The sequence below is a fragment of the Schistosoma haematobium genome, chromosome ZW (genome assembly GCF_000699445.3).
Source record: "Schistosoma haematobium chromosome ZW, whole genome shotgun sequence".
Lineage (NCBI taxonomy): Eukaryota > Metazoa > Platyhelminthes > Trematoda > Strigeidida > Schistosomatidae > Schistosoma > Schistosoma haematobium.
In genome coordinates, this window is record NC_067195.1 from 5,757,255 (window position 1) to 5,879,150 (window position 121,896).

Genomic DNA, 121,896 nt, shown 5'->3' on the forward strand with positions numbered 1-121,896 from the left:
TTTCTATTGAGTCTGACATGAGGTATGTGACAAATATAGCAATAAAGTTAGCACAAAAAGTGGTTACTATAACACGAATAACTTAAGATAATACGGAATAAACTAGTTATATACTCAAATTAGTTTACGGATAATCAGGTCTACTTTTACGATTAAGTAAAAAAAAATGTTAATAACAGAAATGAGGTTAAATTTGTGTTCAAAAAGGGCTCACCAATTTCGTGCCTTAAGGTAACCCTCGTGCTATTGATAGAAGAAACCAGAGAAGTAGTGAATATGTCTTTATTTCGATCTTCGCGCAGTCACAGTGGAGCGCGGGATTATCTGTTCAGACAAACAAAGGCTCTCAACATTCAAGATAATAGGGAATATAACGCTTATAAAAAATAAGGAAGTGAATGAATACTTGAACAATACTGTTTTGGCATAAGCTTGGTTGTTTGGGGTCAACTCTTAACCAACCAACCTGAGCTGTTACAAGTATTTAAGCAGTGTTTGATCTGAAACGCTTCGTCTAGGAAGCACTTTTTAATAATATCATTGGTCGTATCAAGCTACTGAACATATTTTATACCAAAAAACGGTTTTGGGAGTGGTTCATATGAAATATATACAGCCAGTCTAAGTGAAACAAATATATATAAACTAAAAAATACTAAAAGAATAGCAAATTAACCACGAAAAAAAATAAAACTCGCCTGGATTGCTTTTTGGAGTTTGTCGTTATTGCGAGAGTTTATTGTGTGAGTTTATAGTACATGTTCACAGGGAATTCGTTCTAAGTCTCCATCAAACATTCTCATCGCCTACTATTAGTTGAGAAATCCAAAACAATGATTAATTCGGCAGGCGAATCTTGCTCACATCACTCACCTCAGTCGAAAATTCTTTGTTCTTTTGTGATTTACCCCTTTTGATATATTCTTGATTTATATTAATCAGCGTTTGTTTACGAATAAATAGATTGTGTATTCAGTCTTTAAAAATACAACGCCCATATACCAAAAGCAAAAGGTCTAAGGAGGTATGGGTAGCATAACATTTCAGACTACTACACTTTGGTCATTTTTTGTTAAATAAATAAAAATGGTGAAATGGTACGAGAAATTTTTTTAGTTAAACAAACACAACATCTCAGTAGACACGTGGTTACCTTTTTACGCCGCAACCAAAACTGTGGATATTCTGGACTGAATAATCAGCTGTGCCCATCTAACATTTTTTACCACTTGTGCAGAATTTTTGTCCTTACTTTTCGATCCTGTGATTGTTTTGCCAGGCAAGCGATGTCGTTTTATGATCTAGAAAAGCCAATCTTAGTCTATCAGTGCTCACAGAGTCAGTGTTTCCTTGTTTTTCTTGGGACAACTTTGAAAAAGCATTAAAATAGAGGGCTAAGTGGTGCTTTTATTTTATCACACCATATTCAGACGTGCGTACAATTGCTCAAATCCTCAGGTACATATTTCACTCCAGATTGTTCACGAGTATTAATTGGTTTGAGTTTAGGCATATAGACTCGTATTTGGTCTGCGTAACTTTCTAAATCAAGCTTTTTACTATCAGTATAAGAGTCAATAAACTCATCCGGTAGCCTCAGAGTCGTTTCGAAACTAGTCCCTCTTCTGAGCACTATGAGTCAGTTTTGACAGCTGTTCGTAGTCCCAACATAACCAATGGCAGGAATCCTGTCCACTGATTGGGTTTTGAGTGTGAAATAAGGGCAGCCTTTAGCTGACTGTGGAAACGTTCTGCCATCCAATTACCCTGAGGGCGATATGCGATGCAACGTATCCTATTGGAGCCTGAAAGTTCAGCCAAGTTGCTAAATAGTTCATACTAAGATTGTGCTCCTCTATCCGTCTTTATTGTTATGGGTGTACCAAAAATGGTCAAACAGTTCCACTGTTTCGGCTATGATGTCCGTTATCGGCATGGCAATAGGGAATCTCGTGAGTCGATCTATACATGTAAACAGATAATTAAAACCATTGGAGCGCGGTAGAGGGCCTACTGAGTTGATATGCACATGGGTGAAACGAACATATGGTCGCGAGAAAACGCCGATGCGTGAATTTATGCGACGACTAACGTTTGACTGTTGACACACCAAACACTCTCCAACCCATTTGTGTACATCGTTTTGCAAATTCAGCCATATATATCTGGTGGCGACATTGCCTTCATCGTGTCACAGTAAATCAGAACGCCAACAATAGGCAGTGGTAACTGTTTTAGTTTGGGGTTAGAGTAATTTATTGTAAGTAGGTTTCGTAATTCTTGATCCTTTTCTTGCTTTTTTCTCAACGTCTTGAAATTTACTGTAGTCTGTTTTATGATGTTCATTTCTCGTCAAGATAATGCATCTGCCGCCTGGCTTTCGTGACCTTTGACATGTAGGATATCACTTGTGAACTGTGATATATTGTCAAGGTGTCCAACTTATCGAGGTGAGAATTTATCAGCTCTCGCTTTTCGAGCATTGGTCAGTGGTTTGTGATCCGTAAAAATTATGAAATCCCTGCCTTCCATCATGTGTCGGAAATGCTTAATGGTTAGGTAGATTGCAAGAAGTTCTCGTCCAAAGGTAGAATACATTATCTCTACTTAAACAAGTCTTTTTGGGAAGAAAAAGCAATCGGTTTCCAGACGTTTTTAACCAGTTGGTTAAGAGTACTGTAAGATCCATTTTTAATGTCTTGTGTGTTTGTGAAAATCCCTCCATATACTTGCACTTTGTTCCTATTGATCCCCTTAGTTGTACATTGTTAGTTTTTTATTACATTTGAATTGTTAATATTTGTATTTTATCATAGTTTTTATTTTATTACGCCTTCACTAAGTTTTTGTGCTTCTTCCCCAACTGTATCTACGTTGTTTTAGTTGACACTTGTTCTTGGCGGCAGCCATATTGATTTGCTCCTCCTTTTGTGTGTGTTCTATCCAGTCAGGATAGAATAACGTTCATTTGCTGTGACTGGTAACTTTCCCTCATCGTTTATCAACTTCTTTATTTATTGTAATTTAGATTTTATTGATTGAACAATTATTGGTTGAATAGCCGGGTGGTAATATTTGTTTAGGTAACGATTTACATTTAAATTTATGATGAATTATAGAACAGCTATTTACCCGATTACTTGTTTTTGATTTTGACGGGCAGGAGCGCGTGTCTAACTTGCCTGGACAGCTATTCAACAGTCCAAACCGTAGTTTGGATCTTACAAGTACCGTCTACTGCTTTGTCCGAAGCATCCATGATCAGAGCAAGTGGGGAAAAAAGAATTCGGACACATCAACGTAGTTACTTGAGCCAGTTTATCCCTTATCTGTTTCATCCCTTCAACGACCTCAGAAGACAGCTTGAATTCTCTTGGTTTTCTTTTAAGTAAATCTGTCGAAGGTTGCACCAATTATTCACAACGCGTATGAATCTGCCATAGAAGTTAATTAGACATGGGAAACTTTTAAGTTGTGTTAGAGAACTAGGTATGGGGTATTTTCTGATAGTGTTCACTTCTGTAATCCCCTCACGGTCGTCTATCGCCCTCATGTTTCTTTAGTACCATATGCAAAGGAAATGCTCATTGGTCATCAGAGCGACGAGTAATACCCAACTGTAGTATGTAATCGAATTCAGCTCCAGAGATTTTAGGTTTATCTGGTGCTAGTCTCCTGGGTCTAGCAAACACAGGCGCACCTTCGGTTTTGCTTGTATGACTTACCTTTAATTTGCTTTTGGAAGGCTGCGGGTTCGGTTTGACTAAGTTTGGAAATTCCGCGGGTATATCCTGGAGTCTTTCTGTCGTTACTGGCAGAGTTGTGCCAGATTTAGAGATGTTATGTAACTCTCTTTGCCTTTTGTGTTATTTTTACTTGTTTTCAGTGTTAAGCGTCGTTTTTTAGTGTCAACTAGGAATTCATATCTCTCTAAAACGTCCATCCTCAGTATTACCAGATCTAAATAGGCCATAGTGAAAACTCAGGGGAATTACCTCCTCAACCGCAAATCCAGCGTCAAGGTTTTCTGCCCATATGTAGCGGTTTTAGCTTTTTTGACAGCTTTAAGTGTTACTGCAGAAGTTCCTCGACCCAGATCAGTCTTGTTCCGAGGAAAGATACTAAGGGCAACGCCAGTATTCATTAAGAAGTTCAAGCCTGAGTTTCTGTCTCTAGTATAAAACAAGCGATTGTTTAGGCTTCCCTCCTCGGTCATCGTGACCTGGGTGGTATTCGCTTCCCATATTCTTGGAATTCTTCCTAAGCGAGGCTCATGGTTGCCTGCTTTTGGTTGAGTTGACACCAAGCTTCCAGTGGTACCAAGAGAAGTACTCAGATTGTCTGAACATTTGTGGCCTGTTTTGTGATTCGGATCTTGGTCATTGTGGTGACCTGCTCCTATTCCTATGACCCACTTGCATTCTGGCAACAGCCTCACCGAGACTTTTACCACTCGCAATCAACCTTTCTATTACTAGGTATTTTGATGGTCCTTCTTTTTATGTGTGACTTATCGTGCATGATTCAGTTGGGAGACCTCTTTCCATTATCCTGTCTGCTACACGTGTTAAATGGGAAAAGATGTGTTAGGATTTCATGCATTCAAACAGTGTTGGACGCAGAATGGCAGAGCTTGTATCCATCCTTGTTTTAGAACTGCTTCACTTATTGTGTTATCACCCACCAAAACGTGGAGGTGACGTAAAAACTGTGGCGATGGTGGATTTTAAATCGAGTCACGGACTTCTTTGGAAAATGAAGGATGGAGGACAGAACTTAAGTCTCCATAGCGAATTCCTTCACACTTGATATTGTGTCTCGCAAAATAATGCTCTAGTTGAGCAAACCCCAACTCGGGGTCACTACGATCAAATTCTGGAAGTCGAACTTTTGTAGTCATAACAGTATCTATCTCCGCTAGTGAAGAATCCTCAAGGCCTTGAGTTTGTATTGAATCTAGCATGAGATTTGTGGCCAATATAGTAATACAATAAATGTGAGGTCAAATACAGACTACAACACGAACAACGTAAGATAAAAAACTACGCACAAATATATATACCAAAGTTTGGTTAAGGATAATCAGAAGGTCTACTTTTACGGCTAAGCAAAAAGAATGGTAACAATTGGATGAAATTAAATTTGTGCTCAACATAGAGTTCACCGCGTTTGAGTCTGTAGGTAATCCTTGATCTATCGATAGAAGAAACCAGATCAGTAGTAAGTAGATCTTCATTTTCACGTTGGACAAGAACATAGTGGAACGGGAGTTTGCCTGTTCAAACATACAAATCCTTTCAATATTCAATATACGATAGTAGGAAATATAATGCCTATAAGAAATAAGGAAGTGAATGAATACTTTAGCTCTACTGTTTTGACATATACTTAGTTGTTTGAGGTCAACCCTTGACCAATAACCTGAGTTGTTACGAACGTTGTTAAACGTGTAGAATTATTGCTTCGCTTTCCATCATCCTCTGATTTCGTAGTAATTAATGATAGAGTTTGTTTATCAATGATAGTATTTTGTTTTTCTTGCTGATCCTCATAGGAAGCAGGTTTTATTTTATATAGAGAGATGGTTTTCTTCTCTCCTTTTTTGTTAATGATTAAGTGTTTGGTTGTCCGTTTAATTACTTGATGAGGTCCTTCGTATGGTTGCTTTAACGGTTTTTTAGCAGCATTGACTCAAACAAAGACAAATTTCCACATTTGCAGACGTTTGTCGAGTTGTGCGTGACTATTATGCTCACTCAGAGGTATTGCTTCAACTTTTTGCATCTTTTGTAATAGATGGGTCGCAAAGCAAGTTGAGTCAGTTGGTTTTGTTGTATCTGGGTCGAACAGTTGTCGTGGTAATATTAGAAATGCACAGTAGAATAATTTCGGCTTATATGCGACCGATATCTTCCTTGGTGATTGAGCGAATTCCAAGGACTACAAGTGGTGGGGTGTCGCACCTTTTTGATGTATCAACTTGTGCCATCAGCTAGCTTTTTAGTTGACAATGAAATCTCTCAACTAGGCTACTCGCTGTTGGATAATAGGCTGTTGTTTAATGTGTCTCACTCCCAGAAGTCTGGTAAACTCTTGAAATGGGACGGACTGAAACTGGGGACCACAGTTCGCAGTAATGATTGATGGGACTCCATAGTTATCCATCGGTCAAGAAATACTAATGAGACTGTTTCTGATTATATATCTTCGATAGAACATGCTATTGTCAATCTAGTAAACCTGTACACAGCCGTAAAAATATGTGTGAAGGAGTTCGATAATGGAAGAGGACCAACATTACCTAAATGTACATGTTGGAAGCGTCTGTCAGGTAATGGAAACTTTCCAAGAGTGCCAAATGTATGTCGTTAGACTCTGCTACGTTGACACTACATGCGGAGTTAATTTTAGGCCAGACAGAATGTTCCGTAATTAGTTTTGCTGTGGCCCGGATGCCAGCGTGTGAAAGTTCGTGTAACTGTCGAAATATGCGTCGTCAACAAGCTCTATGGACAAAAAGACGGTTGTTACCAGTTAAAACATCGCAAATAATAGATAAATCGGAGAAATGAGTTGGCATAAAACTGAGAACCAAGTTTAGGACTTGGTATGTTCGAGCTGCGTTTGGTATAATAATCCACAATCATAAGTAATTGAAAATTTCAATGAAGATTGTTGCGATTCAAACGGTATGTCTTGATGGTGTATATAATGGAAATATAGCTGTGGTCTATAAATGTAGATGGTAAATACGTTAGAGTTCATTTATCATAACGACAGACAATTGAGAACGAAAGAAGTATATGTGTAGCAATGCATTTGTGAGCGGTTATTAGTGTGTCGTGCTATAAGGGATTCCAAACGGAAAAGGAAGGATTCAGGTCGTGCGATTTTAAACGACTATTTTACAGTCACTCCTAATAAATGTACAAACTGCGAGAATTGATGAAAGAAGTGCAAATAGTATCGAAGACTAATTACAAAATAAGTTTGTCGTAACTATCTCCACACAATAAAGTGAACTGTAGGTAAACCTACTTCTCATGATTAGTCAACTCTTGGAATTCGCTAAAGACTTAAGCGGTACGAACGACTTCATGGAGTCCTTCGTGAGGACTCAGAACATTATATGATACCAAATCCCTTCTAGTCATGTTTATTTCATAAATCAAGGTCCTTGACTGGAGACGTCACTAGTCCGTTTCTACTAAACATTGAAGTCCATTCAGCAAAAGCTTCTATTCCATCCATAACCACTTGGAATGAAAGAGAAGCTGTGAAGTTGTAGTGTGGTGTTCGGTTGCTGTTGACTATGATCACCTCTACAGGAAGACTATGTGACAGTTAACCGATAAGATCCCCGTAAGCGAAATATCAGTAGGCAGTTGATGGCTGTAGTCAATATGTATTTGTTGACGATCTCGTAGTATCGAAAGAATACCGAGATCGCGCCAAAGGAGTACAAGCGGAATCACTAAGCAAACGTAAGCGCGTGCAAGGTTACAATCAACGGAAGGAAAGATGTCTTTAGTACGGTTAAGCAAACAAGTACAGTGAAACAATCCGTGGTACAATTGGATATAATAATAATTGTTTCCATTACACCAATCGCGTTCTCTTGATAAAAGTAGGTCACTACAAAGTAATCAAAAGTCTCGCTAATCTGTGGCATCAATTTCCACTCCTAATATTTCGTTTCATTATTTCACTAATGCTATGAATAAAATTTGGTATTCCTGCTACTTTGCTGTTGCGAACTTATCCTATACAATGTTCAGTTTCTATTTTAAGGACTCTGAAACGTCATTCTTTTTAATGAACTCTCTCCAAGTTCTTATGCTGAAGCACGCAAATAAAACTAATCCCCACTATTAACAAATTTATTCATTTGTGATTACGCTTCCTGATAGTTTTTTTGCTGAGGATGTTTTGAATTTCGTGTTGGTGAATTAAAACAACTTTTAGCGCCTCGCGGCGGCTGTTCACGTTTTGCTGTGGCTGTATGTGATCTGCATTGGTATATGTGTATTTGTTATTTTATTTAGCGTTCATGCCTTACATTTAATAGTAGTTGTAAACACACATTGGGTTTAAGTTTCATTTTTCGGGAAGTAATTTGTCGTTTCACTTCAAAATCCTCGGGATTTTCACACTTACCGTTTGTTTAATATGAAGCTGTAATGAGAAAATATTTTACTTCAAAATCATTGAGATTAGTAATTCTGTAGGAGACCAATATCCATTTGTAGTTACAAGTCAATAGTGTTGTGACACGGCTTTTTATACAGTTTTGTGCTGGAAAATCAATTTCCGCCTGTAGACAGCTTGCTTGTTTACCTTTCGGAATCATTTTCTTAGTTTACCAGCTCCAAGGCTAATCAGTGGACATGATTTAATTCGGTCCAAGTGTTTTGTTCATCTTGTCATAAAACATCTCGCACATTATTCCAGAGTTGGAGAAATTGTTGTGACCAAGGTATTTCACGTTTACATCAAAAATGCGTCTCTCTACTCTCATTTAGTATCACCTTGATTGGATTCTATATATCTCAGATGGGATTTTCTCACTTTTGTTACCCATAGCCGTATCATGGTTTCATCATGAATCAAAGCTAGACCTAAAAAATATACGGTTCTCTCATTTGTTTGTGCTCTAAGTTGTTACCTGTTATTTGCTTGATGCCTTATACTGCTTTCCTAGGTCATAAAATTTACTGCTGTTTCACTCCCTACTCTCTAGGTCATGTTTTCCACTCACAGTCTACACCTATGTGCCAGTTTTTATGTTCCTTTTATCTACAGATCAATTCTGAATAAGCATCAACACAGTTCCTGCTTCAAAGTTAGTAGATAATAGAAACGTCACATGGCTTGTACTAAAATTCCTGTGCGCTTCGTAGTACTTGTCAGTTAGTTCCTCTGTAATTCGTGGAAACACTTGGTCCTCACCCCAGCCCTTTTTATTATGAGGTGAATTCATGCCTTGTCCTAAGTGGTGATGTGACTGGGGTCTATTAGAAAACCAGTCTGTAGTCAAAAGTCAATTAATGTCCCAACATCGTTTTAATTTAGGCCAGAGCATTCGTTTTCCATATTTTTGTTGGCTGTTTAAACTGTATCCCTATTTCCCAGTCATATCTATTCTTTTCAGCTCAATTTTTTCTGCTTACTTTCCTATCACTTGGTTTTATTATCTATACTCCATTGTTCTATCTAGTTAGCTTACTACTGTTAAGCTGATGTATGATATGATAAGTGAAACCAACACACATGCAAAGTTTATGTAACATGACTAGTGTTAGCCTGACTATTGGCATTTAAATCGTTGTTTATGTCCGCAAGTTAGCATCTGATATCACGTCGAGTTTATAGAAAGTATCAGATAGACGGAAAGTAATGATTAGATAAGTCAGTCATTAATGAAGTTCTTATCAACTGAAGAGAACTACAGTTCAACTGAAAGGTAGCAGGTTAGAAAGCCCAAACGATTTTTGAGCTGTAGATGGAGTATCATGAATAGTCCCTTCAGGTTGGTCTTAATATTTAATGTAGTTTACAAGGAATGCAGGATTTTTTTATGACGAACACTTGGGAATTATTTCAACTACACTAATTTCTATAACCCTTAGCTTCATAATTATAACATGTCTGGTAAAAGAGCTGAATCAGGGAAGTTTCAGACATTTGATTGTTGGTCAAAACGTTATTCTTCAGTCTTAGGGAACATTATTCAGTCACGGCTTTCCGGGATCTGATATATTTGAAGACTTATGGTCCGTTTAAGTTAAAAAGGTATCAGTCCCTCTGGGCAAAGACAGTTACAAGCTGTAGAATCTTACGAATATTTTCAAAGACTTATGCTTGTGATATGCTTCACACTTGTCAGTCGTAGTAATCACTAATTAGTAGTGAGAATAATCAGGTTACAAGTTCAAACAAAGCTCCTGTTTCAGTTTGCGAAATCTCGAGACTCAATACATAAACCTTTACTTGACTGATAAGTTGCATTACTTTTATTGTTGCTTTTGTAGTAATCATGGAAAATCTTAGTGTTTTCTACAATACTAGCCATTGTATATCGCTTAACCAGTGATTGAGAGCAGGGAACCCTGTTAAACGGCAGGTTTTACTATTGATAGTGAATATGTCGAGTAAGCACCTAACATCCCTTGTTTTAATTATTTATTTGAACACATAAATATTAATACAAAGGGGTGCCGAGTATATATGTGTCACACAAGTCACTTGCTTTTTATGTGGGCTATGATGCTGCCCGGATGCCAAAACCTTGAGTTTTATAGTATACATATTACGGATAGTTGACTTTATTTCCTGGTTCGAAGGTGGTGTTAGACTCCTTCAGTTGAAGTTCTTTTCTGTTGTGATCGTTCATCAAAAGAAGTAAGAAGTATCTAATCCTATTAAATGCTTTTTAATTTATCACTTGGGAATCAAAATCTTTACGGTCATTAGGTTTCTAATTAACTAATTAAAATTTTAATTAATTAAACACACGAACATTGGTACAAGGTGGCACCAAATAGACATGCGCCACATAAATCATTCGGTTTGTGTAGGGGCTGAGATACTGCCCGGGTACCCAAACCGAAGCAGGTGGTTTTCTCAGGGGGCCACACCCAGAGCCTTCGACCTGAAGGTCTGATCCACAAGGCAGTGGAGCATCGTAAGTAAATGCAGTCCCATGGTAGCCGGTGACCAACAATAGGTTCATACACCATTTGTCCCTTTAGGATCCTGAAACCCATGTTCATCAATGGTTTGAAATCAGGGTCCTCCAACCTCCCCAGGTAGACTCTTCGTGTCCACCAACCCAGTTAAAGCGCCGGACATTTGTTTTCCGTTCTCTCAATTTAGTAAATACCACCCCTGTGGCGAGAAGGCAATGAGTAGGACTTCCCTGACAGTAGTTGTATTCGTGGCCATGTGAGAGCATTTCGAGAGGGAAAGCTGACTCCCCACTCTCGGCCGTACCAAAGCATTTGGAGGCATCATTAGGTTAGTTACACCTATCAGTGTTTGTCAATTGCGTCTGTTTCCCTGGTTTTAATTCAGTTTTATAGATTCGCTTAAAAGTGTATTGCTTGTCTGATTTCTCAGATGATCTCTTACCCAGGGATTCTACTAACGTTAAGAAATCAAGTGATGTAGTTTTTGAACACTAAGTGAATATGAGAATGGTTGAGACACGTTCCTCACCATTCACATCCAAAATGTTATCTTAAGAGTTGTCCAGCAGAGTTAGGTAGTCTGCTACGTTGACCACCACTTATCTTGATCATAGACGTTATTTACACTCAAGTTGCGCTGTACACTCACACCAAATGCAGCTAATGCATCTTGGATAACAATTTATTATCTCAGGAGAATTCGTCTAGATGCTTAGTTAGTTTACGGGTTACGATGCCTCATGGCAATTACCTTTCAACCGGAAGGGGCCATCTTTTTAGTGCACTACTTAAACAGTTAAATAGTTTTTTCGTTGGGACTTTCCTTGAGGTTTATGTAATTACCATTGGGTGAATTGCTTTCAGAGATGTGAGAATGTCTTTGGATACTAGGTAAATGCTGTTTAATGTCTGAAGTTTTTAGCTTATCGATTCGTTTATTTGGTTGATAGTAAGACAATGGTAACTCAGTATGGTTTACCCGTGTGACTTTTGGGACTATCCGTCTGAAATTCTTGGAAGTTGGCGTTTATAGTACTCGCCCCCAAATGCCCTGGTACGGCTGAGTGGGGAGAGTCCGTTCTCTCTCGAAATGCTCTCACATGGCCACGCGTATATAGCCTCTGCCAGGGAATTCTTACTCACTGCCTTCTCGTGGCGGGGGTGTTGTTCACGAAAATGAGAGGACGAAAAGCGAATATTCGGCGCTTTAACCGGGTTGATGGACATGGAGAGTCCACCTAGGGGAGTTGGAAAACCCTGATTCCAAACTAATGGTGCACATGGGTTCCAGTATCCCGAAGGAACAAATGGTGTATGAACCAATCGTTGGTCACCGGCTACTATGGGACTGCATCTGCTTACGATGCTCCACTACCTTGTAGGTCACAGCCTCAGGTCGAAGGCTCTGGGTGTGGCCCCCTGAGAAAACCACCTGCTTCGGTTTGGGCACCCGGGCAGTATCACAGCCCTCACACATATCAAATGAGATTTGTGTGATGCATATGTATTTGGTGCCTTCTTGTACCAATATCTATGTGCTAGATAATAAATAAATAATCATAGTAATCACATCGTGTCACGTTAATGTAAGTCATTTCTTGGCTTACGTAAAGATGATTTCTGTCAAAATCTGTTACGGAAATGAACACTAGTAAAAAGATAAGACTTACCGATTCTTCTCGGGATTCAATACGACCCGAAAAAGATCTTGTTCAATAAACACCATTAGGTGTTGGCATTTTCTGGGTATTTTTATTTTTATTTTATTTGAACACAAATATTGGTACAAGAGAGCGCCAATATATATGCGCCACACAAAACAATAAGAATTCGAAGAGAAAGAACAAAAAGGTAAGGAGCGTAAAAAAAAGAGAACAATAACGAAGAGGTTGGTGTAGGGTAGTGTAGTAATAATAATAGTAATAATGAGGGAACGGAAAGGTACAATCATAAAGGATTCCTTCAGTTAAGGGAGTTACAACCGTTTGTTATGAAGAAAGTAAAAGAAGGTTACAGCAGGATCGCCACTGGCTTCTAATCTGAGCCATATCTGATAACGTCTCTAGCCACTGTGTAGCACCATCTCTCGGACCCCAACCAGGGAGTCGTGAAGGTCCGACAGAAGCCAGCCCTTTGCAGCTTTCATACTCCGACACCATGTCATGCACTGACCACCTCTCCGCTTTTTCCAACCAGTCCCAGAGTCGGCAAATAATGCACGACGTGGTATTCTCTGGGACGACATTCGTAGAACATGTCCAAGCCACGGAAGTCGGTGTTTCAAGATGGTGACACCGATTGAATTATCGTCTCTGTGCCCGAACACACGATGCCGAACCTCTGCATTACTGACATGGTGTTGCCACTGGATGTCAGCAATCCTTCGGAGACAGCGATGATCGAACACAGAGTCGTCTAACGTACTCAACTCGGAGAGGCCAGGTTTACAAGCATAGAGCAAAACTGCTCTCACCGACGCGTTGTAGATCCGACCTTTTACAGCCAGACTAACATCACTAAGGCGCCAAAGGTGGCCCAGATTGGCATAAGCCGCTCTGGCTTTCACTATACGTGCATTGATCTCATCACTCACACCCCCACCAACACTTATGCAGCTACCCAGATACACGAACATCTCGACTACTTCTGTCTGCTCACCATCCAGAATGAGTACAGGATTACGATCCTGCCAGTCTTGTAGAAGTACTTTGCACTTCGAAGGTGTAAAGCACATACCCATACTTACGGACACTGATTGCCAACCGATTAAGTGTGGATTGCATGCCTTGGGCATTATCACACTGTAAGACAATATCATCCGCATACTCAAGGTCGAGAAGTCTTTCTCCAGGCAACAGATCCACACCACTATTACTTACATCCATCAAAGCTGTTTCCGGAATGTCATCGATGGCAAAGTTGAAGAGGAATGGTGAGATTGGGCAACCCTGTCTAACCCCACTGCTCGAATGGAACAATGGAGAGAGGTAGTTGTATGCCCTCACTCTGTCTGAGGTGTTTGTATATAGGGCTTTTAGGATGTTAATAAACTTTTCAGACACACCCTTCTTCAATAGGCAATCCCAGAGAACAGTCCTATCCAACGAATCGAAGGAAGCCCTGACGTCAAGAAACACTACGATTGTTGGCCTTTGAAAAGTATCACGGTGTTCTAACATTTGGCGAAGGGTGAAGATATGATCAATACATCCTCGACCAGAACGAAAACCAGCCTGCTCCTCGCGAGTCAATTTTTCTCGGGTTTTGAACAACCTACGAAGTATGACGGAAGCCAATAGCTTGGACGCAATCGGAAGTAGACTTATCCCCGATAGTTGTAACAGGAACGACGTGAACCCTTTTTGAAGATAGGGACAACTATCGACTCATTCCATGACATTGGTACACTCTCTAGCTCCCACACCTTTGTAAACAACGTCGTCAATTCCTTAGTCAGAAAGTCACCACTATCTTTAAAAAGAGCCGGAGGTAAGTCATCTGGACCAGGTGATTTGTAACGCTTCAAGAGTTGGAGTACCTTGCGGAATTCCGCCTCATTTGGTGGATCAGTCGTCACCGGCCGTGGAGGGCAGGACAGTCTGACCGATGTTGCCGGAGCAGCAGGCCAGTTGAACTGCCCTTCGAAAAATTCTGCCCATCGTCCAAGACGTCGATGGATGTTAGTGATTGGCATCCCACCATCCTCGCAGATTGTTTCACTCACACCAGACTTCTTGCTGCCAGTGGCTCGGATGAATTGGAAGAGCTTCCGGTAATTACCAGATGCAGCTGCTGCTTTCAACTCATTAGCACGCTCCGACCACCAGGCTTCTCGGTCCTTACGCAAGCTTTGCCCAATTTCCTTACGTAACATCCTTCGTTTATGGTCAAACTCACGGTCACCTGGAGTAGACCGACGGGCTTCAATGAGTTGTAAGGAACCTGCAGAAACCCAGTGCTTATAAGCGGGACGTTTCGCGAACCCACAACTGACTGTACCCGCCATTTTCATGGCGTCATGCAATTGCAACCAATGCTCATCTATACTTCTCGGCGGAATGGTAGCTAGCCTAGAAACTAGCTCGGTTCGATACTTATCAGCAACAGAAGTTGCAACCAGCTTGCTAACATCAATCCGTCGGTGGCGGTCACTTCTTTGTCCACTGAAAAGTAAGGTAAGATTGGCGCAGACCAAGGCATGGTCAGAGTCCAGATAGGTACTCCAAAAGGAGCGGCAGTCTTGTACACCACCACGCCGGCGGTAGCTGATCGCGATGTGATCAATCTGAGTCCATGCTTGGGATGCAGAGGGAGGATGCCAGGTGGCACATCGGCGATGACTGTGCCGAAAGTTAGTGCTATCCAGAAACAGGTCGTGGTCTGTGCACAGTTGCAGTAGACGGTCCCCGTTATCTGACCTGCGACCAACGAGTCCCCATCGGCCACCTAAACGACTCTCTTCTGTGCCTAGACGCCCGACCTGAGCATCCAAGTTTCCGGCTAGTACTACAATATCTGTCGAACGCACTTTCTGGAGAAGAACAGTTAACTGGTGGTAGAATTCATCCTTGATTGCATCCGGGCTGCAATCTGTCGGGGCATAGGCGGAGATGACGAAAATACATCGTTTCTCACGCCGATTTCTTCTCACTTCGATGGAACTTTCTAATCTAACAGCACATAACCGACTGTTAATTGGGATCCAATCGATTAGTGCTGCCTCAGCTCTAGCGCTTAGTGCGACACCAACGCCAGCAAGACCAGACGAAGATGCCACAGGGTCCGCGGATAAGCGCACGTAAAACAAGCTTTTCGAAGCAACAGATGAGCGAATTTGTAGTACTTCACTAGAGTCTTGAATACGAGTCTCGGACAGACATCGATATGAAGACTTTCCAAAGATATACCCAGCCCTATCTGTTGTCCAACCTGCATAAGTGTGCGAACGTTGAAGGCAGCTAGTTTGAATGGCGCACGTGGTTTCAGAAAAACTGCTTCAGTACTCATATTCAGTGGAAACATGCAATGTTCAACCAGACAGTGACTCGAGAACGTTTAGATACAGTCGAATTTCCACCAAAGACGAGCCACTGTATAAGTATAAAAGAGGGTGAATAATGTGGCAAATAATAATAACAATAATGATAATAATAATAATAATAATAGTGATAATCATAACAATAATAGTAATAAAAATGACAATAATAGTAATGATAATAATTTGAATCATTTGGTTATTTTTCGAAGCGAGAAAATTAGTTTCCATAGATATAGAGAGTTCATCGTTTGCGTGTGGGCTGCGATACTGCCCGGGTGCCCAGACCAAAGCAGGTGGTTTTCTCAGGGGGCCACACCCCGAGCCTTTGACCTAAAGGTCTAACCCACAAGGCAGTGGAGCATCGTAAGTAAATGCAGTCCCATGGTAGCCGGTGACCAACGATTGGTTCATACGCCATTTGTTCCCGCAGGATACTGGAGCCCATGTGCACCATTGGTTTGGGATCCGGTTAAAGCGCCGAATATTCGCTTTTCATCCTCTCATTTTCGTAAACAACACCCCCGCCACGAGAAGGCAATGAGTAGGACTTCCCTGGCAGAGGCTGTATACGCGTGGCCGTGAGAGTATTTCGACAGGGAGAGCGGACTCTCCCCACTCAGCCGTACCAGGGCATTTGGGGGCAAAAGCCGCAGCTTAACCTGGTCCAGTCCATTTCCAATTAAACTCATAAAAGTAATGTTATTTACATACACGAAGTATGGTAGCTCAGACAGTTTCGTTTCTGTAAGGTTCTACATTATGTTTATCTATTTCTATGTACGCTTAAGATGACTGTGTTTTTTTGGTATACTGGATTAATCTAAATATCTTTGAGGAACCGTGATATATATACTAAATACTTAATATTCAGAACGGGTTTCGTTTTACATATCACAGTTCACTAAGTTGGTTTGGAGTGACAGTCGTCAAAGAGATATTACCGACTTTATCATATGGTTATGTCTTTTTCCATGTTCCTTGTTTATTTTTTTTAGCTGTACATGGTAACCATTAACAGTTTTCACTAATGTACCGGAACAACTCTGTGATATCAAATTCGTCGGACTCGCCACAGACATCCCAGCCTTACTACTCTAGAATTCTCTTACCAAAAGTGTCGGGTAATGGTCCAATAAATCATTCTCAAAGGCGACACTCTCTTTTAAATGGTTCAAGTTCAACATCCTCAGACCGTTCTAAACAATCACTAGTTTCAGCCTATTTTGGTCGAAGTCGAACACTACACAGGGATTCCCCAAGTTATATGCCGACTATCTTTAACTTCCATCCTTTAAATGGTTACCATTCTCCAGTTCTGAAACGTCGCGTTTGTCGGACTGAGAGCACAAAGGCAAACTTATTTGGGACTCCTGAGCCACCTAATTCAGATATAGCCATTAAACATGGTTTACGTGTTTTCGAGTCGAAAAAGCGTGCTCGTGAGCTTTCTGATATTACTGTTACTACAGAGGAATCATCGCAAGATGAATCAGACTTTGGAAATTCTAAGCGTCGAAAAACATCTAGGACATTCGATATATCTACCGTGGGGTGCACACACGATGTCGACGGCTTTTCTTTCACATCCTTGCGTCAACTCAATAGCGGAAATGCAGTTGGGGTTACTGCCTGTGCCACTGATAACAGATTACTATCCAAAGTGAGCGATCGAAATAGCAAATCAGTTCAGACGCAAGTTTTGAATGAGTGCGAAGATGATAGAACAGTTTCAACCACATCATCTGCGGGGAGTGTTAAACCGTCCCTAAATAATATTTTTGGATCTGCTGCAGCTCTGAGAAGAAAGATTCCATACATGTCACCATCTGAACTTGAAGCCCATTTGTTGTCTACTAAAGCTTTAACATATACGAGTCAGTATGCTCTAGAGAATCACACCTCAGAAGCAGGTGATTTTAATCCTATTGATTTGGATACATCACCTTTTCAGTATTCAAGAAAAAAAGTCACTGCTCGTAGGATTGCAACTGAAAACAACCAAACCGTAGAGGATTCAACTCAGTCGTCTTTAAATAATGTTGGACCACCACTAGTTACTAATATAACTTGTTACGATGAGAAATCAGAGACTGACAGTTCAGAACTCCCAGTTGTTCAGCCGACATCCTTAAATCGCTTTATTGCAAACCTTGAAAGTCATTCAAACCTATTTCTTAATAAGATGAGTCAGTCACAGATTAAGACTGCTTCTGCGGGATTTGATGTGGAATCACGTGTGAAACGTATTCGTGAACTGATCTCAGCCAAATCTAGTAATAATTCGAGCAGTTCATGTGGTTATAGTACTCACTCTACTATCAGTTCTATTACAAGTACTAGCTATTGTAGTCCCATCACTCAAATCCTAGCTAGTTCAAATTCATCTCCTATAGTTTCTACCATATCATCGTCACTGCCTAGTGCTCATTCAACATCTGGCGTAAGTTTCATGTCAGTCATTGTATGTAACACTTCTGCATCAGTTCAGAATATCACCTCCATTAGCAATCCATTGGCATCTTCAACCACTTCCAAACATTTCAGTTTTCCTGTAATTAGTTCAGTTAGTGAAGTTATCAGTACTCAAGCTGTTATCCCAACATCTATTACCGTTACTTCTATAGTAAGTCTACCTGGTAGCATAAGTTTTAGTTTTACTTCTACATCCAACATATCTTCTCCATCCGCCCCAGTGACTAGTGCAAGTACAGTATTAGCAACTGCCGTTACATCAGTTTCATTTTCTTTCTCTACTGCTTCTACCGCCCATGTATCAATTTTGAAGGAACCAACAATCATTTCAACAGTAGCTGTAACTACGTCAGCTTCAGTCTCACATCCAATATTTCCATTAGTTACCAATTTCAGTGCTGTCTCAACATCTGAAAGTAATTCTGCAGTAGTTCCATCTTCCATATTTACTTTTCCGACCAGCACGATAACTACATCTGCCACAATAATTTCTGCAACGGCGACAACAACAGCAACACAGATCACTCCTGCTTTCTCTTTTTCATTTCCACCTACTTCATCGACTCCTTTACAGACGACTAGTAAGTTCTTAAATGTAATTATCTCCGAAATTCTTTGGTAACAATATAGCCATTGTTCACGATTTTATCTGTTGTTTAATATTTACAATCAAAGTTGAATCTATACATGTACATAGGAAAATCATTTTAAAACACTATGAAACTGTTGTCCCCAAATGCCCTCTGAATGTCTTCATTGATACAAGTTAACTAAATTAATCCGTTTATTTATAAAGTATGATGGAATGTTTGGATGACCATCAGAGTAATGGATTATGATACGATCGATTACTAAACGTTTTAATTTTGAACATTTATAGAGAGCCTATCCTTGCGATGGTTAAAGCCTTCACTAGAGGTTGCTATGTATTATCACTTCTATCCTTTCATTGATTGTATTTGATTATAAATGAAAATAGCTACCCACTATTTGTGTTGATTGAAAATTTAGAATTCAGTTTGCAAAGCTATTAAAATACATGTTATCTACTTATTTATTATTTATTTTATTTATTTAAACACATAAACATTTGTATAAGAAGGCACTAAATATATATGCAACACACTTCGTCATTCGATGTGTGTGGGGGCTGGAGTGCCACCCGGGCGCTCAAACCGGAGCATGTTATCCAACCACTGAATTAATATTTTTGGCAAACTGTACGTTGGTTATGATTAACTGAGTAGCTGAATCCATATTCTGATTTATTCCCCATGTGTGTTGATGTATACATTAAGGTTTATAAATACTGAGGTGTGACGTAATCATTGTTAAAACCTGTATTGAAGTATAGGTTTCTTTTTTGCAACCACCGTAAGTCTAGCTACATAATATGTTTTACTGATAGCTTTTTCAAGCATTCTTATCAATATTATATTATTTATTTTCCCTTTTTATGGGGGAGTAATATGAACTCTGCTTAGGCACGAATCGAGTGATGAGGCAACTTAATGTTTGTATTGATTTATTAAATTTAACGGGTATCTGTTTTGTATATTTAACAGAAATAAGTGAAATTTAAAAATACAAACATTCCCAAACTACGCTCATCTATTGCATTGGGTAGAAGCGGTTTCAATTACTTGTGTGTTGATGTTGTAGTAGCTGAATCTCCCTTAAAATTATTTTCGCTAGAGGCAGTGGACCTTTTGTGCTTCCCAACGTAGCTCATTTACCAGATACATATACTCGTGTACTTGGCTTCGGGACACACTTTAGTTATGATTAGTAATGCTACCGGTTGCTAAGACTGAAATGGATGCAAGGGGGTTCCAACCTCTAGCTCAATGGCTAGAAGCTATACGCCTTAACCGCTGAATTAACACTTTGCGTTTCTGATCGTTAAGATAATGTGGCCGAGTACGGTATCAAGCCGTCAACATCACATTATCTTGTTTGTCCCAAATTACTGTTCTGCCGTTTATACATTTATGCAGTGAGATGTCGTCTATGAAATTACCAAGCGGGTTTAGGATATATGATATTTAGAGATCACCAAACGACCGTTCTAAGGTGCTATTCGTAGTATAAACATCCAGTTCATCGACAGTGTCAGGATCGAACTTTTAGATGAATGTTGCCACTAAATAAAATTTATAACTCCTGTTAACTAACTGAAAAAAAGTAATTAATGTGAGATTATGAGATGTTACATAGTTAAGAAGAATCTCAATATCAGCAGTTAAGATACCTAAGGAAAAACATAATTGGGGTCAATAAAGTCGAAAATGTTGTCCATGATATTGGTGTCACTAATTTGGATTTGGTTAACTTATTGGTTTTAAGATATAATTGCATCCTTTTTGAACAGGATTTGGATACGAGATTTCATTTAATTTCATTCATATGTATTCTCTAGGTTCAAACTTATCATCGGCAGCAAATCTTAGTTCAAGTGTTTTTGAACCTTTGAAGCCTATTTCTACATTCAGTGAGTTTTCTTTCCCGAAACCAGCTATTACATCATCGGCCAGTGTTCCTACTAGTAACCCATCATCAGTAGCTGAAAATATAGTTCAGTCCGACAGTAGCAGACCGTTTACTTTTGGTTCAATTAATTCCCAACCCATTTCTACGGCTTCCATTTTTACATTTGGAGCGTCGACAGTGACTACATCCTCACTAAAACCAGTCTCATCCGTTAGTTTTGGATCAACTTCTATACCATCATTTTTGGGATCATTTTCCAACTCTGGACCTGTGTCAAGTAGTTTTGTCTTTGGTGCTAACGTGTCTAAACCTTCATCAACCATTTCAAGTGGTGCTTTTGGTCAGATAACGGGTACCACGTCATCGCTAAATACTGTAGCAAATAATGTTGGTTTGTTTACCTTTACATCCCCAATTACTAGTACTTCTGGCGTGTCATTATTTGGATCAAATTCTATTAACATCAGTTCCACAACTGTATCACTTCCCACAAACACGTCTGTATCTGGTTTCAGTTCAACTACGATAAACCCATTACTTAATCCAGTGTCTACAACATTTTCAACAAACTCCTTTACTCTTGGAATTAAACCAGCAAATGTAACTCCTACCAAAACTACATCTTTATTTGGAGCTAGTAATTCGATTTTCGAAACTCCTAATACATCATCATCTTTAAAATTCAATTTTAATCAGTTAACTTCTAGCGCCGCATCTAATGTAGCCATCACCAGTGGATTGTCGTTTGGTACGACAATTGTGACTACAACTGTAACTTCTGTAACGCCTGCTAGTACATTGTTTCAGTTCGGTAGTTTCAGTTCTAATTCAAAGCCATCTGCAGCTTCCGTTTCTCAACCGCTCTCTTTTGGTTCCTCAGTGCCTCAATTTTCGTTTGGCCAACACTTCACACCTGCATGTTCACAACCGAGCACCCTACCAACTTTGTCATTTTCCTCGCTTAATTCGGGTCCCATAACTACTACCACTAACTCTTTTCAATTCTCTTCAACTCCCGTATTTTCTAATATTAATCCGCCAACTAATTTTAGTGGCTTTAATTTCTCTCTACCCCAAACATCTACACCAAGTGTAATTACACCTCAAACAAATGCTTGTTTTGTTTTTGGTCAAACACCGTTAAGTACTGGCGTTGCTAATTCCAATCCATTCACTTTTAATACATCTTCAACTACTCCTCCATCTAATGCTACGAATGCGCCTCGACGTCGACCACTTTCAAGCAGACGCTCTCGTCGTCCATAATTTTCTTTGTCTATAATGATGTAATTATATTCTTATTGTTTTATCAGATGAAACATAAACTGGACAGTATTTTTTCATTAGAGTTATTGTGCTTGCACTTGCGTGTGCGCTTGTGTAAGCATTAAAAGATTAGCGTTCTAATCGGAACAAAGTCAAAATTCTTTGTTGTTAATTGCAGTTGTGTAAATGACGTTAGTTGTTTTCCGCTTATTTTTACGTGGTGCCATTTGAAACTATATACATATATTCTCCCTCTTCGAATAAATGCAAACTTTCTTAATGTGTATATGTAAAAACATATTGAGTTAGTTACTGTATATTCCCTATTTTCCCCTTTGGCTTTTATTTTCAATCCCATACGAAAATTGTTCCTAACGTTTTTTGAAGAGGGGGAATGATAATGCTAGTGTTACTACAAGCTGATATGTAATATATAATTACCAATTGCTATTATTATGCTTGGAAAAGATTAGTTTGTTTTTATTCATTTCTCATTTTGTTTTGTTTAACAAAATCATGAATACAGTGAGTTCGTATAGAAGAACTAGTGTTTTCAGTTAAGCATACAGTAATGTGCTCCGGTAATGCATTAAACTACCGATATTATAGGCCTTTTAAATAAGGGGGTTTTATGAAACTGTATTTTCCCGTGGATTTATGCAGTGTTTTGTCCACTAAGAACGGTGATCGATGAAAGGGGAGATAACCTTTTTATTGATGTGAAATATGTTCGATTTACCCTTTGTCCCTCTGACTTACGACCAATCGAAAACGCATTTTTCTGAACGCATGATGAGTCTACTTTTAACAAATACTGTAATTTTTCGAATTTGGTAACAAATTGTCATTAAAGCAATTAGTCCTTTTTATAAATTTCGATAAAGCAATGAGAAGACTGAGTTGATCTTATCAATTCCATCTTCAAATTATTATTACCTTAGTCATGTTATCTCATACGTCTATTGTGATATAACTTGTCAAAAGGGATGTTTGTGTGTGTGTGTGTATTGGATTCCCAACAGATCAAGATTTTGTTAGAGAACTTCAGTCGACCAAAAATGTAAAAGTCATAGACTTGATTACGCTTTAGTATTTTCAGTGAAAATGTAATGATATATAAAATAAATTTATATCTATTGATTTCGAAATAAAATATCTGATTGAAGTTCAAAATGAAACACTTGTATATGAAGTAGACTAATTTCATTTTAGGTTATATTTTCTACATTAGAATGGATTTGATAGAAATGAAAAACAATAAGGGCGAAAAACATGCCTTAATTTGAGAATTAAGAAGTTATACTTGGCATTCTTCATTAAATGTATTCCTAAAAACATTGTTCTTTTGTTGAAATTTTTCTCTGAGCTGGGTGGTTTGATCAGAGAACAAAATTTCACCAAAATCATCTACTTGAGTTACAAATCATCATTTCATTGTCATTTGTACTCTTCAGCGAGATATAATGAATTATTATTTGGTCAATTGCTGATGTTGGTAATAATCAGAGTCCAATGACGAAGTTTTGTTTAGTGTTAATTAGACGAACAGGTGGAACATATTAGGAGGACCTCATACAGTTGTTATTATTAAGTATGTATGTATTCGGCGGTCTATGCTCCACAAGGGGTAACAGGCGTAAGTAAGTAATTCGTATTGTTATACAAAATTTAAGACTGTATATGAAGATTCTATCTATGATACTTCAATTTATAATAAGCTTTATATTATTCGCTTTCAATATAACAATGCTCAGTTGTCATAAAATATCAGACTATGTTTCGTACTAATATCAAGTTCGGAGGTGAGAAAATACATTGACGTTTTTCTGGAAAATTACAAGGTTAATCATACCAACACAGGTATTTATGTGTAATATTAACGAGTGTCAGTGTTACATAATAATAAAGTATATCGACATATAGGCTGTACCAATTCTGGACATATCTTTCTCGTTATTACTATATATCTAACGTCAGAAAGCTACGACTGATCGTAGCATCTTGAAAACCTCATTATATAATGGTCAGTTTTAATAGTTTTACATTCCATACCTTAATTTACTACAATAAAACGTATAGCATAATCTATGAGTTAGCTAATTTCTTTTTCTTTGTTGTTGTTGTTTTCATCAAAAAGATTGTTTACTCAAACTGATCACAATGTAGCGCAATTTTTAAAGATCACTAAAATATATATTACTAGTTCAAAGATTATATTTATATTTTTAAAAGCAATTTTGTACAAAATCTTATCAAATGAATATTATTCAAATATTTATTTGTAAATATCCTTTTCTAGGTCAGGGCTTTCTTTTTTTTCGAATATTCAAGATGCTGATAGGATCTTGTAAAAGAACTTTTGTAAAACAGTCATATGCATTTGAAACATTTATGAATAATACAATGATCTTATTCATGTATGTAGATATATTGGATCAGTTAGTTTGGTTGGTCAATTTCTTTCTGTTCTTTTTCGGAGTTAATAAACTTGTTTATAATAAAATGGTATTAGTTGGTTGTAGATATTCACTAAAATTATAATTAGTTGTTTGATTTATACTTTCATTTCTTGAAACTTTCAATATTCGATTTTGTAATGTACATCTGAAATGAATTAAAAATTTGTTTATATTAGTTTGTAGTAATAGTTATGATTTGATTAAGTACAGTGTCCACCTTGAGAATGTCCACCTACATACTACGGCTAAATGAGGGTTATAAACCAGTATAAGGATTAATATTTACAGTTGATAGTTAAGGTTAGAAATTAAACTTAGGATTTTCATCACGAACTACCGTCAACTGTAATGCCAATGTGGTTGTGAATCTTCATCGACTGAGATGGTTGGGTCACGTGTTACGTATTCCTGAATATCAATTACCTCAACGCGCAATGCTGCTGACTAGTGTTGGACACGGTTGGAAGAAAGTTAGGGACTGCCAGACCAAAACCTGGCATCAGTCTTTGAAGTCACTAACTTCTAGTCTGAGTCATGTCGAGAGATGCAGACTACTTGGTTGGGGTCCACGTGACTATCGTAACCAGTGGTTGGAGACTCTTGGTGACATGGCTCAGAATCGATCACAAAGGCGTGGGTGTATACACTCTTTGTCTTCCCTTAAACCGTGAGATTAAAATCGATTCATATCTTTCTTTCTACGAACTGATTCTTTCTCCCTGTATCATATCATTATATAAAATCTTTCTTTTATATATTACCACCACTGAATTAACAATTCTATGAACTCGATATTCATCTGGTTGTACTAATGAAGTATGGCAACTTCGACCGATGCATATATGTGTCTGGTCCTACGTTGTAGCTGACTGACTGATAATGCCAAAACTCTATTTAGCCAAATGAATGAATGAATTTCGTGCCAAAATTCAAAAACTGTTATCGTAAATCTGATTGGTTCATTCATAAATTACAGTCTCGCTTATTGTTGCTTCGAATATTCGAAGTTGACTTTTCTTGTTACTAAAGTTTACAAGCTAATCATTGGTTTAAAATTAATTTAAAGGTAGTCAGATGTGGGTTTTAATATATAAGTTAAAAGGATTTTGATGATCTTAATTGTATATTGCGGTAGACTTAATGAAGTATATTATTTTTCTTGTTACTTATTTACAAACGGATAATAGAGTGTTTCAAATGAATCATATGTTAAGCGAATATTTAGTGAACTACTTCGTTATGGAGTTGTGAATTGATTACTTATCCTCCATCCATACCTCATGAGGTATATTTCAGCTTTGAAAGAAAACGGAATATTTTTCTCCTATAATGATATATAAATGACTCTCGAAAGTATTATATCTGAAACGTTCACTTAAGTGTAGACCTTGTCTCGTCTTTTTACTATCATTCATTATTCATTATGGATATATTTTTTTTGTTTCTCTCCAGGTAACGCCTGGGTTTCTGAAAATTCATTACTTATTCATTAGTTATTAGTATGACGATTTGTAGTTTATCTATCATCTAAAAATTGCGGATTTACATTGATAACTTCATAATTGCATACCTCGGTGTCGTTTACCTGCGAAGTCTGCATAAAGATAGCGACCCGTTTTGTTATAGTAGCTGGAACACTAGTTCTCTGCAGACAGATGAGATACAGTTAGGTGAGACCAAAATGCATCATAATTCTAGTTTTATTTTAATGGGACCGAAAAACATATGAGTTTCCCAAGGAAAACTATTCATTGCATGTTTTTCGGAATGCTAATGACAGCTGTTGTGTTTTAAAGTGCAAAGACTGCATCATTTTGTAAACTACCTCCTTAAATATTGTAACTAGTGTCAAGGAATTGCACCTTGAGTTCATCAGCTATGCTTGCAGGCCAACGGGATAATCAGCATTAGTTAAGTTTTGTTTTAAGTTCAACAGGAAAAAAGTGTTAGCTATGTCCAGAACTATACATGTAAACAATCGCATGGTAATTTAGAAACCTACCACTCTAATTTAATATAACTTGTGGCTTAAATTTCGCCGACTACTAATTGATGAACACTGTTTTTTGCTTGCAAATCTATCTAATACTCGTGATTTATTCATACCGCATTTCCACGCGAATTAAATGTTTTCGAAACATTAGCCATTTCTCCACAAATCCCATTATAGTATATATTACTGATTATTTTTAAGTAGTGTAGAATGTGAAACAAATTTATCTTCAAAAGTGCTTTGATCATATTTTTCATCGTGCTTAACTATTGCCTTTCATTGATTAGTTGTCTATGGAAAATGCTATTGTTATTGTTGTCAATGTTTGTCATCACCTACAAATTAACACCACAGCATAATGAGTAGCACTCAACCACATGATTTATTGGCCGGTTACGTTTTGTATATAGAGAGCGGTGATATCAGTAATTGCTAAGCAATAAAAAGAAACATCTAAATTTTCAATCTGTGTCTCCATCAGTATGGTATCATCTCATTAACATCAACAAATTCATTATGAAAAAAATGTAGAATTACTTTAGGGGAACTAGTAAATCAATGACCAATTAGTTCTGTTGAGACGTAGGAAAGGTTTTGGTTTTAGTTGTTTTAATGAACAAGAAAATTCCAAAAATTCATAATGATAATGAGCACTTCATTATGGACAAGTAGAATAAAATTATGACTTATGAATCGAAAATAAGATTATTAGCCTTTTAAACCAGCTATTGAAAGTGGAATTAATGGATGAATTGACTAATGAACCTCTATGATGTAGATCAACCCAAGTGTCAACGGTTATGCGATCTGTCTAAGACCTATCAAAATAAACGGATAGTATTTTGTGATGAATAATTAACTATATTATAAGCTTACTTCACAGATTTCCTAGTTAATCGAGCCCACAAAGAAAGAGTTAGCCATGCACAACTTGTAGGATAGTTTTGATTATATTAACAAAATAGAGAGTAGCAATTTAAGTATAAAGTACATGATTTCACTTGAAAGAAAGTTTCTATTTACAAATGTAACACAAGATTATTGATCGTATATACAGTTTATTGTTTGTAGCTCTACAAAAGTCTCCCATGGGAGTTAATTGTATAGTGTTGTAATAATGTGTATATATTCTCTTGAAAGATTACTATCAACTACATCGCGTTGAAAACACTGAGTTGAGTCCTGGCATAAACATCTGGATCTTAAGTAGGAATTCATTGATTTTTTTTAAAAATGAACCACCAGCTACCAATATTATAACTTCCTAACGAGATTAGTGATGATATTATCCTCATATAAAAGCCTTAAATATACTCATGAATAACAACAAATGACTTTATCTATATAATTTCATTGTGGCAGTTTATATAAATTGTAAAAAAATATTACCATTGATGCGTATAACTTAGAATAGACCAAAGGACTATCAAAATAAAATGTAACATTTAGTTCATGAAGTTATGGAATGTTGGTTTGAATTGTGTTATCAAATGATTAGAATATACGCAATAAATTGTTGAAGAACCTTAGTGATATGCCTGAAAATCAATTTCCATGGTACACTTACATGCATATTTCTATCATCTACTGAATCTTCAATTTTAATAATAATTTCTATTCCTTTATTCCATTCCTTTTTTTTTGTTGGAATTATACTTTTGCACTATTATTGATGCTATGATTATTACTTATTTTGTTACTCCTGCTATCCCTCGTACAGAAGCATAGACTGACCGACAGTATTCTCTAACCAACTCTGTCTTAGGCAATTCCTTCAAGTTGCTATTTATCTTACTCATGTCTGCTTCTAATTCTCGGTGTAATGTGTACTTTGATCTTCCACTTTTTCGTTTCTATTCAGGATTCCAGGTTAGCGCTTGTCTCGTGATGTAATTTGATGATTTCCTCAATGTATGTTCTATCTGATTTCCTCTTCATATGAAAGCTACTTTGTTCTTTTCCACAGTAGGCTGTTGCTCATAGTGTCCGACCAACGGACAGTGAGTATCTTGCATAGAAAACTGTTTATAAATACCTGTACTGTTTCGATGATGATTGTAGTAGTTCTCCAAGTTTTAACTCCGTACAGTAGAAGTATCTTGACGTTCGTATTGAAGATTGTGACTTTGATATTGGTTGACAGTTGTTTTGAGTTTCATATATTCTTCATTTGTAGAAATACTGTCCTTGCATTGCCAATTCTTGCCTTCACATCTGCATCTGATCCTTCTTGTTTATCGATTATGCTTTCCAGGTACGTGTAAGTTTCCACCTCTTTCAAAGTTTCTACATCAAGTGTGATTGGTTTAGTGTTCTCCATGTTATATTTAAGGATCTTGGTTTCTCCCTGGTTGTATATTGAGATTTACTAATGCAAAGGCTTCTGCTACATTGATCGTCTTGACTTGCATTTACTGGTGTGTATAGGATAGGACGGCTAAGTGATTTGCAAAATCAGAATTGTCTAGTTGTATCCAACTTGTTCATCTTATTCCATGCTTTCCATCAGATGTCGAAGTCCTCATAATCCAACGATTATTACAATTAAACTGTAATTCATTTTGTTGATTTCTTTTTGTTATATTGATATGGTATAAGAACTTAGATTGCTGTATATTTTTTCTCAGGGCTTAAACTGATTATGATTGATTGACTACTTAAAAAAATGATGTCCAACAGGGGGAAATATTGTACTTCACTTTAATTTTTTAAAAAAAAAGAAACACTTACCCATTTAAGTAATGCATTGCTAACTTTGCTTGTTCATGATCTGACATAATTACTAATGCTTTCATATCTTGTTTATCATTATTATTATTCATAATTAAAGTATTATTATTTTCACCATTTATATTTAACTCTTTATTAGGTAATAATTGTACAGATAGTACACTTGGAAATGCAGAAAATAATCTTAATATAATTGATTCATCTGTTCCAGGTGCTAAACCTTCAATTTTTAATATTGTTGCTGTTGTTGTTGATGATGATGATATAGAATTAGGAGGATAATGATTTGTTGAAAATAAGTCATTAGTTGGTGTTACCGTTGTTACCATTGTTGTTGTCGTCGTCGTCGGTGGTAGTGGTGGTGGTGGTGTTGGTGTTAGTGGTGTAGTACCATTCACATTACCTGTAATTACTGCATGAGTTGAAATATCATGTAAAAGTTTAGTTGTAACTGAATGAATATCTAAATTTGATGTGAATGGATTAAAAAATAATGAGTCTACAATTGGAATAGATGATTTTGTTGAATTAACATGGTTATTATTATGATTATGGAAGCTATTAATCAAATTAAGATTTTGTTGCTTAGCTACATTTAAATTCATAGCTGTTTGACTAGTATTATTATTATTATTTAATCCAATTTGTGTATTATAATATTCTGGACAAGTTAATAAAGGAATTGTATTCAATGAAATATTTGATAAAACATTATTCGATTGTGGAAAATAATCACCAAGTGAATTATTCGTTTGATACATATTATTGGTTAATTGATTTAAATTTGTTTCTATATTAGTTCCCAACCATGGTAATGTAAAACTAAAAATTAAAAAAAATCAAAGAAAATTTTTATCAGAAGGGGTATTTTTTGTGTGAATATTTTAATAGTTGAGATTATGAGTTAATTGAAGCTAAATCATCATAGAAAACTTGGAAGCATTGGACGGCTGTTTTGTTCTAGCAATGGGACTCTTCCTTGGCAGTGCGCATCCAAGATACAGCTTCGCGAGATTCTAACCAAAAGCCGTCAGTTTCGACCACTGAGTCAGCCAACATCTAACGATGTTAATGTATAACTTCAACTAATTCACAAAATTGAACAATACATCCATCATTATCTCACAACAGACCTGGTTGAACTCCATTGGTTACGGCTTCTTACTAGAACTCCTGGAAATGCCTCTTGAAGCCAGTCACTAATAAGCATATGTTGATTAATATCAGAAGGGTTTGAATCTCGCGAAGCGGGGTCGTGGATGTGCACTGCTGAGGAGTCCCACAATAGGACGAAACGGCCGTCCAGTGCTTCTAGGTTTTCTATGGTGGTCTAGCTTCAATTGACTCATGAATTCAACTATTAAATTACTATAATATTCACGAAACCTCTCTCTTATTATAAAAATAATAACCAATATAATAGCTTATTTTGATTTGAGGTTCGCTTTAATTATAAGTTATGATGTAGTGTAATGAAAGTTATTCCTGAAAATAAATTGACCATTTAGAACTGTTATTCAAAAACTGGTGACAAATCTACCATAAATCAAGACTTATATTGTTCATTTTTCAGGTTGTCAGATAGACTTCTACGATCTACGAAATTTTCGTTTGATCACTTAACATAGTTTATAATTAGAATTTATTTACTGTTGTACAGTACAAATGACAACATGTCATTGACGCTAGTATATCATATCAAGATAATGTTTTGAATGAATATATGTTCAAAGTAATCTGTTATAACTTGTGGTCTTGTACCCCTATTAATATATAATGTAATGATACCGCCAATTAGAGAACAGTGATTTATCAACCGGGCCAACGACGCGTAAACCCGTCAGTCAGTCAGCTACAATGTAGGACCAGACATATATATGCATCGGTCCAAGTTGCCATACCTTTTTAGCACAGCATGATGAATACCGGATTCATAGAAGTAGTTAATTCAGTGGTGGTAATATATAGAAGAAAGATTGCATACAAGGATTTGGTATAGGAAGAAAGGATTAGTTCGTAGAAAGAAAAGAATTTATGGATGACATTTGAGCGAAATTAGGCTGATGTTGAGAGTGTCCCTTTAATAAGCAGAACCAAATGAGGATCATAAACCTGTGTGAGGAATTATAATTGTAATTTACAATTGATGATTAAGGTTAGGACTTAGATTTATGGTTTTTATCACGAACTGACATAATCTATAATGCCAAAACTCTATTTATCGAAATGGATGAGTGAATTTCACGCCAAATTTCAAGACCTGTTATCATAAAACTGATTGGTTCGTCGATAAATTATAGTTTCGCCGCCATCATCAATTGTTCTGCCTCTTTTTTTCTCAAGTTGTTGTCTTTATTGAAAAACAATTTATTAACAGGCAATTAATTAAGCAAAGTGGATAGTGACTAGCAGTGGAATCAAGGACGCGTGTTTCGTCCTATTTGGGACTCGTCTTACATCCCAGATTAGATGTTCACTCTGGGACATAACGCGCATCAAACTGGATTCCACTGCTAGCCACTATCCAACTGTGCTTAAAAAAAGCTTGTGACTTAAGGCAATCTGCACAGAATGCACACATGCCAACATGGGACTGATCAATTGTATTCCCAAATAATAATGGGAAGATACAAGTAAAAGTAAAAATGAATAATTTGTCAATTACCCTATAACTCCTGGTAGTTGTTGTGGAATTCCATTTAATTGTGATAATAATTGTGTTTGCAAAGGATCTGGTTGATTATTACTATTATTATTTGCTGTTGTTGTTGTTCTAACTGCTGCTAATGCTGCAGCTAAAGAGATTGCAGCATTAATATTATTATTATTATTATTAGCATTAGCATTTTTTCCCATTAAACGTAATCCATTAGCTGAAGCTGGAGATGACGTTAAATTATTTATTGAAGTATGATTTATACTATCGAACGGATTAATACGTACCGGTATAGCACAACCATCTAATGGATTAAATCTGTAATGAATAAAATTGGTATTATTACTTTAATTATTAAAAAAAATTAAAGGTTAATATATGAGTTTTAATAAACATGAATAAACAAACAAACATGAAAATCTTTCTTACTAATCGATGCAGTGCCAATATTTTGTTTATAATAAGGATATGAGTAAATCATTTGATTAAGAGCTGAGATTAGGGAGAGTTCGTTCTCTTTCCATCTCAAAATGCTTTTACATGGCCACATGCATGCAGCCACTGCCAAGGAAGTCCTACTCACTGCTTTCTCGCGGCGGGAGTATTTTTCACCAAATTGAGATGACGTAAAGCGAATATCCGTCGCTTTAACTGGGTTGGTGGATACGGAGGATCCATCTAGGGGAGTTAGAAATCTCTGATTCAAAACCAATGGTGTGCGTGGGCTTCAAGACCCTGAAGAAACAAAAGGCGTATGCATATATATACCATGGGACTGCATCTCATCACGTTGTTCCACTGCCTTGTAGATTAGACCTTCAGGTCAAAAGCTTCAGGTATGACCGTCCAAGAAAACCACCTGCTTCTGTTTGGGCACTCGGGCAGTATCTCAGCCCTCACGCAAATCGAATGGTTTATTTGGTGCCACCTTGTGCTAACGTTTATGTATTTTAATAATGATAATAGATCAGTGATCTGATTTAGTAAAGTTTCCAAAAGGTAATTTAATATTACAAATTTATTTGGATAATAAACGTCAATAGTAATGAAATTAAAAGACATTACATCATCTATTAACAATTTGTTAACTATACATATACCTGTAAAGTAGGGCAAAAAATATGCGTGTTGTTTGAGGCTTAAATGTATTGGGGTGTATGCTGCTTTTGTCGACATATATAAGTAGTATGTCACAACAAGATGAACACCGGATTCATAGAAGTAGTTAATTCAGTGGTGGTAATATATAAAAGAAAGATTACATATAAGGATATAGTACAGGAAGAGAGAACTAGTTGGTAGAAAGATAGATATAGAGCGATTTTAATCTCATAGTTTAAATGAAGATAGAGAGTGTATACACCTACGCCATCATGATCGATTATGGGCCATGTTACACGGAGTCTCCAACTATTGGTTACGATAGTGGCGGAGACCCTAATCAAGTAGTCTACATCTACCATCATAGCTAAGATGCTACTATTTGGTTTGACCGCCTTTAACTTTCTTCCAGTCATCCCAAACAGTAGTCAGCATTGCGCGTCGTGGTAATTGTGTTCAGGCATACTTAACACGTGACCCAACCATCTCAGTCGATCCAGTACAATATTAAGTTTATTCAACATTTTCTTTGTGAATTCATCTATTCGTAACCACTACAATACATTTTGAAAAGATCTGAAGATTTCTATTTTGTAAGTTTCAATCAGTACTATTAGATAGTCCATATAAAGGTGTTTTTTCCAACCATACAGTAAATAATCTCATTTTTATTTGCTTATAACAAACTAATTATAAAGGGTTTGTTTATCTCTATGCTCACATTTAGACAGACAAAATTCACAAATTAGTCATTCAAATCTATACACCGGATAAAATTTCATTTATCTGTTTCATAACTGAAGTGTTCAATTTCGGTTACCCGCCAGATGAGCTATTAATGAGTTCACCAGTGAAGAAACGTGGAAGTTATCCCTAATTATGCTTCATATGCATATATTTAAATGTAGGTATCAAAGATACTTACATCCCAGTGATATACATATTGGTATAGATGGGCGCGATTGCTAGTATGCTATACAAGTAATAATAGGAAGCGTAGGCAAGTTCACACCTCCCACAAGCACACGTAGGAATAGAAGTTTGCACTCGTAAGTATACTTTACGTGCATGTATATAATGCATAAGCTAAGGCCCATTTACTCCGTAGTATACATATAGATATAGATGCGAAAGCTCAGGACTTCCAATCCCAGAAGCATTTTTACAGAATGAACATCGAGTATTCAAATCAGTATTTAAGTAAGTCATCGTAGATGATGTGTTCACTTCATGCTCTTATGGCTTACGTTCTGACCCGCCATTGCCAAACCTCATGGACTCCTCCAGACTAATCTGTTCAGACATCAGAAGGAAGTTTTCGCCAATGTCTCAGTCACACTCCCAATTCAAGTTTACCTTTCTCCTCATGTAATCAAAGTTTAGACAGTGTGGGTGATCAGTCCGATCTCCATCTGACAGCGTAATGGTTTTTCAGTCCGGTCTCACAAATGAAGGACTGGTGATTTCCACGTCTATATAGAAATGTCAACACACTTAATACCATTCGGTCTAATTAATAACTTAATAGATTAAATGAATTTAACAAAAGATTGTAGGTTACTAATCGATCATAGATCAGTGTAGTGATGATTATAAAAATCCGCTGTTATTCATATTCACAAGAAAATAATACATTAAAGTAGACTTGCCGTAGTTTGTGTACAGCAGTTGGATGAATAGGTCCACCTATTCTTCGTGTATGTTTTCCACTACTTGAATCTGTTATTAATTGTGGTGTAGTTGAATTATTAAATATATCATAAGTTGAATCATTATTTAAAATTTCCGGGGTAATCATTGATTGTAATTCATTAGCTTTCATAGCTAATTTATTTAAATTTATTAAAGAGGATAAAGTTGTCATAGTTTGATTTTGATAATCCATATTTCCATTATTACTATTATGTGTAGGTGTTGATGTTGTTGTCATAATCATAGGACTAACAGAATTAGTTAAACCATTTTTATTTGATGTAGGAATATTAGCAAATTTCACAATTAATGGACTATCTGCCATTGATCCAACACGATAACCATTAAATTGTTGAATAGCTAATTCAGCTTCATGACGTTGATCAAAACGTATAAATCCAACACCTTTAGACTGACCTAGAAAAAAAAGATAAATCATAAATGTTAATGAGTTTTGATTCATTGTTTTTGAAGGGATTGTGAAATGATGGATGGTTTGGTTGTGCATTTTCATCATTCTTCTGAAGGACATGATCAGCACAAACTTCAGTTAGAAGTGAAGAGAAATTCGAACACTTCACTTCTACCTGAAATTTGTGCTGATCATGTCCTTCAAAAGAACGATGAAAGCTCCATGACCAGTTCAGAGAACAAAACTTCATCAAAATCATCCACCTGAGCTACAAATCTTCTCCATCATCTAAAGATTATTATTTGTTGGTTGAAATCAGTAAGACTTTAGATCATATTAATAAAAATGAACTAATTTATCAATCGATGAAAAAGAAATAATAAATATGAATACTTACCAGTATTATTATCAAAAAGAATTCTTGAAGTGATAATTTTTCCACATGGATGAAATAATTTTTCCAAATCAGATTCGGTCATAAATTTTGGTAGACCACAAATGTACAAATTTGCACCTTTAATTGATTCACAACTAGGTCGAGCTAGAGAAACCTGTTGTATATGTTTCAATTTGAGAAAAATTCTATATTTAGATATTATATGAAAAAATATATGAATATATAATTCATAGATTCTGTTAATCAGTCTATAGTTGAATAAGTTATTTGATATGGTCTTACCTTTTTTTATATTTCTTTGCCTACTTTTTTGTATTTCAGTAGCATGAATATATTCGTATCATTTTCTATCCCGGTACAGATAGGGAACTATACCTACTTAAAATCAGAATTTGTAATTCTCTGTAAATGGATACTGTGTTCAAGATATAATTTAGGAGTTAAAAATAAGTCATCTCTTCTAACTTTCGTGCCTTTTTAGCCACTGGATTTCTTATAGTATTTTCTGAAACAACTTACCCAGAACTCAAGTTAAAGTAACTGAGTTCAAAAGTGAATTCCTTCATCAATTTATTTAGTTTAACTTTCGATTCATTCTAAGAATCAAGAAAAGATCATATGTAAAATAGATAAACAATAAGGGAATATAATCCTATAGAAACAGTTTCAAAATGGATTACAATAAACAAAGCATAAGAATAAGAATGTTTGAACTTCGGTCTTGACAGAAGTGCATTAATTCGATTCGTTTAGAAAAAAAAATCAAAAAATGTAATCAGCAAGATATATACGGTGGTAATTACAAAAAGGATCTCTCATTGTCCTTTCTTAGAAACGTACTTAACTTTTTAAAAGTCTTAATAACTTGAAGCTAATCAGCTTCCGTGGTATGAGATCATACTTTTCAGTTAAAAGTATTGTCTGTTGGGCTACTTGGTGTAATTCAAGGTTTCTACCATAAATTGGTTGCTACTTTATACCCATCTATTTGCGCAGCTTATAATTCGTTCATTTAAACCGCATGGTTCTAGACACCTTACCATCAATAATTTTAATTATGTGAAAAACGACAATTTTGAACTTCTTCGTTTACGAAATTCAACAACCTCTACAAACCTCCCCAGACTGATGTGAACGTTTTTCCATCAGTAATATAAAAGATTACGAAACAAATGCCATAGTTTAAATGTTAACCCAATTTAAGTGGTTTGAATATTTAATATGACACATTTGTTGAGTACAGTTATATGCACTCAGCTTCTATCCACATTTAATTTGTATATGGTCTAATAATGCCAGTCAACTCACTGAATCGAAATTAACTAAAGTGAAATTCAGGAATGAAGTCGAATAGTTCTGAGTAGAATGTATCATTCTATTATTAAACTGTCTATTGGTTATTAACTTCTTATAAACAATTCAAATAAAATTTCGTAACTAAACGACGTAAACTAACTAATAATAACAATAATATTATTATTTGAGATCATGAGTCAATTGAATCTAGATCGTCATGGAAAACGAGGAAGCACTGATGGCCGTTTCGTCCTAGTATGGGAATCCTCAGCAGCTCTCATCCACGACCCCGCCTAGCGTGATCCGAACCCAGGTCTATCAGTTTTGTGCGTGAGCGCTTAACCATTAGACTACTGAGTCGGCCAGCATCCAACAGTGTTAATGTCTGACTTCAGCCAATCCACGAAATCACGCCACCGTCCACCATTGTCATCAGTGAATTACTATCGCACAATAGACTTATTTGAACTCCACTTGTCACTGCTTCTCACGAGAACTTCAGGATATACATCTTGAAGCCAGTCACTAGTGAGCATAACAATATTAATCAGAATGGGGGTTTGTGGAGATTGTAGTAATTCTTATGGTTGAATTCATGAGTCGACTTAAGATAGACCACGATTGAAAACACTGTTGGATACCGATTCATTGGTCCAGAGGTTAAGCGTCTGTGAGCGAAACCAGGGGTTTCCGGTTCAAGTCCCTTTGTTGCATGAACTTGGATGCGTTCTGCTGAGGAATCCCATACTAGAACGAAACGGCCATCAAATGCTTCCAGGTTATCAATGGTGATCTAGTTAAGATCAACTCATGAATTCAACTATTAAGACAATAATAATAATAATAGTAATAACAGTTAACGAATAACTATTCACAAAACAATTATGGTGCTGAAATCAATCCTTATCTTGACTTCTATCTTCACAACTACTTATAATACAGTGTATCAGTTAAAATAAATGAATAAAGTAGTATATTTGAATGAAAAAGTTGAAATAGGATTCTAACCATCAAATTAGTAAAGTGTATTATAGGTTTTCTCTATTGTTTTCTTAACTATTTATCTATCTGCATATCTACCTGAATTGTAATTATTATTTGTAATTTAATACAGTACAGTAACATAAAATGATCAAAGTAGATACGGCTCATAATAATAATAATAATAACTTTGTTGCTATAGTAACAGAACAATAGTAATTATTGTAAAAATCGGGTCATTCTTTTTATAAAAAAAAACACAGTTTTAATGAAACCCCTTTCTGTTGCTTAATCTTAGTGATTTATATGATTGGTCAATAGAAAATGATGTATATATTCTTATTTACATATTATTTTTCCCTATTGTATAAGAATAAAACAAAGGAAATTAATTGTACCACTACTACTACTACTACTACTACTACTACTACTACTACTACTACTACTACTACTACTACTACTACTACTACTACTACTACTACTATTACTACCACTGTTACTACTACCACTAACAATATTATCATAGTGATATATTGTTTTAGATCCGGAGGAAATGAATTCCTCTCTCTCTCTCTATCCATGCTTATGTATATTTGTATAGGGAAATAAGAATTGTTTTTGTAAATAGAATAGAAAGTGGATTTTCATGTTCTTGTAATTAGTTATAGATTATGTGTAGAACTAAAGTTGTAAAATTGGGACTTCTGTTTTTAAGAAAAAGATCAATGATCTTGTGTTTATTTATATTAACAATCTCATCATGATTTAGGTAATATGTGTAGTGTATTGTTGAATTCGGAAGTTATTTATATAAGAAGGTAAATCTTACTAGATTTGTGGTGTGTGCTACTTATATTGATATAAGTAGTATATGACGCGAGTTAAAAACGTAATGTCTGGCAGCAGAAGATGGGGGATGATCATGAAAGGAAGAGCGGGAACATAATGCAATTTGTAAGAGAGCGCATGAACAATGAAATGTGAGACAATGGACTGATGTTTGCAACAGGAACAGTCCAGGTTGATATGATGGATTGATATTTTGCAAGTTAACGATTTGCTATATGGTTTTTCAATTTTATCAAGTAACCCTGTAATTGTGTGCTAAATACAATTCGGTTGTCCCCACCTGTGTTCTCCTTCACTACAGATTGTCAGAATGATCTTTTGTAATAATTACAAATCTAACTGGTCATACTCCTTCAGTATTGTTAAGTGTTTGTACATTACTTTTCAACTCTCATAGGTACATTTGATACAGTTAAAATGAAATTGTGAAGGAAATATATATAAATGTTTCTCTAGATCTTTCCTTACCTTTATTTATTAAACAAGTCATTAATGGCAATACTTTATCAGTATAAGATTGTAGAGATTGTTGGGCTTTTAATTGAGATCATGAATAGATCAATGTTAGAATACCATAGAAAACCTGGAAGCACTGGATAGTTGTTTCGTTCTAGTATGGAACTCTTTACCAGTACACATTCACGATCCCACACACAACACTTGAACCCAGGACTTTCAGTTTTGCGCATCAACGCTTAATCTTTAGACCACCGAGACGAAATCCAACAGTGTAAGTATCTGCAGTTGACCAGTCTCTTATTGATATATGTATATTCCATACGGATTGTCTATTTTATGGTGTAATGTGGTCTGTTTGGCTTGTATATAAACCAAGTATGTTTGAAATTTACGATTCTTATAGCGGAATCGGAACTTGGCGTATAGTACTATATTCATAGGTATATCAATGATTAGTGGATTTGGGTAACTGAATATTGATTGTCGAATCAATCATTAACATTAATACTAGCCTGCTCAATGGCCTAGAGCTTAAGCGCTCGCGTGCGAGATCAATAGGTCCTGGGGTTGGAAATCTCGTAAAGCAGGATCGTCGATGTGCACTGATGAGGAGTCCCATGCTAGGATGAAACGGCCGTCTAATGCTTCCAGGTTTTCCATGGTAGTCTAGCTTCAATTGACTCATGATATCAAATATTAAAATATAGAAATTTTTCAGTATTACTTCTCTATAAGTTTATATAAGTGTGAAATAAAATCTCTTTAAATACTTTTATCCAGTACAGATATTGTCCCTTTTTTATTTTTCAACTAACCCGAAAAATATAGTTGTTTGTTTTTACATCATTATTAAAGTTAGTTGATGAATGATATATGACTATAAACCAAAACCTAATCTGAACATATATGATATCATGTAGTGTATACTACTTAAGTCAAATGATATAAGTAGTATGTAACACCAATTAGAAGTGGAATTCTTGGCAGAAGTAAGTCGAGAAGATTGGATTGAAAAGAACAACATTATAAACAGAGAGTAATTGTAATAACAACATGAATAAAAAAATGATGTACTTTGTAAGAGACAACTGGTGGAAGACGTGAAAATGAAGTATTCAATGTATGGTTCTCATATTTTACTAAGACATTCTAGTGTTCATTCACTTTAATAGGACTATAGGTATTAAAGAATACAATTAAACACAGTAACTATTCAAGATTGGACACGTAAAACCTTCTACAATATCAAATCTATAACCTTCAAATATCATGGTGAGTAAAATAACTAAAAATAATCGTTAGGAGAATTTGAAGATTCCACTGTCCAAGACCGTTTTATCCATTTCTTAGAATATATGTTCAAATTCATTGTTCTAACACTTATATATATACATCAGAAGGGAGTTTGTGGATATTATAGTAATTTTAATATTTGAGATCAATAGTCAATTGAAGCTAAACCATCATAAAAAACCTGAAAGCACTGGACGGCCGTTTCGTCCTATTGTAGAACTTTTCGGAAGTGCCCATTCACGATCCCGTCTCGCGAGATTCGAACCCAGGATCTATCGATCTCGTACACGAACGCTTAACCTCTAGGTCACTGAGCCAGCTAGCATTCAACGATGTTAATGTCTAACTTCAACTAATCCACAAAATTGAGCGACACATCCATCATTGTCTTTAATGAGTTATTATCTCACAACAGACCTGGTTGAACTCCACTGGTCACTACTTATTAATCTTGAAGGTAAATTAAACAGATAATTACTTACTTACGCCTGTTACTCCTCGTGAAGGAGCATAGACCACCCACCAGCACTCTTCACACAACCCTGTTCTGAGTAATCCTTTCCGGCTCTTTCCATTTGTTATTCATCCTTTTCATATCTGATTCTATTTCCAGACTTAATGCATTCTTTATCCTTCCACTTTTCCACTTCCCTTCAGGATTCCAATTTACGGCTTGTGTCGTGATGTAATTTAGTGATTTGCGTAATGTATGTCCTATCCATTTCCATCGCTTTTTCCTAATTTCCTCTTCATCTGGAATCTGGTTTGTTTTCTCCCACAGTAGGCTGTTGCTGATGATATCCGGCCAATGGATGTTGAGTATCTTGCGTAGACAGCTATTTATAAATACTTATACCTTCTTGATGATGGTTGTAATAGTTCCCCAAGTTTCAGCTCCGTACAGTAGAAATATCTTGACGTTCGTATTGAAGATTCTAACTTTGATATTGGTTGACAGACAGTTGTTTTGAGTTCCATATTTTCTTGAATTGTAGGAATGCTGTCCTTGCTTTGTCAATCCTCACCTTTATGTCTGCATCTGATTCACCTTGTTCACTGAAGATGCTTCCCAGTTATGTGAAAGATTCCACATCATCCAGAGTTTCTCCATCAATTGTGATTTGTTTGGTGTTCTCCGTGTTGTATTTAAGGATCATGGTTTTTTCCTTGTGTGTGTTGAGGCCTACTGATACATAGACTTCTGCTAGACTGGCTGTCTTTATCTGCATTTGTTCGTTTGTATATGATAGGAAAAACGGATAATTACTACATATATTTCAAATCATCACAATACATTCACTTTATATCATTTTGATTTCATTCGATTTTATATAAAATAAAACTATGAATAACTTACCAATAAATAAAAAGAACATAATTAAATAAACTACTGAAATAAAAAAATCAATAAAAATAAGTAGTAGTTTATAAACTTTCCAATTATTTATCATTAAACAATTTACAATCTCATATTGAACTATTTAAAGGTTTACTAATTTCCCAGTAGTCTAATTATAGATGATTGATAAAATGGTTTAAAATTAGAGAGAAAAATAAAATAAAGAAAAATAATAATCATAGTGTTGCTCGTTTTGAACTTTTTTTTCATTATTTTTTTCTCTATCTTCATTATTTTCAAAAACAATCAAGTTGGTTGCTTTCTCTTTTTTTCCTTTTTTCTTTTTTCTTCTTCTTTTTCCACCTTAGTTTAATTTACTGAATAGTAAGACGATAGTCCTTTTCTTTTTTGAAATATGTAATAAAAGTTTAGCTGAGAAAATGTAACAGTAAGATTGTTCTTTTCTTTATTTCGTTTCTTTTTTTCTATATTATTGCTTGCTTTTCTCTCTTTCTTTTTTTCTTTTTTTGTAAACTCAAATGTCAATTCATGCAGTATAAAGTGTTTTTTTTCTCTTATTTAATAAATAAAACATGAACATGGATACATGAAAGTAAATGAAACAGAAATGAGCACATGAAAAACAGAAACAGAAAGAAAAAAAGAAGAAACGAACAAACAAACAAACAGTTTTTTGATATGAACTAAAAAATAATGACAACTATTCATTATATAGATCATTTAAATTTAGCTTTAACCGCCCATTAATCGTTTGAGAAGATTGTTATAATCAACTTAAACAAATGTATTTATTTGTGTTGATTAAATCTAGACAACCATGGAAAACCTGGAAGTAGTAAATAGCTGTTTCGTCCTAGTATGAGACTCCTGAGCAGTGCTCGTCCGCGACTCTGCTCTCAGGATTCGGACGCAGGACCCATAAGTCTCGTGAACAAACCACTGAGCCTGCCTGCATCCAAGGGTGTTAATGTTTAACTTCAACTAATTCATAAAATTGCGCCACTGTCCAACATTGTCTTCAGTGAGTCACTGCCTCACAATAGACACGGTTTAACTCCATTTCTTACTGCTTCTCACTAGAATTTCAGGAAATACCTCTTGAAGCCAGTCACTATTGTTTGATAGTAACTCAATGAAGACAATGATGGACATTGGCGAAATTTCTTGGCTTGGTTGAAGTTAGACATTAAAATTGTGTGACGCCGGCTCAGCGGTTTAGAAGTTAAGCGTTCGCTCACACGACCAAGAAGACCTGCGTTCGAATCCTGAGGGCAGAGTCGTGAACAAGCACTGCTCAGGAGTCTCATACTAGGACGAAACGGTTATTCAATGCTTCCAGGTTTTCTATGGTGATCTAGCTTTAATCGACTCATGAATTCAACGACTGAATATATATATCTTTATTTATTATAATTGATAAGTAAGTGAAAATTAATTTTTTCTTACTAGACTTATCAATGAATGTATCAGTAAACAGTTTATAAAAAACTTCCGTAACAGTACGTTAACTTATAGTAAGATAATTGATGTGAGAAAATATTTGTTGAATAGTTATATTGAAGTTCTATGAAATACAAAGGAAAATGAAATGAATTATTTATACAATAATATATAATCGTTCACAATCTATGAATATAGTCTTGTTTTAGACTTAAATCTAGGATAGGATGCAAAAATGAATTACTGATATTCAGTATGCTAAAGACTTAATCATAACTGTGGGAAGTCATAGCTCAGGTTCATTAAACTGGAGAACATAATAATAATAACAGAATTTATTAATATGGTGGGCTGAAAACACCTAGATCGAATTCACTTGGTGTTATTTGCTTGTATCTTCCCACTGACCTAAGGTAATATCTAGACAGTTCGCGCAGAATACATATATGCTAACAAGAGACTAATCAATTTCAGTCCTAAAAATCAATGAGAAAATACAAGAAAACAACACCAAGTGAATTAAAACTTCACCCTATTGCACAAGCAGGTGGCTATCAGAACTCAGTAACTAAGTGCATAACGCTATGGCGTTTGGAGCAAACGATACTGGGTTCGGGTTCCGGCGTGAATATCAACTCTGGGATGCGGACACAACCATCTGGCGAGTCTCAAATAGGACGAAACGTGCGTCAAACTGGATTCCACTATTATCCATCTACTATCCATCCTTGCTTATACACCTAGATCAAAGTTTAGATTCTATGAAGTAACCTGGAGTAGAGTATTTGGAAAACAGTAGAAAATGGATTACTTAAACAAGTTGTGTATAAGATAGTTATATTATTTTACTGATAACAATCTAACAAAGATATGATGAGAGATTTCATATACATATTTAGGAAGATTTATTCATATCAAATATGGTTTGTTCTGTAAACTAACATAAACTGAAAATTCATTAGAACTCAAGGGAATACATTTTTGTTATCTAGAAATCGGGTTTCTTAAGATTTTAGTAAGAATTCATAACTTATGGAGTTAGAAAAATGGAAGTAAAGCTGTGAAATACTTTTTCTCGAGCTAATACTCATCCCATTTATTGAATCTAAATATTTTACGGTGTTAGTCGGAATAACTCTCATATGGGATTGGTAAGTAACTCGTTTTGATATTTGGAACGCACTATAATGGTAGATTAAAATTCCTTTCAGAGTTTATTCTTAGTAGAATATAGGAGAAGAAAATTCACCATTTGCTTCCCGAAATTAGTTTATGAGGAAATACACAATATAAGTGAATCTTATGCTTAGTGAAATTGAAATGGTACAATAAACGAACTAATTCTTGTCGACATCGGTGGAGTCCAATCCGTGTCGGGTGTGAGATAGTTATCCACTTTAGACAATGGATAAAGGGTTGTGCAAGATGATCGGGTCACGTGTTACGTATGCCTGAACTCCGATTACCATGACGCACAATGCTGACTAGTGCTGGGGATGGTTGCAAGAAAGTTGGTGCGGCCAAACCAAAACGTGGAATCAGTCCATAAAGTCACTAACTTCTAGTCCTAGCCATGTTGGTAGATGCAGACTACTTGGTTGGGGTCCGCGCGACGATCGTAACCAGTGGTGTGTGCTACTTATATTGACATAAGTAGCATATGATGTTAGTCGTAAACAGAAGGTCTGGCAGCAGAGAGACAAGAGGATCGAACAGTAAAGAATGGAAACAGAATGCAATTTGTATAAAAATGCAAGAACAATGAATTCCGAGTCATTTTGAGACAATCGATGGACATTTTGTAAATTACGTATTTACTTTATGATTGTTAGACTTTATTAACAAGTCCTGTAGTTTTGTGTTGAACACATTCGATTGTTCCCGCTGGTGTTCTTTTCTCTACAGTTGGAGACTTTGGGTGAAATGATTTAGAGTCGGTCACATTGGTGTAGGTGGATACACTCTTTGTCTTCCCTTTAAACTTTGAGATTAAAATTGCTTCATATCTTTCTTCCTATACTATATCCTTATACACAGTCTTTTATATAATACCACCATTGAATTAACTACTTCTATGAATCCGGCGTTCATGTTGCTGTGCTAATGAGGTGTGGCAACTTGGACTGACGCATATATGTGCCTGGTCCGACGTTGTAGCTGACTGACTGTGCAAGATCATGGATCAGTTGAAGTTAAACATTAGCACCGTTGAATGTTGGCTCAGTGTTCTAGAATTCAAGTGCTCACGCGCGAGACCGTAGGTCCTGGGTTTGAGTGTTGTGTGCGGTGTCGTGGATGCACACTGTCGAGGAGTCCCATACTAAGACGGAACGATAGTCCAATGCTTCCAAATTTATTAGTGTTAAGTGATGATAGCATCAAATGCTTTATATAATCTACAGAACCTTTACAGTCGTCTAGGATCTGTCTTCAACTTGAGAAAATTTTACAACTTGACATGTTAATAATCTTTTTTAATCTGAATTAATTTTACTAGTTTTACTAAGGTTACTTGTGATCGTGAAAATTGACCTTAATCCATACACAATAACGAAAGGTACTTTTCATTGTTGTTATTACTGATTTTTTATTTGTTCGATATTTAAAATGCTTGGAAAGTTAGGAATTAAGTAGTCAGGTATAACGCTTGGTCGATTTTATTCTCTCTTAAATAAAAAAACTTCTAAAAACAGACTGACCAATCAGTACTTGATGTTAATAGTTGAATTCATGAGTCGATCCAGCACACGGAATCGTAGAAATGCACTGCTGAGGATTCCCACACTAGGACAAAACAACCATCCAGTGCTTGCAGGTTTTTCATAGTGGTCTAGTTTACATCGACTGATGAATTCAATTATTAAGATTACTACAATCTCTACAAAAACCCCATTCTAATCATATTGCTTAATGATCGAGGAGATTTGAAAAAAAAAGGAAATATTTCCACTATATAAAAAAAATAATTAAGGTCAATCTGAAGTATACAGTCGAATAATTATAGAGTGTTAGTCATTCTAGCCAATTAGGAGAGACTAAATAGATAAGTAACTTAATTAGTATTCTAGGGATAAGGATTAGGATATAAATTTAGGTTATTTAGATTATAGCTAATATCAGTTTCTGATGAGTATCTTAAACATAATTATTTAATAACGGAGTTTTTGTAAATATTATAGTAATTTCAATAGTTGAGAACATGAATCAATTGAAGCTAGACCACTATGGACCCGTGGATGCGCACTACTGAGGAGTCCCACAATAGGACAAAACGACCATCTAGTGCTTCCAGATTTTTCATGTTGGTCTAGCTGCAATTGATTAATGACCTCAACCATTGAAATCACTATAATATTCACAAAACACCCTTCTGATATTAATCAACATATGCTCACTAGTTGCTGGTTTCAAGAGGTATTTCCTGAAGTTCTAGTGAGAAGCAGTGACCAGTGGACTTCAACCAGGTCAGTTGTAAAATAATAACTCACTGAAGACAACGGTGGATGTGTCGTTCAATTTCGTGGATTAGTTGAAGTTAGACATTAACACCGTTGAATACTGGCTGGCTCAGTAGCCTAGAGCTTAAGCGCTCTCAGGAGAGGCCAATAAGTCCTGTGTTCAATTCTCGCGAGGCTTTATCGTGGATGTGCACTGCCATTGAGGAGTCCCACAACAGGACGGAATAGCCGTCCAATCATTTCAGGTTTTCTACTGTAGTCTAGTTTCAGTTGACTCAAAATCATAACTATTCAAATAAATATTTAATCCCAACTCCTAACATTAATTTCTTATTGAATTTTGATATTTACAACATGATTTTTTTCATTTCGCATTGGTTTGGCTGTGCATTTCAGATTAATCAAAAAAAAGAAAAGAAAAAGAAAAAAGAAAAGAAAAAACTACGAAAAAAGCACAAAACTGAAAACTGTATTTGTTTTCTTTCTTTTTTTCAACAAACTAAATAAAAATGATGATTAATGATTTTGTTTTTCAAACTAAAACATTATGAAATCACTAATCCGTAACCATAGTAACCATCCATCCTTTTTCAACTTATATTAATAAACTATTCATAACCTTTATCATTCTCAGTATGTAAATAGAAAATTATAATGAAGTATAAAATAGAACATGAAATTCTAATGGAGTTTTGTTCTCTAAGCTGGATAATTTAGTCGTGAAGCTTTTATTCGTTCTTCTGACCAAGATCACATCAGCATAAACTTCAGGTAGAAAACTTCTATCACAATTGATTGTTCACTGGATGGTGACCACTGTCATGTGTGTCAAGTCCTTATTATTAGGGAAGATCGAATGGTATCGACCATGTTGGAATGTGGCCACCAGTCTAGGAGACTCGACACTGCGTGCACTATTGTGAGATTAGATGGTGGTTGGAGGTAGTCCATCGACAGGAAACTTCTATTATCCAGTTCAGAGAATAAAACTTCATCAAAATAATCTAGCTGAGTTACAGATCTACTCCACCACATGAAATTGTTCTTTACATATTGTCATCAATGTAGTTGAACAGAAATGAAAACAAAACTGTGAAATTTGAATAACAAAAAAATTGTTTTTTTTTACATGAACTAAACAAAATTAAATTAATCATTTTTATTAAAGATGCATGCTTGAAAATTAGGAATAATTACTGATAGAATGATATGTGATGATGGTATTGTCTGTTTTGTCGCCCATTTGTAACAGCATGCATTTTATTTCTTGTCATGTTAATTGGTATTATGTTGACTAAAACCTTATCGTTCACACACATATATATATATATATATATATATATATATATATATATATATTGTCAATGTATACAAACGTACATATCAAGAGAGAGATGGATAGGTGGTAACAGTGGTGGGGCTTGGATTAGGGATATATTTATATGTATATTTACATATTATGCACACTTGTATTTGTGTCCATATGGTGTTGTGCAGAATTGGAAATAATATACATGAGACACATACGCGCGCGCACACACACGCACGCATACACACATACATATATACATGTTTACACAATGAACAAAAAATAATATCTATGTACATAAATATAGGTTACGAATTACCAGGTGTACAAGTATATTATCACCGAATTTCGACCTGAATTTTTTTCAGAGAAAAAGGGATGAAAATTAAATAATACTTTTTTTAAAATGTCAGTTAAATATAGACGAATTATATTGATTATATAAAAATCAAGAAAGATATATATCCCTCAAGATTACAGGAACACCTTACTGACGAGTGTCAAGTAGCACGAAACCTGTTTCCAGAGTTTCCTGTCGGCTACTTCCAACCACCATCTAATCTCAATATATAGTGCCCGCATTGTCGAGTCACCTAGACTGGTGGCCACATTGCAACATGGTCGGTAGCATTCCATCTGCACTAATAAAGACTTGATACACATGACAATGATCACCACCCAGTGATCAATCAATTGTGATTACATCTCAGTCCTACAGGAGGTCAGTTGCGGCTCGGATAGCTCAGTGGTAACGTCTCTGACTGTGAAGCTGGGTGACAAGGGGTCGAATCCACCAGGGAGCACCAGTTCCCTCAATATTACAGGTACACCTTGCTGACGAGTGCCAAGTAGCACGAAACCCGGGTCCAGGGTTTTCCGTCGACTACTTCCAACCACCATCTAATCTCAAGATACATATTCCCTATCATAAACCGAAATTAGTTGTTATTCATCTGATAGGAAGAAAACAAAAAAACACATAGTGATTGGATATAAATAATGAATATTTTACTAATGAATGATTCATAATTCATTGATCACTAGGTGGTGATTAATGTCATGTGTGTCAGGTCCTTCTTAGAGTAGATCGAATCCTATCAACCACATAATATTGCGTGCACTGTGTTAAGATAAGAACAGGAAACCCTGTTGACTATCTCCAACCACCATCTTACTGATGAATAATTTCAAGATATTTCTTAACAATTGTTCGTTTCATCTTCAAGTGTTCGTATATCATTTCCATTGACCATTAATTAATCTCACACTTATAATATGTTCAGTTACTCAAAGATTACATGTATGTGACTTTTACATGAATTCTATAGTTTAACATATACTCATTAAAGATAAGGTTAATCGCTTGACTAAAAAGTATTTACAAAAATGTATAAACAAATTGTGATACGGCGGTATATTTTTCTAAGTGATTGATGATATTGAGGCTGTTTTGTATTCAGAAAAGGCTTCAATATAAATAATAATAGTCAAACAATGTAATTTCTGATACGTGAATACACTATGGGCCGTCTTCGTCACGGCCTGACTTCGAGTGATGAAGCATTAGAAACTAGAGTTCAATTAACAACTGTTTAGTCAAAGTATGACACATTATATGTAAAAATTATATTTGAAATAATCTCAGCGATTGAAATTTAAATAATTCCAACGTTTTGTCCAGCTAACTCGTCTGGACTTTTGATTACTATTAAAGTTAAGTAATCAATTATCTGATCAGAATTATATAAATATGTACGATACTCACTATGTATAGTAATAACAATGAATAATTGTAAAATAAGCAATATCAATCCATTGAAAGTCGGATGTTTAGTAGTGGAATTCAAGACACATGTGTTTCATCCTATTCGAGATTCGTCAACTGATGTACCTGCATCAAAAAGTCTATGTTTATCTCTGCGCCTCGAACCCAGTAGCATTCGCTTCAAACGCCAGCACGCTATTCATTTATCTACTTAGTCTTAATAGCCACTAACCTGTGCAATGGAGTGAAGTTTGATTCATTTGGTATTACTTGTTTGAATCTTCCCACTGATGCTTAGGACTGCAATTTCTGTCAAACTATTCGTTCAAATCTTGACGAATATTCGTATAAAGTATGAGATACTTCATTAATGATGAATCATAACTCTATTAGAGACCAAACTTAGGACTTTCCAAACTCTTACTAAGTAAATTACTTTAGATCAATTAGTTAGAATCTAAACAGTCATTTCCCTGATTTTAGTCGATTCGTGACAATTATCAAATCTTATCAATACTATTCATCTGTTCATCATTATGGTTAAACCCCATCAGTTATAACATCTCATTGTAACTTTGAGAATTTATCTTACAGTTTAATCATTCAGTTTTATTACTTATATAGATTCATTCATTTTAGAGATTGCTTAAAAATAACCCAATGCTAAGTGGTATGATTTCGCAGTACATTAATATTATAATTCATGATTTATTTGACTATCAGTTATATATTATAGCTAAATAATATAGACTATAGATTAAGTTTGGATAATTAACAAATGTATAACATGTAAACATTGGATCATTGAATCTTTCAATGGATTATTTCATTTTGTATTGTTTGTCTGAATATTCCCATTAATGTTTAGGTCTGCAATTGATCAGTCTCTTATTGCCATATGAATATCCTGTACAGATTGCTTCGATAATGCCTTCAGTCACAAACATAATAAACAAAGATGCATAGTGGCTAGTAGTGGAATCTAGAACACGCGTTTCATCCTATTTGGAATTCAATAGCTGGATGTACCTGGATTTCAGAGTTAATGTTCACTGTGAGACTCAAACCCAGCACTGTTCGCTTCAAACGCTATCACATTATCCACTTAGAGACTGATCAATTACAGTCCTAAACATTAATGGGAAGATTCAAACAAACTATATCAAGTGAATTAAAACTTCACTCCATTGCACATTGGTTAGTGGCTATTAGGACTCAGTACATAAGTGGATAACATAATGGCTTTTGAAATGAACGGTACTAGGTTCGAGTCACAGAGTAAAAATGGACTCGGATATAGGCATATCCAGTTGACGAATCCCAAATAGGACGAAACACACATGTCTTGGATTCCACTACTAAACATCCGACTTTCAATGGATTGATATTGCTTATTTTACAATTATTCATTGTTATTGCTATGCATAGTGTGTATCGTACATATTTATATAATTCTGATCAGATAATTGATTACATAACTTTAATGGTTTTATAAATATTATCGTTTTTCATCTTGTTTCTAATGCGTTTTGTTTTTCATTTGCACTTTTTCTTTTTAAGTTATATTACATAGTAATTATCTTAGTTACTATAGTTAATTACAATCATAATTACTATTTCTATACTAGTGATTAAATATTTCTTTCATTATATCATAAACAATCTTCAAAACATTATGAGCGAAGATGAATAGTGTCTAGTAATGAAATTCAGTTTCACGAGCGTTTCGTTCTATTCGGGACTCATCAGATGGAATTAAGGCAATATCGAAGCAATATGCATAGGATACACATATGCCAATAAGAGATTGATCAGTTGCAGTCCTAAGCAACTATGGTAAGATTCAAGTATTTAATCTTTAAAGTAGAAACCTTTGTTGAATTGATATACGTTTATGGTTTAAATGGTTATAGTTTATTAGTGGAGATGTTTTTTTGTTGTTGTGAAAATGAATAAATATGACATTTTATTACGTCTGAACTAAAAATAAAAATATTAATCATTAGATTCCCATTCAATAATATAATGATATTGTACTCATCATAGGAAGTGTGGTTTGTTTGACTAATATCTTTAATAGTTGAGATCATCAGTCAATTGAGGCTAGACCATCATAGAAAACTTGGAAGTATTAGACGGTCGTTTCTTTTTATTGTGGGACTCCTCCGAAGTACGTTTCCATGGTCCCACCTCGCGAGATTCGAATATAAGACCTATCAGTCTGATGCAAATATCCTAAGAGTTTATCAATGTATACTATTAAACAGCTTATGAACTCTTTAGATAATATTATTTAGCTATGAATAATTTTCAAACTGATGTTGGTTTATAGTGAAAACTATATCTTCATCATAGATACACATACATAACTATCTACATGTAGATTTATTCACTTGCAAATGATTATTTTTAACTTTGAAATTCACCAAACTGCATCACGAGGCAAGTCCTAACTTGGAATCCTGAAGGGGAGTGGAAAAGTGGAAGGAAAAAGAACACATTAAGTCGGGAAATACAATCAGATATGAAAAGGATGAATAACAATTGGAAAGAGCTGGAAAGGATTACTCAGGACAGGGTTGTTTGGAGAATGCTGGTGGACGGTCTATGCTCCTCCACGAGAAGTAACAGGCATAAGTAAGTAAGTAAATAACTTCTGAAATTATCACCATGTATATTTCGAACTTTTATGAAGAAAGGCTTATATATGCAGCCATTAACAACAATGGCAACAACGTCTACATTATTATTATTTTTATTATATTTGACAGTAAGATTAAATAGAAACACGGAAAATATACTGTGTTAAGGAGTAAATGGATGAGTGGATGAAATTGATGAAATGTCAAAAAAAACGTGGAAAAAGCCAAGAAAAATAGAATGTGGAATTCAGTTTTTTTTAAATATCAACAACAGGATAATTCTAGCACGTATTAGTAATGATATAAACATTATACACTTGAATAAGTTAATCACTATCTGAATTCAGTAGCATAAAGCATAGTTTGTTGATATTTAAAGCAAAATGTACTGGGTTCAGGTTTCCGTGTAAACATCAATAAGACAATCTAGTTTAGACCCAAAATAGTATGAAACAGACTGCCTCAATTCCGATTCTAATAACAATTTATCTACACTGTAGACCTTATCACAAAATGTCACTATTGAGAAAATCTTTACATGATGAATATAAGTCAATAAGACTATCATTTATGGACGACTTTTGAGCAACACTAAAATGACCTTGAAAATATTCACCTACTGACTAGAGTTAAATAAGGTTTATAATTAGGATCAATATTTACAGGATTAAGAAATGGATATAGGGTTTACATCATAAACTGACATCAGTTCTAATATTAAAACTCTATTGAACCAAAATGAATGTTGTGCTAAAATTCAAGATCTACTATCTTAAATATAATTGATTTGTCCATAAATTCTAGTTTCATCAATATGTCAACAAAGATTAATGAAAATCCAATTCAACAGGTTACTTCAAACCATTCATTAATAATAAAGAGAAATGAGTGAAATGAACGAATTTTACAAGTTAAGTACAACAAGATAGACGTATACAGACACAGTCACATACAACCATCCAACCACACGCACACACACACACACACACGTACATACACACCGTTTACTCTATAATTTAAATAATCTCTGAAAAGAAAGATTAGAAAGAATATGGCATAGTATAACAAAGGTTAAAACAAACACTAATTTAATCGGATATTATAGTGAATTATTTTTTTTCAAAATTATTTATACAGTTCCCTTTTAGAAAAAAAAACAGGAAAAAAATGAATTAAGTGGGGGTGGGGTGAACGAGAAGATAAAATTCCAACTGATTCCTTAAAGAACAAGAAAACACACACACACAATAAAAACCAAGAACACAAAGGAGAAAGTTGACCGATATTTTGGATACAAATAAAGTAAATTAAGAATTAAGTAAATGTAATAAGAATATAGTATGCATAAATCTTTGTTGTTCAATTGGTTTGTTTAAAAATCAACGAGGAAGTGAATATTATGAAGGTCAATATGTAAAAGAAAGTAAATTATTATGAATTTCAGGGTTTTTTTTTATAGATATTATAGTAATTTTAATAGTTTAATCAAAAACTCCTTCTGATATTGAACGACATATGCACACTAGTGACTGGTTTCAAGAGGTATTTCCTGGAGTTCTAGTGAGAAGCAGTGACCAGTGCAGTTCAACCAGGTCTTTTGTGAGATAGTAACTCACTGAAGACAATGGTGGATGTGTCGCTCAATTTCGTGGATTAGTTGAAGCTATACATACTGGCTGGCTCAGTAGCCTAGAACTTAAGAGCCCTCAGGGGGGCCAATAGGTCCTGTGTCCGAATCTCGCGAGACTGTATTGTAGATGCGCACTGCTGAGGAGTCCCACAATAGGACGAAATGGACGTCCAGTGTTTCCAGGTTCTCTATATTGTTCTAGCTTCGATTATCTCATGATCTCAACTACTGAAATCATTACAATCTCCACAAAACCCCTTCTCATTCTAAAAATAAGATCTCAAAAATAATCTTTCCGTACTAATATCATTCCCATTTTTTTTAGATTTCAAAACTAGTCTGTTAACAATGACTTTAGTTAACACTGAAAATTCCAAGAAAAACGATTTATTTATTTAAAGAGTATTTAACACTGAGCAACTGTTTATTAGTTTAAGCTACCTGAGTTATAAATATTTCGATGATTATATTTACTAAGCAAAGATGGTTGGTGGTTAGTAGTGGAATCCAAGACACGCCTGTTTCGTCCTATTTGAGATTCGTCAACTGGGTACACCTATATCCAAGAGTCAATTTTGTCTCTGAGACTCGAACCTAGTACCGTTCATTTCAAACACCATCACGCTATTCATTTATCTACTTAGTCCTAATAGCTACTAGGTTGTGTAATGAGGTAAAGTTCTGATTCATTTTGTAATTGATGCTTAGGACTGTAATTGACCAATTTCTAAATAGATAATGTAATGGCATTTGATGCGAACAGTACTGTGTTAGAATCCCAAAGTGAACACCAACTATATGATGCAAGTACATCCAATTGATGAGTCTCAAATAGAATGAAACACGCATTCACCATCCCACTGTTAGCCACGTTCATATTTTCGAATAGATACTTAAATAACATTAAGATGTTTATAAATTATCATTCTGCTTTTTTTCTTGATTAAATCAACTAAATTCTATCTGAAGTTTGTGCTGATGATGTTGTTCAGAAAAACGACCAAACCATCTAGCTCAGAGAACAAAACTATCAAAATCATTATAATATACACTTTCAATTATATTTGAGTATAGAAGTTGTGGGGATTATTAAGTTTTAGATTGAGATCATGAACCGATTGATGTTAGATCACCATTGAAAACCTGAAAGCATTGGATGGTTGTTTCGTCCTTTCGCGGTACTCCTCACCTGCACGCATCCACGATCCCGCTCGTGGGATTCGAACTCAAAACCTCCAATCTTGTGCGCGAATGCTTAACCACTAGACCACTGAGCCGGCCAGCATCCAATGGTGTTAATGTCTAACCTCAACCAATCCACAAAATTGAGCGACCGTCTTCCATTGTAACGAGGTAGATACCTGTCCCTACACGACACAGATTAGCTCCACTGGTCACGGCTTCTCACTGGAACTCCGAGAATCCCCTCACAAAGCTAATCTCTAGTGAGCACATGGTAATTATCAGTTTAGAGGTTGTCTAACATCAATCGGTTCAGGATCTCAATTTAAAAATTATATTTCAATCAAAGAAAATTGATCAATCGCACATATATTTCATTTAATGTGGCTTTCGTTTATTCTGTATCCTTTATCCAATTTCACCTCTAATTCAGTGATTATAATCCATCTTCAGACTTATTTTGGCCTAAACTAATGATAATCATTTATAGTAAAAAGAAAATGGCAAACAATATAAGTAGATTGTATTGAGTGATTAGTTCATACATATGGAGAAGAAAAGAAATCCTATCTAGTTGTATTGGTTATAGATGCATATTATTCATTAGATTAGTAACTGTTGTAATGGTAACCAGAGTGATGACTACAATATTGATAATGTTGGTTGATTGGTATATAAAACAAAAAGGTCATAGCTGTCAATAGATAGGGTTATTTCATAATTGATAATAATTCCTTCTACTGAAAAATTAATCGAGTGTGGAATTTTTATGTAACTTTTTCAAATGTAAATAACATTATAGTGTAGCGAAATCTCAGCAAGAATATAGACAGCTCGATTAGCTTTTGCCTGCTTGCGCCATTTATGGCGTAGGCGAGATATCCGTCTACCAACCAAAGGACGAGTTTTTTACGCAGCAGTTCGTTCCGTCCTACTTTACGGCAATGAAACATGGCCGGTAAAAGTAGGAGATATTCGTAAGTTACTAGTATTCGATCATCGGTGTCTTCGAAGCATTGATCGTACATCTTGAGACCACCGAGTAAGTAATTCAGTTGTTAGGAAACGAGTACTAGGTAAGGGTGGCAAATCGATTGATGAAGTAGTGAAACTTCATCAGCTGAGATAGCTGGGACACGTGTTACGTATGCCCAACCACCGACTGCCCCGACGTGCGATGGTTTATAGTGTAGGAGTAGGTTGGAAGAGAAAACTAGGGCAGCCAGACCAAAACATGGAACAAATCCATGAAGTCACTGAAAAGTGAACTGAGTCATGATGGTAGGTGTAGACTACTTGGTTGGGGACCGCGAGATGATAGCAACCGATGGTTAGAGACCCTGAATGACATGGCTCAAAATCGTTTGCAATGGCGCAGGTGCATCCACTCTCTGTGTTCTCCCAAACTCTAATCCTCTGAATTATTCATGTCCCTTTTTCCCTCTTTCCAAATTTATTTCACTGGATTACACTCCATGACTAACATCTTCAAACCCTAATGTTTTCGATTACCGCTTATACTTTTACTACCTCTACCAATATGGGATTTGAATGGAAAATTGTATTTTTGTGCTAATGTGGTGTGGCAACCCGAACTGATGTACGTACGTACGAAGTTCTACGTTGTGACTGACTGACTGACTGACTGACCTATAGTTTGATAACCTTTAGAACTTACGGTGAGACTATAATTTATGGATGAACCAATCAGATATAAGATTTAAAAAATCTTGGATTTTGGCGTGAAATTCATTTATCTATTTGGTTAAATATCGTTTTTGGCATTATAGTTGATGTCAGTTTGTGATGAAAAACCGAAATCTAATTCCTAACCCTTAACCATAAACAGTAAATCTTAATTCTAGTTGTCCACTATGGTTTATAACCCTCATTTAGTTCTAGCTAGTATGTGGACATTCTCAAGATCACTTTAGTGTCGTTCAAAGATCGTCCATAAATTATGGTCTCACCGAACTTAGCATGAAATCAATCTTCAATAAAAAGAGTTGTTAATCATTAATAAATAAGCTGTTTATTTATGCTTAGTGTAAAACGGTAGTTTTAATCAAATCAACAATCATTTTTATAGTGTTAAAAATGTATTTCCACAGTTAAATTCTCGAGTCGATCTAAACTAGATCACCATTGATAAACTAGTAACACTAAATGATCTCTTTATCCAAGTATACGAGTCCTTAAACGAAACCAAATATTTTGAGTTCGAGTCTCAAATGCGGGATCATAAATGCGTATTGATGAAAAATTCCATACTAGAATAAAATGGTCATTTAATACTTTCAGGTTTTCAATGGTAACAATTTGTCCATAGTATGATTAACAAAGGATAACTGTGACTTTAAATATTTGCCTTCTATTGTAGTGAACCGAACACGGGTGGGGAAAATCGAATGTACTTAACACAGAATTACAGGACTTGTTAATAAAATCTAACAATCATAAAGTAAATGCTTAATCTGCAAAATATCTATCAACTGTCTCAAAATGACTCAGACTTCATTGTTCTTACATTTTCATACAAATTGCATCCTGTTTCCATTCTTTACTGTTCGATTCTCTTGTCTCTCTGCTGCCAGACCTTCTGTTTACGACTAACATCATATACTACTTATGTCAATATAAGTAGCACATACCACACTATTTTTAAACTATTTAAGATGAATGAATTTGTTACTGAGTAATATTATTCATCCCATTTTTACTATTTAACAATCATAACTCTTAATTGAATCAAATCAAGTATTGGAACAAATAATGAAAGAATTACTAAAGGTTTACTTTTATGATTTAATACTATTAGTTAAACAGTTTATCATTATTCAAGGTGAATCATCTATAAGTAATATAATATGCATTATTATTATACTATTGATGGTTATTATTAAGTCAAATATAATATGAATAGTATATGATTGATATACAATGGGATAATTGAGTTAGTCTATCATAGTGTATACGAATAGATAAATATGATTTATTAGCCTGATAAAGTTCAAGTATCATAATAAACAATAATTGTTTATAATAAAATATATATAAATAGAAGGTTAATAGTTTGAATATGATTAACTTAACTATTCAATAAAAAGATAACTTTAGTAAGATTTGGAAATAAGTGATTTGATTATTATCAATATAGGGTTGTGAAGATTGTTAAGTTTTTGATGGAGATCATAAACTGATTGATGTTGGATCACCATTGAAAATTTGGAAGCACTTAACGGCTGTTTCGTCCTATTGTGGGACTTCTCAGTAGTGCATATCCACGATTCCGTCTCTTGAGATTCGAACCCAGGGCTCTCAGTCTCACCTCTAGACCACTGAGCCAGCTAGTATCCAAATGGTGTTAATGTCTAACTTCAACCAGTCCACGAAATTGCGCAACCATCTATTGTGCCGAGGTAGATATCTGTGTTTACTCGACACGGATTATTCTTATCTAATGTTTTCATTGCAATAGCAGATGTATTATTTATAAACATCTTCTTCAGGTATACTAGGATGAAGAGAAATGATTGATTACTTTTTAGTATCCATATGTCTAAAGATTAATAACAGTACTATGTGGATTGCACTTATTAAGATTATAAGGAGATAATGTTCACAAATAGAATCATTTTTAGAAAGAAATATTGGATGGCAAATGTTTGTTAAATGATTGTTGAGAGCCAGAAAATACTAAACAACTGTTTCATCCTAGTATGGGACTCCTCAGCAGTACTGATCATTGATGCCGCCATTGAAGATTGAACTTGAGACCTTTGATCTCGTGAATGATTAGTTTTTATATCATCAACTGACTGATTGAACTATTTCTAGTTGTCATTATACCCTGATATTTACAATTATCATACGTTGATTTTATTGTTAGAATGTTGATATTTCAGTTATATGTATAGGTTAAGTTAACATAATAGGGATTAATATTGAACTTACCTTAATTGTTTTATTTTGTAGTCTCATCTTGTTAAGTGCACGTATTGCTCGTTCAGCATCGGAAGCATCTACATAATTCACAAATCCATAACCCAAACTTTGACCTAAAGTTATATTTTTGAAAGAAAAAAAATTGATGAGAATTCATTATCATTTTTAAATATTGAAAAACTGTAAATCAAATAATTGAAAATAAAATTTCTAGGATTCTAAGCAAAGATAGAGAGTGGCTAGCAATAGAATCCAGTCTGACGCACGTTTCGTCCTATTTGGGACTCATCAGATGAATGTAACTTCATTTCAGAGTTGATGTTCATTCTGGGACTCCAATTCAGTATTGTTCACTTCAAATACCACTTAGTTATTGAGTCCTAATAACCACTAGCCTGTATAATCGGGTGAAGTTGAAATTCACTTGGTATTGTTTACTTTAATCTTCTCATTGATGTTTAGGACTGCAAATGATCAGTTTCTTATTGGCATATGTACATCCTATTCAAATTGTCTAATTATTGTCTTAAATCACAAGTGATAAAACTAGATAGGCTATATCTAATACATTCAACTACTTAAGGTTTACATGTTTATTTTTTCTAAACATATTGCTCAGTTCGAAAACATTTTCTTTAATGGCACCAAGAAATTTATATATTTATATTCGATTGATCGTATCGAAAAGAATTGAGACCCATCTTCTGTTTATTTAAAGGAACTAGGGAAAAAAAGAGGACAGTAACATAAGTTGTCAGTGACCAATGATCAGAAGAAAAAAACACAGGCGAGACTATGATTTATAGATGAACCAATCAGATTTAAGATGGCAGATCTAGGCGCGAAATTCATTTTGTTAAATATCATTTTGACATTATAACTGATGTCAGTTCATCATAGACACTAAATCTAATCCTTAAGCCTAACGTTCATTTATAAATCCTAATTCCTCACATTAATTTTTAACCACAGGGAATAGGTAAACATTTTCAAAACCACTTCAGCATCGCTCAAAGGTCGTCCATTTTTAGGTCGCGATAAGCATACTGAATGGTAACTTTTGAGATCCATTTATGGACCAATACTATGAGTACATTCTTGTCGTGTAATTGTTATGTAACTATACTGTTCATATTCATGTCCCTCTTATTATGAGTTTTATTTTGACCTATGAACTATTATTATACGATTTACCATTCTTGAGTTATACCCAGTATATTAATTACTACCTCCCTCATTCACAGCCACATTTGGCCAGATCTTGTACAGATGTTGTTTCCTATTTTATTGGTACGATGTGGTCTATCTGGTTCATATATAAACCCAGTATATTTGAAATGAATGATTCATATTGCAGAGGTTGCGATTGGTGTTCTGGATTTAACTGGCTGGGCTAGACACAAAACAAGACCAATCAGGACTCTAGATTGCTCGTACGTGTTTTATGTGTCATTGGTTCGATCGATAATTCACTGCTGTCTACTTCGCGGCATTGTTACATTATTACAATAAACAGGGCACACATGTTCACAAGTTATAACATTCATAAATTATAGTCTCGTCAAAAACAAACAAGTTATATAAGTTAGTTATATAATATACTTTTGTGGGCCAAGGTAATTTTACATTGGTTTTCAGGAGAACCAGACATCATCCGGACTTTCACGCGACAACCCAAACAGTACAGCTCAACCCCGTTTAGCAGGGGAACAAACGGAAAATGATTACAGAATTTCTTAGAAAAAAAAGTTTTTTCTTTTTTTTAGTTTGTTTGTAATTATTACCTGTTAATTTATCACGTATTAATTTACAACTGGCTAACTTTCCAATTTTTGAAAATAATATTCTCATTTCTTCTTGTGACATTGTTTGCGGTAAATAATTCACAATTAAATTTGTTCTATTTTCATAATTATCACATGATATTTCATTCATTATTGTAGTTTTATCTAATTCATTAGGACTTGTAGATTGTTGAAAATGACCATAGTTATTATTATTATCATTATTGTTGCTGTTGTTGTTGCTATGGTTACTATCGTTGTTATTCACAGTATCATCTATAATGATATTAGAATTATGAATGATTTGTGAACATGGTGTAAGATCATTGTTAATTTTTTGAATTTTATTATTCATATACATTGAATTGGAATTAGTTTGAGGTGGATTAGTCATTTCTGAAAATAAAAATAAAATAAAATAATAATGATTGAAAAATATATTTAGTTATAATTGATTGATCACTAGGTGGTGAACATGAAGAGTCCACCTAGAAGAGTTGGAAAACCCTAATTCCAAACCAATGGTGGTGCACATGGGTTCAAGTAATCTGAAAGAACAAATGGCGTATGAACCAATTATTGGTCACCGGCTACCATGGGACTGCATCTCCTGACGTTGCCGCATTGCCTTATGGATTAGACCTTTAGATCGAAGGCTCCAGGTGTGGTCTTCTAAGAAAACTACCTGCTTTGGTTTGAGAACCCGGGCAGTATTCCAGCCCTCACATAAATTTAGTGCCTCCTTGTACCAATGTTTATGTGTTTAAATAAATAAATAAATAATAAACAGTGCAGATCGAATCCTATCGAACAAGTTGCAATGTGGCCACTAGTCTAAGTGACTTGACTTTGAGTGCACTATGTTGAGATGTGATGGTGGTTGGGGGTGGTCAACAGGAAACTCTGGACATATATTTCGTGCTATTTCGCATTTGTCAAGAGGTCAGAAGCGTCTCGAATAGCTCAGTGATACTGTCTCTGATTGTGAAGCTGAGTAACGCGGGATCGAATCCATCAGGGAGCATCAATTCCCTCAAGATTACAGGTACACCTTGCTGATGAGTGCCAAGTAGCACGAAACTTAGGTTCAGGGTATCTGGTTGACTACCTCCAACCACCATCTTATATAAACATGCTTACTATTAAATGATAAAATAGTATTGTAAACAATTCAATGATTATTTCTTTGAGAATGATGATGAGTAATAGGAATTTCAATAATTTTAAGAAACTCTAAGATGTGGATACATTCATTCTAATAGAACGAAACACGACGTTTGGATTTCATTTCTGTTTATCATACATCACTGATTGGAAATGCTTGTACACTATTGTATAGGTGGTCTGTTTGGATAGGCTTATATAGATATTTTAAAACAGAGAAAATTCTTAGTTGATTTGGATGGATTCCATGGTTTTATCTAAAAATTTCTTCGTTTTTATGAATATATGTATTGCTCACATTCTCATCGATCAACTTAAAAGGATTTTTATGTTCATCTCTTTTTACAATAAACAATTACAATTAATGACATTTGGTTTCTCTATTAAAGCTTCTGTAATTAACTAAATCTTTTCTATCATCCGATAAGAATAAATCACATAGTCGGGGACTCATTCTCGATTGTGTGGTGGTGACTATCTCCGTCTGCCACATGGAAGGCCCGGGTTCGATTTCCGATCGAGGTGTTGGCTTTCCAATACGAATGTCAAGACAGTCCTAATATACGGAGCTGAAGCTTGGATAACTACTACAATCATCACCAAGAAGGTACAAGTACTTATAAACAATTGTCTACGCAAGACACCCAATATCCATTGGTCGGATGCCATGAGCAAGATCCTATCATGGGAGAGAACAACGCAGCTTCCTACTAAAAAGGAAATTAAGAAAAGACGTTAGAGGTGAATAGGAAACACATCGAGGATATCATCAAACAGTATCACGAATCAAGCTCCAACTTGGAATCCCAAAGGAAAACGAAAAAGAGAAAGGCCAAAGAATACGCTACACCGGGAATTGGTAGCAGATATGAAAAGGATGAATAGCGACTGAAAACAAGTGTAAACAATTTTCCAGGATAGAGTTGGTTGGAGAATGCTGATAGTCGGCATATGCTCGTCGACGAGGGGTAACAGAAGTAAGGAAGGAAGGAAGGCGGAGGTTCATCTAACAGCACAGTTAGTAGCAATTTAAACGAAAATATATATGGTAGTTTCCCAGGAAGTTAGGTTTGAACAATGTAAATTAACCCTGTTCTCATTTAACGAAATTCTCATTACAGTTTTCACTAAATTGAATAAGCATTTTACATATCTTTACTTCCATATTTAGTATTACCAATACTGTCCTAACTGAAAATACTTGTCCTCATCAATAAAATGAATCTAAAGTATTAATTAGTAATTTCTTATGAAAATTATTCATTACTTAATCATTAGTTAGCAAAATTATTTTAAACTCTGTGTTTGTACCTAACAGTTTTTATTACAAATCTGATTAATTCGTCAACAAAGTATAGTTTCATTAGATTTTCAACTAAATATCGGCTAAGTTCACCTCATTTCACAAGCAAGTGGCAATCAGGACTCAGTAGCTAAGTGGATAACGTGATGACGTTTGAAGCGAACAGTATTGGGTATGAGTCCTAGAGCGAACATGAACTAAAGGATGCAGGTACATTCACATGACGAATCCCAAATAAAACGAAACGCGCGTTCTGGATCCCACTGTTTACCACTTGCCATCTTTGTTTAGAATGCTTATGAATGAAGGCAATATCAAGGTAATCCGAAAAGGATGCATATATGCAAATAAGAGACTGATCATTCGCAGCCCTAAACATCAATGAGAAGATTCAAGTAAACAATACCAAGTGAATTTCAACTTTACCCCATTGCACAAGCAAGTGCCTATCGGGACTCAATAACTAAGTGGATACCACTATAGCGTTTGAAGTGAATGATACTGAATTCGAGTCCCAGAATGAACATCAATTCCATGATGCAGACACGTCCAGTTGACGAATCCAAAATAAGATGAAACACACATATCCTTCATTTCATTACTAGCCACTATCTATCTTTGCTTATAAATATCACCTATGTTACTTAAATGCGAATACTTTATAAAAACTATCCATTTAAATTAAATTCATTCTTAATTACAACAATGATTTATTGCTGAAATGTACAATTAATAATGTCAGTTATTATTTCATCTGTTTCATTTTGTTAAATGTTAAAATGAAACAAACAACAACAAAAAAAGAAAAAAGAAAAAAAGAAAAGAAAAAGGGAAGAAATAAACAGAACAAGGAAATATTTCTTTCCATTCAATTTATCATCGTTATTAATTCTACATTCATTGATGTATATAAATAATTATAATAAATGTTAAACTAAGTAATTAATAGAAGGTTGAAATAATTAATGAAAATTAAATTAATTGAAAATGTAATTGAAAGGTCATTTTCTAATTTTATATCTGAATAATAATTATCAGAATGGGTTTTGTGGAGAGTTTTAGAAATTACACAGGTTGAAATCATGAGTCAGTTGAAGCTAGACCACCATTGAGAACCTGGAAGCACTGGACGGCCGTTTCGTCCTGGTATGGGACTCCTCAGCAGTGCGCATCCACGATCCCGCACCAAGCGGGGCTCGAACCCAGGACCTACTGACTTCGCGCGCGAGCACTTAACCACTAGACCACTGAGCCGGCATCCAACGGTGTTAATGTCTAACTTCAACCAATCCACGAAGTTGCGCCACCGTACACCATTGTCTTCAGTGAGTTGTTATCTCACAACAGACCGGTTGAACTCCACTGGTAACGGCTTCTCACTAGAACTTCGGGAGTTTTTCCTGAAGTCAGTCACTAGTGAGCAGATGATTATTATCAGAATGGGTTTTGTGGAGAGTTTTAGAAATTTCACAGGTTGAAATCATGAGTCAGTTGAGATAGTAACACAATGAAGACAATGATGGATTGATTGAAGTTAGACATTAACACAATTGGATGCTGGCCAGTTCAGTAGTCTACAGTTTAAGTGTTCACGCGCAAGGTCGATAGCTCCTGTGTTCAAATCTCGTGAGACGAGATCGTGGATACACACTGTTGAGGAGTAACACAATAGGACGAAAAAACTGTCCAGTGCTCCCAGGTTGTCCATGGTGGCCTAACTTCAACTGACTCGTGATATCAACCATTAGAATTACTATAATATCCACAAAACCACTTTTGATACTAATTTTCACTTTATTTATCAGAATGGGGATTTGTGAAGATTGTAATAATTTTTTCAATAGTTGAATTTATGAATTCTGATCTAAGCCAGATCAACATTGAAAACTTTAAAGTATTAGATGATTGTTCCATTCTAGTGTGAGACTCTTAAGAAGTACTTGTTCACGATCCCATATACGGGACTCGAACTCAGGACTTTTGGACTCATACGTGAATACTTAACCTCTGAACTATTGAACCGATATCCAACAATGTTAATGTCAAACTTCAATAGATTCATAATCTTATGAAATTCAAATTTTCAAAATTTTCACTTAATCAATACCAAGAAGTATCTAGGAATGAAAGGGTAACAATCCATCCTGTATCCCTTATTTCGATATTTGTAACTGTTGATTCTCGATTTTAAAAAAAAACTATTATTATGCATAAATACAGATATATAAGCTGTTATCTGTTCTATAATAAAATACATATTAGTAGACTTATGAATTAAATACTGACTAAACAACAACAATGTATGCATTGTTAGTTAGTTTAATGAGTATCTGTCTAAAGAAATTGAATATCAACACAAAAGCTAAATAGAAACATTAACTTTAGTGAGAAAAAAGTACTGAAAAGAAATCATAATGACATATTTTTTATTAACTTTTATTAGTTATCTTGTCTGCGCAAGATACTCAACATCCATTGGCCGTATACCATCAACAACAGTCTACTGTGGGAGAAAAAAGACAGATTCCAGATGAAGAGGAGATTAGGAAAAGATTTTGGAAATGAATACAACATACATTACACAAATCACCAAGTTGCATCATGAGGCAAGTCCTAACTTGGAATCGTGAAGGGAAGTGGAAAAGTGGAAGGACAAAGAATGCATTAAGTCGAGAAATACAATCAGATATGAAAAGAATGAATAACAACTGGAAAGAGTTGTCCAGGACAAAGTTGTTTGAAGAATGCTGGTGGGCGGTCTATGCTCCTCCACGAGGAGTAACAGGCGTAAATAAGCAAGTAAGTAAGTATTAGTTATTAGACACTGTTTGTTAATGTTTTAAGATAGTTACTGGCTAAATTCATCTCACGTTACCATGAATTTCCTTTGAAAAACTGTTCTACATGTAGTTATGTCCGTTCAAGAAATACTCAATTAAGGTTTGAAAATTTGGTGAACTAAAAAAGGCGTTGTTAATAAACGATTTTGATGCGTATCATCTATTTCTAATTGTGTAAAAATGAGATAATGATAAGTGAATTTAAACTTCGCATCATTGCACAAGCAGGTGGCTATCAGGACTCATTAGCTAAGTGGATAACGCAATGACGTTTGAAGTGAACGGTGCTGAGTTCGAGTCCCGGAGCGAAAATCAACTGTGATGCAGGTACATCCATCTGACGAGTCCAAAATAGGACGAAACGCGCGTCAAACTGGATTCCACTACTAACCACTATACATTTTTGCTTAAAAAGCTTGTGACTTAAAGCTATATCGAGGCAACCCAAACAGGACGCACATATGCCAACATAAGGCTGATCAATCGCAGTCCTAAATAACAATGGGAAGATACAAGTAAGACAACACTAAGTGAATCTGTCTGTTCTGGTCAATTTTAGATTTTAAAGCAATTATTCCCTTTTATAGGTTTCGATAGAACGGTGAGAAGATGGAATTGATCTGAAAAGTGTGATTTGATCGCGCTATACATTTTGAACAATCTGGTCACACACATATACTTGTCAGGCTATTTTATATGAAAATTAATAAAGGTAAATTAAATGAAAGTTCAAGTAAAAAGTAACCAAGATATGAGAAACATTCTTTTACATCGTATAAAAAGAATAAATAATTGTCGCGTTATCTTAGGCCATAGAATGACTTAACGATTACCAGGGTAAATTCAAGGTTACGACAAATTGTTTTCGTACATATAAGGAGGATTTAAATTTATGAATAATCAAGGCTTCAATAAACTTAACAATTCGTCCTTGACAATTTCTATACAACGTTCTAAATGCTGTATTAATGTCAATTTTGTGCCTCATTTCAATTATATGTTTCGCTATCGATGAACATAGTTTTCTACCTCCCACATTGATCGGATCATTTGACAGTAATTGGTTTTGAGATTATTGATTGCTTATTGTGAAAATCCTGATAACCTATAAGATGACTAAGAAATGTTTAATTTATCAGATAGGTAATGTCTGTAAAGTTTAAAGACACATTTTAAAAATAAAAGTTGGTCGTAATCACAAAATAGTGTAAAGATCATATTATTAGACTGTTTACTATGTTTTTTTGGAATCATTGTAGTTCATTCATGATAAAATGAAGTTTACCGGTCTTTTGAATGTTGTACAGAATACTTAAATATTACAATATTATCAAAACTCCAAGTTAAAACTATACATAGAGTATATCTGTAAGAGTAATAAAGTGCTAGAAGATTATCAGAAGATGTAATTAAACATTTGAGAGAAGTTAGGGAATTCACTTGTAAGAGTTTAAACAGAAGTCCTACAAGTGGTCGGTCGCGGCCCGTACAGCTCAGCGGTAACGTCTCTGACTGTGAAGCTAGGTGACACAAGATCGAATACGTCAGGGAGCACCAGTTCCCTCAAGACTACAGGTACACCTTGCTGACAAGTGTCAAGTAGCACGAAACCCGGGTCCACGGTTTCCGGTTGACTACCTCCAACTACCATCTTATCTCAACATAGTGCACGCAATATTGAGTCACTTAGACTAGTGGTCATATTGCAATTTTGCCGATAGCATTTGATCTACACTAAGAACGACTTGACACACATGACATTGATCACCACCCAGTGAGAAGTACAAGTATATGTTTTTGGATTGAAAGTCGATGAAATCAACAGTGATAAATACTTTTAACTTAGTGAAATCACCCATACACTACTCTATATAATTAAACGTTTATTCGACTGACAAATATATAGAATATCTTGAAAGTGGTTTTATTTGTCATCCTCAACATAGAGATTTACGGAGATTGTCAAATTTTGTACATTTACATCAGAGACAGTCATCGAAAACTAGAAAATACAGGATAGTGGTTTCGTCCTAGTATCGAACTCTTCAGCATTGCTCATCCACAACCCTATAAAAAGTCAAGCTTAGAATCTTCAGACCTCACAACAAGAACTTAACAGTCATACAACAAATTGAACAACCAAATGTTTTAAACACTAACTATAATCAGTTTATAATTCAAAGTCAGTTTCATTCATTACCATTAGTTATTTTTCTCTACCATTCAAAAACAGTTATAAAACCGAAACATTATTGAGGTAGAGAAAAATAAGAACAATTAGTTGATAGGTAACAAATATTATGAAATTTATATATTTATATTATTTAAAAAAGATCACTATAGTAACTATGTATACTTAGTAACTGGATTCATTTTCCTTTTTAACTAATTGCCTTCAACAAAATGATTCCTTATATTTTTATATTTCAAAATTAGATAGATATTTCAATATTGAATCAATTTGATGACGTAATTCTGTAGTTTTAAAATTTTATTTTCAATAGTGGAAAATGAAAACTATGCAAAACTTTGTAGTCTACAGAGAGAAAAATACATTTCAATAGTTGAGATCATGAGTTAATTGAAGTTAGGCCACTCCCAGAATTCCCTCACGAAGCTAGTCACTACTGAGTACATGGTAATTATCAGTATAGGGTTTTGGAGATTATTAAGCTTTTCGTGGACTGGTTGAGGTTAGACGTTAGTACCGTTGGATACCGGTCGGCTCAGTGGTCTAGAGGTTAAACATTCGCGCGCGAGACTGAAGGCCCTGGATTCGAATCCCGCGAGTGAGATCATGGATGCACACTGCCAAGGAGGTGTCCCACAATAGGACGAAACAGCCGTCCAGTACTTCCAGGTTTTCAACGGTGGTCTAACATCCATCGGTTCAATCAAAAACATGAGTATTTATTTAGAACCTTCATTCAAACACTGTTTATCTGAATATATGCAATAAAAGAATGACTTATAGACTTCTTTAAATTTATATAAAGTTGAATAACTTTAAAGGCATTTTGTGTACTATTAATGAAATATCACCTTTCAGTTTAGAAGCTACAGTCAATTCACTGACATTAATCACCTTAGTAAATTTAAGTATACACTAATATAAATGAATACATATATTGTGTAGGACTGAAAAAAATCCTCTTTAAACTGTAACAGTATAATATGAAAAATAGTTGGTCAAATTGATATAAACTACAATTAAGTATTTTGCACTAGGAATCTCTGTACGTTTTTCATATTATAATAGAGAGAATAATGTCAAAAAAGGACAGTTAGCGTAGGTTTTTGGTCATAGCCTATTGATCAGTATGAGATAAACTATTGATGTTTGCTAAATATTAAGTTGAGGAAGCAAAATATGGTTAATCATGTTTTCATAATAATAATAAAGGCCGAAGTAACGATAACGATAGGAAGTACTTCTTTTGTACGCTCTTGTGGAGTAAAATACATTGGCTGTAACCAGCGCTCGCTTCCAATTCAGATACGGGAACACGTTCCAGTTTGATTCTACAAGGGCAAGAGGAAGGTTCTATACTTCAACACCTAATCGACTGTAATCATTCTACAGATCCACAGTTCCTTCAAATCTACCTAGATTTCTTTACATCCAACTCTTAAAAATAACTGAAGCTCTTAGCATGCATGAACACAAACCAGAACTTTGTGTACAATAGAAATACATCTTACCGTTATCGTTACCATGATCTTAATTATTATTATTATTATTATGTCTTATTTCTTCATTCAAACTAAACAGTTAATATCGATACCTTGTTATGATTATTTTAGATTTTGTACCATTTATCAACTTTCTTTACATACGGTGTACTTTATCAGTTTTCTTCTTTTGTTTTGGAGCCAATGTTCTGAATAATGGATTGTACTATCATAATTTTACAAAAAAACATGTGAATCAAGGTTGATCTTTCAAATCGTGAAAGGAATCATTAGCAAACTAACGGTTTATGAACAAAAGATTGGTATTAGCTGATGAACAATTAAAATAAAAGATTCGCTGAATACCTATCTGATTCTACCTTGCTAGGTTGCATAAAACCATGTAAATTTCAACTAAGAATTAATCATTTTATTGAAACAGCTAAATCATTACTGAAGTATATCGTAAAATATTGAGATTTCAGAATGTTTATTTATCAGTTCTACCATTGGATTTCAACTGTTATTATTCTGGCTTCGTTAATTATAAATATTCTAGTTTACTTTCAATATGGAATTAATGGTGTATACTGTTCTTGATAATAATACAAAGCTAAAACTAAGATCGGCGAACCAATCAGGTATAACATACCAGGTCTCAGATTCTGGCACGAAATTCACTCATTCATTTGGCTAAACAGAGTTTTGGCATTATAGCTGATATCAGTTCGTGTTGAAAACCTTAAATGTTTGGCATACAGATGTCTGTATTAGTTTAATGTCTTTGTATTCCTTTTCTGAATTTTATGCGTTTTCTTATTATCAGAAGGGGGTGTGTGGAGATTTTAGTAATTTTTATCGTTGAATTCATGAACCAATTAAAGCTAGACCAGCATGGAAAACCTGGGTGTATTGGACAGCCGTTTTTTTCTAGTATGAGACTAAGCAATTCACATTCATGATCCCACACACAGTACTCAAACCCAGGACCTATAGGTTTCGCGCACAAACGCTTAACCTCTAGACCACTAAACTGGCCAGCATTCAACGATGTTAATGTCTAACTTCAACTAATCCACGAAATTGAGCCACTGTCCAACACTGTCTTCAGTGAGTTACTATGTCACAACAAACCTGGTTGGACTCCACTGGTCACTCCTCACTAGAACTCCAGGATGTACCTCTTGAAACCAGTTAGACGGGTGTTTTGTACAGATCTTAGTATATTTAGATTAATGACAGTGAGGTACTAAAAAGTGTACCTTTACAATAATTCAAGCATAATTACATATGAACAAATATTGAATGTTAATCTTACAAAATAGATAAACAGAAGATTGACAGTCATATGATTATGTACTGATATAAACTAAAATGTTAAAGAACATCATTATTTTATTATAATTTCGTTCTTCAATGTTACTTACTTACTTACCTACGCCTGTTACTCCCAATGGAGCATGGGCCGCCGACCAGCATTCTCCAACCCACTCTGTCCTGGGCCTTCTTCTCTAGTTCCATCCAATTCTTGTTCATTTTTCTCATGTCTATTTCCATTTCTCGGCGTAATGTGTTCTTTAGTCTTCCTCTCCTCCTTTGGCCTTGAGGATTCCATGTGAGGGCTTGTCTTGTAACGCAGTTGGGTGCTTTCCTCAATGTGTGTCCTATCCACTTCCAGCGCTTCTTCCTGATTTCTTCCTCCGCTGGGATCTGGTTTGTTCTTTCCCACAGTACGTTGTTGCTAACAGTGTCCGGCCAACGGATCCGAAGTATTTTGCGTAGACAATTGTTAATAAACACCTGTATTTTCTGGATGATGGCTTTCGTTGTTCTCCAGGTTCCTGCCCCATATAGTAGAACTGTCTTGACATTTGTATTGAAAATCCTGACCTTGGTGTTGGTTGACAGTTGCTTTGAGTTCCAAATGTTCCTCAGTTGTAAATATGCTGCTCTTGCTTTGCCGATCCGCGCCTTCACATCTGCATCAGATCCACCGTGTTCATCAATGATGCTGCCCAGATATGTAAAGGTTTTTACATCTTCCAAATCTTCTCCGTCAATTGTGATTGGATTGGTGCATGTTGTGTTGTATAGGAGAATCCTACTTTTCCCTTTGTGTATATTGAGACCTATTGCTGCTGAGGCTGCTGCTACACTGGTCGTCTTCTTTTTCATTTGTTGTTGCGTGTACGATAGAAGAGACAGATCATCTGCGAAGTCTAGATCGTCCAACTGCATCTTAGATGTCCATTGTATCCCGCGTTTCCCTTCAGACGTTGACGTCTTCATGATCCAGTCGATCACCAGGAGAAAGAGAAAGGGTGAGAGTAAGCAACCTTGCCTGACACCGGTCTTCACTTCGAACGACTTTGTCAACTGTCCTCCATGCACAATTTTGCAGTGTAATCCATCATATGAGTTCTGTATTATATTGACTATCTTCTGAGGCACGCCGTAATGTCGAAGAAGTTTCCATAGTGTTGTTCTGTCCACGCTATCAAATGCCTTTTCGTAGTCAATGAAGTTGATGTAGAGTGATGAATTCCATTCAATTGATTGCTCCACAATGATCCGTAGAGTTGCGATTTGGTCTGTACACGATCTATCCTTACGGAATCCTGCCTGTTGGTCACGAAGTTGGGCGTCTACGTAGTCCTTCATCCTGTTTAACAATACCCTGTTGAAGACTTTTCCTGGTATTGAGAGAAGAGTGATGCTCCTGTAGTTATCACAGTTGCTGAGATAGCCTTTCTTCGGTATTTTAATCACAAGTCCTTCTTTCCAGTCTGTTGGTACTTGTTCCTCATCCCAAATCTTATTGAAGAGAATGTGGAGTATCCTTGCAGTTGCCGCTACGTCTGCTTTTAGTGCCTCTGCTGGGATATTGTCCGGTCCTGCTGCTTTGCCACTCTTGATTTGTCTGATGGCCATTCTGATTTCTTCAATTGTTGGTGGGCTAACATTGATTGGGAGGTCCGTGGGTGCTGCTTCGATGTTGGGTGGGTTCAGTGGAGCTGGTCGATTCAAGAGTTCTTTGAAGTGTTCTACCCACCTGCTTTGTTGCTCTTCAATGTTGGTGATTACCTTGCCTTCTTTGCTTTTCACTGGTCGTTCTGGTTTGCGGCGATTTCCAGAGAGTTTCTTTGTCGTGTCACGCAATTATCTCATGTTTCCTTCTCTTGCAGCCTTTTCCGCCGTCGTTGCTAAATCTTCCACATATTTACGTTTGTCGGTTCTGATGCTCCTCTTCACCTGTTTGTTTACTTCTGTGTATTCAGCTTGTGCCTTGGCTTTTTCTGCTCTTGTTCGGCTGGTATTGATTGCTGCCTTCTTGTTCCTCCTTTCTTGAATCTTATCCAGTGTATCAACAGTGATCCATTCCTTGTGATGGTGCTTCATGTGGTCCAGGACCTCATGACATGTTGAAGTGATTGCCTCTTTGATCCCCTTCCAGTTGCTCTCCATAGTAGTTCATTCTCCATTGAGTAGATCATGAAAGGCCTGGAACTTGTTGCTGAGGTCTATCTTGAATTTGTTGAGTTTGTTAATATCCTGAAGAAAGGCCGTATTGAATTTTGTGATATTGTCCGCCCCGCTGTCCAGTGTTTCTTGAGTTTCAATCTTCAACATAGTTCATACTTATAACTTATAGTAAAGATGATGTCTTTTAACTACTCATAGTTCAGTAATCTTTACATCAAACCTTTATCAGTTCACAGTGTTACATTGTTATCACTTACTTTAAAGATAATATCATCAAATGAATATTTCTACTTTAATATAAGAAGGTAATCATTTTAAGAGTTAATGTTGCATAATTTGTTTGTTTAAAAGCAATAATCCTGGTTCATTGAAATGAATAAATGATCTGTATTAATGTAAAAATAAGTCTCAATTATAGAATGAATTTTAAAAATAACTAGAGTAAAATACCTATTCCTTAATAGCACTAAAACTGATGTTTATTTTTAATAGTTGAGATCATGGGTCTAGTGGGTAAACGGTCGCGCGAGAGACTGATAGGACCTGAGTTTGAATCTTAAGAGGGGGCCGGGATCGTAGATGCGAACTGCTGAGGAGTGTCGCAATAGGACGAAACAACCGCCCAGTGCTTCCACGTTCTCCATGGTGGTCTAGCTTCAATTGATCCATGACCTCGACCGTTGAAATTACCATAATATCCGCAAAACACCGTTCTGATATTAATCAACATATGCTCATTAGTGACTAGCTTCAAGAGGTATATCCTGAAGTTCTAGTAAGAAGCAGTGATCAGTGAAGTTCAACCAGGTCAGTTGTGACATAGTAACTCATTGATGACAATGGTGGACGGTGGCGTAATTTCTTGTTTTGTTTGAAGTTAGATATTAATACCGTTGGATGCTGGTCGACTCAGTGGTCTAGTGATTAAGCGCTCACGGACGAGACTGATAGATCCTGGTTTCGAATCTCGCGGGGGGGGTTGGATGATGGTTGCGCACTGCTGAGAAGTTTCAAAATAGGAAGAAACAGACGTCCAATTCTTCCAGGTTTTCCATGGTGGTCTAGCTTCAACTGACTCATGATTTCAACCATTGAAATTATTATAACATTCACAAAACTCCTGATATTGATATTTATTTACCAATATAGATTTACGGAGATTATTGAGTTTATATTGATATCATGGATTAGTTGAACCTTGACATTAACATCGATGAATGTTGGGTCAGTAGTCTAGAGGTTAAGTAATTGCGCACGAAACTGAATATCTCGAGTTCGAGTCCATTTGATGCGGGATCATAAATGTACACTGCTCAGTTGTTTCATACTACAACGAAACGTCTATTGAATACTTCCAGTTTTTTCGATGATGCTCTAACATTAAACCATTCATGATATTTATTTGTTATTTAAATCAACAAAACAATAAGATTGTTTCGTACATTACAATCTTATCCAGATATTAATTATACATACTTGTAACATACACATAAATGTAAAACTGATTACATAAAAAAAGAAAATAGAAAGAAATCACCTTGTCAAATAATTTACAAGTATATAGTAAGTTAAACATATAAGATTTTAGGTTGGTAAAATTTCAATTCGATTTATGTACAATGTCAGTCATTGGATTAACAAAACCAATATATACCTATATACCATAAGATATAGACTAGGAATTATACACATAAATCAATACTTTGGGAGGGGGAAAGGGAAACAATCAATGGTTTAGATATATTACCACACAATGAATTCTTTGAATAATTACTAACTATCTAGCAATAATAGATCATTGTTTCATTGATATGTAGGATTACTTAGTTATTAAAAATTGAAATAGCTAAAGGGTATAAATATGATTGTAATTATTCTGTTTACTACTATGATATTCAAGTGGTTGTTAACTAGTATTTCTACACCTGCATTTATGCTTATTTATTAATTATAATCATTTATTTATTTAGTATGGGTAGATTTATAAGATCTATATATGTAAGCTTTTGAATACATGGTAACAACACCTGTTTCTTTTTGTAATAAGAAGAAAACTGAACAACTAGAAGAATAGAGGTAATTGAGAAGAAAAGACAATTGGTACAATCGTCTGATCATAAGAACTTTAAGTGAATGATATTGTTTTTATAGTTGAATTCATGAATCAATTAAAGGTAAGACCATCATGGAAAAACCTGGAAGTATTGGAATCACCATTTTTTAATCCTAGTATGAGACTCTTCAACAATGTGCATCTATGATCCTGACTCGTGAGAATCGAAACCAGGATCTATCAGTCTCGTCCGTGAGCGCTTAATCACTAGACCACTGAGTCGACCAGCATCCAACGGTATTAATATCTAACTTCAAACAAAACAAGAAATTACGCCACCGTCCACCATTGTCATCAATGAGTTACTATGTCACAACTGACCTGGTTGAACTTCACTGATCACTGCTTCTTACTAGAACTTCAGGATATACCTCTTGAAGCTAGTCACTAATGAGCATATGTTGATTAATATCGGAAGAGTGTTTGTGGTTATTATGGTAATTTCAACGGTCGAGGTCATGGATCAATTGAAGCTAGACCACCATGGAGAACGTGGAAACACTGGACGGTCGTTCAGTTTTATTATTTTATACATATCCGTTCCTGTACTCTATATAGGAAGTAGGCAAATGAATGATTTCTACATGTATCACATTAAACATCTAAGCTATTAATTCATTGATAGATTATATATATATAAATGATTTAGGTTTCGTTAAAATGTTTGTCTGATAAGTAACTAGTCTTTCTTTAAAGGTGGTAGTATACCTAAGTTAAATAGCATTAAAGTTTGAAATGATAGCTTGTGCATTTTTAAACTGATTCGAGTTAGGATAAGAATCTTGAGCTAAAATCCGAACTTATGCATATCTGATGGGATTGATATGATATAAGTAGAGATGAATGGTGGCTAACAGTGCGTTTCTCCCCATTTAGGACACGTCAGCTGCATGTGCCTGTATCTCAGAGTTGATATTCACTTTGGGACTCGAACCCAGTATCGTTCACTTCAAACACCATCGTGTTATCCACTTAGCTATTTAGTCCTGATAACAATTATATAGAAGATTAAATTGTATTCACTGTTACGTATCATATACTTAAAGCATACTACAACACAAAATAATGATTTAAGTTAAACTAGGCACATTGAAATTCAGTATGATACTTATTCGCTATATTCTAAGCACATAACTCTTATATGTTTTAATGATAGTTTTGAGGTTCAATTCATTTGATGCCTTAATTATGATAGACATAGATTTTAAACAATTACGGTGATTATTGTTAATGACCACTTCATAGAGATGAGAGTGAAAATGATGTTTAAATTGGGGAATTTCATGTATTTAAATTGTATTTGTGACTAAATAGCAAACACATGGTCATGTTCATTTGTTAATTTTATAAATAATCAAACATAGTGGGTTTTGTGGGTTCAAGTTTAAACAAATGACATGTGCACAATGCTAACGATAGGATAATTAAAAGTATACTTTCCATCTTTCTAGGTTTCTAATGGTTTCTTAAATAATATTGATGTATAGAAGAATCTTGAATACAAATGTCATGATAGTTCTACTGTACTCATCTGAAACTTGGAAAACTACTACAATCATCATCAAAAATGCACAAGTATTTATAAACAATTATCTATGCACGATATTCAATGTCCGTTGTCCAGATATCATTAGCAACAGTCTACTGTGAAATAAAACAAATCAGCCCCCATTTGAAGAGGAAATTATGCAAAGATGTTCGAAGTAGATAAGACATACATTTTGGGAATCATCAAACTACAACACAAGACAAGTGCCAACTTGTAATCCTGAAGGGAAATGAAATGGCAACTGGAAACAAGTGTAAAGGATTGACCAGTACATAGTTGGACTAGGAATACTGGTGGGTGAAATACGCTTCTCGACGATGGGTATCAGGTGTAAGTAAGTAAGTAAGTAAGTAAGTAAGTGAGTAAGTAAGTAAGTAAATAAGTAATAGAAGAACTTAAGCACCAAGAAGTTCTTTAAATCTTGCATTATTTCTTAGTTGTGCAGAAAGAAAAAAATGTAGTTCTTCTAATACTATTGCGGTGTGTGCTACTTGTATTGACATAAGTAGTATATGATGTTAGTCGTGAACAGAAGGTCTGACAGCAGAGAGATAAGAGAATCGAACAGTAAAGAATGGAAACAGAATGCAATTTGTATGGAAATGCAAGAACAATGGAGTCTGAGTCATTTTGAGACAATCGATGGACATTTTGTAAATTACGTATTTACTTTATGATTGTTAGATTTTATTAACAAGTCCTGTAGTTTTGTGTTGAATACATTCGATTGTTCCCGCTGGTGTTCTTGTTCACTACACTATGACTTAACTTATCAACATCAAGCGTTTTTTCACTGATTATTTATTCTCTTTTGTTAAATTATAAAATACTTCAGATTTATATTATACAATTAAGAATGAAAATATAGATGAGATTATAATTTATGAATGAACTAATCAGGCATAACATAACAGGTCTGAAATTTCGGCGCGAAATTCATTCATCTATTTGGTTAAATAGAGTTTTGGCATTATAGCTAATGTCAGTTCTTAATGAAAACCCGAACCATCAACTGTAAGTCCCAATTCTAATTCCCTAATACTACTTTATAACCCTTATTTAGTCCATGTTATTAGGTGAACCCTCTCAAGGTTACTTTTATGTCGTTCAAAGATCATTCATAGTATCACCATAATATATTGTTATACTTTACAGTTTATTAATGTATTCAACATTTTGATTAGGTAACTTTCAAAACTTTCTATCTTTTCTTTTTCTTCGAAATATGAACATACTAATATGTGAGCAGATTCTAACAACATTACAGACCTATTTTTTCTTAAGAAAAAACTAAGTTTACTACTAGTGTATGCATATTATTAAATCATTAAAAGGGGGTGTACAGTTACGAAATGGAAATTAACCTGAAAACACATTGTATACACCCATATATATATATTGTATAAACGTGTACTATTATAAGTTTTGTTTCTCCCCCTCCCCCGATAGTTTCTTAAAACAACAGTCTCTTTTTATTTGTCTCAATTCATTTTGATTGAGACTCTTTCATAACCTTAAAAGAAACTTTATATGTAAAAAAGTGAACAAACAGTTTTCATTTCTTTTCTTTTCTAAAAAAGCATATTATTAAGCAATTCTACCTATATGGAAGAACATTTGAAAGATAATGAAGTATAGACGAAAATAAAGAAGAAATAGTAATGAGATAGTGGAGAAGATTTGTAGCTCAGGCAGATGATTTTGATGGAGTTTTGTCCCTTAAGCTGGATAGTTTGGTCGTGGAGCTTTCATCGTTCTTCTGAACGACATCATCAGCAAAAACTTCAGGTGGAAGAAATAATGATTAAACATTAGGAAAGTAAAGGTTGTTTAGAAGATTAACCACATAATGTTATGAAAACAACATTTAAGAAAGAAAGGAATCACTAATGAAATTGGTGAGACTATAATTTATGGATGGTCTTTGAAAGACGCAGATTGTCCACCCAATAACTAGAACCAAATGAAGGTTATAAACCAGTGTGAGGATTGAGGATTATGATTTATAGTTGATAGTTAAGGTAAAGGAATTAAATTTCGGGTTTCCATCATGAACTGATATCACCTATAATGCCGAAACTCTATTTAGCCAAATGAATGAGTGAATTTCATGCTAGAATCTGAGACCTGATTGGTTCAATCATAAATTATAGTCTCACCATTTCTATTTTAAAGATCCAAATAAATAAGGCAGACTTTGACTAAATTCAATAAATTTAGTTAATTACTGATTTATTATGGATTGATTAAAACGTGAAAAGAAACATCTAGATGATTGTAATTAAACATTTCTATTTAGTACATATGGCTTTGTATACCTGTTATTCAGTTTTTAGGCTACTATTCATCAATATTCAAATACAATCAAATTAATAGTAGAAAATTATCGAAATTACTAACTGTGGTTAGTTTGCCAAATAGAGTAATTATCGATGAATATCGTTGATCAGTTTAATTTTTTTTCCCTGATGACTTGTTTCACAGTACAGGTTAAGGCTATATGATATGTCACTGATTGGAATCATGAGTCAATTGAAGCTAGACCACCATGGAAAACTTGGAAGCACTGGACGGCCTTTTCGTTCTAGTATGGAACTACTCAGCAATATGCATCCACGATCAGTAGAGGGTTTTGTGGAGATTTTAGATTCGAATCTCGCGTGCAGAATCGTGAATGCGCATTGCTGAGGAGTCCCATACGAGGACGGAACGGCCGTCCAGTGCTTCCAAGTTTTCCATGTTGGTCTAGCTTCAATTGAATCACGATTTTAATCAGTGAAATTTCTAAAATTTCCACAAAACCCCTTCTGATGTATGATATTTACCTTAAAGCTAGTTATTATTAGATTATATCACTGAATGCAAATTTTGTACAATGTATGTCTGATCTTCATTATGCTAGTACTACTATTATTATTTGTGACTTTAAGGCGGCTTATTATCACGTGATTTATTCGCCAATCGAAATGCGACTTATATAATTTTAATACCGTGCCAAACCAATAACATTCGACCGGTATGAGCAGCCTAGCGCCTTTATTGATCCTTTGTACTTCTAGCCCTTCCAATTGAGTCCAGAACACCGGTACCCAGCTTCCATCATGCGAATCATCTACTTCAAACATATTTGGTTTATAAATCATCCAAACAGATCACATCACACTATAAACTAGCAAATAACATTAATACAAGATTGAGTCAAAGAGTGGCTGTGAATATGGGAGACTGTAATCAATAAACAGTGTAATTTGAGAATATTAAATCGTATCGTATTAGTCTGTACGTTAAAATGAATCTTATAATGAGAGGAATATAGATATACGCAATCTAGTTACTGAATAATTATACAATAAGAATATATACATATATATCTATATATATATAATATTAGTACAGGTGAATGATTTTGGTGGAGTTTTGTTTTCTGAGCTGGATGGTTTGATTATGGAGCTTTTATCGTTCTTCTGAACGACATCATCAGCACAAATCTCAGGTAGAAGGTAGACTTCTACTATTGATGATATCGTTCAGAAGAACGATGAAAGCTCCACAATCAAACCATCCAGCTGAGAGAACAAAACTCCACCATAATATAAGTTCATTAATAGTTCACAGAAGTTACCAGTAATTTAATCTTCATTAGGATATAACATTATTATTATTATTATTATCACTACTACCTATTTAATCATACTTGTTGTTAATCACTATTGTTTTTACCATGTTTTCTCTAAAATAGGAAATAACTTTTACCATATGTTTTCATTTTGTTATTATTTATGTGTTCATTTTCTATGGTAACTTTTTATGTTGGTGTCAGTGTTGTTGTGAAATTTTTGTTGTTGATTATTCACCAGACTGAACTGAATAATTGATCTAGTCAACTTTACTTCTTTCATAAAAAAAGTAATAATAATAATAACAAAAGCAGTCAAATGAGATGGCGAAGAAATGAACCTTGCTAGTCAATATAGGCGGTTGCAGAGATTAGACCGATCATCCACTTTGTTGTATTTGATCAACTTAGGTTCTATACTCGAAGCTTACCTTACCACTCAGGCTACCCGATGTGTATACTTATGTCTGAGAATTATAGACTTATGTAGTTCAAGTATATAGGTATATGCAAAGGGTACGCATACAGTATCGTACAAAGGAAATGTTAGGTTGTAAAACTGTCTGCTCTATGTCTAATAAAATCAGTAGCTTATCTATCAGGTCTAAGAGGTAGCAAATACTAGGGTGAGGTGACCAACAATCTCTCCTGAGAGATTTCTCATGCTTATGTGTGTGTCAGGAAATACTGGGGCGGTAGCCATGGTGTGAATGATGTGCATATAATGTGAAAGAGTCTGTCTGGTGTAGCTAATACGGTTTCTTTGGGAGTGGTGAACATCTACTTTCCCAGGTGGGTGAATAAACCTATGCTTATGCTATGGGATTCATGGAAAAAACGTATGTTTTACCGGTGTGTATGTAACGTATATTTGCTCACACGGTGTGTATACTTGAATGTATGTCAAGTGATACTAGGATGAAAGTGGACTATACATATCCAGGGCAAGCAAAATTCATGAACTTCTTTACTTGTTCTTTTGGTATGATAACATTATGAGGCGTTGAACTCCTGTTTCACCTCGGTATAGGAATACTCACTAGTGCGCATCCACAACCTTAAATACAGGAAATCAAGCATGAGACCTTCGTTCTGGCTCGTGAATGCATAACTTCTAAGCCAGCACCCAACAGTGTTAATATCTGACTTCAATCAATCCACAGTATTTCACGAATATCTTCTATCGTCTTCGATGGGTAGCCGTTTCACACCCGATACGGTTAAACTCCACTGATCACGGCTTCGCATTGAAACTCCGGAAATTTCCTCTCGAAGCTAGTAACTACTAGGGTTTTTCGAGATAGCTGAGTTTCACTGACCAGCGTCATTCAGTTTTGTAGGGTGTGAGACAGTTACTTATCGAAGATAGTCGCGCAATATTGTGAATTAATTAAAGTCAGATATTAACATTGTTGGATGCTTGCTGAGTGGTCTAGAAATTAAGCGTTCACGGTTATGGATGGATGCGCATTACTGAGAAGTCGTATACTCGAATGAAACGACCGTCCAGTGCTTCCAGGTTTTTAATAGTTGTCTAGTATTAATCTTTTCTTGAGTCTAGTAAAAATTTCTATTTATTCTCTGAAGAATTGGACTGCAATAAAGCGCTATATGTTATGAATTTAATTTTCTGTTCATTAGAATATCACAGATATATCATTATTTTTATTCTTAAAAATGTATTCTGTTAAATATTTTCGCTTCTCATAAAGAGTTATCATTTAAATCATATACGGGGTTAATATGATACTGTTCAAGTGAATACTTTAATATATATATATATATATATATATATATATATATATATATATATATATATATATATATATCTTATAAGCAAAGATGGATAGTGGCTATCAGTGGAATCCAGGAAGCGCGTTTCGTCCTACTTGGGACTCGTCAACTGGATGTATTTGCATCCCAGAGTTGCTGTTCACCCCAGGACTCGAACCCAGTACAGTTCGCTCCAAACGCCGTCGCATTATCCACTTATCTACTGGGTTCCACTTCTAGCTACTATCCATAATCGCTTAAAAAGCTTGTGACTTAAGGCTATATCGAGGCACCCAGCATAGGATGCACATATGACAACATGAGACTGATCAATCGCAGTCTTAAATTTCAATGGGAAGATGCAAGTAAAATAACACCAAGTGAATTTATATGTATCTTAGTTTCATGTATTACTGCATTTTTGACCAGATATTAGAAGATAGTATGGATAAACTGAATGATAACTTTTATCAAACTATAAACCAGATGGATTGTAAGATAATAATTTCTTAGTACGATATTTATCCATTGCAAATTGTTATAGAGATTAACGAGTACTATTTACCATAAACTAATATTAAGTGTTAAGAAAGAATTCATGATAAACAGGTGTTTAGTTTTAGTTTAAACTGTATTGTCCGAAGTTCTTAAGATGGTGGGGAAGATTTGTAGCTCAGGTACATGATTTTGATGGAGTTTTATTCTCTGAGCTGGATGCATTGATCATGGCGCTTTCATCATTCTTCTGAACGACATCATCAGCACAAAATTCAGGTAGAAGTCCGAAGTTCTAATGGAAATCTCTAATCTATGTAGAGTTAATCAAGTAGGAATGAGATTATAACATACAGGATACATTGAATGTGAATTACATCATATAACAGTGGTTAGATAATATTAATCATTGGAAACTGACCATTAGTCATAAAGTGTCGCTACTGAAGCAAGACTTCAAGGTTTATAATGTAATCTTATCTGATTTCCTTAATGTTTCTTACTGAGAAATTATAAAGGTATAGAAAATAATATATCAATTCCATTAATGTTTTATTTGTTATTTGGTTACTCTGAATAAGTGGTTTACATTAAGTTGCGACACATCAAAGATACAATTTCTCTTCTCATTGGGATATAACAAGAAAATATATTTACTGCTAATTCTCTACCCAGTGCTCAATTTATTTAAAACTCATTTGCATCAATGGTTTGAAATCAGGGTTTTCCGACTCCTCTAGGTGGACTGTCCGTATCCACGAGAAGACAGTGAGTAGGAGTTCCCTATCAGTAATTGTATGCATTTTGATCATGTGAGAACATTTCAAGAAGGAAAGAGAGAGCTGACTCTCCCCAACTTTAGCTGTACCACGACATTTAGGAGCGAACTAACCTGTTAAGTTAAATGTTTGATAGTTCACTGTAATAACCGTACACCATTTTTTTGATAATACTTAATAATGATTATTTATAAACCAGGTTATATCTGTATTATTTTCTCTAGAGCTATGTTATCAATATTGCACAAGAATAAGTATAAATTTATCATATTTAATTGTGAGTATAACTTTGAAAAATGAATTAAAACCTCGTTTATCCTTCACAAATAAAGAAATGCGAAATAGTTATCAGTATAGGGGTTGTGAAGATCCCGTGAGCGGGATCGTGGATGAGCACTGCTGAGGAGTACTCGAATAGGACGAAACGGCCGTCTAGTGCTTCCAAGTTCTCAATGGTGGTCTAACATCAATCGGTTCATGATCTCAATCAAAAATGTAGATAGTATTGATAATTAACATTCCCTAATTCATTTGATATTTACATTACTAAATAAGGTATCATATTAATTTTCTATAATCAGTTTACAAATCTAATTTTCTTTTTTTTACTTTTATTTTTATGAACTATGTATTGACCTTAAGTATAAATAGAAAAGAAAAATGACCTATATTTCATATATTATTTTATATTTAATCAAGTTAGTTGATTAGTAGTTAGAAAGTTTAATTTTATTCCATGTTAACTAGTTTCATGTTGATACGTGCTTAATATTATGAAGTCGGTAAAATAGTTTGATCTGTTATATGATGTAAATCATAGTGGTTATTAACAATAATTACTTATAACCGTTAAAATCAAGATTTATAATAGTTATATTGAGTTATTCAGTTAAAGATTGATTTTGACAGTTATTTTATTCATATCAGAATGGGTTTTGTGGAGATTGTAGTCATTCCAATGGTTAAGATTATGAGTCAATTGAAGCTAGAATACCATGGAAAGCCTGGAAGCATTGAATAGCTGTTTTGTTCTATTGTAGGACTCCTCCTTGGCAGTGCGCATCTATGATTCCGACCCTAAAGATTCGAACATAAGACATATCAGTTTCGCTCGTGAGCGATTAACCACTAGACTACTGAGTCGCACAATAGAATGAAACGGCCGTCAAGTGCTTCCACGTTTTTCTAAGGTGATCTAGCTTCAATCGACTCATGATCTCAACCATTGAGGTTATTTTATTCTGGATTATGAATAAACAGTGGGACTATAATTTATGGATGACATTTAAGCGACTTTAAAGTGACCTTGAGAACGTCCACCTACTAATTACGATCAAATAAGGGTTATAAACCAATGTGAAGAGTTAGAATTATGATTTACAGTTAAGATGATGGTTGGATGTAGTCAACAGGAAACCCTGGACCTGAATATCGTGCTACTTGGCACTCGTCAGCAAGGTATACCTGTAATCTTGAAGGAACTGGTGCCCCTTGACGGTTTCGATCCCGTATCACCCAGCTTCACTTGGTTTATAGCATTTGATCTGCACTAAGACGGACTTGACACACATGACATTGATCACCACCCAGTGATCAATCAATTGTGATTATGATTTACAGTTGATGATTAAGGTTAGAAATTAGATTCAGGGTTTTCATCACGAACTGACATTGACTATAATGCCAAAATGATATTTTATCCAAGACTTATTATTTTGTATTTGATTGGTTCATCCATAAATTATAGTCTTGCCAAATTGTATCAAAGAAGCTTAAATCTTATCGTAATGTTTTTTTTTCAATATTACTAGGTGATAGATAGTATGAACATTAAAATGTGATACATTCTTTATTTTTCTAGATACTATCGTGTAAGTAATACACTATTTACCGTCAAACTACAGATAAAATGATAGTTATAAAAGAAAACAAAAGGAAAGAAAGATCATTGTCAGAGAAATTTTACATAATGAGAATAGTATTATATTTAGATTATTACGGACGATAAATCTGATTTGGTATGAATTTGATTCCTTTCGAAAGAAAAACAAAACCCGGGTAGAATATTAGAAGATTTCAAATATGTGTGAGCTATTAAGTTATTGTGCTTGATTATTTTATAAATAGATTTTAGGAATGTGAATCGTTATAGTTTTGTATAAATTATTTATGAATATTACTTATTTAAACCTACTAGACTTCTTCGAGGAATATGGGCCACCCATCAATATTCTCTATCTAACTCTGTACTAGCTAATCATTTGCCATTCTTTCCAGTTGTTATTTAACTTTTTCATGGTTGTTTCCAATTCCTGATGCAGTGTGTTCTATGGTGTTCTACATTTGTGTTTTCCTTCAAGATACCAAGTTGGTGATTAACTCGTGATATAGTTCGATGATTTCCGATATGTACTATCCAAATACAACGTCTTCTTTAAAAAGAAACTGATTTGTTCTCTCACATAGTAGGCTGTTGCTCATGGCATCCGATCAACGGACACTGAGTATCTTGCATAGACAAGTGTTTACAAATACTCACACTCTCTTGATGATGTTTGTAGTAGTTCTTCAAGTCTCAACTTCATACAATAGAACTGTATTGAAATTCATATTGAAGATTGTGACTTTGATATTGGTTGACAATCGCTCCGAGTTCCATATATTATTCAATCGTAGGAATGTGGTGCTCGATCTGCCAATCCTTGCATTCACATCTGCATCACATCCTACACGTTCATCAATGATGTTAACTAGATGTGTGAATGTTTCCATCTCTTCCAGAGTTTCTCCATCAACTGTGATTGAGTTGGTGTTCTCTGTGTTGTGTTTCAGGATCTCAGTTTTCCCTTATGTATGTTGAGGCCTATTGATGCAGAGACTGGTGCTACACTGTTTATCTCCACTTGCATTCACTCGTGTGTATGAGACAGAGGAGCTAGGTAATCTGCAAAGTCTAAATCGTCTAGTTGCATCCAACCTGTCCACTGAATTCCATGCTTCACTTTAGATGTCGAAGTCCTCATAATCCAATCAATCACCAGAAGAAAAAGAAAGATGGAGAATAAGCAGCCTTGTTTGTCTCCTGTCTTCACTTGGAATCCATTTCTCAGCTTTCTTCCATACACGACTTTACAATGTAGCCCGTCATATAAATTCTGAATGATCTTAACGATTTTCTCAGGTATACAATAGTGTCGAAAAAGGTTCCATAATGTCCTTGTATCCACATTGTTAAATGTCTTCTCATAGCGAAGAAAGTCGATGTATGGTGACGAGTTCCATTTAATTGATTATTCAACGATGATCCGTAGTGTGCACAACTAATCCTTACGGAATACGACCTATTAATCTCGAAGCTGGATGTCTACTGAATCTTTAACTCGGTTCATCAATATTCTGTTGAAATCTTCTGCTAGTACCAGTAGTAGTATGATACCGCTTTATTGATTGAATCATGATTTCAATCAAAAACTTAACAATCTCCACAACACCTAAACTGATGATACTTCTTTAATCCGCATATTTGCTCAAATCTCCTTACTTTGGTGTGTTGATAAGATATCCTTCTTTCCAGACTATTGACACCTAATTCTCCTCTCAAATCTTTCTGAATAGAATAGGAAACAATATTTACAAATGCTTTTATTGTCTAACTTTAATGCTTTGGCTTATATATTGCCAAATCTTTATTACTTTCTCTACTTTAAATATATTGTTTGCTTTAATACAGAAAACAGCTGGTTTATATTTTGTTTCTATATAGAGATGAAATTACATTGAAAACAATTATTTATTTTTAGTCAAGTTATATATATAAAGTCACGCATATACAAATTAATACAAAGTAAACATGAAATTTGACTTAGTAAATAATTTACACATAAATTAAACTAGTATAAATCATCATACAGCATGAATAGAATAGGCCATTTTCTTTCCCATAAGTTCCTATTTCATAAGATAAACAAAATGATTTGGTTTATGTTATTTCTTTTTTAATACAAAATATATATTTATTAGATTATGGAGTTTTTTCTATTTTGAGGCAAGTCGTGTATAAAAGACAGCTGAGAGATGGATTCCAAGTGAAGACAGGAGACAGACAAAGCTGCTTATTCTCCATCTTTCTTTTTCTTCTGGTGATTGATTGGATTATGAGGACTTCGACATCTGAGGTGAAGCATGGAATTCAGTGGACAGGTTGGATGCAACTAGACGATTTAGACTTTGCAGATTACCTAGCTCCTCTGTCTCATACACACGAGTGAATGCAAGTGGAGATAAACAGTGTAGCACCAGTCTCTGCATCAATAGGCCTCAACATACATAAGGGAAAACTGAGATCCTGAAACACAACACAGAGAACACCAACTCAATCACAGTTGATGGAGAAACTCTGGAAGAAATGGAAACTTATACGTATTTGGGTAGCATCATTGATTGATCACTGGATGGTGATAGTACAGATCAAATCCTATCGACCGAAGAGCACCAGTTCCCTGAAAATTACAAGTACACCTTACTAACGAATGCCAAGTAGTACGAAACCTTAATCCAGGGTTTTCTATTGACTTCTTCTAACTAACATCTTAATGTTTAAATCTACATATAGAATGAAGGAATATAACATTGAATATTCTATAAAAAAAAACAGTAATATTTTGATTGCATACATAAATCTCTTCAACTTATCAAAAATGAAAAACAACACTTTCATATATACATGCTGGTAGAACTAGTTACAAATACATTTGTGTATATTAATAATAACATAACACAATAATAGGAATAACAGTAATGACATATTACTTGTCAAGTGTATAACTAAATTAATTATGACATGAATTAAGTAGTTTACACATATATAATAAGTAGTTAATATTATTTGTGTGTGTGTGTGCGTGTTTGACTTCATTTCTTTCTATGATGGTCTGAGGTCAGAACATGAATCAAATAAGTAATTTCATACATTTATATAATTCACAGATTATTATAAATGAAATAGTAGTTATAATTGAATCTACTGTTTTTGATGTTATACAAACCTTTGCTTAAAATGATTTCATTTTCATTGTTCTTTAATGTTATGTAATGAGTAATATGGATCATATATATGTTTATTGTTATTTATATGTATTTATGTGCATTAAATATATAGAGTTGAAACCAATATATGTTGGACTATATATCAATACGCTTACTAGCCTTCTTTCATCTTATATATATATATGTACATATGAACACATATTACTTATAAGCAAAGATGGATAGTGGTTAGCAGTGGAATGTAGGACGCGCATTTAATCCTATTCGGGACTCATCAGAGGAATGTACCTGCATCTCAAAGTTGATGTTCATTCTGAGACTTGAACCCAGTACCGTTTGCTTCAAACTCTATCCTGTTATCTACTTAACTACTGGGTCCTGATAACCATCTGCTTGTATTATATATACTTAAATCATTAAAACATATTTCAATGACATTTCAGATAAAATAGAAAATATTGTGAAAAACATAGAAAAAAAGAAAAGATTTGTTAACCATTATAGCACAAAAAGTTGTCATTTGACAATGAGCAAGTAGTGTAAGATTTAAGATCAAAGGATTGATTTATATTTATTAATATCAGAAGGGATTTTTGTGGATATTATAGTAATTTCAATGGTTGAGATCATGATTCAAGTGAAGCTAGTCTACTATGGAAAACGTGGAATCACTGGACGGTAGTTTCGTCCTATTGTGGGACTCCTCAGAAAATAATAAATAGAAAATAATAATATGATCATTTCGTAGGAAAAAAAATAGTTCTGACATATATATTTATTGAAGTATAATAACAAAATGAGTTTCTTTTATTTAGAAGCATTTTTATGGCATTTTGTAGGATTTGACTCCAACTGAATTGCATGCTGATTGTCATCGGAATATAGATGTCGGCTATCCTCGTATATAATCATCGACTTAAATCGCATTAGTGAATAACAGAATTAAATAAGTCTAATACGTGAATGGATTTTTGAATACATATATTTTGTATACTCATTGATGAGAACAGGAAATGAAAGCGATGAAGCAAATAGAAGAGAGAGAAGTGAAAGGAGGCACGGTGGAGAAGGCGTGTAAGCCAATTCGATTTAACCAAGCGTTAATCGATATTTATAGCCACACAAAAGCAAGTTACAGACATGTAATAAATAGGATAAGAAGTGTACACACATACGTTCATATAAAAATAGTCAAGGTTGATAAGTGATTATTTAACAAGATCAAAACATGACTGAAGTAAAATGAATAAATTGGACTGTACGGAGGCTAGAATAAGATATGTGGGTTTAATATAGTAACTGACACTACAGCATTCTAGGTAATTGCATGAACTTGGATGTATGTATGTGTTTGAAGGAAATTAAAAGCTATGTATCGGGTTTATTGAAATTACAACTACAGTTCTCTTATTGTTATCATAAAGTAGGGAATGTTTATGTCTTTTTGTTGACTAACGTATACTAGATAGGTTTTTATTACTTATAAATAGGATCAAATAGAGTTCAGTTTTGCTCATCTAGACATATTTCAGTTTCTGTTGTAAATTATAAAGTGCCTTGGATTAGTTTGTTATTCATTGTGTCTTTGAAGACTAGAGATTACTGTTAATTTGTTTGAAGGTATTCTGAATAAAACCAAACACTAGTCAAATACATATTTGGTAAAATCTCAATAATCATATCATCGCTAGTGTTTTTATTAGAGCTCGAACTCAGTAACCATTACTTCAACTAGACAAATAAGTCATGATACATACTTTCCATCTAATAGGCTTCCATTGTTGCTAGAACACAAGTGGAGACAATCAAATGTATTTAAATGCAAAATTACAAAATCTCTTAATAAATCCTGAGAATCATAGAGTAAGAAGTATTAGCTCCTTTTTAACAACTTATCACTTATTCATCTATGATATAAGTCGATTGTTGTCTACAGTTGTTTCGAGTTAGATCATCATCATCATCATCATCATCATCATCATCGTACACTTCTTGAAATCACTACATACTTTGCATTATATATTTACAAATGAAAAACCAATCAGTCAGTGAGCTACAACGTAGGACCAGGCACATATATGCATCCGTCCAAGTTACCATACCTCGTTGGTACATCAAGTTGAAAACCGGATTCATAGAAGCAGTTAACTCAATGGTGTAATTTATAAAAGAAAGATTGCATATAAGGACATAGTACAGGAAGAAAAAATTAGTTGGTAGAAGGATAGATATGAAGCTATTTTACTCTCATATTTTAAAGGAAGATAGAGTGTGTATACATCTACGCCATCATGTCCAATTCTGACCCATATCACACAGAGCCTTCAACTATTGATTACGATAGTCACGCGAACCCTTATCAATTAGTCTAAATCTATTAACATGACTCAGACTAGAAGTTAGTAACTTCATGGACTGATGCCACGATTTGGTTTGGCCACCCCTAACCAGTAAAATGAATAAATGTACCTTGTAAAGAAACAACAACAAAAAAAGAAAGCCAATAGCTTTGAATAGAATAGTTTTAAGAACCAATATAATAATAATAACTACTTATTTGACTACTTATTTGTCATTATAAAATGAATAATAATTCAGATCATTTTGACAATTTGACATAATGAAAATCATAGCGGAATAAGCAAAAAATCACTTTTATTTTTTTATTTACAAAAAAAGTTATTTTGACAGTTTATATTTACTTCACGTGAGTATTTTATCCATAGTAAATAGTTTTGACAGTAGTTTATAACTTTAGATAATAGACATCATTTGACAATTTGAACTGTAAATATTTTAGTATTTTAAATAGAATAATAATGAATAAAGTTCAGGGTGGTAGTTAGTAATGGAATTCAGGACATACAATTCATCCTAAGATGTAATTTTGCATCTCAGAGTTGTTGTTCACTTCAGGTGAGATTCGAACTCATTACTGTTCGATTTAAATGTCATCACATTATCCACTTGGCTGTTGAGTTCAGATAGCTATTAGCTTGTGTAGTAGAGTGAAGTTTTAATTGATTTTGGCATTGTTTTTTTTTAGATCTTCTCATTGGTGTTTAGAACTGCAATCGATTGTTCAAATTAGGATGAAATGTGTATCTTGGATTCCACTGCTAGTCACTATTCATTTAAGCTTATAATGCTTGTGACTGAAGTCAATATATGAGGCAATCCGAACAGGATGTACATATGCCAATAAGAGACTGACCAATCCCAGTTCTAAATATCAATGGGAATATTCAAATAAACAATACAAAAAGAAATATGATGGTTAGTATCTTCGTAATTGAATTTTCAAATATGTTTCTATAAGCTGCTATGAGTATACACCATATCTGTACTTGATACATTTTGCCTAACTTGCTTATGAATATTGTGATGTATATATATAGATCACTAACCTTTTATAAACGATGAAGTGTTTAATCGACAGATATTATTCTGATATAAATAATCTGTAAGTAACAGTCAGGTTTACCCATAGAAAATTTCGTCCTTCATGAATACTGAACAATCTTTTCTCAGTACTAGAAAAATATGTAATTTATAAACTTCCAAGTTGACACAGTTTAAAGAGGACTGTTTTCCTTACAAGCAAAATGTATATCAGATGATCATGATGTTTTTTTACATCTGTTCAATTCAATTACCGTTGAATAGCGATGAAGATGTTTGATTTGACGAACTTAGTATCAGGAAAATGTAGTAGTTAGGATTTTGAACTAAAGCATATGTATAAAAACATGGTGAGACTATAATCTATGGACGACCTTTGAACAACGCTACGGTGACCTTGAGAATGTCCACCTACCTACTAGAGCTAAATGAGGGTTATAAAACAGTTTGAAGAATAAGGATTATAATTTACAGTTGATGGTTAGTGTCGGGAATTAGATTGAGGGTTTTCACCACGAACTGACGCTATTTAAACAAATGAGTGAATGAATTTCGCGCCAAAATCTGAGACCTGATATGTTGAATGGGATTGGCTCGTCCATAAATTCTATTCTCGCCAAAAACATCACTACTCTTTGTACAAGCACTACATTATAAACATTATTGCCCAACTAAATCATTACTTGCTAAGAAACAATGTTATCTTAAGAAATTGCTTCTTGTTCACAAGTAAAATTGATTAAGATGTAAAACGAATATTCTTAGACAGCTGGACAATGAAAATCCATGGCACAAATGTGTATTGATTCAATTATCAAAATTCAAATAAACACAGTAAACGAATAAGGGTCAGAGACAAAGCAAAGGAGTGCAAATACTAATACTAATGGTTGCTGTAGAGAACAACTGAATGAAATATGAAATGAATGATGCAGAATAATCCAATTTTACAGGTTGATCTATAAAAAAAAGATTTAAGATTGGATACATTCTCGTTCTTTTCAATTGTTTGCCATGAAGTGTTTGATCGGTGATTACAGTTTCTTTCGTCGAGATGAGCATGAACTTATGAAAAAAGATAGTTATCTCTGAACAGTCGTTTATTCAAGTCAATAATCTGCTTCAAAATCATTTTGAGATTACACTCCTCTACTTATAAACTAGAATGTTGAAACTACAGTAACTTCAATTCACCATTTGACTGAAGTTTTTCGAAAATGTTTCATTGATTAGAAAAAGTTTTTCTATAAAAATAAAAAGTTTGCCGATAGATATCGGTTTTATTAAAATATTAAAAAAAGTGGTTTCAGTTATGTTTTGTTGAGTAAACTTAATGTAATGAACATTAAGAAAAAAACCCAGAGTGGATAATATAGAAGGGGTTCAATATGATCTAAATAAAGGAATCACTGCTAGTCAGTATCTAAATCTCTTTTTGGATCGTACTTATCTTTAAAGAACACCTTTAAGTATTTCGTTTTAGTATTTGAAATATATAGAAAATAAACTTGAGATTTTATGGCTTTGCTTTAGTAATTTTAATAGTTGAATTCATGAGTCTGTTTAAGCTAGATCATCATTGAAAAACTGAAAGCACTGCATGGTCTTCTCATCCTAGGATGAGAATCCTCAACAGTGTACATCCACAATCCCACACTCAACACATTCAGTCTCACGTGCGAACATTTAAACTTTAGACAACTGAGCCGATATCCAACGGTGTTAATGTCTAACTTCATCCAATCCACGAAATTTAGCGACCATCTTCGATTATACTGAGGTAGATACCTGTCTCTACTCAACACCGATTGAACTCTACTGGTCACAGCTTCTCACTGGAACTCTAGGAGGCCCATCCTAAAGTTAGTCGTTAGTTAGCACATTGATGATTATTAGCTGTATGGGGGTTTTTGGAGATTGTAACTTTCGAATGGTTACCATACAAGTGTTGTCGTTAACCATTCTATCATTGAATTTGTACTCTACCATAATGGATGAGTATACCATAGTTCGTTTTTTATAATTCATTATTATATTCATGAAGATCATGAAAAATAGAAAAATGTCCTCCAGAATCCATTAATTACATAACAATTGTGTATTTGTCAGCAATAGACAATAGAAAAGATTTCTAGTTCTACTCTAAGTTGAATAAAGTCTTAAACGATGAACCATTGAGTATGAACGCGGTAGCTCAATGATATCATACTTAATTCAATATCTTAATGCTCTTTAGTTTGATCTAATACGTAATTGGTAAATGAAAATGTTGCAGTTTTAAAGTTATATGAAATAGTTTACCGAAACTTCAAAGTATCATTTCGTGAGTAAAAATATTTACATAACCAAACATCTATTAACAGATCTTTATATAAAATGCTGAATTACATATCATCATAAGTTACTTAACATCAAGTCCATAGATACTAGTACGCATTACTGATCAATTAATTTCAGATACTTTTCTGAAGATAGCGTTTTTGTAGCGAGTTCGTTTTCTACGGGATGAGTTCGTTAACTTCATGTCCAACCCTCCTCCTTTATTCGGGCTTGAGACCGGAAGAAGTTCCAGGCTCCAGGCGAATTTTTCTGAAGAAATATTGTAATTTTATCAATTATGATAACTTTATTAAGTACTCATCAAATTCAACAAATTAATGGAACAAATCTACTTAAATCAAGAAGAAGATCATCAATAAGCTTTTTTCTTTTTTTCAGTTTAGAAAAATTATTTACTATCGGTTTTTTATGATATATTGGATGCATGATCTTTTGTAATATACTTATTCTTTCTTATTGAAAAGGTGAATAAACTAAATAGAAGGTAGTTTGTTTGAATAGTAAAAGAATGTAATTTAATAGCTGAATTCATGAGTCAATTGAAGCCACACCACCATAGAAAGCCTGGAAGAATTGGACGGTCAGTGCAGTTCAACCGGGTCTGTTGTGAGATAGCAACTCACTGATGACAATGGTGGACGGTGGCGCAACTTCTTGGATTGGTTAAAGTTAGGACACTAACACCGTTGGATGTCGGCTCAGTGGTATAGAGGTTAAATGTTCGCGCGTGAGACTGAAGGTGGTGAGTTCTAGTCTCCTTGGTGTGAGATTGTTGATCTACACTGTTGAAGATTTTCATACTAGGACGAGATGGTCATGCAGTGCTTCCAGGTTTTCAATGGTGATCTGGCTTTGACTGACTCATGAATTCAACTATTAAAAATAACTACAATCTCCACGAAGCTCCATTCTATTAATAAGAAAATTGTCAATTTATGGTTGTTCATAAATTTACTGAATATTGATTGATATTGCTCAACATTCAATTTATTTGAGTAACGTATTTTTCATCATGAGTTAACATGGGTTTAGGAAATCGCAATGATTCAGACTGTGCTGTATGTCTGCAGTTCATGCTTGATGTAAACGACTGTGACGATATGTTTCCATATTGTTATTATTATTATTATTACTATTATTATCATTAGTGGCTTTTTTCAGCATTCTCAGAACAAAGTATTTGAACAAGTTTCTGTTTCTTACTTCTTGGTCGATCCGGACAATAAATATTGAGTGGTTGCCAGCTAGAAGCTAGCAGTCCACGAATCGACATCTGGATAATACACATTCCTTTTAGATGTATATTTCCAGCAACCACAATATCTCTGATTGTATTTTTTTATAACTTGTACAGTGGAAGGTCGTAAACGTTTCACAAACGCACCTGAATAGGTTATGAGACTAATAGACATAATGATGTATTAAAACAAAGAAGAAAATAGATAACTTGTTGAAATATTCAGATGACAGAAACAAGTAGCCTAGACATTCAAACAGGCCACCTTGTGAAATATTTATGTACAATACACAATTATCCTCACTATGCTAGAAGTTTTCATTTTACCTATGCCTGCTTGAATATCTAGGCTACCTGTTCGTACCATCTAGATATCTGGGTTTTTTAACACATGATTATGTCTATTAATTGCATCAGCTATTCAGGTGCGTTTATGAAATGTTTACAACCTTCCACTGTGTAAGCTATAAAAAAGTACAATCAGAAACATCGTGAATGCTTGCAATATACCTCGAAAAGAATGTACACTATTCAGATATCGATTCGTGGACTTCTAGCTTCTGGCTGGCAACCACTTAGTTTTTGTCATCAAGATCGATCAAGAAGTAAGAAATGGAAACTTATTAAAATACTCTTTACCAAATATATACTATTGAATAAAGTCATCAATAATAATAAATAAATAAATAAACCGAAAGTATACAAAGAATGAAAGTATGTTTTTTTCTTTTCTTTTCATAACTCTTAGCTTACATTATTTATTATTACCATTTAAATTTGAAATATTCCCATATTGTGAATTTAGAACAACATATATAAGCGAACAATATTGTTTTCGATTAGATCCTCATCAGGCTTTACTCTAATATACAGTAATATTTATATGCATATACGATATTATTAAACCAATCAAGGTAGTTTGTAAGTCAATGATAACAATGAAAACGATTACATAATAAGTAAAATGTGAAAAGTACAAATTGATGGTGTGACAACAGGTGCATTAGTTTTTGATAAGCAATAATAATAAAGGTTCAAATCAATGTTACATAATCGGAAATAGGTCAATGATTAGAAAAATATAGAAATTGAGATAACAATTATAAAATTATAAGATGACGTAATAAGAAATGTTCAGATAATTGGACCATGAAACGTATAGTTGAGAGAAAATAAAGTGGTAGGAGGGTGTGAAGAAGAATAATAAACGAAGAGAATAAATAAATAAATAAATACATTCATTTATTACTTAAGGCCAAGGGAGTTACAAATTTCTTCTGAACACAAAGACTTGGGTTGTTGGCTCGGATCCATATAGCTTCTGCTATGTGTAAGAGACGAGATCGAACACCATAAGGAAAACTAGTGGGAATCCGATAAATAACTTTGAACGACTTGTTTCTGTCCACTATATGACCGCTATCGATCAAGTGTGATAGAACCGAGCTGCGTATTGTTTTGACGTAACCTTTTCCTAACCACGAAGGGAGGTGTTCACTAACTCGTTGGTTCAGTTGCCTGGTAGTGCGCCCAATATAGCTTTCTCCACAGGAGCAGCTGAATTCATAGATACACATAGAAGTGGCATAACCAGGTAACTTATCCTTTAATCGCGGAATCACCATCGATCGGGTCGAATACGATAGGCAGAGGTTGGCAGCATTAAACGTTCTCTTTACTGATCTAGTCAATCTATCACGTAATACATCGCCACCCAAATCACCATTGAATTGCAGTTACAAGAAAAGAGGTTTCTTATTAGCCGTCAAGGTCACTATTTTCCTGTTTTGTACGCGCAAATGTTTCTTCAGGAAACCTTGATTGGTTTAATAATTTCTTATATGCATATAAATATTACTGTATATTAGAGTAAAGCCTGATGAGGATCTAATCGAAAACAATATTGTTCGCTTATATATGTTATTACCATTTACAAGTTTATTCAGTCTGTTATTATGACCTTTGTGTTTGTCGCTTTTCTTCATCTGTCAATTGAACTATTATCTGACCCATAAATTATTTTCTTCCTTACCCCTTTATTAGTACGTAATCTCACTTGTTATTTATTCTCGAATCCATTTTTTGTGATGCACTCTTTTCTATCCTCCTATAGATATATATTTTCCATATAACTATATATACGAATGTACAGCTTAAGTAAATGATTAAGTAATTTATAGGTCCTGGGTTCGAATCTTGCAAGGGGCGGGATCGTGGATGAGTTTAGTGCTTCCAGGTTTTCCACGGTGGTCTAGCTTCAATTGACTGATGATTTCAACTACTGAAATCAATAAAGTCTCCACAAAACCACTTCTGGTAAATGATTTCGTCGAAAAGAAAATTTTCTTCGCTGAATTCTCTTTTTCTTATTCAATGACACTATGATTTATTTTAATTACTAGAATAGTTTACTTATTGTGAACGAATCATTACTTATCAATGAGAATTCATTCTATTTCAAAACTTTATGAAAGATTTATAGTTTGACATACTGAAAGAAATTTTTAGGTTATAAAGCGAGAGCTTCACTCCTAGATCACTGAACTAGTAATGTATAGTCTTTATTTTCTATTTTAACCAGTTCGTACTAATATGTGACTATTATCCGTTTCTGTTGGTGATATCTAACTCACACATGATAATTCTGAAAAGTAATGGGTGTTTTAAAAGGGCTTTCCAACTATAATCAATCTATTATGTGAACTACAAAGAAGAATATTTACTATAAATAATTTGAATGACTGAATCCTGATTCAAACTGATAACTGACATTTTAATCAGAAGTCGAAATTTCCCATTCAACTAAGTAAATCAATTTAGGTTAAGTGAGTTAAATGATGAAATGGCCGTTCAGTGCTTCCGTGTATTCAATGGTAGTCTAACACTAATTGGTTCATGATCTCAATCAAATACGTAATAATCTCCACAACCCCCACACATTGATATTTCCCTAAACTTTCTATTTCGAGTTTTCTGGATCTGAGATTTAACCAAAAAAAGTTTGATTATTAAGAATCTTTCTCAAACTTTTTAAAAATAATTATTAAAGGATTCCATAAATGGACACATGTTTATGTAAACAGAGCATCAGGAAAACACGATGTTTTTAAACACTAATATATTTTTTTAAAAATTTCCCAAAATAATGGAAATTCCCGGCGAGACTATAATTTATGAATGACCTTTGAATGAATCTCACGTGACCTTGAGAATTATTGGCCAATCAGAAGACAGTTAGTATAGGGTAAAAATATAGTATACATGAACATCAAAGAATTAGAGTGGATACAATTCTTTTACATGGTTAGAAAGAGATTCAGAGGTTCTGAAATCGTAATACATACTGTAGGGGAAATCATCTATGTAGCTTCATAAGAGTGGGCCTCTGGAGCTATGATAAAATTGCAAAATCTCTTTCAACCTTGATCAGATAGCTTTGAAATTGTTTGTATGTTCTCCGGTTGTTGGGTCCACAAAATGCCGCTTGTGGATGACGATACGATGCACATAACCAAGTCTATATAGGCATATGTACACTCTCTAATACTCCCTATATATTGTAGTACCCGGCTGCAGTCAGTGTTACTGGTGCTTTTATTATCCAGTTTGCAACAGTTGTCATAATTTACCTTAGTCTCAATCTGAATCGAGCGAAAAAAACACTATCCTAGCAGACTTATTTCTCCAGCACATATTACACCGAAAGACAACATCATTACGTTAGTTTCACAAGGTTCACAAGTTATTTGATCACTACAATCACAAATAAAGGACTTTCTTAGTAGTCTCAACTCCTCCTGTAGCTCTTCTAGAGTTACTGCCGGTTCCAAGCCAGGGCAAAGGAGTAGGGTTTGGCATGGGGTTAGCGTCCCCATCCCGTAGAAAACTAACTCACCAAAAAAACGCTTACGAGAAAAAGTAATTCAAACCATTTAAACTCTGCCCTGAGAGTTAGAAGTCTTAGTAGTCCCATTTATTGTAGTCGCTCAATTATCATGCTTTCTCTAAAATCCTTTATGAACTGATCATACATGAACATCAGGTAGTGAAATTGGTGCCATGTACTTGAAATCCTTAAAACGTTTTTGATTGGCTCGTCCATAAATTATAATCTCGCCGGATCATTTTTTGTAATATGCACATTATTAAACTACTTAAAAAAATAAGTAGTTTATAATATCAATTCATTTAACATTTGTTTTCCCCCTTTAAAAAAATATTGTGAACATATGGTTCACTGAACTGTTTCTAGTTTCCGATTTATATTATGCATAATAAATGTATTAAGCTTGAACATTTTTTAACCGTATACAAAATATTAGTGTGAGTTATGGTATCTAAGATACTAATCATATAAATGTTGTGCAAAAACACAAATCTAATTACTTGTTGTATGTATGTGTGTGTGTTTCTTTCGATTCAATGGAATACATTTTGGCATATATATATATATATATATATATATAAATCAGACAAAAGCATTACGAAAAAAATATACAAAAAAGAAGCACAATTGATATTTACATTAATGTCAATAAATACAATTAGATTATAAACATGATATTTATCAACTGAATTTATAATAGAGTTTTTTTTAGCGAGTTAGTTTTCTACGGGATGGGGTCGCTAACCCCATGCCCAACCCTCCTCCTTTACCCGGGCTTGGGAACGTCAGTAGCCTCCAGAGGGGCTCCAGGTGGAGTTCATCATCCAGAAGATATAAGTGTTTATTAACAGTTGTCTACGCAAAATACTTCGGATCCGTTGGCCGGACACTATTAGCAACAACCTACTGTGGGAAAGAACAAACCAGATCCCAGCGGAGGAAGAAATCAGGAAGAAGCACTGGAAGTGAATAGGTCACACATTGAGGAAAGCACCCAACTGCGTCACAAGACAAGCCCTCACATGGAATTCTCAAGGTCAAACGAAAAGAGGAAGACCAAAGAACACATTACGCCGGGAAATGGAAGTACACATGAGAAAAATGAACAAGAATTGGATGGAACTAGAGAAGAAGGCCCAGGACAGAGTGGGTTGGAGAATGCTGGTCAGCGGCCTATGCTCCATTAAGAGTAACACGCGTAAGAAAAACAAGAATTTATAATAACAAAATTCGTTATTAAGTATAGCAAATGTATGCTGAAACAATGTAAACTATATTACATAACAATCATCTAATATAAAACTAATCTATAATGAAAACTTTGAAACATTTTCTGAAGGTTATTCATCAGTTGATAGGATTTGATACCCATAGGGAACTCATATTTAGTATAGGAGAACCAGCTATAGAATACATTAGAATCATGATGTAATGATTATAAATGTTGAATGTTTTTTCAAACTATTATGCTTTAATCTTCCGGTAGATTTATAATAATCCAAACTTCAAATACATTAACATTTATTTCACAATCTTTATACTAAAATAATAAAGCTAGGGATGTCAACGAATGAATAGATAAGCATGAAACTAATAAGCATTGACCTAAAAACCAATCATAAGAAAAAAACTGGTTTTCTTTACTGAAAATACCGGTCCTTATTGCCTGGAAATATGATGTATTTGATGGGAATCTCATCTTGTACATAACATAAACTGTTAGATTATCAGGTTGGTTACTGACGAGTAACACAATGGTTAATAAAATGCAACACGACTCACATGTAAAAGATGGACAGGTTTAATATATTGGTTTTTACAATCAAGTATGGTGTTGATCTCGATCAGATATATTTTAAAGTATAATATTATAACTTGTGGGTTTGTACTCCAATAATTATATAACGTAGTGATACCGCTAATTAGAGAGCGGTGATTTATCGACCAATTCAATGACGCATAAAACCCGTACGAGTAGTCTAGAGTCTTTATCAGTCCTTCTTCCTGCCTAGTCCTGCTTGTTAAGTCCAGAACACCAATCTCAGCCTCCACAATATAAGTCATGTATTTCAAACATGTTAGGTTTATATACAAACTAAACAGACCACATCCGACCACAAAGTAGAAAAACAACATTTGTACAAGATCTAGCTAAAAGTGGCCGTGAATGTGGGAGATAGTAAATTAATAGACTGGGTATAATTCAAGAGCGACAAATCGTATAATACTAGTCTATAGGTCAAAATGAAGCTTATAATAAAAGGGACACGAATATGAATAGTTTAGTTACTTAACAACCATACGATAAAAATATATGTATCGTATTAATCCATAAATAGATTCCGGCAGTTACCATTCATTATTCTCACCGGGATATAACATATAACAGTATATTACTTGAGAAAGCTTGACTGATGAATTATTTTGCCTTGATTTTTTTATAGAGCTGTTAATGATCTGAAGTGTAATACTTAAGCAAAGTGCATAAAAGTGGCAACGTTATTTTATTATTTAGTATTATTTTCAGATCATACACTTAAATAATCGTAAGTCTCATATGGATAAGGTTTTCATTAATAAGTAATGTATACTAGGATGATAGTTTAATTACATTGGTGTTTTTGGAATCGTCAAATATGTGCCATGAAAGGTAAACTGGATAGTATATTCAATAAATAATATCTTAATACTAAATGACGACTTTTGTTACTATTTAAGACAGTAATGCATGAAATGAATAATATGTGACATGGAATTAATGTGGGTGAGGAGGCCCACAACGGTTACCGGATCACATTTAGATAAGCGATTGATTTTTCCACTATCATTTGTCGTAGGACGCAACATTTTCGATTCAGTACTTTCTTCAAATGAATACAGAAACATCACCTTTATGAACTGGTAAAATAGTTAGTGTTATCTTAATCAATTTCGTCTTATCAGAAAAGGTTTTGTGGAGATTATAGTAATTTCAATAGTTGAGATCATTAGTCACTTGAAACTAGACCACCATGGAAAACCTGGAAGAACTGGTTTGAATCCCGCGAGGCGGGCTCGTGGATGCGCACTGCTAGGGAGTCTCACAATAGGAAGAAACGACCATACAATGCTTCCAAGTTTTCCCTGGTGGTTTAGCTTCAATTGATTCATGATCTCAACTATTGAAGTCTCGTTTCAGTTGTATTATTAACCAAAATGTATATGAATAGACAAAATTATCATCTCAGTACGTAATTCTACGTTTGTTTGATGAAGCATAGTCAAGTTGTTTTTTTTTCAAAACAAATGTAATTGTTTCATAGCTCATTCATCTATATCAAAGAACAGAACAATAGTAAAAATTCTTGTTTGTTGTATTGTTCCTTCAGGTTGTTTTCATTTTTTTTCAATATTGTATTATATCTAATGACTCATGTAACTAATATTTAGAAATGTCTCATCTGATCAATTGTTCTATTCTTCTATATATGTTTATTGCCAAAACAATAGTTATTGAAATCATAAAAATTATAATTAAAAATAAACAACATTATATGTTGTATAGTTTGACTACTGTTTCGCATATTTTAGTAGTATTGCAAGTAGTATCAGTATTATTATTATTATTATTATTATTATTATTATTATTATTAGTAGTAGTAGTAGTAGTAGTAGTAGTAGTAGTAGGAGTAGTTAATATGGTTATTAGGAATACTAACATTTTTTAATGTATTTAAATGTACTTAACATATTTACCTACAGTTAAACATACTACTATGTATGTATATGTGAAGAGTGTATAAATGATAATATGGAATTTTTGATAGTAAGATACAACATTATAAACCAGTTGATCAATATTGTAAATGATAAATGTCAATTATAAACAATCATATACTGTTGATTTGTAACTATGATTTTGTGTCGATTTAGTTTTGAATGGGATATAAATAATAGAAATAATACAGTTGATTAATTATACATGTATATAACTCGTATATAATTGTGTATATAGATATATGCAATATGTTTAGTTAATTATAATTAATTAGTCTGGAATTTGTACTTATAAGTGTATGGAATATAAATGAACGATATATATATATATATATATATATATATATATATATATATATATATATATATACGGATGATTGAAATTGGAGGCAACTGATAGAAAGTCTTAGACTTAGATATGTTGTTACATTACTTGTTATTTATTAAAAATCATTTCCTGAATATATTGGTTTGCTCACTAGTAACTGGCTTCAAGAGGTATATCCGGGAGTCCTAGTAAGAAGTGGTGACCAATGGAGTTCAACCAGGTCTGTTGTGACATAGTAACTCACTGAAGACAATGGTGGATGTGTCGCTCAATTTCGTGGATTGGTTAAAGCTAGACATTAACACCAATGGGTGCCGGCTTGGTGGTCTAGTGGTTAAGTGCTCGCGCGCGAAACCAGTAGGTCCTGGGTTCGAATATCGCAGGGGGCGAGGTCGTGGATGTTCACTGCTGAGTCTCACATTAGGACGAAACGGCCGTCCAATGCTTCAAGGTCTTCCCTGGTGGTCTAGCTTCTACTGACTCATGGTCTTAACCATTGAAATTACTATAATACCCACAAAACCCATCTGATATTGGTATTTAGTTAAAAGACTGAACTCTGCACAATTTTTCAATGGTGGTCTAGCTTCAACTGACTCATGATTTCAATCTGTGAAAACATTAAATTTTGTTTAAACTATGGATAATTTCGATGTATAATTGAAATGTTCACATTGAATGATAATTTGTAAAACGTTATTCGGATCAAATTCTAATATGAGCATTAGACTGTGTAGATAAACACTAAATTTCAAAGTGAATTTCATTGATAGTTTATTTTGTTTCCTTTAAATCACATTATTGATTCTTCTTACAAGTGTTGATAAGTAAAAAAACTGTAGTCTAAGGGAACTGTGACGGTGGACCACGGGTGAACTTGAGAAAGCTGTAGGAAGCTCAGAAGGAGCCGAAGATATTCCATCCAGTTACCTTTTAGGAGAATATTCCAGAATTCCTACGTGTAGGTTCCTGATCGGACAACGCTAATAACACCCTGTATGCGGATTGGTGGACTGTAATGATGATTTCGTTCTTACTAAAAATTATAAATATCTGACAATTTTGTACTATAATTTGACACTGTTTGGAATAATATTCCTTTCATTAGTCTTCTGTCTTCTTATTGCTACTTGGAAGGGTTTTGGTGTTCTAGTGCTCAGTTGTACGCGGTATATCAAGCAAACAACCTTCAAGATATAACAGGAACCATATCGATTTCTTCTAATTACTTAAGATAGCACTATCGAAATATATAGTGAAATCTGTATTAGCTTGATGAAAACAATAGTGTTTTCTAACGAGATTTATGTCAGCCGTTATTTATTATTATTGTTATTATCATTTTAAATGTAGTTATCGATAATTAAGGTTGGAAGACATAAAACTCTATGAAGTTTTGAATCGGTTGAAAATTTGAACAATCACTTCGAAGATAATACTGAATAGAAATGTAACAATGAAACATACAAACTAACTATGACAAGATATGATCATTTTATGCTTTACTTATTAAGATAATTGCGTAAAATTCAATGTAAGGATTTATTAAGTAACAAAACAGTTTTTATGCGAAATCATAGGGTTAATAAAGTCAGTGCAGATCACCAAATTATATACAACTATATATATAGTTGAATTCATGGGTCGATCTAAGCTAGATCACAATTGAAAACCTGGAGGCATTGGAGGGCTGTTTCATCCTAGTATGAGACTCCTCAGTAGTGTGCATCTGCGATCCCACACACACAAGAGTGGAACCCGGTACCTTCGGTCTCGTGCACGAACGATTAACCTATATACTACTGAGCCGACATCTAACGATGTTAGTGTCCAACTTCAATTGATATTTGACCTTGGGCAACTATTTATCCATTGTCTGAGATAGATATCTGTCTCTACTCAACACGGATTACACTCTACTGGTCATAGTTTCTCACTAGAATTGCAAGAACTCCATCTTGAAACTAGTCTAACTTACATTAGCTCATGAGTTTAACTATTAAAATTAATACAATATCCACAAACTTTCATACTGTTTATACTTAAATGTTAGCAAATATATGGATGAATCAATGAGATTCACTATTTATTCTCAAATGAAATGTTTATGCTTTAAAATGTATTCAAGTTTGATCTTCAACTTTCATTCTTGGAAAACTTGAAATTAGTTAACTATATTATGTTGATATAAAGAATTCAATCGAAATTAGTGATTAAGATACTTAAATATTACCTTAATATGCTAGAGATATCGAAATTACACACACACACACACACAGTCAACAACCTTAATTTACGTTTTATGATGTAAATAAACTTCAGTAAATTGATGTATTATCCACATTTCATTTCGAACATTGAAAAATTCTACAAATCAAAATCCATATACAAACACTTATATCCTGTCACTCGTATAGATGCACACACACAAACACATACACACAAAGATAATATACATACAGACATACACCAATTGAGAGTATGAATTCTATAAATGACAATATAATCATTGACAAATCAATCAAACTAATAATGACTAATAATCATTCGACTAAGGTATATTTACATAACAACAAAATCTGTTTTATTCAATGGTCAATGAATGTTGTTCTTCTTTTTCTTCTTCTTCTTCTTCTTCGTTTTTTTCTATTTTTATTAGTGAATCCCTGTTGAATTCACAAGAGGATAATTGTAATGACTGGTTTTGATGTTGTATTTGTTTTTATTTATTTATTTGTATAACATTTAATAATAACAATAAAAAAATAACAACCCCCACCTCACTTAAGCTTAACATCATAATCACCGCTTCGACTAATAGCCAAATAGATTAGTATTTGTTTCTCACATTCAACTGTCGGTTACTATTCAGTAGGGAATGTAGCATATATATATATACTCTGATGTCTAAAACAAAACGAACATTATGTATTTGTTTATGTTCTATTTAAATAAAAACAAATGATTGATTTAACTGTGTTATCCAATTTTTATCTATGTATAGGTTTGTGGCTCAGTATTATAAATAATAATAATAATAATAATAATAATAATAATACAAGGATGTAAACAAATGAAATGAGAAAATTCTCTCACATATATAAAACTCATAACGTTTCACACCGTTATATACAAGCAGAACATACCCATATTCACTAATTCTTGAGTAATAAGGTTTCATGTGTGTGATATATTCAATATAATCAATAATCCATTCATCAATTTATAGATTTCTAGTAGGTAATTGTGACATTTTTAGTTAAGTTAGTAATCTAAGTGGTTAGCTCACCGATTACAATAAATGACAACTACCCAATACTATGAATTTATTAAAGTTATTAACACTGTTGGATGCCGGTTAAGTGGTCTAGTGGTTAAGCGATCGCACGCAAGACTGATAGGTCGTGGATTCGAATCCCATGTGTCGGAGTCGTGGATGCGCACTGTCATGGAGTAGTCCCACAACAGGACAAAACGGTCGTCTACTGCTTCCAGGTTTTCCATGGTGGTCTATCTTCAATTGACTCATGATCTCAACTATTGAAATTACTACAATCTTCATAAAACCCCTTCTGATATATATGGATAATTGAATCTCGACTCAATGTCTAAAGATATTATACTCACTGCAGAATTTAAAAGTTATTGAGTTCAGTTTTGTATATAGTAATAATTGCACATTGTCGATAAATTGTAGATTAGAGTAAACTACTTATATGAAGATATTTCAGGTACTTTCACATAATAATGAAGTTTAATATAAATAGCCAGTGAATTGCAGGAAGTTAGTAAAGCTTTTGAAGTGATGGAAATGAAGGTAGATTAAGAGAAAAGCTTACAACTTCTGACATTATTATGCCATATATACATATATATGATACATACTAGTTATGCATAAATCATGATAGTGATAAACTCTTCAGTTTTGAACGAATACACAAAATGTAATGTTTTGATAGAACCAGGTAAAAGAAAAATGCAAGTACGATCATAACAATAATAATAACAATAACAACAATGTAAGCAAAGAAGAAGAAGAAGAAGAAAGTATAGAGTGAAAGAAAAAAACACACTCAATGTAGAATTTTTTTGACATGTATACACAAGCATATAAAGATATGAATAGGAATATATATCAGTAGTATGGATAAATACATTTAAATGATTTATTATTTCGTTCTTGTTATAGGATTGAACCTTAACCATTATCTGTTTGGTCATTTATGTGTTGTTTGTTTGTTTCTTGTTTGCTGTTATTGTGAAGTTAAATGATTTATTAACATGATTATTGTTTGTATGTATGAGTTACTATGTGATTTTTGTTTGTTTGTTAGAGTATTGTAATCGGTAATTTATGGGAGTATTTGGTAAGCCAGTAGTTCTGTTGTTTTTTTATTCATAACTAAACAATAGATTGAATCAATAATGTATTGTTTGATATGAGTTAGATCAATGGTTATTCATTGTTATATGATGAAATAAAGGGGAAATGTTGTAAGATTTCGTTTGTAAAGTGAATAATTTATAGATTCACAACTTTTATATGTTACTTACTCTTAGCAAATATTAAGCTATATGTTTCATTGTGGGGGTAAGATAATGTTGTTTGGAAAGGGTGATAGTCCTCATGGAGGAGCATAGGGTACCCAGCAGCACTCTCTATCAAACTCCGAAATGAACAATCCTTTCTAGTTGTTATTCATCCTTTTCATATCTGCATTCCTTTTTCCGCTTTTCTTCAGAATTCCAAGTTAGGGCTTGCTTTGTGATACAGTATGGTGGTTTCCTCAGTGTATGTCCTAACCACTTCCAACGTCTTGTCCTTATTTCCTTTTCATCTGAAAGCCGCTTTGTTCTCTCCCACAGTAGGCTGTTGTTGATGGTATTCGGCCAATGGATATTGAGTATCTTGTGTAGACAACTATTTATAAATACTTTTACCTTCTTCATGACGGTTGTAGTAGTTATCCAAGTTTCAGTCCCGTACAGCAGTAGTACTGTCATAACGTTCGTATTGAAGATTGTGACTTAGAAGTTGGTTGACAGTTGTTTTGAGTTCCATATGTTCTTCAGCTTTAGGAATGCGAATCTTACTTTGGCAATCCATACCTTTACGTCTGCATCTGATCCTCCTTGTTCATTGATGATGCTTCTCAGGTAGGTGAAGGATTCTACATCTTCCAGAGTTTCTACATCAAGTGTGATTGGTTTGGTGTTCTCCATGTTGTATTTGAGGATCATTATCTTTTGTGTATGTTGAGGCCTACTGATGCAGAGGCTTTTGTTGTACTAGTTGTCTTCATCTGTAAATGCACTATTGGTTTCATGAAAAATAGGCAAAATGTTTATCTTACATATTCGGTAGTAAATCCATGATTTTGGCTTGTTAACAGAATATATCTATATCTTACTGGAATAGTAGTACGGGTTGTGGTCTACTACTGACAACACCAAAAATGAGTAATCTTTATCTTCACACAAGAAACTCTAGGACAGGTTCTTAGCTTTCTAAATAATCAAAATAGCAACACGGGGTATATGGAGGATCCCCTACAGAATTTATAAATGTTAACTGAGACTTATGAAAATTCTGTATTGTAGGTGATCGAAGAAAAAAATACAATCATGAATAGAATTTATTATTGTTCTCGTCAGTGTGAATCAGAACTAAGGATAACTGGTAATTTTGTATCATACAATGGGTGAATATCCAATAAATTATATTGGGTTGAAAGATTACAGTTAAACGAAATGTATCAAATTGTAAGCTCATGACACTCATTATGTTTAGTTAGTTTTAAGATTGATTTATAAACTATTTGTCAAACTAAGATCACTGATCGTATGTCAGATTTTTAGACATAATTAACAAAATCATAAATTTATTCCTTACACATTAAGTAAAGTCGTTTCATATAATTCAATGATGAGTTTATTCATACGTTAAGAGTGATTTCAACCTGTATAAACATATCTTTGAATGAAGATGGATAGTGGCTGGCAGTGAAATCCAGGACGCGAGTTTCGTCCTATTTGGAAGTCATCAGTTGGATGTATTTACATCCCAGAGTTGATTTTCACTTCAGGATTCGAATTCAGTACCATTCACTCGGGATGTACATATAACAACAAGAGACTAATCAATCGTGGTGTTTAACAACAATGGAAAGATACTAGCAAACAACATCAAGTGAATTTATATCTTTGAGTGATTGGAAAACAAAGGCCTGTATTCCAAATGTTCATTTAAATCGATATCTAATTCTTTTGCTTCTAAAGAACCATAAAGTTTGAATAATAAGTTTATTAAAAATGACTTCGCGAATTTATTGATTTAAGTAGCTGAGTTCAGATTATACTGAATTCTGATGTCACGTTTATGGTTACCTAATTCCAAAAACTATAAATGATTACTAGTTGATATTTACTTTTAAAACCAGTTAAAGTGAGTTTAGTATCAAAAGGGGTTTTGTGAAGATTGTAGTAATTTCAATAGTTGAGATCATGAGTTAATTGAAGCTAGACCATCATGGAAATCTGGAAGCACTAGACGGCCGTTTTTTCCTATTGTGGGACTACTCCTTGGCAGTGCGCATCCACAACCCCGCCACGTGGGGTTCGAACCCAGTTCCTATCAGTCTCCGTAAAACCCCTTCTGATACTAATAAACATATGCTCACTAGTAACTGGCTTCACATCGTTGGATGCCGGCTCAGTGGTCTAGTAGTTAAGCACTTGCGCGCGAGACTGACAGGTCCTGGGTTTGAATCGCGCGAGGCGGGATCGTGAATGTGCATTGTCAAGGAGGAGTCCCACAATATTACGAAACAACCGTCCACTGCTTCCAAATTTTCCATGGTAGTCTAGCTTTAATTGACTCATGATCTCAACTATTGAAACGGAGTTTATTCAAGCTATTACAACTTAGATTTTAGGACCAGATGATTAAAATGGATAATCTGTGAATCTGTGAATCCTAACTACAAATATACGTTTCACAGTCCATTTATCTAAACACTTCTGATTATGTAATCTTGTAATTTTTATGAATGTTATTTCAGTATCTATATTTTTCTAATCATTGACCTATTTCCTATTTTGTATTATTGATTCGAGCCTTTATTATTGGTTATCTCAACTAATACACCTGTCATCATAATACGAATTTGTACTTTTCACTTATTTATGTAATCTATCCTATTACTATCAGTGACTCATAAACTACCTTGATTAGTTTAATAATATCGTTTATGCATATAAATACATTCCTGTATATTAAAGTAAAGGCTGATGAAGATCTAATCGAAAACCATATTGTTCACTTATATCTATGATGTTCTAATTCCAACTAGATTGTTCATAGTTATTCATAAACTGTTAGGTAAATAAGGGATGATTTTAATGATAATATAAAGAATTATCTCGAAATCAAGTCTAATACAGTCAATGAAGAAAAACAAAATTTATCATTCACATACTATTTCATTTACAAGACTACAATTTACATTTATCGTAGGTAGGCTCATATTATAGTGTGTGCTACTTATGTTTGCAGATAAGTAATAGGTAACACCAGTCGTAAGTGAAATGTCTGTAAGTAAAATGTTGAAAAAATTGAAACGAAAAGAAAAGAGTATGAAACTGAAAGTAATCAAGATAACAACAAGAATGAAGAAACAATGAAGCTTGTCAGTGACAATTCAAAGAAGATATTCAAACGATGTATTTTAATAAGCAATGATGGATGGTGGCTAGCAGTGAAATCCAGTACGCGCGTTTCGTCCTGTTTGGGATTCGTCAGCTTGATGTACCTGCATCTCAGAGTTGATGTTCACTCTGATTATGCGTTAAACAGTAAATTGATCTTTTCCACCTTAATGTTTGTTCACTGGTTGCTTAAACTATAGATTACTATACTAGAAACAAACTTTTTGATTTAGTGGATAAAGTTAAAATGTTTTTAACCAAGTAATTGGTCCTCAAATCAATAATTTTGAATAAGAACCCATAAATCAATATTAAATCAAATCTCAATAGTTGACGTCATAAGTCAATTGAAGCTAGATTATCATGGAAAACATAGAAGCACTGGACAACCGTTTCTTTTTAATGTGGGACTCCTCCTCAGCAGTGCGCATCCAAGACCCCACCTCGCTGGATTCCATGGTGATCTAGCTTCAATTGACTCATGATCTCAACTATTGAAATTACTACAATCTTCACAAAACCCTTTCTGATATTAAATCAAATCATCAATTGACATATTGATAGCTTTACATGAATTTCATATTATCTATATACGCTTATATATCATTATGATTTACTTAATTTATTGATTATGTTATAATATTCATTATTAAGTTCCATATAGAATATTTACCCGGTTACATAGATTACATATAATAACCTTAATACCATTGATTATACCTATTATTATATTAAATACTTTTCTAAAGTAAAATGACACCTAACAACATAATATGTCAGTTAACAGTAGGATTGGAATGAAAGAATACATAGAATTTGTTAAGAAATGATTGAATACTATCATCTTGTTAACTAATGATCTATACAATAAATTAATTGGCATAACATGTATAATAGATTGTCAGTAAATTTGACGGATTCATCAGTTGATATGTAAGTAGATTATCTAATTTAATAGTCAATGTTTTAATTAATTCACTTGATATTGTTTTACTTGAATCTTCTCATTGATATTTAGGACTGCAATTGATCAGTGTGTTATTGGCGTATGTACGTACTGTGCGTATTGCCACGATATTGCCTTAATTTACAAGTATTATAAGTAAAGATGGATAGTGGCTAGCAATGAAATCTAGTTTGACGTGCAATTCGTGCTATTTGAGACTCGCCAACTAGATGAACCTGCATTTTAGAGTTGATATTCATTCTGGGACTCGAGCCCAGTGTCGTTTGTTTGCACAAGCAAATAACTTTCAGGACTCAGTAGCTAAGTGGATAACGCAATGGCGTTTGAAGTGAATTGTACTGGGTTCGAGTCCTAGAATGAACATCAACTCTGGGATGAAGGTACATCCATCTGATTAGTCACAAATAGAATAAAACGCGCGTTCTGGATTCCACTGCTAACCAATATCGATCTTTGCTTATAATGTTTTAATTAGTTTACATATTTGTCAATATTGTAACTTAATTGTAACTATGCACATAAATCAAAATTTAAACATGAAGACTATTGATACCACTCGGAAGTTGAAATTGAAGTAAATTAGTAAGGGGTTTATACAAAAATTATGATTCATTTAATGAAAAAAAATTGTCATTAGTATCTTCTCAGAATAACTCATTTAAAAGAATAGGATAAGCGAATAGGATAGGACTGTAAATCAGTTACAGTTACTGTAACCTATTATATTAATAGTATTAATAGCAATAGTATTTCCTGGAGTTCTAGTGAGAAGCAGTGACCAGTAGAGTTCAACTAGATCTGTTGTGAGATAGTAACTCACTGAATACTATGGTGGATGTGTCGCTCATTTTCGTGGATTAGTTGAAGTTAAACGTTAACACTGTTGGATACTGGCTGGTTCAATGGTCTAGTGGTTAGGTGCTCGAGCTCGAGACTGATAGGTCCTAGGTCGGAATCTCATAAGGCAGAATCAAAAGTGCGCACTGTTGAGGAGTCCCACAATAGGATGAAATGGCCATCCAATGCTTTCAGGTTTTCTATAGTGCTCTAACTTCAATGGACTCACGATCCTAACCATTGAAATAATAATGACAATGAATTTAGGAGATTGTGAAATAAATTTCACATTTGACCGATATTTTGTAATTTATTGAAATGGAAGTTGATAAATTTTTATAGACAAAAAAATGCCATTGAAAGTTTGCTTTGCTAATTCAATACCGAAATTCTTCATTTTTATATGGGACTTAAATATGATTCTGTCAGATGATGAGGGTGATCCTCAGTAAATTTGAAACCAGTTCATTAAATGTAATTGTAAGTATACGGTTTTAAAGATTGTTGAATTTCATTGAAATCATCAATTGTTCTTAGTTAGATCAGTCTTGAAGACAGCCATTTCATCCCACTCTGGGACTTCACATCAATACAAATCCACGACTCTAATATTTCGAGTAAAGCTGGATAAGATAGGTTGATTGAAATCTAAGTTTTAAAATCATATAAATTAAACAAATAATGCCTACACGGTGCAAATACTAAAGTTGATAGCTGCTGATAACTACAACACATAATTAAGCTTTTTCAAATTCATCATAGGCATACTTAGGATTGTATATGTAATGTTAGGAATAAGAAAAATTCCGAATCTTGCTTTTTATCTCATTTGTACTATTGATAATTTAATAGTTATCTGAAGACACTTGACCACTGGAAATTTTGTGATCTGTCCACTGACCGTTTTTGTACTTCATCCAATAAATACATTAGCATTACCACAGTTCTTGTTAGTTAGCGTCTTAATCTTAGCAATATATCATTTAATAAAGTATCAGGTCACTAAGACCACCTCTAACCCAATTTCCTTTTCAGGTACCTTTAGAAGAACCCTTCCATGGTATGGGCAACTGGGAAGTGATAACCACCCTCATACCTTTAACAGCACTCGGGATCACTATATTCATAATCAATGGGAGCAACACAATTTTCAGTGTAATTAATTAACTACCGCCATGATCATAAAGATCTACAGTATTCCATAAAGTGATAAAGCCTAAAGCCAGCTAATCAACAGATAAACTAAAAAGTTTTTCATTCAAAATCGAGCACTGACAATCAACTTAAAATATATTGACTATATACATATGTGTATGTTGTTAAGTTAATCATTATGCAACAACTAATTATGTAATGAGTAATGCGAATTGTTTATGTGGTAATACATTACACTATAACTGTTTGTAACCATTAGGTTGATTAAAATGATCATTCACTTACAATAACTAAGTGGATCATTTATAGACATCAATAGTGATTGTTATTTGATCAAATCACATAAGAAAAAAAAGAACAACTAAATGTAACATGGAGGTTCCAGCAAGAAAGCAATTCCTATAATCATCTTAGTAACATAACTAAATTACTATTTTTTTTAAACCTATGAACTGCGAAATTTGCAACAACAAAAAACACATATCAAGAAAAGATTTTTTATATTTCATTTGATTAAATGTATACACTCACAATGATCTACTGTTTATATCTGAATGGGTGTTTTTTTGTTGTTAGCTCTCAAATTGTAGTATGAACAACTTATATCCACATAAGTAGTATATAACGATAGTCAAGAATACAATGTATTTCAGTAGAAGATCAAGAAGAAAAGAATGGAAACGGAACTCAGTTGGTATGAAAATGCAGAAACAATGAAATCTGAGATGATGGATTGATATTTTACAAATTAACTATTTCCTCTATGGTTCTCAGATGTTAGTGAGATATTCTGTAAATTTTGTGTTTGAATATATTCGATTGCCCCCATTTGTGTTCTTGTTCACTATAAATGCCCTAATCTACGCATAGATTGTTGTACAGTGATAAATCCTCCTCTTTTTTTAAAGAAACGTAATTCGTAAAGATGCAAACTATTGATGAAATAATTTTTGAAGTTGTCAATTCTAGAAGGATCTACTTGTCAAAGTTGTATTGTCTATTACAAACTTAAAAAAAAACATGAAAAATGTTTACAGATTATCTAAATAGTCAATAACTTTTCAGACCATATGAGTACTGTATGTATTAAGTTTAAAGGATAAGCATAATAATGAAAGAAATAAATGTATACAACTTATAGAAAAGTTTCAATAACATCGAATTAGATTGAGAGTTATGTTAAGGCTTGTTGGTAATGAGGTTGTTTACAGGCAAATAACAAACAGAAATCTGTTTAGATGTTCCAAATCATATAGCAAAATGTTCGTAACATGTATTATTAATGATAAAGTTTATTGATACTTTAGTATTTTACAGTTAATTTTATTAGTCAATTGAATCTAGACCATCATGAAAAACCTGAAGGCACTAGATGACCGTTACGTTCTATTGTTGGACTTCTTAACAGTGGACATCCACGATCGTACCTCGTCAGATTCCAACCCAGAACTTATCAGTCTCGCGAGATCCGAACACAGGATCTATTGATCTCGAACACGAACGCTTAACCTCTAGACCACTGAGTCAGACAGCATCCAATGGTGTTAATCTCTAATTTCAATCAATCCAGGAATTGGAGCCATCGTCCACTTGATGGTTTAAAATTGAAAGATCTAATGTTAGACTTTATGATCAAAGATTAATAAAATAACATCGTTAAAACCGAACGCTACTAAAGCCGAGAACATATAAGGTTCAGAAAAAAAGTGTAAAAGTGTAATCTATTTTATTTACTTCATTGAAAGTTAAGTAAACCGTTAAACTTTGATAAATGATATAGATTCATATTAGTAATTGTTTATCATCTGATAAATCGATTTTTATCAGAAAGGGTTTTGTGGAGATTTTAGAAATTCCACTGATTGAAATCATGAGTCAATTGAAGCTAGACCACCATGGAAAACCTGGAAGCACTAGATGGCCGTTTCGTCCTCGTATGGGACTTCTCAGCAGTGCGCGAGACTGATAGGTCCTGGGTTCGAATCTCACGAGGTACGGTCATGGATGTGCACTGTTAAGAAGTCCAACATTAGGACGAAACGGCCATCTAGTGCTTCCAGGTTTTCCATGGTGGTCTAGCTTCAATTGACTCATGATTTCAATCAGTGAAACCAATTTTTTTTTCATGAAAAAAAAGCAACAAAAAAATGTTTTCTTTTATATAAGAATTAACCAACAAAAATAAACGTATGCAGATTGTTCTAATTTAAGTGAATGATTAGTAAGTTCTGAATTTAACGTTATGACGATTGCTAGTAGAAAGTAGGATTAGGTGCTTTGTTTTCGTTGACGATAGTTAACATTCGCATCCAAAGTAAATTATTCTTATTTTATTACAATAATGTTTAGATAGTTACTGTTGTGTTGAATGATCTAGATGTACATTTATACTGTGTTGTGTACTATCTATGCTGACAGATATAAGTAATATGTAACAACAATCTAAATTGGAATCTCTAACTGTAGAAAACTGGAATGAGAACATGGAATAATTGGAGTAACAACAGAATTAGAAGAATCATGAAGTATGTATAAACACAACTAATGGAAGATGTTTCAAATGATTTATTCAGCGTATGGTTTTCATATTTTGTTAAGGCACTCTATAATTTTTACACTATACAGTAAATCGGTTTCCTTCATCTGAGTTTTCGTTCAATAAAATATCACTTCAAACTGACAGTATATGATTTCGGAGATTGTTGAAAGATGATCTAACTTAACTCAGTTCATGATTTTAATGACATTTCCGATTAAATTCAAAATAATACTATTCGGACATTGTGATTTAAAAATTGGCTATTTTCTGCACGATTTCAATCACTGTTTTTTGAATTACGTAATGTCTCGTTTTATACTTCTTATCATCTTGAAATTCTCAATGGATAAATGTATTAGATAGGTGATATTCACTGAAATGTGAAATACGTTAGCTCAACAAGTAACTAGAAAAAAATCAGTGATATTCTACAACTTAAAAAAAGGGATCTTATCAGTTGAATTTCAAAAGAAGTTCATTAAACCAATTGACATTATAGACAGAAATCTATCCAGAACTTAATAAACACCACATAGGTCAAGGACACATGAAGAAAATACGGTGAGACTATAATTTATGAACGACATTTGAACGACGCTAAAGTAACATTGACAGTGTTTACCTAATATCTAGAACGAAATGAGGGTTACAAACCAGTGTGAGAAATTTAAATTATGATTTACAGTTGATGGTTAGGGTTAGAAATTACATTTAGGTTTTTCATCAAGAACTGAGATCAGATTTATAATGCCAAAACTTTATTTAACCAAACAGATAAATGAATTTCGCGCTAAAATCCGAGACCTGCTATCCTATACCTTATTGGTTCGCCCATAAACTATACGCTCGCCGAAAATACTAATTGTGAAAGAAGTAGAATACATATCAAAAGAAAAATTCCTACTTATCATCACATTACTTATCACAATCTAATGAGAATTTTAAAAACCAAAGACGTTACTGGAAAAATAATACATTTCTTGCACCTGAAGTTTGTGCTGATAATGTTGTTCAGAAAAATGATGAATGCTCCACGACTAAATCATCCAGATCAGAGAACAAAACTCCATCAAAAACATTTCTACTACCTTTGGTAAAAACATCATAACAATATATTGTTATTCACTTGGTATTGTTTGGCTTGTATCTTCCCATTGAGGTTTAAGATTGCAATTGATCAGTCTGTTATTGGCATATGTGCATACTGTGCGTATGCCTCAATATTACCTTAATTCACAAGCTATTTGTAAGCAATAATGGATAGTGGCTAGCAGTGGAATCCAGTTTGACGCGCGTTTCGTCCTATTTGGGACTCGTCAGAGTGAACATCAACTCTCTGAGATGCAGGTACATCCAGCTGACGAGTCCCAAGTAGGACGAACAGCGCGTCCTGGATTCCACTGCTAGCCTTTATCCATAATATATTGTTATGTAAAATTTCTAATTAAGATGAATTATATTCAAATCAAGTTATAGTACTTACCAAAATATAAATATCTGGAACGTGATTTCTTTTCTATTATAATCCAATATCTTTCATCAATCCCAATAAATAAAATCAATAAAATTGATTATTGATTTGTGTTAATTCATGTGTAAATATTCGATTATTTTTTTTCTCTTTCTTTCTTCGTGTTTTTTTGTTGTTGAAAAAACAAAACGAAAAACAAAAAGAAAACTGAAACTGTTCACAATGATAAATATGAGTAGTATATATTCCAATAATTTTATATATTGGACAAAGTAGCTTATTGAATAAAGTGTATTAAAAAATAAATAATAGTAATGATAAAACAGGAATACTCATTGTGTATACAAAAGATTATATGGTAGTTACTGTTGATATATGTATATATGTATATTTAAGTGTAGATTATTATTTTATAACTAACTTACCAATTTTTTTAATTTAAATAAAATAAAAGTTAAAATTTGATTGGTTAATTATGATAACCAATCAAAAAATTAGTAATTAAATCAATAATTTAATTTTTTTCATTTTTTTTCTAGTTAAATTCACAAATAGTATTTGTATGTATAGATTTTCTGAAATGTCTTTGTGTTGAAATAAGAATCTGAAGATTGAAGAGTTGAATAAGAATGTTTGTAGAATAATTTATTTCATTCAAATGCTTTGGTACAACTGAGAGTGGGGAGAGTCAGCTCTCGCTCTCTCTCTCTCTCTCGAAATGCTCTCATATGGTCACGTGCACACAACAATTACCAATGAAGTCCTACTCATTGACTTCTCGCGCCGCAAAGGTGTTGTTTACGAAATTGATAGTACAAAAAACAAATGTCCGGCGCATTCACTCGGTTGGTGGATACGAAGGATCCACCTTGGAGGACCACGATTCCAAACCATTGATGCACATGGGTTCCAGAATCCTAAGAAAACAAATGATATATGAACAAATCGTTGTTCACTGGCTACCATGAGAGTGCATCTCTTTACATTGCTCACTGCTTTTTGGATTAAACCTTTAGGTCGAAGGCTCCGTGTGTAGGCCCCCTAAGGAAACCACCTACTACGGTTTTGGCACCCGAGCAGTATCCCAGTCTTCACACAAATCGAATAATTTGCGTGGTGCATATCTATTTGATGTCTACCTGTGCTAATATTTATATGTTTTGAATAAACAATAAATAACATAAGAGTAATTCATTATTGATTGTCAGTGTACTCATTCTGAGCTGGAAAACACCTTAAATTTATGAATCATTCTAAAGTGAAAATGATTACATTTGAAACAATATAATACTTCAGTGATTTGTAGCAAAAACAGTATGAATGTTTATCAAAATTTAAATTCTAGGTTAAAACATTTAAAGTTAGGATTCACTTATTTGACACTGGTCTTGATTTGGTACGGAATATGACTTATTGTTTATCAAATCTAATAACCTTGTTACTGATTTAATCAGTTTTAGCAGTCAGTATGATTTGCATCTTATTTTATGTAAAGCAAACAATTTTGGAACTTGAGATCTTTGAGGAAGTAATGAATCAATGTGCAGGCACTAGTATGAACGATTTTGTGCTATGTCTCAATCACCATAGTCGGTGAATATTCCAGTTTTTATCTAGTACCCTGCGTTCAACCTCAACAATGTCCACTCCATAATTCCGACTTATACGAGATATGATTTGGAAGCATTTGTGATCGAATGCCAGTAGCCTAATAATCACTACAGCTTTCAAGTGTTAAGTTTTTCAGACATAAATTAAAAAGAAGTAAGATTGTCTATTGGTTGACATTATCTTAAAGATTGTATGAAAGTGTTAAAAGTAGACAAGTAGAAATTCACTTGTTAATTTAGTTATATTGTGATCACTTTTAGAAATGAAGATCCATCTCTTTACACAATCGTATATTTTAAATCTAAATGGTGTTTCAGTTATCAATCTGTAACGAAATACATCTTAAGATGCCGTAGATATTTTTATATAAATAATACCAGTGTACTCATAACAAGCAATTACTGTTTACGACTAATCAATCATCACCATAGTTGCTAACACTTTATGTAGATTCCTATTGACATAATTCACTTACTAGTCTACACTTTAAATATAACAAATCACTCAACTTACAGTATTCAGCTGTGGAAATTGTTGTAATTCACAGAAATCACGAATCAATCCAATTCTATAAACCATTGAACATTTACAATTTCAAGTTGTCGATAGTTGTTTAATTAAGATTGGTACGTGATTTGAATTGTGTAATTTGATTTTTGAATGATGCTCTGTAAAATTGACATAGATTTTGTTAATGTAACTACATACACTGAAATTAATTTGATATCAAGCTCATTGAGTAGGAAACTAAAGTTTATGCTAATTTATTGAAAGAAAATGAAGGCATAATTGATGTAATCATAGTGTATTATTTATATGAATATCAGAATAGGATTGTAAAGATTGTTAAGTTTTTGATTAAGATAATAAATCAATCAATTTTAGACCATCATTAGAAACCTGAAAGCATTGGACGGCGGTTTCGTCCTAATATAGGATTCCTCAACAATACACATCCACAATCCTTTCCGTTTGGCTCGTAGACTCAAGTTTGAATAATTAATGAATATTAGATCTGACATCGATTATCAAATATTGAAAGATATAGTAGCAGTTAAAATATAGGATTCAATAGAGATATTCAGATTTTTATATACGTATATATGATGAAAGTAGTGTACTGTATGCAGCGACGAACAGCGAGAAAAACAATTCAAAGTCAGAGGATAACTTGTAAAAATGAGTTAAAAAACAACATGAAGAATAACAGACCTGTAATTAAAAAAACTCTAAATTTTAAAATTATATTAAAGGGTTGTTAAAAAGGGTTCAATTGGAAAGCATTATTCAAATTGACAACTTGACATTTTAGCACTTCATCTCATTTCTATTCTAATAATATACATAACATGTGTTGATTTAGAATTCTTTCAACGAGTATATTTTCAGTATCAGAAAGGCTTTTGTGGATATTATAATAGTTTTAATACATGAGATCATGAATCAATGGAAGCTAGACCACCATGGAAAACCTAGAAACCCTTGACGGCTATTTCGTTCTATAGTGGGACTCCTCAGTTTCGTGGATTAGTTGAAGTTAGACATTAACACCATTGGATGCTGGCTAGCTCAGTGGTATAGATGTTAAGCGCTCGCGCGAGAGACCGATATGTCCTGGGATTGTGGTTGCGCACTGCCAAGGAGGAGTTCCACAATAGGACGAAACGGCCATCTAGTGCTTCCAGGTTTTCCATGACGGTCTAGCTTCAATCGACTCATGATTTCAGCTATTAGAATATATTTTCCTTTTTTCAAAAAATGCATTAGTCAGTTTATAATATTGATTGTAACAGATGATAATAATCACCTTTCATTATATTCATTTAAATGAAAAGTGCTTCATTTCAGACAAAAAGTTGAGTATTTAAACACAATATATAGTAACCAAACAAGGATTAAGTTAGTAACTAGGATACTATGAAAATTACATAAATTTTTGAAAGATTAAAAAAGCCGTATGTTTTGAGCCACAAATCTTCTCTATCATCTCAGTCTTTGAAAGTATTTATATGTCAATAATGAGACTATTTACACTTTTGA

The 121,896-nt window shown here is 34.2% G+C and overlaps 2 protein-coding genes across 2 annotated transcripts; one reads left to right on the forward strand and one right to left on the reverse strand.

Moving 5' to 3' along the window:
• Positions 1–7,960: 7,960 nt before the first annotated feature.
• Positions 7,961–23,664, forward strand: MS3_00002649 (uncharacterized protein). The gene is made up of 3 exons (XM_012936291.3): positions 7,961–8,000; positions 16,722–18,779; positions 20,618–23,664. The coding sequence occupies exons 2-3, from the start codon at positions 16,754–16,756 to the stop codon at positions 21,952–21,954; spliced, it is 3,363 nt and encodes a 1,120-aa protein (XP_012791745.1). The 5' UTR covers positions 7,961–8,000; positions 16,722–16,753; the 3' UTR covers positions 21,955–23,664.
• Positions 23,665–24,153: 489 nt separating this feature from the next.
• MS3_00010284 (uncharacterized protein) lies at positions 24,154–118,630 on the reverse strand. Its single transcript, XM_035732219.2, has 8 exons — positions 118,258–118,630; positions 60,788–61,183; positions 59,013–59,116; positions 35,395–35,548; positions 34,543–35,002; positions 31,802–32,110; positions 29,137–29,958; positions 24,154–24,558 (listed from the first exon to the last, which is right to left on the reverse strand). Exons 2-8 carry the CDS (start codon positions 61,179–61,181, stop codon positions 24,447–24,449), a joined length of 2,355 nt encoding a protein of 784 aa, XP_035588354.2. The 5' UTR covers positions 61,182–61,183; positions 118,258–118,630; the 3' UTR covers positions 24,154–24,446.
• Positions 118,631–121,896: the final 3,266 nt, after the last annotated feature.

Excerpts from the sequence above, each read along its gene's own strand:
- MS3_00010284 (XM_035732219.2), bottom strand. The coding sequence starts at position 61,181 with ATGACTAATCCACCTCAAACTAATTCCAATTCAATGTATATGAATAAT. Across the intron at positions 59,117-60,787 it reads AATACGTGATAAATTAACAG|GTCAAAGTTTGGGTTATGGA; the intron begins GTAATAATTACA and ends ATATAACTTTAG. Across the intron at positions 35,549-59,012 it reads TACAAAATAAAACAATTAAG|GTTTCTCTAGCTCGACCTAG; the intron begins GTAAGTTCAATA and ends CATATACAACAG.
- MS3_00002649 (XM_012936291.3), top strand. The coding sequence starts at position 16,754 with ATGTACCGGAACAACTCTGTGATATCAAATTCGTCGGACTCGCCACAG. Across the intron at positions 18,780-20,617 it reads GACTCCTTTACAGACGACTA|GTTCAAACTTATCATCGGCA; the intron begins GTAAGTTCTTAA and ends TGTATTCTCTAG.